Below are 142,751 nucleotides of genomic sequence, written 5' to 3'. Positions count from 1 at the left end.
TTTTTCTTTGTTTTACTTCTGGATTTGGTGACCATGTTATAATACACTATAAAATCTTTTTTTTGATATTAATATTTATGGCATGTTTTAAATTATGAAATTTGATTTTGTTATTTTTCCGTCGCATTAATGTATTATTTTTTGTATAACTTTAATTCGAACAGCCAAAAAATATTATTTTTAAACAAATTGGGTTCAATTTATTTATTTATCAGATTAAGTGGCATTCAAAGGTGTTTTCGAACTGGAATTTTATATGAAAGTTTTTTTAAGCAAATTCACAACACTATTCTTTGTTAAGAAAGGTTCTTATAATTGTTAAACAAATGTATCGGTGCAAATCGTAAATATTTTTATTTTTCGCCTATGTTCAATTGATGAAGACCGTAAGTTATTTACTGCGTTTCGACTACTTTAAAATAGATTTGCATATTTATTTTTTGGCATTGATTTTTGGCATTGTTACTGAGGGTTAGTTAAAATATTGCGTTTCGACAGCTTGTAAATTATTTAAACCAGCGTGAATTAATTCCCTTACAAAAAAATGCGAAAAAACAAACTAATTTTAAACCACATTTACGTCTCTCTTTCGTCATGGCTATAGCAATTTGATTTGTTTTTCTTAGGGTATTGTTTTTGTTGATTTATTCTTGTTGTTTTAATTTTAATCGAAATTTAATTTTTACACATCAATGGCCGTGCTGCGTTTTCTAAATAGCAATTAGCACAATTACACGCCGAAACGGAAAAGTTAATTATTTCTCTTCGTTTTGATATTAAATTACTAATTTTCCTGCATATGTTCAAAGCCAGAGCGGGGATTATTTTACATATCCACGTTAGGACTAATTGCTGGGTAGTAAGCTATTTTCGTATCGAGTTTTGACACATTTTGTAGGTGATCAGTTATTACTGTACCAAGAAAATTTTGAATGTTACTTTAACGTTTTTATCACCTTTCAAAAAATGTGCAAAAATTTAATTTTTTGAAAATTTTAATTAATTTTAAAGCAGTATGTTTTATGTTGTAACCTGTATTTACAGTACGCAGGTATTACTTGCCATTTAAACCAACAATAATAAAAGTTGTACGAAAAACATTAATTTATGTTTTGAAATGCGTCAATGGGTCATTTTTAGCACATTTAATATGTTAGTTATGTAACCGGAGGCAGTCTTGATAAGACTTACTTTAATTGTAATCACATTTCTTTTTAAAGTGATTTTTTTCAAAAGTTCATGAACTTTTGGGTCGTGCTTTTACAGAAACACAATTTCTGTAAGGGTTTCCGCGGGCCGAAATGTTGAAAAAAATCCTTTTATAACGCTCACCTTCCGGGCTTAGAGCATAAAATATAGTACCATTATTCTCCAAAGCACAGAAAAAATTTGATAAAATTGTCTCAAGGCTATATATGGCTAACCAAAAAAATGTAAGCAAGTTTAAGTCAAAGTTAAGGGATTACATGTGGTGTTAAATCTGATAAAACTGCTGTTGACATGTCAGCAGATTACACTTAATATTTCCTGTCCCAACGTCATAGGCCAACTTTAAGCTACCAAATACTGTGTGTATTGATCATATGCTAAAAACACGACGCTTTGGTAAGGCATTTATATAGCATAAAGATCCCCTTACGTTATTACGGGCTTGCGGTTGGACATTACTTGCTCACTGTGACGTTTTGACCATAATCTTTCGTGATACAACGAATAAATTAAATTGCCTTCTGATTTTTTATTTGGTAAACAGATTTTAAAATTGCTTTAAATTGCCGTTTTTGAGAGAAATACATTTACACGGATTCTAAAAAAAGTTTCAAGAGAAAACATAGCTGTGGGTAATTTTAAGAGCTCAAATTTTATTAATTTTTTAAATTTCTATTTGCTTTATGGCCAAAAATCAACAAACAACGTAATACAGTAAATTTTACCCCCGCGGCTTCACAAAATATTTTTAACCGTGTTGAAAGCGGTTGTGTATATCAGCACGCGCTTTTGCATACCACATAAACAGCTTATTTTAAAATATAAAAAAAATTGTGTAAACCACCTGCCCTTTAACAAACAAACAAAATGTTACACGTTTTATATTTAACTTTGTTACATAAGCAACTAAAGGTACAAGATAGCAGGTGTATTTGGACCTCTTTAAGCAAAATACAACATGTATTTTGAGGCACGCTACAAGAAGTAGTTACGAAACTGGTTACACGAGGCTAGTACAAAACTAGTATAAACAAAACATGTTACTGGTCGCAGTACACCTGTACTTACTTGGAGCGATGTACCGTGCTGGTGTTAGACCTTGGTTGCTATTAATTTAACTAGGTCGCTCAAACTGACGACAAGCAACGTAGCTTTCGATGGAGTTGTTTATATAACATGTCTTACAAAGCACTTGATGCGAAGAGAGAGCCAGCATTTGTTGTTCAACTTTTGGGACCGGCTCTTAACAATTTTGTGGCATGGCTGCTATGTGTTTACTTGCAAAAATATTTTTCGGTTCATAACGTATAAATTTATTTATATTTATCAATAGACAATTATTTATTTAATTAACTTTTGTTTTTAAAACGCAGATGCGTTGTTTCGAAAATAAAGCCACGGCTGCGGCGTTCTTGTATTACATAACTGACTTTAAACATGACATGCTTTGGGATAATTTTCTAAACACATCGCGCACGAATAGTAATTGATGACGATTTCCTGATAATCTTATCTTAATATCAAAAACCTTTGCAACAAAGAACGTTTTGATTTTACTTGGCATAGTTAAATGACTTATGCGACTTGAGATAGCAAATGGTTGTTTACGTTTTTCCGATTTAAGGGCTGAGGTCTCGCTTTGCTTGACGCAAAGCTGGCTGTATGACGTCACAAGGCCCCTCTGTTTGAATTGGATGTGCGTCACTACGCGTTACCAGGTAAGCGCTTACTACAGTTCTAAAGGCGCTGATGACGTGACGTTGTTTATCACGATTTCGTAAGGAGCCAAATATAAAACCGCTACAAGGTATTTAAAGGGTAAAGATTGTGGAACAAATCAAGCATATATGCGGCTTACTGGAATTTACATTGAAATGTAACAACGCTAGGCTTCAGCGAGCTATAAACATGTTACATTTTCGGTACTAAAAATTGTGCAATAAACATCAGAATGTTGCAATTAAATACATTGGAAAAAAAAAGATTTATTGTTAAACCTTTGCAAACTGTTTTGTAAGTTGTTTTTATATTATAATAAAATATGTTGTTATTATACTAATACCCCTTGAAATGAATTTGAAAATTGTTATTGCCAGCATGATTCATGCTTTATAGACTTAATTCCACTTTTATTGCCACGATATTTATCCAGGCAAATCAATAGCAATTGACATAAAAAAGAGGGCACGATAATACAATAGTTTGTGTGCTGTTGCCATTAGCCTAGCAGTTAAGTTTATTGCTTCTGTTTATTGAACAAATTTTAACTGTGTGATGGCAAACAGTCATGACATTTCTGTAGAACGTCATTGGCATTGTGTTTAAATATATTGCAACACATGCAATTTTAATAGACTAAATGAGTAATTTAATATAACAATTACTATGATTCAACACTTTTAAAATGGCTAACCGACAAAGTTACATTAGGTATACATTAATTACGATTAATAAAGTCCAGTATTTTGGACACAGGACACGTGGCACTTGTTGACCGAATTATCCTCGCATTTTCCAGCTCTAATCGACAACTAATCCGCGATAGCCCTTTACGAATGGTCAGTCGCTTGCTAAGTTAAATAGTTAATTTGCGGTGGCCGTCGATGATAAAGTGGTGCCAACAATGGAACGACGCTGCTGAGTGCGCAGTCGAGGGTGCTGCATCTGACGTAGAAATCGATCAGCAGCCTGACATCCCTCGTCCGCGAGCCGATTCGTCAGCCTGTTGAGGCTACACATCGCCGAAAGTTAACAAAAAACCACAGTTAAAAGTTGAACGCCGATGCTCCACTGCACGACAAGTGCCGAATCGGTACTCGACTCAAGAATTGTCAATTAACTGAGAGAGGTGCCTCAAATCGATAACGACACTACTTGAGGCCTCAAATCGTTCAGCATTTCTCCCCAGAGCGGTGGTTGGAAGAAAATTTAACCTAATCAGCCGAAATGAAACTAATTTTTTCCGATTCTTTTTAAAAATAATCAATTAAGTAAACGAGATTCGAAATGCTGGGAAAAATGTGTGTATTGCTAGATACCTAGTTCGTGTCGAAATCAATAATAATCGATTTGTAGATTTGCTGAAATTTTTACCGGTTACCTACACAATGCACACACTGCACAATTTTCGATCGATCTGGATTAGCTACGTGGCACGTAAATTGATTTTATGACCCTGTTAAAATAACTGTTTGTGTTATAGCTTTCTTATAAAATCCAATGGTGATTTGTAAACGAAAACATAAACCTGTGGTGTGTTTTTAACAACAGGCAATTACCATGCTTGCTGTGTTGACTTTATGCTTTGCACGGTAACAAAAAGGCAACGGAGCGCACCAGAATCGCACCAGGATCCCATTGTTCGATTCCAAATAAAGTCGTGCGAAATTTCATGCTGTGCTTCTTAGAATTTGTTGGCTAAATTCAACTTTCATACAAATTAAACCCTTTTTCTGCCGGTCCAGAGTTGCTAAAATCACTCAATAGAAATTGGTCATGTTTCGATTACCGGTCGCCGAACTGTCCATTACAATTCTAATAGATGACCGAGCAAAACCGACAAACCAAATCTTCCCACAAATTCTAATTGATTTTCAATCAGGGTAGGAAATGATGGTCGGTCCCCAAAGTACAATTTCTCTTAATTCGATTGGCGATAAAATCACAACATCAATTTCGATCAATATCACAGTACATCGCTTTTAGAGTGATGGGATTTTGATTGGAAATCCCGTTGTATGCTAGGAATATTGTATTTATTATGTAGCTACTCAAATATTACGTACAAGTATCTTATACACTTGCATTTGTAAAACAACATTGTACATAGTTGTTAAAAGTTAACTTGAGTTTAAAATATTCATTCCATATTATTATTTTTTATTTTTTTTTGTATCACCTTAAGGTAATAGGTTTTATATTTTTTATGGGAAAGGGTGTGCTGTTATGACGTGTTTTGGAGCTCTCCGTAAACGCCGGGCTCAAGGGCAAATAGTGTAGCGATAGTATTCATCCCATAGTAAAATTATTATTTAATTTAATTGGCTGATGAGCGCCAACTTGTGTTAAGACTTTATTTTAATTAGTTATATAAAACTACAGCATCAAACAAATGTAAACTATAAGTTAAAGTCAAAGTCGTATTCAAAATCTAAAAGCTTATTTTTAATTTTCCCCAATATTCTATATCTATTTTTGTTATTTAAATCTTTTAAATTTCGGATGTAATTTACGATAAACCGATATTTTTAAATCTTCTTATTTCCTATTAGTTCCAAAACAGGAAATGTCTGGTTAAGACAAGTGGTACATCGGTTCTTACGTTGTATTACAACATTCTCTGGTATTTCCTGGTCTTTTGTTATTTTGAAATTCTTAACAAATTCTTTTATTGTTTGGCTGAACGTCGACGTTTTCTAATATTAGACCGTGAACCTATTTCCTATTTAAGTTATGACTTATACATACACGAACAAGAATTGCTTTATTAAAAGATTATTTATTGCAACACACTATGTAAAAACTTCTTAATTTAGAAATTTCGTAAAATATTTTTATTTATTGTTAAACCTATCCATTTAGGAAAAGGGTTTTTAAATTTTAAGATTTTTAAAGTTGTTTACGCACGAAAAATTAAACCGCAGGTTCCGTATAAGCAACACTTCCACGCTGCTCTGCGCCACGGGAATAAGGATTTAACTCTTTCCAAACGTGCTCGAAATTGTGTTACTAAGGTTCAGCTGAGTTTGCCTTTTCTCAAACCCGTGTGAACCTAGGCACGGCAGAACTCGCTGATCGGTTGACCCAAATAGGTTATCTCCATGTTTACGTGAAGCCCACTTCTAAATGGAAACAGGGAAAATACAGCTGTCGACTAACGGCTTGTTTGAACAAAATCTCAGCCGGCTTTAATGATGGAACGCATAACAAGATTAGTATTCAACGTAAATGGATTACAATTATGGATTTTTTTATGTTGAAAATAACGCAAATACAACTTTATCTTCGTGATTTATTATTCTATGTTTGTTGGTACACTAAATGCTATATTAGGGATACAAATTCATAGAGTTAATAATTAGGCAAAAATTTAAAGCTTTTTTGTTTATTTTGCATTTTAATATGGTTATTAACTTTATAAACCCAAATTTTATTTATGTTGGACATTTAAGCCTGAAAGAATATTTGAGTATGAAAAAATAAGTTGTCATTTTAATTTTAAGTATTTTAAATAAAAGACATTACGTGGAGTATTTAATTAAATTAAAAATGGCTGTGTAAATTTAAAAAAAATAATAATAAGATATAAGCATTTTCTTTTAGTGGGCCTATAAATGTTTTACTGATAATTTAATTTTAAGAAAACTCAAGCCCGGACAAATTAATTTGATCTGTGTGGCCCACTCGCGGATTGCTTATATTTTAATAAACTTTGTTAGCTCAATTGAATAAAGTTTTTTTTATATACGTCTACGTTTACAGCTTGTGGCAAAACAAAGGCAAAAATGTGTAAATAATTCCTGTTTTTTCTTTGTGTAAAAAACGACTCGAGTAGCTTGGCGCATTGGTATTGGAAATGGTATATGGTTAGCCTGCACACAAAGGGTATCGAGTTTAACCTCAAACAATGCTATACTATTTTAGCAGGCTCAGGCAATCACTACATACAAAAATTATTACCCGTGTATTAAAAAAATTATATAAAAAAATTTAAAAAAAAACGAAATTTTTATCAAATGATAAGGTAAAAAAATATATATAAGGACACAATGTATATGCTTTTGGTAAGTTTTCTAATGAAAAACATAAAAAAAAAAATATTAAATTAAATAAATGATTTTCGAGTTTTACACTTTTTTTGCTAGCCTGACAGGACTTTAAATTAACCAAAATTAAAGTGATTTATATTTTCTTTGTTTAAACTTAGGGAAACTTGGAATTAGGGATTCCCCTTCGGTCCCGCCTGTTCTCGCCTGGAATTTTCTGGTTTCAATAACTTTGTTCCTATTTCGTAAGACTTTAGTAACAGTTATTTTTGTAGTAATATATAGGTTTGTTGTATTAAATAGATTTTCTATTAACTTATGTTTTGAGTAGAATCGATGTTTAGGCACCAGATAGGCAAAAATGCTCTAAAGAGAAGTCAGTCAGACTAAACTTTTAAAAGATATTTTAGTTCCGGTTCTTCTGAAATGTCAAATTATACTAACTTTTTGGTTATTATTCTATATAGTTTTACATGGATTATATTTAATCATCTTTTATTCAAATCCTCTTTATTTTGGGACTGTCTGTCTGTGTTCATTCTTGGTATTACAGTTCTTGGTATTAGTGGCAGCATGGTGTAGTGGTAAGAACACTTGCTCCACCACACATCGGGTCGTAAGTTCAATCCTCACTGATCTTATGCTGTAGCGCCCTTGAGTAAGGCGCTATAAATGGTATGAACTCCTGCTAAGCCAGCACTTAATCAGCAGCTTAATTATCGGGCAATTATAATCTATAATATCCCAAACTGCCACAGGCAACTCGAGACTGGGTCGGAGTAACTGATGTTACTCTATGTTTAAGTTGCGCATTCGACTTTCCCACATCGAGGATAAAGATATGTACAAAAAAAAAGAAGTTATTATAGTATACATTTTAGTAGTACCTGGCTATAAACTAATAAAATATACAGCATTAATCAATTTTAAATGGGTTAGGGTTTAATCATTTTTTTTGATTTTGTCTATTTGGATCATTCAATACTGTATACTTTATAGGTTCCGAATTCTTAGTACCGCTTTTCATATATGAAAGAGAGTATTAAACTGTATCGTGGGTTCAATCCCCACTGATCTCATGCTGTAGCGCCCTCGAGTAAGGCACTATAAACGGTATGAACTCCTGCTAAGCCAGCACGTAATCAGCAGCATAATTATGGGGCAATTATAATCTATAATATCCGTAACTGCCACAGGCAACTAGAGACTGGGTCCGTGTAACTGATGTTACTCCTTGTTTAAGTCGCGCATTCGACTTTCCCACATCGACGATAAAGATAAAAAAAATCATATTTTACCATCGGCTTAACTTGTTAGATATTACTTCATTTTTAAAGCAAAATTTTTATACATAAATATTAAAATATATTTATCTATTTCAGACTTTTAATACTATAAGTACCTATTTAACATGCAAAGTTAACTAATATATATATTATTATCGAAAAAAATTTACTCAAAAAAAATTAGAGTGTCGTTTTACAAAAATGGCAAACAAATCAAAAGTTCCGATAACTGCTACCCAGCGATTGAAACAAGATTACCTCCGATTAAAAAAAGATCCAGTACCTTACTTAACAGCCGAACCAACTCCATCAAATATTCTGGAATGGCATTATGTGGTAAATATTATTTACTTTTTTAATATTTGTACGAAAATAGCATTTATATTTAGATAATGTTTAAGGTTTTGTTTACAATTTTAAGAGATATTTATTCTTTACTTGGCCAGTTTTATACATGTTATTCTAAAGATATTGTCTGTTTTGTGAAGCCATAGCATTTTGTCAGTTTAATATAAAAACCATTCTTATACTGCAGAACACAAATTTTTAAGATAAATTGAGGTCAGTTATAATTTCAGCAAAATTTTTGCCTATTCAAACATGTTTATTGTTTTTAACTTTTAAAATTTACACCACGATAGTGAGTAAAATATGCTGGATGTCTCGGACAAATCCCATAAGTACTGTCATGTCAGGGCCATCCTATTATTTTTGGCAATAAAATCTGTTACTGCACAGAATTCTATAGATATATACTAGTTTGAACACCATACAGAAAAGTTATTTTAGTTGACTGTTAAAAAGTGTAATGGAAAGAAATAGTTTATTAGTTATTCAGAAGGAGTTTCGTGTTATTCTTACTGTTATGAAGGGTCTAAGTGACATACACAACCCTATGGAAAAGTCATAATAACAATATACAATAAAGATTTTTACTGAAATGTGTTTGCTAATTTTTAAAGGTTCAAGGCCCTGATGATACCCCATACAAAAATGGTCACTACCACGGAAAACTAGTCTTCCCAAGAGAATTCCCCTTCCGCCCTCCAGCAATATACATGATCACCCCTTCGGGTAGATTCAAATGCAACACCAGACTGTGTTTGTCCATCAGCGATTTTCACCCCGACACCTGGAACCCAGCCTGGTCGGTTACCACGATTTTAACCGGACTTTTGAGTTTCATGGTGGAAGATACCCCTACTCTTGGTTCGATTGAATCTTCCATATACCAGAAACAGCAGTTTGCAGCCAAGAGTCTTTGTTTCAATGTCCAAAACCAGACATTCTGTGATATGTTTCCAGATATTGCGGACAAAATAAAAGCCCAGTTAAGAAAAGCAAATGAAACTAAAAAAGCTGCAGAGAAGGCATTGGAAGAACAATCCAAATCCAGTAATTCAGGTCCCCTACCCACTCCTCGACAGAATGAAGATGACGAGAACCGTGGTTTGGCGAATCTTGTTATTTTAGCCGGAGTTGCAGTTTTTGGAATTGTTGTTAATAATATTCTCAAAACACTTTAAGGCTTTCTTCTTAATTAGTTTAAGCTTTTTAAGCAATAAAACACATGCGTTGCCAATCGTTTAAAAAACAAATACCATTTTATTACCCCATATTTTAATTTTAGTTTGTAGTTCTTGGTATATTTATGATATGTTATACACACATATGAGATGTAGTAGTATTTAATCCTTTAAATATTTTACCAACTTTGTACATAACTTTAAATGTTAGATATATTTCATCGAATCGTCAAAGATTCGACCAAATATATTTTGAAAAAATTTATCATAAAAATTATCGAATTTTTTAATTTATTGCAAAATTTTTTTGTAAATAATGCCACTTATTTATAAAAAGATTTATATTAGGGTTATTCTTTTTAGGTAGATTATGTATTTGCTTACTTTTACTAATCTAATTAGATGTTTTTATATTTCTTGTTAAGTTATTTTTATTAATAAAAATATGATAATCTCTGTTTTCCATTTTTTTGGTGTACAACTATAGATTTTTTTTTTTTAATTTTTCAAAAAAAGCAACCATCAAATATATTTACGATAAAAAAATTCATACAAAATTATTGTATTCAACTTATTTTTTAAAACTTCAGCTTGTAAATATATTTCAAATATTGCTTTATAAAGTACGTAAAATAAAATAAATAAAGGAGAACACTATTAAAAAAGTCGTGTTTATTTATAGTTATTAATATCGCTTAACGCATAAATTATTTTGTTAAATTGATTTTGTTGTTTAGGTAAACTACATTTGTCTGAAATTTTGATTCCGTAAGATGGCGTACGTGAGCAATAAAAACTCCCAGGTTCGTTTTGAATAGTTAAAGCCATATATTAGCGATATTTTTATACTCAAAAATTAATAAAGTTGGTGTCACTGAACACAAAAATGATTTTAACTTTAAATAATTTCACTTACTTTTTAAGTTATTCAAAAAAATTTAAATTAATTAAAAAAAAAGAAAAGGGAAGCCATGTTTGTGATGACGTAGAAAGTACTAGCGTGTATACATTCACTACGCTACTTAGTACTTTCTACGTCACACAAAAAATATGATAACCTGATTTTTTATGTTAATCATTTTCTAGTATTTTTCAAAATTAAATTGTACGTACCACAGACATTTTTAAAGGTTCTAAAGCCATTTTGTGATTCATTGTCAACCATACTAACATGCTATATACATCATTTACAAAATTGAAAAACTCTGTAACATAACACTTTAAGATTTATTCCAATTTAACTAGATAGGTTAACAAGAAAAACAGTGTTAATGTAATTTTTTTATAATCGACTTGTTGACGAATAGCCTATTATAAGTACGCTAAATACATGCCCGGTTATGAGTATTGCTGAAATAAAATTATTTACAGAGTTTAACAAAAACCCCTTGTTTGATGAAAGCCAAAAACTTTAACAAAAGTTTGTGAAACTTCGCTGACTACCGCCTTTCCTTGCATAGTGGCCACGATATCGTGCGGTCTCCATAGACCGTGGTCCTGCTTATTTAAAACCGTTGAACGATAAACGCCCTCCGATGTGAACTGCAAAACTCGGTGATTCCCGACGTCGCATACTAAAATGTTGTCGTCCGCGTCGCATGCAACACCTGCCGGATACTTAAAACAGTGCCCGGACCCTGGTCGTGGTCGAATTCGTTGCACAGCTCGACCGCTAGGCTCAAATATAACGACCGTATCGTTAAGGTGGTCCGGGACGATAATACGACCACGGGTGTCGCTGGCGAGCCTGAGAACATCAGTTTTGATTTCTGGGTTAAACGTTTCAAGAACTTTTCCTTCTTTACTGAAAGTCGTAATGACCATTTTTCGTCTAAAAACCAAAATAAAAACAAAATAATTTTTATAACTTAAACCTTATTAAAAACATTTTATTTTAAAGTCATACCTACAAATAATTACCTAGCTCTTTTTCTAAAATTACAAAGCCAAAGCTATCTCTAGCATTAAAGTTGTATAAATTGCCCAAAAATAAATTTACCACCTGTCCATTATTGTAATTCTATCAGTATTATCCACTGTCATGGCACAAGCAGATCCAATTACCCCTGGTCCAAACTGTCTTATAATTCGTCCTTCGGGACTGAAAATTCCGATTCGAGTTATGCCTTCAAATCCAACGCAATTTAGGCAAATGTTACCGTTTCTTAGAATCCCAATACCTCTTGATTGAAATTCAAATCCAGCCATGTTAGAAGGGAAAGCATGTCTGTTTAAAAAAACATTGCCATTAAATGGTAGCTTGAAATTACTAGGTTGTCTTAAGTTTAAACTTTAACGGCAGCGTGGTGTAGTGGATCAGGACACTTGGATTCACTATGAGATTCTGTGTTTGATCTCCACTGCTTGCTGTACCGCATTTAAGTAAGGCGCTTTGAACGGTACAAACTTATGCTAAGTCAACACTTAATCAGCACCTTAATTAATGAACAAATATAAACTATAACATCCTAATCTGCCAAAGGCTTGAGACTGGATAGTGGTAACTGATGTTACTCTACTTTTAAGCCGTAAAGTCGATCTCCTTACATCGAAGATAAATAAAAACGAACCTCAGTTTTAATTTACTTTATTGTCTAAACAAACTAGAAAGTAGATGTACAGTCAATTGATGCTAAGCTAAAAACGAAACTCATTATCAAAAAATGCTTGAAAATGAATATTACTCTGCTTTTCTGTTTTGAAGTGATATAAGCTGAATTCTTTTATTCCATAAATCACACGCATATAAAGTTGTGCCATCGACACTAACAGCAAAGTGCTGAATCCAGCCTCCAAACTGACCGGGACCACGACCTTTGCGGCCTAACTAGAATATCAGACATACTTATTTTACTAGGCGCAATACATATACATTCATTTTAACCTTTGTTATTTTGATACAATTGGCATAATAAAAATAACAGCCCCTAGTTAAAATTTACTTCGTATTGGTAGTCTACGTATCCACCTATTGTCCCAGTAGCAATATCCCCTATTTCATTAACGGGGTTAAGTGATGCATACGGACTTTCTTCGGCTTGTGAATAAATGTGTTCACCACTTTGGCTTGTTGGCACTGACGAATAATAAGGAGAAACATTCATGATAATTAAGTCATTTATACTAACACACTAATTTTCAAGTTAATAAACCCCTTTGAAATAGCTGTACAGTGCTTTTATTTCTAAAAACAACGACTTTTTATATTTGAAATGTAAGCTTTATAAATATGTGCTCTGCCTAATATTAGCAAGAAACTATAATACATTTATATGAGTTATATTTACAGTCATCATCTATGTATTCTAGTGTTTCAATACACTTATTGTTTATTGGCGAGAGCATAAACATGTAAACAATTCAGTCACAAATGAATGCTCTATCTATTTCTAACTCCTAATTGTCACTTTTTGATTTGCAAACAAGTTGTAAAAATGCTAAAATGCGACTGCATAATAAAGATATACTACGGTCTACATATATAGACAATACGCGAGATGTGTTGTACCTTAGTGTTGCGTCACAATAAAAATGAAAACGCTGGCGGAAATGAATCTAACCCACGTGATTGCGCATATCTCTTAATATTAGATCACGTGGTTTATTGTTGTTGTATTTAATATAGTTCTAATACCGAATATTTTATTATAGTTGAACTGTAAAATATACAAACCAACTTAAATACCAAACGGCTAAACTTAGTCAAAATAAGGAAGTTTTGCAAAATTGGGCAATCACAAAATGTATGAAATACCGCTATATTCAACATAGGTAATTAGGTATTAAATTAATTATTTCTTGTTATAAGATTTCGTTCCGGTCACACAAATTACTTACACAAAAAATACGAAGAAACCCAAGATATGATATTGAAAGGTTAATTCAAATTTTCACGGTCAATTATAGATCAGGTTGTGATATGATAAAATTTTAAAGTTGTTTTAAACAAAACGTTTATTTATTATTTCTATTCTTACTCACCTTAAGCAAATTTTAAATGATAAGTTATGATTTTTATTGTTTTACAATTTTCGTTTACAATTCTATATAAATAATGTAAGGTTTTTTAAATGTTTTTAAAAGTAATACAATAGCCAATTGTAACTAAATTGTAAGTGATAAAATACAAATCTCTATTTAATACACCAACAACACATTAGATATAATGCTCAAAGATTATATCTAGGAAAATTTATTGAATGCTTTAAGCCGTATTCGAGAAATTCTTGCCGTTTTGAAATTCTTAAAAACACCCTCTGGCGTTCTGATGCCATGCGCTTTTTCCACTTGAACGAGATTGTGATTGATATCAGGAAAATATCTGTATGTAACTGTATACTGCATAGGCCTACCAGTCTCTGCCACTGTTTAGGCTTAAGGTTATGTGGCTATATACATTAGTCTGTCGGCAATAAACAGTACCTTGTATGGTATGATAATGAGAATTTAATTAGGCGTAGGTTGCAACAACTAAATTTAAATGTTTAAAATTTTGGCAATATATGTTTGCATGTTGAATATTTGCTGTTTATACTTATATCCAAGTGTATGTGAAAGCAGTTTAAAAAATACTTAGTCACAGTTGAGTTACAGCTGAATGCAAAAATAAACAGTTATTTTGGAATCGAAACCAACTATTTCGAGCAGACAGGTAAGTTAGTGTTTACCTTAACAACAGGGTATTCGATGACAAAAAATGCAAGTCTTAACTAAACATGGCAATTATTGTTGGCGCCACCAACCGCTGAGAAATAAGAATTCTTAATCGCATGCGCTTAGGTTGATATTTAGTTACAGACTTACAATGAGAATATCTAAAAATGGGAATATTTTTACTGCTTTTTTGTTGTTATAAATTTGTGGCTAAAGTTAATATTTTTTTGGTCTTAAATCAGAAAATACAGTTTAAAAAGTATGGAGCTCTTGTAGTTCACGGTCCTTTAACAAACTTTATTTTTTTATTAAGTAAAATATAAATGCAATTTTGGTAAGTTAAAATTATGGTTAGAATTTAAAGATATTTGCTATGCTTCTAAAAAAATTACCTTTGTAAAATTTTTACTTCTATAAAAAGTTTTTTTTTTCAAATACCAAACGACTCACGCGTATTAACCAGGCTTACTGAGTTCTTTTTTTGATATACCAATTTCTTTAATGTGTGCGCCAACCATATATAAGTATCGTCTACAGTATAAAGTAACCTTATAATTATATATCACATACCTAGTTATTTGTCAAAGGTTGATTCGAGTTTAATTACTTAGGAATTTATACATAAAAAGCTTAACTCGGTGATGTGATTGTATTGCCTTGTTAAGTTGTAATTAATTTATTAATAACATAGAAAATTTAATTTTTAATTTTAAATAATTTTATTTTAGATTATGTTGGTAATGTTTGTAAATTTGTATTAACATTTAATTTAATTTTTAATTGTTAATCTAGTATTTTGTGAAACTTTAATATTTTAAAAATATAAATATACATAAAAATAACTTTTGGCTTGTTAAAAAAATTACCAATTTTACAAAAAATTACTTTGGTATTTTTTTCTGGCATTGACGTATAGTTAACAAAAAGTACACAATTTTTTACATTATTTAGTGAATCGTCTTAAGCAATCAAAGAGGGGCAAATAAAAAATAAAGTATTATATTTAATTCTCTATCTCATATGTTTACTTAAATGCGCTGGGTTGATTATTATGCCATAAACACTATTATACCAAACGACAGGAAAGATGGAATAGATAAAGGGGTATGCGTTACTTGGTGTCTATATCTCTTATAGATGCCTGAGGCCTGCATTTTATCACGTCTAAAGATAATATTAAATAGGACAATATAGACATTGGGTTAAAATAAAAAAAAATCGAAAAATTAAAAAAAAAACGTAGAGTTAAAAAAATCAAAAAATTTATTAGATATTTTTACTATTCACCTATTAAAAAAGTCGCCATTTTTTACCCTTTTCTTTGCAACCATATTTTCGAATATGTTTTATTTTTCGCCGTCGATCTTTACGCTTCAGCAACTTCCAAAACCGTGTCACGCTCCCCCCATATTAGCTCTTTGTGACATCATAATAGAACCTTTCAGGCGAGACAGGCACTGTGTTTTTCTCGTTGTCATTTTTTCACGCATACAGGAAAAAAATAATTTCCACAAAATTTTGCGTTTTGCATTTTCGGGTATACTACAGACTTACAATGTGGTTAACTTACTTTTTAAAACCAACTTAAAATGACAGTACCTTCCTAAAATCGTATTTATATGACGTCATCGATAAAAAACGAGGTTATACTTGTTAGATTTTTATCGTATTAAAGTTAGTGATTACGCCATGACAAGGCAAGGCTATAGTTTGTTTATATCAGTATGTGCAAAGAGATTTTATAGAATTTGTTTTGTTTACGTATAAGTTAGAGCTACGTAAATTTTCTTTTTTTAGTTATTGTGTTGTGTTTTGTGAATGATGATAATACAAAAGATAAAGATTGTATCATTTAAACTGCAAGTAATCGGTAAGGATAATATATGAACTTTATTGTGTATTTAGAATATAAACAGAGGGATTTATTAGGATATAACAAACTAGTATTTCAGTATTTTCGTAAAATGTAAAATCAAGTTTACGAAAAAATGACTTTATATTTATTAATAGATAGTGTGTTTACATACCAATATGGTACTACAAGGCTGATAAGCCCAACTTTTTAATATTTACTTTAATACTGTTAAATGTACATAAGTAATGTTTAATTTATCGTTCAAGTAACTGATTTTAAAGACTATGGCATGCATGTTAATTTGATATTTTGGGTTTTGTGCGTAGTTTAATCTAATTTGATTGTTTGAATAAAATGTTAATATTTATAAACAATATTAAAGTCTTTGTTTAACTTGCTAAATGATCTCATTCTGTAGGACTATTTAAAATAACGGATTAAGAAATGAAATCGTATCTTTTTGTAATGCACGAAAAATATTTCACGCGAAGCCAGAAATAGTTTCACATAGACACAAACCCTTTGCCTTTCATGCTCTACTTAAATTGGAGCATTCTCTGTCGACAGAAAATGGGTTCCTTTATTCAAAACTTCGTCAAATTTTGGATTTTGCGCAGCCCATCCATCATCGTGCAGTATGCGACCCATATCGTTCCCAAACATTCGAAATAAATCGATTTTAGGCTTGGCAATTACTGCGGATAATAAAATGCTAAAGTCAGTAGGATTTGGCCGTTAAATTGCGTTAAAACGCTAAAACAAATAGAGGGTAAAAAATGAACTAGTAATTTTTTAAAGGCCTCAGCATAAACAAAACAGTTTTTTATTTAGCAACTACTGCTAAAAAAATAGTAGTTAATTTCTAGTGATAAATAGGTGCTAATAAGCCACATACAGCCTTATTTTGGTAGCAGAAATTAACGGAAATCTTTACAAATTAGCTTCTTTGAAATGTTAGACGACGTTACTTGACCTATGACAGTGAAATGCTTCAACTTAATTGCAAATCTCGGCAGTCAGGCAGTGTCTTAAAATAAGGGTGCATACAACATAGTTTAAAGTAGCACAGATTTGGTAGTCTAATCTACAGGAGAAAGTATTAACTGTGTCTATTTGCTTATAAACATTGCCGATTTTTGAAATATTTGCGCCCATATTTGCAAAATTGTGGTAACATTATCTTAATCTGACTGCCTAAATTCCAAAGTTGATATTTTAATCTGTGCATCGTGCATTCATAAGGAAAGGTCACTGATACAATTTAATACTTTAATTAAGAGAAAGGGTTTAAAAAATCTGATAATCTATTTAAATTTGGGCGTATATTGTATTATCCAGGTTTATGTATTATGAACTTAAATTATTATACCAAAAACGCAAACCAAAATGCTCTAAAATAGCTTTAAAATAATAATATCTTTAAATTTGTATTTTTAGCCAACGTTAGGCATAGGTTTTAGCTTGACATGGAAAATCAAATACACCATAGCTTAGTTCATAAAAATCCTGAACCAAACCATCTTCTCAACAGCGCCGCTCTAATCGAAGATGAATTCATTAACGATTGCGCCAAGAGAGAAGAGTACGCGGAGGAGGAGGATCTAGAAGACTGTGTATCCTCCACTACTGCTCCAGGAAGAGTTAATCAAATAAGGTAGAATTAAAAATAAATATTTAGAGTGAAAAAAAAGAGTTTTTTTAAAATGCTTTTAAGCTGTAAGTACTTTTAAAATGATTTAAATTATAAAATTAACATTTCGAAAATGTTGTTAAACTTTATTGTTTATATTAAAACTTATACGCTACATTTTACCATAATTAAACCAGCTAAAACCACCACCTTTACAAAACAAAAATATTAAAAAACAATATTTTTTAGACAAACTGGGGCGTCCTCTCTGCCAAAATTAAACAACCCAGAACTAAAAAGAAGACAACATCGACCTTCAGCTCATGTTGAAACGGCTGCAGCAACCAGCACCACGTCATTCCGTAAGTCATACATTGTCATTGTTAATTCGTTTATCAGTATTGAAAAAATAGTTTCTGTTGCCCTGTAGTCTATTTTTGACATCACTTTGGCTCAATCTTTTTTACACCTGGCGTGTTTGTTTGTTGTCAAATTGCCAATTACTATTTGGGTTAGGCTATAGCCTTTATATAGAAAATGTCATGACCTGCCTTTGTCCTGGGCCTAAAAGATATAACAAGGTTGAGTTGCATTAAGGGATACTATGGCATATCTATGCTACATAACTGATATAATAAAAAGTGTATGCATTAATTGCTGTACTATAAACAAAGCAATACGAGTTAAGATGGCTCTTATAAATTATCTTAAAATCAAACTGTTCAATTTTTAAGAATGTAACTTTTGAGTTTAATACAATGATTTACTTTGATATTACATAACCATTATATTAAAAAAAATACAACAAAAAATGTGGCTTTTAAAAAGATCATAACTGTTATCACCTATACAAAAAATACTGGTTATTAAAAAAACTAATGCACGCGATTTGGTTTACAAAACTCTTGTGCCAAACAACACCGTATACTGGTATTTAATAACGGGCATATATTTACCTACACATGACTGCACTTCTATATAGTATGAAGTCAAGCCGGAAATTTATAGTTTAGTTCAACTGTAGCGTATCGCACGATATGTTGGATTATTACAGGTAAAAAATAACCTTGTATTTTTGTTTTGTTGTGGTTATTAATAAACAGGCAAAACTTAGTAACCTTAAAGCTTTATACCTAGCTTTTTAGCTTTATTTTGCTCAGAAAATATGTTTTTTCAACTTAAATGCACTATGGCCTTTATATAATTTGATAATGATGATTATAGCTTTGGACTTTAAAAATAACGTCTGATAATAGACTACGAAGCTTTAATGGTTTTTATATATTTTTATACCGTACCCTATTCGGTTTCCGGGTTTTGAATTTTCATTTTTTTTTTACGACCATTTTGATAACAAATCGCCATCATTTTTTTGTTGGTAATTAATTCTTCATAAAATTAAGTTTTTTATCAACTTTAGGTTGAAAAATTTTTGTAAACCGCTTAGGGTTTTTTGTAATTTAAGTCGACTGAGAAGTTAGTTATGTCATACATTTTATGTTTAAAAATAAATGTTGGTAATGAAGACGCAATTGGTCAGTATGACTAATTGAAATTAAATTTTGCCCGCTATGAAGCATAGAACAAAAGCTAAAAACATTTAAAACCCACAAATTTACTGACTTTAAAGTTATTTTTACCAATAAAAATAAATTCCAAAATTATTTATTAAAAGGTATAATAATATTTAAGAGCCTTTTTTACCAAAAAATATATATACTTTATTTAAAAATTACTTAAATTATTTTTATATAAAAATTATAATAACCACTACACTACGTAACGTTGTTGTATTCCAAGTTTAAATTTAATCCCTTCAACATCCGCTATAAATCCCATATTCGTGCGAACATCATAACTGTTTATTTTATACCGGCTTAGCCTACAAGCTTAAACAATTTTGACCCAAACATTGCCATCAAGCTTGTGAAAAATTTCATTTTTAAATTACTTCAATTTTTATATATTTTAGTTTTTATCTCTTGGGAATTGTAACACTACTATGGGAATATAGCGTTCATTTTTTTACAATTACTAGTCTATTACTGAGTTTATGTTATTTTTTTAAGTAGGTTATTTTACAGCCTCCTACTAAGGCCTTTAATTATATATGTAAACTGACTTTCCTCTTACCCTGTAATAGACTGAGTTAAAGTAACTTGATACGGTAGTTAGTGTGACTAAACTATTTTCCACAAAATTATACCAGAAATAAGGTGAAACCATGAGATAGCTAGTGAGTTATGCGCTAACTTCTATCAAAAAGTAAGCAGTTTAGATCAAAAGAGATTTAAAAACGTTTAGTCTGTTAGTAAAATAATTTTCGGAATTTGAAAATTTTGGGGGTTAATTTTTGTAAATAAATATTTGTTTGTCGAGTAAGTTCGAAGGTACAACAGAGTATTATCAGATTATCCGGAGTTAGAACTATAGAAAGTCACTCGTTTGAGGTTGGAAAGTGTTGACAAGTTTGAAGTCCTACGGTAACTGAGAGTCTAGATCTTAGCCGTCCAAACCAACCGCAAAAGAAAAAACTGGGATTCTCCACGCACGGCCCCAGCATTTGACCCTGGAATTTTGATTTATTTTACTCCGAATTAAGATTGATCTAATGTCATTCCATAATCGCCGCGCTCCCAGTTGCCGTCGTTCGCTCGTGACGTCACAGATCGTGATTGAAACGTCACGGGGGCCACCCAAGTCGAAAAATAATCCGAAATAAAGCGCACAAGCGGAACTGTTACGAGTCTTAGGTTACTACCTTCTTTTGCCTGGTATAATCATGTGTTTCTTTTCGCCCGTGGAAATGTAGTTAACATACCAGCGGATTAGCTTACTTGCCTATGCTCTAATGGCGTTGCTAGTAGGCATAGCGAAAAGTGCAGGCTTGTTTTTTCGATTTCAGCAATTACAGCGAGCGATTAAGAATAATTTTAGACCATTATATTCAGTGCTCATGATCTCAGCCTTAATCCCAATACGGCGACTATAAATATATCCTTTAAAAGACACAGAAATGTCAAAGTCTTACTAGCGTATTCAGAACGTGTACGTTATGTAAACACCTAATGCTGAAAGTTGTATGATAATTTAGCTCGATTTTTAGCGGCCTGAATTTCTTGCTTTATAGGAGAATAGTGTGACGAAATTTCACGCGGAAATGCACGTCTGTTGTCTAACTGTTATCCGAGTTGTTCATTTTTTGGGCGGCAGTATAAGCCTACAGTAACACGACGCAGCCTTATTTTAATCCTATTACCGTTCGACCTGGTACGTTAGCCTAAGCGAGTAATTATAATTCAGCAACTGTTGCAGTCAAGTAGCATGCACGTTAGTCCGAGTAATTTTGAGCCTTATTTCGTAGAACGACTTGGATTAAATGTGAAAGGTTGATGAGCAATTATTGCTGAACATATTTTGTTAATTATTCAGTCAAGATTAAGTTTAAAATGTAACAAATTGGCACGAAATTAGACAATTGATTAAGTAGCAAGTTTCGAGCAATAAAGCGCCTCAAAAACAAAAATAAGATTTGTTAATATTAGGTCAGGTTTTTTTTACGACAAGATTTTAAAATGATGATTAATATCAGGCCGTTTTTAATGGAGATGGTCATCATTAGACAAATAGCTGCGCAACGGGATTGTTTCAGTAAATTGTCACCCCCTGAATTTTCGCCGCAGCGCGACTGTTTTAGATCAAAATACATTTGACTCATTTTTGATACTGGAACAGGAGTAGCCTTAAACGGGTTAATAGTTCAAAGAAATTCGAAGTTACGTGATTTAATGAGGCGTGAACTGACATCGGTGGCTTATTTATAAAATTACTTGGTAACAAAGCGGAAAAGAAACTTTTACAGACCTACGCTACGTGAACAAACCTAAATGTAAATGGCGAGTAGATATAAAAAGCGTTTTGTAGTTTTACAAATATGTAAATTACTTACTTTTATTATGCGTTGCCAATTGAAATTCACATTTTTCTGTACCGTAAATTGAGTTTAACAGAAGGCTAACTGTAAACTGTTAGTAGTAAAAATGTACCGCTTGTCTAATATATATGTATAAGGTATTGTTTTCAAAAACTGTCTGGTGCCAAGTTACCTTAATTGTGGTTATGCATTGCTTTGCTGTGTTACGGAGCACAGTAATCCATACATTTACTGTATTTGTGAGCTCAGTTCAGGGCAAAGGTTGTAACTAAAACAACATCAATCAGTTTCAACCGGCAAGACCACCCCTGCACGCCAGCCATAATTCAACACAATAAACACTGCACATGCAAATAGATTTTTGTCAAGTCGTTAAAAGAACTTACGTTACTTTTTAAGGAATAATCCGAAGCTAGTAAAATTGCTGAGAGTGTGCGTTTTGACCTGTACTGTTTTGTAATCAGTAGTTTTTTACTTAGTTTGTTGGGACTGCAAACCAATTTTATCGCATATTCGTTTATCATAAAGAACACTGGCCCTGCTCGGATAAGAACTTATCGTTAAGACGACTGGCAGACTGGACAATACAAAACAATTTTTTATCTCACATAAAACAGAACCACAACGGATATGTAAAATGGCGTAACAAATTTTCCGTCGAAAATTACCTTGGATAGGGCAGGTGCAGCTTTTTTATGTACATTATAAATGAGATCATTACATTATTCGGTTTTAACACCTGGATTATATTTAATGATACTCGTTTAGTCGGATTTTTTAAGGTAAAGTTTATTTATGTTTTCACGGCCTTAATCCTAGAAAGTAATGTGGCGCCTTGAGACTTAGTTTTAGCGAAAATGATTAATTAGGTTTGACAAAACAAAACATTGTCTTAACGTGATTAAGTTATGGGCCTAAACCGATACTTTAGGCATATCGCTTTCCATTAATCCTCATTAGGAGAAAACGTTTATCATTAATTCGAGCGGTTTTATTATAAGATTTCTTTAATTTTATTTTTAGTGCAAAAATGGGTTAATTTTTTATATAAAAAAAACATGATCTTTGTAAATATGATGACGTAATAGTTAGGAAATGAGATGAATAAATGGACCGCTGTGCCACAGATGAATTAACTGATTTAATTCTGGAGTTAAATTGTGATCCAGCCTTAGCAGGTATAATACTGTGACTTAAGAAAAGGGTAACCTTTGTAAAGCCTACTTAAAATGTAAAAACGTATATAAAGGCTTATCCATAACTATACATTTATGTTATATATATTCGTGTTATTCTGTTTTTTAAAATATTTTATATCAAAAAAAACAAGTAAAATTTATTATTAAATTCTATTTAAGCGAATTTAAGTCAAGTTTGTTTTTTACAAATGATCTTTTTAAATAATTTATGACTTCACTACTATAACATTCCCACGTTCGAATTTTTACTCAGTAATTATCTTTTAAAAAATTCAATCAAGCGTATATAAATGGGGTAACATTTTCTAGCTTAAACTAGATCAAAATTAATGTTTTGAAACTGGTGATTACTTTTGTGTTTTTTTTTTCAAGTTGAAGTCAGTACGAATTTAAAGCAAAATATAGCTTAACAATGGGTTTATACATCTTATAGCTTCTATTGTGTGAATTCAAAATGTTTATGATATATTTATTATATACACTGTATGTGATATGATAAAAAAAAACTAATAGAATTTTATGTGAAACAAAGATTGTTTGTTATCTTTTGAATACTTTTATTTTATTTTATTTTCTCAATGTTTACAAATTTAAGATAACATTTAAAAACAATGCAGCAGTTTTAATGATGTTGCAAAGATAAAGAAGTCCAAATAACAATTTCATTATCTGCAAAAACTGTTTACATTTTCTAGCAAATGTTCTAAAATTTTTTATTTTACGTTAAAGTATTGTGTAGTAACATAGTTAGATTTAATTTAACTGGACAATATCATATATGTAAAACCCCTATTCCAAATGCATTCTTGCAAACAGTCCTAAGTGCACCATATTCAGTTTCGCTGTTTTATATAAACAACGGCTGCTGAAATCCGATATTTATCAACAAAAATGGACCGTGTGTCTTAAGCCCTATAATTACCCCACTTGCACATCGTTACGGCTAATTTGCAGCGAATAAGAGAGTAAAACTTCTCCCATATCTTGTGGGATAAGAGATGTCTAATGTTTGCGCTGAAACTCCTTTTTCTGATTGATTGCCAAGACTTCAGTTTTCGTTTATTTACCTGAGTTTGATTTCAGGGTTTTTAGAGAATAATATTGAAAGATATTTCGATTTTTTGTTTTTGTGTTTCAGTTATAGCAAGTGTTTGTTATTTGCTATTTATTTATGTTTAAATCGATTTTAAGGTTTTAAAAACAATGATTTAATGTCTTTATTTAATTTTTTGTATTATTTTTGAAGAAATTTAAATTCCTAAATGCTTGTTTTAGATAAATGCTGGTTAAGAGCATTTTTTTAATTTTAAAACCTTTTAGTCTTGTGACGTCATAATAAAATATTGTTTTTATTTTTTACAGAGGATGACGAAGAACGCCTACAGATGCAAAAACTCGGTAGGGGGCGGAAGGTATCAGCGAGCAATGACGTCAGACCTCCAAGCTGCGGGACGCCATTAGGTAAAACGACGTCACAAAAACTGAAAAAAAAAGTTTTTTTGAATAAATTTATTTAAGTGTATAGATTTTAACCAGCATGAACAAAACTCCATTTTACCGACAATAAAATATTTTCTTCTACTAACCCTAATTTAACCCAACCCTTCTCCAAGAAATGCTTTTTAAAAAAAAATTTTGATAAAATGCTATTTTGGTTTTCGGGATCATGTACACACGGTCAGGGTTTCAGTTATAGGTTTAGTGATGCCTTTTTACGTTGCCAAATTTTTTAACTCTTGTGATTTTAGGTAAGATAAAAGAGGAAGGCCAGTCAAATTTATCTTTGAAAAATACGGGAAACACTAAGGGTAAGTTGTTTTATAAAAAAATATTTATAAAAATCTAAAATCAGTTTGCAAAAGCAAAACATTTTTTCAATTTTTAGCGAAAATAAAATTGTGTAATTTTTTAGTTTAAATTTGCTAATTATTTTTTTGTATTAATTACAATAATAATATATTTGTTCATTATAAAATTATATGTGGATATGATTTAAACTTTGCCTAATGCTTACTACTTTATTAAAATTATTAAGTCAGATTAATTTTGACTTTATTTTTAATATTTAATTTAGAAAATCTGAACGACTTCGATTTTGCCAAACCATCTGCCCAGATGCCTGGAAACTCTAATATGCCGAATACTAACTTACCTAATAATAATGAAGGTACAAAATCACATGTTTCTTTTCATTCAATACAAAAAAGAAAAAAAAATTAAAGTTGATTATGTTTTATTGATGAATTTAAAATTTGAAATTAAATTTTAGGAATGTACAACAACGACCGCAACAAACTGGTCAACCCGTTTTCACCTCATGCAAATCGAAGTAATTCGTCTATGTTTGAATCCCACCAAAACCAATCTTTGCACGGGTAAGAACGATAACTATATTTATAGTTAAAAGTGAAGGAATAAGTGAAGGAAACTGTAGTATTAAAATGCAAGGCTTGCACTATTTAATAGCTTATATTAAACACTTTAGTAAGTCCTAAGAATAATAAATTCAAAAATGATAAAACTGTATTTTGTAATTATCGTTATTATTACAGGATGGCTGGTTTAACCGGTAGCCCTATTTTCTCCGACGTTTCGCTTATTCCCCTTTCGCCCCAACCCATGGTGCCAGGGGGATTACCCTTTAACAGGGGTTCGCCGTTGGAGTTGTATCTGAGGGGGTTAAATTCACCCACCATGTCGATGATATCACAGGGTCGAAATATAAGTCCAAGACATTCAATACAGGGTAAATTTTTGTTTATTTTTGTGAATTAGCTTTTATCCTCAATGTGGGAAGGTCGACCTCACGACCTAAACATAGAGTAACATCAGTTACCCCGACCCAATCTCAAATTGCCTTAGGCGAATTGGGATATTATAGATTACGATTGCCTTATAATTAAGCTGCTAAGACATTTAATGCCAATGGGCAGAGCCGCGGGATTTATTTTTTAAATAAATTGGGATTTTTAAACTTGCACAAAGATATCATATTTTTAAAATTGCACAAAGATATCATATTTTTAAAATTACACTCTTTATTCTAAAAATTTTTTCTACATTATCATTTTCTTTTACCAGAGTTAGAAAAACTTGCTTACCCTTTCTATGGTGCTCGCCAAGACAACCTAGTAACAGGTAACGCGCTTTCTAACCAAGGAATGTCTCCCCTAACGTATTACCAACTTGTACAACAACGAAGGTTTCTGGCAGCCGCGGCCGAGAACCGAACTCTAGCTATGTCGATCGAAAAGCAAGAAGAAATGGCGCGGTTCGCTAGTCCGTTTGGCAGGTGAATTTCTAAGTTGATTATTTTGTGTTTAAACATTTTTCGCCTGCGGTGTGATGGTTGTTGTGAGTACGTAGTAGGCATTTTTAAGGGTTAGTTGGGGTGCATAAATTTTTACAACTACAGTTCAGTTATATTTTAAATTTTTCTGTATTTCTTTAAAAGGTATTTTACTAACTTAAACAGTAGACATTTGATCAAATTTGAATATTTATTTTTATTTAATCAAGTGCAAGTTAGTTTGTGCTATAAATTTAAATAAATTAATTTTTAATTTTAATTCTAATATTTTAGGTCTCGTAAACGGCCGTTATCAAAATCCCCTTCAATAACTGACAGCATGGACTTAACTGCAATGATTCGAACCTCGCCAAATTCTTTAATTCCACTTGTGAATGGGTGTTTGAGTAATTCCAGAAGTTCTTCAGTAGCAAGTGGTGGAAGTTACGGTCACTTGGCAGCCGGGGGAATCAGGTTTATTGCAAAATGAATTAAAATAAAAAAGCCTGGTATTGTGGTATAGCGGTCGTGACATCAGACTACAAGCCGAAAGGTTTCTGGTTTGATTCGCGCTAATGCTACATCATTCGCTCTTGAGCCTCATATTTTTGAAAAAAATAATTAAATAATTTTTTTATTTCTGTTTTAATATTTTATAACTTTTGTTACAGTCCCACTTTGGGTTACCCCATGATGACATCACCATCACCCTACTTGTTTCAACGTCATCCGATGACGCAATCGTTTGTCGGTCCGATGATTTCCAACTACAACAGTCTGAGGAACACATTGGACGAAAAACCAATTATAAATCCATTAAACAATAATTCGCAGAGAATTTTGAATCAAAATCCCAATTCGAACCTTAATTATCATCCGCAAGCTGGCGCCCCTGTTCAAATGAAGAACCAGCATCAAGGCCACAACCCACAAACCTCGCAGAAAAAGGTTTTTAAAAAATCCACATTTAAAGCAATTTATTTTAAACATTTTATGTAAAAACTGTAAAAAAATAAGTTATTGGTTGTTATCAAATTGTCATTTATTTCTAACTGTAAGTTTTGTTTTTTAGATTTTTAACAAAATCGAGAACCCTGGTCAACATTCCCACTATAGCAACAACAACAACAGTAACAACCGTAACAATAACAATCATACAAACAACATGAATTTAGGTTGGTTGATTTTTGCAAATAAATATAGATATTTTAAATTAAGTAAATTTTAGATTTTATTTTTCTTTTTATTTGTACGAGACTACACTAAGCTTTTGCAAATTTTGAGTTATTTCCTTTTTTTAAATGTTTTGATGATTTTCTTTTCTTATTAGGGATATCCCCAGGTTCCCATGTCAACAACGACGAGAATGACGTCATCTACGAAACAAACTGTAATTGGGAAAATTGTGCGAATGATTTTGACACCCAGGAACAACTGGTCCAAGTAAGCAAAAATCCCCAAAAATATATTTTTTTAATTTTTAAATTTAAAAAAATTCGCAATCAATAATTTTTGTTTATTTTTTCAGCATATTAATAATGATCACATACACGGTGATAAGAAAGAGTTCGTCTGTAGGTGGCGCAATTGTGCTAGAGAGCAGCGACCGTTCAAAGCGCAATATATGTTGGTTGTTCACATGAGACGACATACCGGTGAAAAGCCACATAGATGCACGGTAATAAATAATTAAACTGATCAAAATATTAATTCACAAGATACTAAATAAGCATAAAACGTTACAATTGTTAAAATGTTAAGAAACTAGGCCCTGAATAATGTTATGTTGCTTATAAAATAAAATGTAGTAAATTTACCCGCATAATATTAACTGTTTAGTTTTAATATAGCAATCTCTACCTGCATCATTACCATTATTAGGTTTTAAACTTTGTTACTGGTAAATAATGTCCATTCAAAAAGTACAATTATTTTATTGTACTTATGCTAGAAAAGTCTAGTCTAGTAGAAACACGGTAGAAAAACAAATATGTTATAGGCATTTCATTCATTTTACGACGCTGATTTGTTATTATTGTAGATTTCTACTAGAGATCTTTAAACTATTTATGTAGTTATAGATTACTTATATATTAAACGTATTTTATTGTTTTGAAATGTCTAGTTTGCCGGTTGCAACAAGGCATACTCACGACTTGAGAATTTAAAAACCCACTTGCGATCTCACACCGGAGAGAAGCCATACGTATGTGAATATACTGGTTGTACCAAAGCATTTAGCAACGCATCTGACCGTGCTAAACATCAAAACAGAACCCACTCTAACGCAGTAAGTGTATTTACAAGGAATGCATTTTAGCTGAAAATTTTACCAACTAGCTAGTGGATTTTACTTGAAATTTTAGCTACCTCCTTTTTATTGAAATTTTGGTTTCTACATTTTACTTGAAATTTTAGCTACTACATTTTACTTGAAATTTTAGCTACTACATTTTACATGAAATTTTAGCTACTACATTTTACTTGAAATTTTAGCTACTACATTTTACATGAAATTTTAGCTACTACATTTTACATGAAATTTTAGCTACTACATTTTACTTGAAATTTTAGCTACTACATTTTACTTGAAATTTTGGCTACTACATTTTACTTGAAAGTTGTCACATTTTATTTTTTTTAACTTAGTACGCTTATATATATTTATATATATATATATTTTTTTTTTAATTTTATTACTTTTAAACAGAAACCATATGCATGTAAAATTAGTGGATGTACAAAATGTTATACTGACCCTAGTTCTCTACGTAAACATGTTAAAACTGTTCACGGTCCTGAAGCCCACGTGACCAAGCGAATGCGAGCGGAACGAGAACGAGAAGAAAAAGGCAACGGGAATAACAACAAAATAAAACAAGTGAAAATAAAACCTATTTTTTATGGAAATTTATCCCATTTTCCATAGTCTCTAATTTAAGCAGTTTTTAGTCAATTTAAGTTTAATAATTGTAAACAAAATTGGTTTATTTTAATATTTATTTTTTTGTTTTGTTGTTTTAGGAACCTGGTACAAAAAATCATAAGAAATCGGACAAAAATAATAACACAAACTGCCTCACTTTATCCCCGCGTTCAAATCAACCTCATGATAACGTAAGTTACACAAAATCCTTGATCGTACTTGATAATATAAACTAATCAAGTGTTAAAAAAATATTTAAAATAAATTTTCCATTTTTTGTTTTTGAATTTCTGAAAAAAAATTTGAATTTTTTTTTTTAGAATCCATCAAGTAACATGAACCCGCGGAGCAACCAATCGACTTGCACCTCCGGCTCTGACGTCAGCATGACTCCGCAAAATTCACCAAACATGACGTCACAGAACAACAATGACTCTGGGGTTGATGTTAATGTTGGAGGGAATGAGGGAGATAGCGATGGAGATATTGTAGTTGACGAAAATCCTTTACCAGGTGAAAAAAATTTTTTTTATTTTTTAAGTAAACTTTTTGGTAAGACAATTAGTGTACTGTAAAAATAATATTTACCCATATTACCGAAATTTATTTGACGAAATGAACCTGAAATTTCGAAAACGACATTAACCATTGTTTAGGTCGATTTTTTGAGACACAATAAAGAGGTTATTTTCCAAAGGGGTAAGGGTAAGAGGGTAAAAAGGGGCATAAGAAATTGTCTCATCGTCAGTAAAATGGCTTGTTAAAAAACATTATTTTTTTTCTGTTGTTTTCCTTAAAATAATTAAATTGTATAATTTTGTATTTTTGAAATCACAACCTTACGGGCGTCTTAAAACTTTAAAAGTAAACTTATTCGTTTTCTATCTAGATTCTACTTCTGGTGGAGTAGGTGTCCAATCACGACGTAGAAGCACCGTCAAGTGCGGATTCATTCCCAAGATTTTCAATCGAAAAATGCAAAACTTGAACATTAGTGGAATCAACCGACCACAGATGGGGGATTACCCTAACGTGGACGAATATAATAATTTGCTAAAATCAAGACAGAAAACAAGTAAGTTTTTTTATTTCCTTTTTAACAAAACAATTAAACCTATCGCTTATTACAAGCATATGTTCCGTTTCGTATTTTTTTACTTATATAGCACAATCTAACATTTTTGTTTGATCTGTTTATTTTTTAAATAGTTTATGGTAAAATTTTAAGATTACAAATAAAAAATGTAAATAAGTTAATACTCTACAAACGTGTCAAAGTGATTTTAATACCATATTATATTATAAAGTATAACATGTTTACCAATCCCAGTCGTGACTTTGTGGCGCTTTTTTTGACTTGTTTAACTGTAAAAAATAACCAACCTTACCACATCATATATATTCAAAGTTAATCCTAATCCAAAACCTTAAACAAAAAAATCGAATTCAAATAACAGGAATGTTATTTTTACTAGTGACGTGATATAGTGGTTCAACCGTTAACTTTGTCGCGTGTAGTTATAGGGTTTGATTTCCATTGCTGCATTGTCGTGTAGTGTTTTAGGAAGGTGCTTTAAGCTGTGATAACTAAGGCAAAGTCAGAAAGCAATCGACTGGTTACTTTTAGGATAATGTGGTTAATAATATTCAAAACAGGCTAAAGCAACTCTAGGATTTCCACTGTTACTTATGCTAAAATTGTGAAGTTGGGTATTTTACACTGATAAATGAATAGATCATTCGTACTTTACAGTCCTTGTTAAATCTTGTACTTTACGATTTTAATGTTTTTGAGGGCCTTAAAATACGAGTAATCTAAATAAATAAATTTACTAATAATCCACAGACAGAAATACGATCGGCGGTGGGGTAACCGAGGTCTCTTCGACAACCAACAACAAGAACAAGATTCCACCCCATCACCCCTTTACGTCTCTTCCACAGGATAGAAGGGACAGCGGAGCGATCAGCGACGCGAGTCGAAAATCGTCTATGACGTCACAGACAAGCAGGAGGTCTAGCCAAGTGAGTTCAAATAATTTTTATTTTACAAAGGTTAAAAAAAATGTAAAAAAAATGTTAAGATTAGGTGCTTAGAATAGCATTTTAGTAATTTACTTTATTTTTTGTTTATTTAATTAAATATTTATGTTTTTTTTTCAGGTCTCAAACGCACGTGTAAACGTAATTGGGTCATATGACCCGATATCTCTGGATGGGTCACGTCGGACAAGTTCAGTTTCACAAGGTTAATAATAAAATTTTAATTCCAAACAAGACAAAAATGTCTTAAGTTCAAGACCTGCGAAGAGTTAATGATTTGTGCTTAAATGATATGATTATATAAAATAATTTACAGAAGATTGAGACTGGGTATTATTTTTAAATATTTTATTTATTTACAATTGTTTTATTATTTTCCAGGTGTCGCTCACCCGGGTTCGAACCCACCGGCCATCGATTCGAACGATCTTCACTTTTTACGGTCTCAGTTTAACGAGCGAATGGGGATGCCCCCTCCTACACCTATCGACCGAGATTCATACTCCAAAACACAACTTGCTAAATGGTATTAAAATTAAATTAAAGTTTAAAATTTAGAGTTAACTTTTTAATTAAAATTTTTTTAAAGTTTTATTCTTGTTTTTGTTGGGCAACCGCTGCCTGATATTGGATGATTTAATAATAACAAATTTACTTTATAAGCTATTTTTTTATTTTGTTACGGAAATAAAATGGTTTTACGGCCTTTTAAGGCCTCTTACAACTGAAACTAAGCGTTTTTTTAAATTTAGTGACTATGTGACAATTAAATGACCTATGTTATTTATCTTGTTTATTATAACAATCTTTTGGTGGGAAAATAAAAGCAACAAGCCGAAAAACTTTTCTTCATTTCTTTAGGTTAAATGAAGATCAACAATCTTCCGGTGGTTACCCCACCAATAACCCTTCACGTGCCATGCTTCCACCCCAGCCCCCATTTGACCCAAATAACCGACGACGAAGCGATGGAAACAGGCAACAGCAACGAAATTCTATGTCAAACGGTAATCTAAGAAATGGATATCGTAGAGCAAGTGATCCAGTCTCAAAAGTCACTCAGGTAAAAAAAAAATTAGTTTTTTAGTTACTCTGGTGCCAGCTTTTAAAATTAAATTTTACCATCTGAAGATATCAACGTAAAATTGCTTGTTTAATAAATTTTTACTTATTTAATACAGTTTTTCCTGTTTATTACAGTGCCAAAAAATTGCTTGTATATTATTTTATTCTCTATATGGAAGGTTTGACTTTGTAGTCTTATTACAGTAACTTTTGTTTCTGCGACCGAGCTTCGATTTGTGTTTGTCGGCCTTTTAGAGTGTTGACTTTTACTACTTGACGATATCAACCAGTTCTTGTACTTTTTACAGAATGAACCTGGTACGTCATCAAACTTTCAACGATACAATAGTTGGAACAACGTCGCTCCCTTGCCAGGAATTCGAAACCAAAATCATAATGGAGCCAACCAATTTGGACCACAATACAATCCTGGTTATCAAAATAGTATGCAGGTGGGTTAACAAATTAATGATTTAAGACAAATTTGGTCATACTTGTAAATATATTTGCATGGATAATTTTAACTGTGGTTGCTTCGTTGTCTAGTTAGGTTAAATTATATGTAATTAAGAATGCCATTTTTTTGTCTGGTGTAGAATGGTATTTGCTAATTTTTTAAAGTTTTTGTGAAAATTGTTTTTTGTTAGATCGGTCGGAATCGCTCCGACAGCAATGGAAGTTTTTACAGCAGCGAGAGCGGATACCATAGCAACGGAAGTAATCTGGCACTCAACGTAAACCAGCAGCAGGCAAATTACGCCATGGGACACCCACAAGGTGGCGTAAACGAGCAACTAGTAATGGAAAATGTAAACGCAGACATCGCTGCTTCGAACGCCAGGATGGCCGAAAGAGCAGCTATGCGAAATTTCAACAATAATTATGGTAATTATCCTGTTTTTACCTTAAAATTATTTTTTTTATTTACCTACAAGCAAAATGAATACCTGCATTTATTTTAGCCTACCCTGTTATGTCGCCAAACAACTGTATGTACCAGGACAATGCAATGCTATCGCATCCACATTTTAACGGACCCAACCACCAGAACCCAGCCATGCGTGGTCACGTGATACCGCAGGGCGCTCAAAATCCTGCTTACTACAACACCAAACAATATAGAGAAGGTAATCCGCAAATGTACAGACACCAGCAACAAATGTCAACCCCCAGCCAGCAACAGCAAATGATGTTAAATTACCAGCAGCAACAATCGTCAAACATGCACCCTGGGAATGTTATTTACCATCAACCAAACCCACAGTTACCAAATAATTTATACAATAACCAAGCCATGCAAAGTGCTAGTTTAACACCCCGGCCTCCGCCATCTTGTAATCATTCGACTCCGAATCAAAATCAGATGCGGTTGGCAAGAATACGAAGCGCAAACGAACGCGAACGAAACGCAGCGCAAGGCAATCGTACCCCTGACGTACAGGTAAAATACAAAGTGTATAAATTATGCAGATAATACAATTTTACTATGTCATTTTTTTAAACTTTTATCTTTCTTTTTCATTCTAACTTTTTCTAGATACCTGAGGAATTCCTGCAGCAAGATTTTATTGACAACATGCCGACTCTTCAATCCAATCTTCTTACAGATTATAATACAAACGAGGTAAAAATCAATCTAAAAATATTTGTAAAATTATATTTTTAAGTATTCATAAATTTTATTATATTTGTGTAATTTTTTTCAGACTGCTTCGTACGTTAAAATGCCTGCTGACAGCACCACAGGACCCGAAGGGAACAGAGGTAAAATATTTTAAATTAGTAAATATGTAACCTTAACCTTAAATTTAAATTAAACTTGTTAAATAATAAATTAAATATTTTTTTTTAAATATAATTTTATGGTTTCAGTCGACAATGACGGTGCTGAGAGTACAGTAACAAATACTGACGTCACTCTTCCGCCAATGTCAGCTTTCTCATCTCGTTTAGGTAAGTTCAACAAAAGATTTATATACAATAAAAAAATAAAAAACTTCCAAATTATAAATTTTCCAAATTATAAATTTTGAACTTTACTAGCCACTCCGATTATGAACAAACCTTACGCCCCTCATCATTCCATGGTTAATGGTCAACACCCTTCTTCTAATATGGCAATTAACAGTATGAGCTCAATGCTCTCCGCTTTGGAGGAAGAAAATAAATATCTGTTTCCCCAATAATTGAACAAAATTGTATTTCTTTGTGACGTTGTTTATGTTGACATACAACTGAAAAAATGTATTTTGTTAAGGGTCTTAATTTATAGTTATCAAAAAAATAAATCTATACGCCCATGTATGACATTTTATGATTTTAACTCATTAAACTACAAGTAGTCATTAGTTGATACTTTCCAACGCCTTGCCCTATCTTTTTATGTTCCAATCATTTTTATTTTTAAACGTGGCTTTATTATGCAAATTAAACAAATCATAAGGCTTTTACAGTGTGCTTTATTAAATTAAGCTGCCAATTTACAATTTTTTTTGATCATACATTTCTGTACAATGCCATTTATTTTTTACTTTTTCGTCTTTTTTATTTTCAGTTCCATTTTTTTTTATTTTTTTTTAACAACTTATTGTGCCACAGCTGTCTTATTTTGTATCATAGTTTCAACGTATTTCTTATACATTGCCTTATCAATATCGTACGTTAATTGTTGTATTTGTCACAAAAAATTTCCAATCCGTTTCCTATATTTGCAGTAAGAAGTTATGTCTATTACGAACTTGGACATTCTTCGATCGTTGTAGTTTAAATGTGAACGTTGTTTTATTGCGCTGAATACAAAATATTGTATTTAAGTCTAAAGTACGCTGTGTTTGAGGTATGGCGGTTGATTTTAAATGACCCGAAGTAACTTAAAGTCGCGCGAGGTATTTTGTCAAATTCTTGATTATCTTAATTATTTGCCTGGTTTTGTTTGCAAAAGTTAAGTTTCGGACTTACATAGCTATAAAATTTAAAACAGTTTCTAATTTAGAATTTATGTTTTTTGTTGTAGCTATAAGGTTTCTAGCTGTAAAATTAAAATATTGAATCTTAAATAGTTAAACTGTTACTTCCATTGTTTGGACCAATATATTATTAATTTTAACTTTAAAATTTGTTACATATTAATGTTTTTGATTATAAGAAATTCTTTTTCTCAAAATCAATCAAATCAAAAAAAAAATAAAAATTTAGCTTTACCTTCTGGACAGTTTAAGTTAAATAATATTTTTTTTCAATTTAAAATAAAGAAACAAAAGCTCCCAAAGGCGTGTTAAGAGAAAATTTAAAATGTTTTTAAATTTAAATTACGAAACAAGAATTTCCTCTTAAGCGTTTTAAGAAGTCTTTGGTAGATCTATTTTTTGATAATGATTTTGAATCTTTATAGAATAAAAAAAGTAACAGAAAATAGATTTTATAAATTCTCAATAACAAATTTAAAACAAAAACAACACCATCACTTTAATTAACACCAAACAACCACTTTTATAAATAAATATGAACAACATTTCACTTTTTATATTCTCGTACAACACGTTTAAAAAAAATTTAAATGTAAACTTTTCTTTTTGATAATTTCAACAATCGTAATGCACACAAACTTTTATCCTTTTAATCTTAAGATTTTTGATAACAAGCGTGTGGTGTTATACAAGAAAATGAATTGATCCATTTAATCAGAAACGAGTTATTCTTGCGGCGCCAAAACAAACTGAGAAAAAAGTTGTTTTTTCTTTAGGCTTAAACTGGATTTACTTTAAAACAGGAATGTAATCTTATAAAGGTTACAATTTTTTTTCGTTTAACAACAAATAATAACTAGATTTATTTGATAAATAAAAAATGTTTCGAAATCGTTTGATTCTTTTTTATAAATATATTTTATTTAGTAGGTTTATTAATTAAATTATAGGTTAAAAGGTCACGCGAACGATTCTATGTACGTGAAATAAAAAAATGCTCTTATTTTTGTTTTTTTAATTGTTTTCGAAAATTTCTTGGGTTTAATTAGGTCACGTGATATTTTTGGCCAATGATATTGCATACAAATTTTTTTTTTAAAAATAAAAAATTTTTAATCAAAAAATAATTGTTGTGTTAGAACCGCACAGGTCCAATTACCGTGTTTACATAATATTTTTCAAAAATATTAATATTCATAAAAGTTATGACACTTTTATTAAAAATTTATGAAATCTCAAAACCTAAAATTTTGTATTTTATTAGACGCGCATTGGCCTAACTAACATTCAAGATAAAACATTTCGCGAAAATTTTTAGTAAAATAAAAGTTTGAGGTAATTTTTATTTTGGGTTTAATTAGGTCACGTGATATTTTTGGCCAATGATATTGCATACAAGTTTAAAAAAAATATAAAAAATTTTAAATCAAAAAATAATTGTTGTGTTAGAACCGCACAGGTCCAATTACCGTGTTTACATAATATTTTTCAAAAATATTAATATTCATAAAAGTTATGACACTTTTATTAAAAATTTATGAAATTTCAAAACCTAAAATTTTGTATTTAATTAGGCGCGCATTGGCCTAACTAACATTCAAGATAAAACATTTTGCAAAAATTTTGAGTAGAACAAAAGTTTGAGGTAATTTTTATTTAGGGTTTGATTAGGACACGTGAAATTTTTGGCCAATGATATTGCAGACAAATTTTTTAAAAAAAAATAAAAAATTTTAAATCAAAAAATAATTGTTGTGTTAGAACCGCACAGGTCCAATTACCGTGTTTACAAAATATTTTTCGAAAATATTAATATTCATAAAAGTTATGAAACTTTTATTAAAAATTTATGAAATTTCGAAACCTAAAATTTTGTATTTTATTAGACGCGCCTTGGCCTAACTAACATTCAAGATAAAACATTTCGCGAAAATTTTCAGTAAAACAAAAGTTTGAGGTAATTTTTATTTTGGGTTTAATTAGGTCACGTGATATTTTTGGCCAATAATATTGCATACAAATTATTTTTTTTTAAATAACAAATTTTAAATCGAAAAATATTTGTTGTGTTAGAACCCCACAGGTCCAATTACCGTGTTTACAAAATATTTTTCGAAAATATTAATATTCATAAAAGTTATGAAATTTTTATTAAAAATTTATGAAATCTCAAAATCTGAAAATTTAAATTTAATTAGGCGCGCATTGGCCTAACTAACATTCAAGATAAAACATTTTGCAAAAATTTTGAGTAGAACAAAAGTTTGAGGTAATTTTTATTTAGGGTTTGATTAGGACACGTGAAATTTTTGGCCAATAAGATTGCAGACAAATTTTTTAAAAAAAAATAAAAAATTTTAAATCGAAAAATAATTGTTGTGTTAGAACCGCACAGGTCCAATTACCGTGTTTACAAAATATTTTTCGAAAATATTAATATTCATAAAAGTTATGAAACTTTTATTAAAAATTTATGAAATCTCGAAACCTAAAATTTTGTATTTTATTAGACGCGCATTGGCCTAACTAACATTCAAGATAAAACATTTCGCAAAAATTTTTAGTAAAACAAAAGTTTGAGGTAATTTTTATTTTAGGTTTAATTAGGTCACGTAATATTTTTGGTCAATTATATTGCATACAAATTTAAAAAAAAAAAATAAAAAATTTTAAATCGAAAAATAATTGTTGTGTTAGAACTGCACAGGTCCAATTACCGTGCTTACATAATATTTTTCAAAAATATTAATATTCATAAAAGTTATGACACTTTTATTAAAAATTTATGAAATCTCAAAACCTAAAATTTTGTATTTTATTAGACGCGCATTGGCCTAACTAACATTCAAGATAAAACATTTCGCGAAAATTTTCAGTAAAACAAAAGTTTGAGGTAATTTTTATTTTGGGTTTAATTAGGTCACGTGATATTTTTGGCCAATAATATTGCATACAAATTTTTTTTTTAAAAATAATAAATTTTAAATCAAAAAATAATTGTTGTGTTAGTACTGCACAGGTCCAATTACCGTGTTTACAAAATATTTTTCAAAAATATTAATATTCATAAAAGTTATGAAACTTTTATTAAAAATTTATGAAATCTCAAAATCTGAAATTTTATATTTAACTAGTCGCGCATTGGCCTAACTAACATTCAAGATAAAACATTTTGCAAAAACTTTGAGTAGAACAAAAGTTCGAGGTAATTTTTATTTTGGGTTTAATTAGGTCACGTGATATTTTTGGCTAATGATATTGCATACAAATTTAAAAAAATAAAAAAAAATTTAAATCGAAAAATAATTGTTGTGTTAGAACCGCACCGGTCCAATTACCGTGTTTACATAATATTTTTCAAAAATATTAATATTAATAAAAGTTATGACAATTTTATTAAAAATTTATGAAATCTCAAAACCTAAAATTTTGTATTTTATTAGACGCGCATTGGCCTAACTAACATTCAAGATAAAACATTTCGCGAAAATTTTTAGTAAAACAAAAGTTTGAAGTAATTTTTATTTTGGGTTTAATTAGGTCACGTGATATTTTTGGCCAATGATATTTTGCATACAAATTTAAAAAAAAAAAATAAGAAATTTTAAATCAAAAAATAATTGTTGTGTTAGAACCGCACAGGTCCAATTACCGTGTTTACATAATATTTTCAAAAATATTAATATTAATAAAAGTTATGACAATTTTATTAAAAATTTATGAAATCTCAAAACCTAAAATTTTGTATTTTATTAGACGCACATTGGCCTAACTAACATTCAAGATAAAACATTTCGCGAAAATTTTTAGTAAAACAAAAGTTTGAGGTAATTTTTATTTTGGGTTTAATTAGGTCACGTGATATTTTTGGCCAATGATATTGCATACAAATTTAAAAAAAAAAAATAAAAAATTTTAAATCAAAAAGTAATTGTTGTGTTAGAACCGCACAGGTCCAATTACCGTGTTTACATAATATTTTTCAAAAATATTAATATTCATAAAAGTTATGACGCTTTTATTAAAAATTTATGAAATCTCAAAACCTAAAATTTTGTATTTTATTAGACGCGCATTGGCCTAACTAACATTCAAGATAAAACATTTCGCGAAAATTTTTAGTAAAACAAAAGTTTGAGGTAATTTTTATTTTGGGTTTAATTTTAGGTCACGTGATATTTTTGGCCAATAATATTGCATACAATTTTTTTTTTAAAAAATAAAAAATTTTAAATCGAAAAATAATTGTTGTGTTAGAACTGCACATGTTCAATTACCGTGTTTACTAAATATTTTTCGAAAATATTAATATTCATAAAAGTTATGAAACTTTTATTAAAAATTTATGAAATCTCAAAACCTAAAATTTTGTATTTTATTAGACGAGCATTGGCCTAACTAACATTCAAGATAAAACATTTCGCGAAAATTTTCAGTATAACAAAAGTTTAAGGTAATTTTTATTTTGGTTTTCATTAGGTCACGTGATATTTTTGGCCAATGATATTGCATACAAATTTTTTGAAAAAAAATAAAAAATTTTAAATCAAAAAATAATTGTTGTGTTAGAACCGCACAGGTCCAATTACCGTGTTTACATAATATTTTTCAAAAATATTAATATTCATAAAAGTTATGACGCTTTTATTAAAAATTTATGAAATCTCAAAACCTAAAATTTTGTATTTTATTAGACGCGCATTGGCCTAACTAACATTCAAGATAAAACATTTTGCGAAAATTTTTAGTAAAACAAAAGTTTGAGGTAATTTTTATTTTGGGTTTAATTTTAGGTCACGTGATATTTTTGGCCAATAATATTGCATACAATTTTTTTTTTAAAAAATAAAAAATTTTAAATCGAAAAATAATTGTTGTGTTAGAACTGCACATGTTCAATTACCGTGTTTACAAAATATTTTTCGAAAATATTAATATTCATAAAAGTTATGAAACTTTTATTAAAAATTTATGAAATCTCAAAACCTAAAATTTTGTATTTTATTAGACGAGCATTGGCCTAACTAACATTCAAGATAAAACATTTTGCGAAAATTTTCAGTAAAACAAAAGTTTAAGGTAATTTTTATTTTGGTTTTCATTAGGTCACGTGATATTTTTGGCCAATGATATTGCATACAAATTTTTTGAAAAAAAATAAAAAATTTTAAATCAAAAAATAATTGTTGTGTTAGAACCGCACAGGTCCAATTATCGTGTTTACAAAATATTTTTCAAAAATATTAATATTCATAAAAGTTATGAAACTTTTATTAAAAATTTATGAAATTTCAAAACCTAAAATTTTGTATTTTATTAAACGCGCATTGGCCTAACTAACATTCAAGATAAAACATTTCGCGAAAATTTTCAGTAAAACAAAAGTTTGAGGTAATTTTTATTTTGGGTTTAATTAGGTCACGTGATATTTTTGGCCAATGATATTGCATACAAATTTTTTTTAAAAAAATAAAAAATTTTAAATCAAAAAATAAGTGTTGTGTTAGAACCGCACAGGTCCAATTATCGTGTTTACAAAATATTTTTCGAAAATATTAATATTCATAAAAGTTATGAAACTTTTATTAAAAATTTATGAAATCTCAAAACCTAAAATTTTGTATTTTATTAGACGCGCATTGGCCTAACTAACATTCAAGATAAAACATTTTGCAAAAATTTTTAGTAAAACAAAAGTTTGAGGTAATTTTTATTTTGGTTTTCATTAGGTCACGTGATATTTTTGGCCAATGATATTGCATACAAATTTTTTGAAAAAAAATAAAAAATTTTAAATCAAAAAATAATTGTTGTGTTAGAACCGCACAGGTCCAATTATCGTGTTTACAAAATATTTTTCAAAAATATTAATATTCATAAAAGTTATGAAACTTTTATTAAAAATTTATGAAATTTCAAAACCTAAAATTTTGTATTTTATTAGACGCGCATTGGCCTAACTAACATTTAAAATAAAACATTTCGCGAACATTTTTAGTAAAACAAAAGTTTGAGGTAATTTTTATTTTGGTTTTCATTAGGTCACGTGATATTTTTGGCCAATGATATTGCATACAAATTTTTTAAAAAATAATAAAAAATTTTAAATCGAAAAATAATTGTTGTGTTAGAACCGCACAGGTTCAATTATCGGGTTTACAAAATATTTTTCGAAAATATTAATATTCATAAAAGTTATGAAACTTTTATTAAAAATTTATGAAATCTCAAAACCTAAAATTTTGTATTTTATTAGACGCGCATTGGCCTAATTAACATTTAAAATAAAACATTTCGCGAACATTTTTAGTAAAACAAAAGTTTGAAGTAATTTTTATTTTGGTTTTCATTAGGTCACGTAATATTTTTGGCCAATGATATTGCATACAAATTTTTTGAAAAAAAATAAAAAATTTTAAATCGAAAAATAATTGTTGTGTTAGAACTGCACAGGTCCAATTATCGTGTTTACAAAATATTTTTCGAAAATATTAATATTCATTAAAGTTATGAAACTTTTATTAAAAATTTATGAAATCTCAAAATCTGAAATTTTATATGTAATTAGGCGCGCATTGGCCTAACTAAAATTCAAGATACAACATTTTGCAAACATTTTGAGTAGAACAAAAGTTTGAGATAATTTTTATTTTGGGTTTAATTAGGTCACGTGATATTTTTGGCCAATGATATTGCATACAAATTTTTTGAAAAAATAAAAAAATTTAAATCGAAAAATAATTGTTGTGTTAGAACCGCACAGGTCCAATTACCGTGTTTACATAATATTTTTCAAAAATATTAATATTCATAAAAGTTATGACACTTTTATTAAAAATTTATGAAATTTCGAAACCTAAAATTTTGTATTTTATTAGACGCGCCTTGGCCTAACTAACATTCAAGATAAAACATTTCGCGAAAATTTTCAGTAAAACAAAAGTTTGAGGTAATTTTTATTTTGGGTTTAATTAGGTCACGTGATATTTTTGGCCAATAATATTGCATACAAATTATTTTTTTTTAAATAACAAATTTTAAATCGAAAAATATTTGTTGTGTTAGAACCCCACAGGTCCAATTACCGTGTTTACAAAATATTTTTCGAAAATATTAATATTCATAAAAGTTATGAAACTTTTATTAAAAATTTATGAAATCTCAAAATCTGAAATTTTAAATTTAATTAGGCGCGCATTGGCCTAACTAACATTCAAGATAAAACATTTTGCAAAAATTTTGAGTAAAACAAAAGTTTGAGGTAATTTTAATTTAGGGTTTAATTAGGACACGTGAAATTTTTGGCCAATGAGATTGCAGACAAATTTTTTAAAAAAAAATAAAAAATTTTAAATCGAAAAATAATTGTTGTGTTAGAACCGCACAGGTCCAATTACCGTGTTTACAAAATATTTTTCGAAAATATTAATATTCATAAAAGTTATGAAACTTTTATTAAAAATTTATGAAATCTCGAAACCTAAAATTTTGTATTTTATTAGACGCGCATTGGCCTAACTAACATTCAAGATAAAACATTTCGCAAAAATTTTTAGTAAAACAAAAGTTTGAGGTAATTTTTATTTTGGTTTTCATTAGGTCACGTGATATTTTTGGCCAATGATATTGCATACAAATTTTTTGAAAAAATAAAAAAATTTAAATCGAAAAATAATTGTTGGTTTAGAACCGCACAGGTCCAATTACCGTGTTTACATAATATTTTTCAAAAATATTAATATTCATAAAAGTTATGACGCTTTTATTAAAAATTTATGAAATCTCAAAACCTAAAATTTTGTATTTTATTAGACGCGCATTGGCCTAACTAACATTCAAGATAAAACATTTCGCGAAAATTTTTAGTAAAACAAAAGTTTGAGGTAATTTTTATTTTGGGTTTAATTAGGTCACGTAATATTTTTGGCCAATGATATTGCATACAAATTTTAAAAAAAAAATAAAAAATTTTAAATCGAAAAATAATTGTTGTGTTAGAACCTCACAAGTCCAATTACCGTGTTTACATAATATTTTTCAAAAATATTAATATTAATAAAAGTTATGACAATTTTATTAAAAATTTATGAAATCTCAAAACCTAAAATTTTGTATTTTTTTAGACGCGCATTGGCCTAACTAACATTCAAGATAAAACATTTTGCGAAAATTTTTAGTAAAACAAAAGTTTGAGGTAATTTTTATTTTAGGTTTAATGAGGTCACGTGATATTTTTGGCCAATGATATTGCATACAAATTTTTTGAAAAAAGATAAAAAATTTTAAATCGAAAAATAATTGTTGTGTTAGAACCGCACAGGTCCAACTATCGTGTTTACAAAATATTTTTCGAAAATATTAATATTCATAAAAGTTATGACACTTTTATTAAAAATTTATGAAATCTCAAAATCTAAAATTTTATATGTAATTAGGCGCGCATTGGCCTAATTAACATTCAAGATACAACATTTTGCAAACATTTTGAGTAGAACAAAAGTTTGAGATAATTTTTATTTTGGGTTTAATTAGGTCACGTGATATTTTTGGCTAATGATATTGCATACAAATTTAAAAAAAAAAAATAAAAAATTTTAAATCAAAAAATAATTGTTGTGTTAGAACCGCACAGGTCCAATTACCGTGTTTACATAATATTTTTCAAAAATATTAATATTCATAAAAGTTATGACGCTTTTATTAAAAATTTATGAAATCTCAAAACCTAAAATTTTGTATTTTATTAGACGCGCATTGGCCTAACTAACATTCAAGATAAAACATTTCGCGAAAATTTTTAGTAAAACAAAAGTTTGAGGTAATTTTTATTTTGGGTTTAATTTTAGGTCACGTGATATTTTTGGCCAATAATATTGCATACAATTTTTTTTTTAAAAAATAAAAAATTTTAAATCGAAAAATAATTGTTGTGTTAGAACTGCACATGTTCAATTACCGTGTTTACAAAATATTTTTCGAAAATATTAATATTCATAAAAGTTATGAAACTTTTATTAAAAATTTATGAAATCTCAAAACCTAAAATTTTGTATTTTATTAGACGAGCATTGGCCTAACTAACATTCAAGATAAAACATTTCGCGAAAATTTTCAGTAAAACAAAAGTTTAAGGTAATTTTTATTTTGGTTTTCATTAGGTCACGTGATATTTTTGGCCAATGATATTGCATACAAATTTTTTGAAAAAAAATAAAAAATTTTAAATCGAAAAATAATTGTTGTGTTAGAACCGCACAGGTCCAATTACCGTGTTTACAAAATATTTTTCGAAAATATTAATATTCATAAAAGTTATGAAACTTTTATTAAAAATTTATGAAATCTCAAAACCTAAAATTTTGTATTTTATTAGACGCGCATTGGCCTAACTAACATTCAAGATAAAACATTTCGCGAAAATTTTGAGTAAAACAAAAGTTTGAGGTAATTTTTATTTTGGGTTTAATTAGGTCAAAGTGTCGCGCGAACAATTCAATGTACGCGAAATAAAAAAATGTTTATTTGTTCTTTTAATTATTTTCAAAAATTTATTTATCTTGAGCATTAGTTATACCAAAACAGTTCTAAAAAAATTTAAAAACCAATGTCATAAATTTGTCATAACTCTCGGAAATATTAATGTTTGCTAAAAAATTTTTGCAAGCACGGCTGTTAGAACATTGCGGTTTTATTGGTATAGTTATCTTTTAATTAAAAAAAAATCTAAGATTTCGAACCATAATAAATATGGTAACGGACGTTTTTGATTTTATTTATTTATGCAACAAATAAAAATTTAGGGTCAACCATATTACACATTGACAACTAATGATTTGGCCAAATTTTCATGATAAAATGTTCTATATCAATACAAAAAATTGTTTAGCGAAATTCAAAAAATTGTTCTATGATCTTAAACTAACGTACTTTATTATTTAAAACAAATTAGGCATATGATTAAAGTATCTTACGCAACAGTGTTTGGATTTATTCGCAAAAAGTACCAAATTTTAACAATGACAAGGTTGCAAGTTTTTAGTATAGACACTTAAAATACTCAACGTTAAAAAACTCTTAATGGAATGCATACACACTTACTTTTTTACAGGAAACCTTAATATACATGTGATGCCGGGTATCAAAGGTCTGATTTGCTTTGATTTAGTTTTCCCGAAATTTGAAGAACGTTCTCCCCACCAGTGGCTTTATACACTCGTGAACACTTAAAGACACCGGTCAACTCCCATTTGTTTTTAAATAAGTTCATTTTTTCTAACTCATTTCAAATAAACTCAGTTTTGTTTTATATCGGAAGAAAACTGATGAATAAAATTTTAGTTAAAAATATTGCGTACACTACCTTAGATGCATATAACGTAAAAACAAAGAATGAGCACCATACTTAAAGAAGATTTGGCAGTTTGTTTGTCTTTGGAAAAGAATTGTAAATAGCACCAATTATTTTTTTACCCAAACTCATGTTTACGAAAAGGCAATTTTACCGATAATAAGACACACATTTACGTTTTTCTTTTTATAGAAATGCATTTAAATTTTAAAAAAAATGTTGACTTTAAAATTTTGTGTACTAACTTTTTGTTTCGAAAAAAAAGGTTTTTAGTTATATTAGCAAAAATAGGACAAAAAAAAGTTCACTATTTTTAATTTTGTTTGTAGAAATAAGAAAAGTCAAAAATTCGATTTATCACAGTTGTGGTCAAACCCAAACCACCTTGTGGGTTCTTTGTCGTCCATTAGCGGTCGAATGGTGTGTTGGAAATATTCTTAATAGTTGCGCTAATTCAAGGTATTTATTCTTTATTATTGTTCAGAATCTTCGATTTCAAAACAGATTGTTATCGTCATAATTATTATAAATATTAATATATTGATAAAACATTTTGCAAAAATTTTCAGTAGAACAAAAGTTAAGGCTAATTTTTTGGGGAGTTTAATAAGGTCACGTGATATTTTTGGCCAATGATATTGCATATAATTTTTTTGAAAAAATTTAAAAATTTTAAATTTAAAAATAATTGTTCTGTTAGAACTACGCAAGTCCAATCAACGTATTTACAATTTTTTTTTTCGAAAATATTGATATTTAATAAAAGTTATGACACTTTTATTAAAAATTGATCAAGTCTCAAAATCTGAAATATTATACTGTCTATCTTTTTTTTTATTTTTTTTGTAGTATCCAATTTAAAAAAAAACATTAATTTTTTTGGCATTTTTTTATTAAAAAAACATTATGACAACTGTTAAAAATTAACTTTAGTACCGACGCAGTAAGATTTGCAGAGGAGTTTCTACCACAAGAAATACCTCCAAAATCATTCAACATATTTTCATCTGCTGATACATTTGAACTTAATGTAAAATCAGTAAAACGAGGTGTAAACCAGGTATGTTTTTTGATAAAATTACTTTGTTGTATTACAATATTTACGGTATATAATAGAAAAATAAAATAATCGCATAAAGTAATATAACACAAATTAGTAGATGGGTACATCTATTTTCTTAAACCTTTTTTGCATACTGCATATTATGAATACATAAGTTACTGTTATTAGTATGCCAAAACTACTAGGATTGTTCATGTGAAAAACAATAATAGAAAAAATACTAAAAAAACGTTTACTCTAATCTAAAATACTATTTAATGTATTATTTAACAGACTACAGCAAGAGCAAACACATTATTTCAAAAAGTAAAAAATTGAATTTTAATTAAATATTTTTTGTATTAATCAAATCTATGTTAAATATTTTTGTATCAATCAAATTTAAATACTAAATAATCTAAAATGCATTTAGATAGAAGATAGAATACGGAAACTTTCTAATTTTGAAGATGAAAATGTTGATGCAACTGGAAGATTTTTTGAAAGAATGTTAGTCGTAAATGGAAAGCATTTGGTTTTCATTATTCTGTCAAATTAAATTAATGTTTATAAACAAAATATATTAAACCTTATTCGTTATTTATCCAGAACAAATAATTAAAAACAATAAGTGTGTCTATAAGGCTGTTAATTTAAACATGTTGTAATAAAAATATTTCAATATAAAATAAAAGGTTTATATTATTTTAAAATAGATCTGCTTGTTATATTTGTACTTTCATATCATGGGGTATTTTTGCATTATAGTTTCTTTCTTGTTTTACAGACGAATAAATCAACAAAATGTTGAAAAACTAGGTTATGAAATCAACTCGAGAATGTGAGTAATATAAAGTTAATTAACGTAAATTTTAAAAGTTAAAAATACACCATTGTTTCATTATCGACGCCCATATATTTTAATCTTTTTTATTGTGTTTTGTTTCAGATTCCAAAATATGCAAAATCCGACACCAAATCGAAGAAAACGACAAACGAGGTAAAAACTTTTCATTTCGAGGTAAAAACTCTTCAGATTTATATTAAATACAAAACCCCCAAATAAGTTTTTTCGCATATCTTTTGCTAGCCTTGACAGAATTGTAATAATATATATATTTTATATGTTTAGTGTCGGACGAAGATGTACCCCATCTGTATTAATTAACTCTTGTGTAAGAAGTTTCAGCAGGCGAGGAACTTGCCTGAACCATATATGTAAGTAAACAAATGTTTTAGTTTTTTTTAAACTTCCTGAAACAGAAATATATTCTTTATATTGCTAAACTATTTAACAACTTTTGGAGCGCAAGTTTACAACTTTTGAAGGTTATGTTAAAGTCAAATAGTATGATTGTTATATTAATTAAAAAATCAAAAAAATATCTTAATCAAAGGTCTATATATAAAGGTCTATATAAAGGCGTGAATAGCACAACAAAAGTTTAACCATCATTCTTGATTAATAAAAAATTGTGGTAAAAAATTTAAATTGTAATTTACTTACATAAAAAAAGTAAATCTTTACTTTCTGGCAATACCTAAAACATTAATTCAACTCTTTTTTACAGCTTGTCGTAATGAAAAAATCAACTTTACTGAGTATACACTTCTGTTGTGGAAGTTTAACATGATATTTCGAAGAATGTGGGTTCGACTTAGCAAAATTGAAAAAAGGTTGAATACAATACCAAACAGCATAAGAGTAAATAGAGTTGAAAAGGTAACTTTTCAAATTTTTTCAAAATTCTTGGATAAGTTAATTAACATATATTTTATGTCAAAATTGCGCGATCTTATAGCAACTAATATATTTATTAATTGATTGGACGCCTAAGGATCTTTTAAAATATATCTTTATTTTAAAATATTAGTATTATAATATTTTATTTCCAATACAGACGCAGGACCAGATGTTTGTTATTACATTATCAACCGAAAACTTCACAGATACATTTCTTTCCATTAACGAAACCGGGTTGGTTGAAGCAATATTAACTGAAACTGCATTTTTATCGTACAGATTATAATGTTATCAAAATATTTATTTAAAAAATACAATTCTATTACAATCTTTTTAAACAATGCTTAATGGTTATTGCTTTTTTAGTTTATTGATTATTGCTTTTTTAGTATAACTATTTCGAACCATTTTACCAAAACTAATTTTACTGAATGGACATATTTTCGAAAACCAAAATTTTAAAAAACTACTTTTTTAGAAAGTTAGTCCAAAATTTTTTGGAAATTTATGCCATTCGCCAAAGAAGGGTTAACTAGGTAAAAGGGGGGTAAATAAATTGTCCCGTGTTGGCAAAAATATCATTTTCTGGCATATGGTTTCAATAAACTGTTCATTTGTGAAATTGTTTTTAAAGACATTTTTAAATGCATTCATTTGCAGTCTGTAACGCTTTTTTATATTACTTAGTATCCGCAAAATTATGTAACTTATTGTATGTTATGTTTTATATAATTGCTATGAAATATCTAGGTTGTTGTTCTTTACGAGTAAAACTTCCTATCTCGTATTGTATAGAACGCTTTGATTCAGTATTTCAAGGTTGTAAAAACGTCTCTGTGCGTTGTATTCAGGCAAAAGTGACGCTGATTGATAAGCGGTGCCTCAAACTGTTCACATTTATGCATCCAGGCCGTCAAAATAGTTATTAAAGTGATGCTGAATGAACTTTATTTACGGCCAAAAAAACAACCTGTTAAGCTGTTAGACGACTAGACACTTGATTATAACTTAACTCTTTAGAACTATGCAATAAAATGACATCATATTAATTTAATGAATGAAAACATATATCAAGAATGTAATAAAACAATATAAGGAATGATTCACCAAATTTTTTTGATCTATTTTTAATACAAAAACTAACCTGTATAAATAAAGTATAACAGTTTTTTAGTGTGAAAATGTCACAAAAATGTATCAATAAATTTAATTATACCAACTATGTAATATTTGAAATTATAATGTTCTACATGCAAGCATTAAAAGTACACAAATTAAAACAACATATCCCTTTATTTGTTACAGCGTAATGGCCAAAGCTTATCAGACGGTCGTAAAAGTTTAGAATTGGCTTGCGACACAATGTGAGACATAGCTCGTAAATTTACATCAAAATGATACAAGCTCTAACGTCATGGTCATGTTGCTATTCTTAATCACCTATCAATTAACCTGCTTAAATTTAGACGCTCATTAGATTTTTATAAAAAGATTTAGCAGATTAGAATTGCATGTCGTCTATAAAAGCCAGGCCTGATGATACAACGGCTGGGTATAAAAGCCAGGCCTGATGATACAACGGCATCAGTTCAGTTTTATTTGGTTTAGTAACAGCAACAATCAGCTTTACTAAACTTTAAACCACTGGTCAAGTGCGATTCAGAGTCTAATTTTTACTTAGACTTTTTTAAAGAAACTTTAGTTTTAATTTACTGTAAAGTTAGTCGCTTCAAAAATATAGGAACAGCGGTAATCTCTTTCGCATAAGTATAATACTGTTCACGATCGATTTATCATTTAACTGTTTCATTTAGCAAACTTAATAGTAAAAGGTAGGCAATCTATTGCACTGACTTTTTCATCGATTGTAAGAACAAAAATTATCATGCAATCTTCAACTTCATCTCAAAGAGTTATATTTCTCATCAGCGTCGCTGTGTTGGCTGTATTCGTACAGACTTGCGCAGGTAATAAACAATTTAATGACTTTATAGTTACCAAACTGTATCACAAAAAGGCAATTTAAAAATTTTTATTATAATTTTGAAATTAGATTAGTGTTTTTAAATTATTTGTGTTCTTATTAAACTTTTAATTTGAATATTTTTTGATAGGTAATTCCCTTTGCTACGAATGTAGAAACCAACCTTCAGAAAAAGCCTGCCTCCAAAATGGAGAAGTGGCAGTTTGCGACATAAACGAAGTAAGACTTTAATTTGGACCGGAAATAGTAAAACTTTAATTTATAAATAGATAATTTATTTTAAGGCAGAATCTTACTTCCAGCCTATTATGTGCAGCATATTTTTTTAAAATTATTCATTTTTTTATTTTTAAGAGCTACTGTCAGACTGTAGTAAGGTTCCACGACCAAGTACCTCACGGGCTCTGGATCACAAAAAGATGCAAACAGAAGAAAGCTTGTGAAAATAACTACGGACAGGTAATGAGTACACATAAAATAACATTTATCGTCTTTTTATAATTTTTGGAATAACTTAGGCTTCTAAAAACTGCTTTAAAGCATAGTTAGTATGTTAAATTATAACCTTTTCAAGTCAGTTTAACACAAACATGCAATATTAACTTAGAATCCCGGAGTCTGCCGTCACTGGGAGCCAGACACTACCTGCTACTGCTGTTGTTTCGGTGACAAGTGCAACAACGACGCTGAAAACTGCTGGAAAAATAACGTAACTACCACTACTGCGGCACCAACCCAGCCTTCCACTACAAAAGGTATATAACGTAACCATAACACATATATTTTATTTAAAAGCAAATATTGAAATTAAAACCAAGAAGTTGCAAAAGTACTAAAATTTGACAGACACATACTCAAGTAATTCAAGTGTTCAAAAAGTTATAACTTCTCTGTAAAAATTTATTTTATCTATGTTAAAAGTTAAGACCGATAAGCAATTAAAAATCCCCAAATTTAAGCTACGGCCATACAAAATAAACTGCCTATTTTTTTAAATTTAACCCAATAAAATATATATTTTTTTTTTAGCTGAAGCAAAATGCGAAGATTTGTTAGGACCCAATAGTGAAATTACATGTACCGACGAAAACAACTTGGACTCCGTTTGTTTTATTACATCCTTAGTTGATAAAACTATCAGAAAACGATGTGTGATGGACAACAGTGGTGTTTTTGAATGGCAAAACGAAATTTTCGAAACAATTAAAGACGAAGGTAAAAAAATTTATGACTTTTAAATATTTATAAAGGGAAAAAATATAAAAATATAATTTTTGGGCAAAAGTTAACAATGTTTAAAGTACAGTTCTTCTTTCGATTAAGAGGTTTTATTACTTATTTAATGTTAGTTCTAATAGCGAAAACCCTTTTTTTTATAAAATACCGCATATTTTTTGCCATATAGTTATCAAATCGTATATTTTAAGGCCTTCGATGCCCGCTTGCGCTTGAGCCCAAAGAAAACAGTTTTTCCCAAGGCTGCACTGACGAACTAAACCTTGGCTCGATCTGCACCTTTCAATGCGATTCCGGCTACTTTATGACGTCATCGCCCACCGTCGAGTGCGTCATCAACGAAGAAATCGGCATCGCGCTGTGGGATCGGGAAACCTCCTCCTGCGAAAGTAAGTACGCGTTAAACTACGCGCAATGTTTGTCCAATTACTACGTTGGTTCCGGTCAAAGTGATTATGACGTCACAGAGCACGCTAGAGTTAAATTTAGGATATTGTTTTTCATTATGAAAGCATTAAAGATCAATTAAACTAATTTGCGATGTCTAAAAATAAAACGCAAACAAGTATAAATCTACAATAAAACCTCTAATTAATGCTCGGATTATTCATTAATTACCACTATTACATAGTAAATACTAAAAAATATCACTAAATAGTATTAAACTAGTGCCTATTTTTAAAAGCCTAACAAATGCATCTTTTGCAAGGTTTTAATTTACATATTTTCACAGAAATCACATGCGAACCTAGGTTCGAATCCAGCATCGGTTTAATCGGGGAATGTACGGACGAGAATAATTACGGGAGTATCTGTAACTTTATGTGTGAGGAAGGTTATTTTCTTGTACCTGCCGAAAATGACGTAGTCGAATGCGGTGACGTCAACAAAGACGGGACCGGTGATTGGACAAAAGAATTCCCAACTTGCCAACGTAAGAAATCACCTTAAAATAGTTAAATTCAACTAGCAATGCTAATTTAAAAAAATTGTGATATTTTAATGGCAATTTTATAAAAGGCTTTTATTAGACCTAATTAAATTAGCGTTTTAGCAACTTTAACATGACTTTAGAAATCGTATAAAACCTTGTTTTTAAGCTTTGATTAAGTTTTGCCCGTTTCCAAACCACCCTATTAGGTAACTTAACAATAATAAACAAGTTTTAAATTTACTTAGATTGAAAACCAGCAAAATAATTTAAACACCAATCTCTTACATTTGTTTTTTAGCTATTACATGCGAGCCAAGAATTAACCCATTCGCGAACGAAGGAATGTCGGGCTCTTGTACAAACGAAAACTTTTACGGAAGTGTTTGTGTAATGTCTTGTAGCATCGGGTATGCTTTAACTCCTGAAACAAGTGCTGAGGTTACTTGTTTAGACGACAACGGTGTCGGTGTATGGAGCGCACCACTGCCCACTTGCGAGCGTAAGTTTTTATTAAATATTTTAATTTTTTGTTATTGTGAAAATGACAACTTAACAACCTTAAAAAAGTGTCAAGAACAATTAAAATATATTTAATACATTTAACTTAAACAAACTATGCCTTTAAAAATTTTTAAAACAAGCTTTAAAAATCAACTTTTAGCTTTATCCTGTGATCCTTTCGAAGTGGACAACGCTCAACTTATTTGTGACAACGAATTCGTTGTCAACTCAAGCTGTACTGTGCAATGTAACGATCCAGCCCACGTGGTTTACCCTAAGTCTTTCCAATCTGCAACCTGCCTTACTGACTTGGCATAGTCTGATGAAGCGCCATGTTGTACCAGTAAGTTTAGACTAATGTAAAGTAATTGTTAGATGTAGTTTTACTGTGTGAATGTATTTTTAGTGTTAAGAATAACTTCCATTCCTCTATTTAAGTTTAAAATGCTTTTAAGTGTAAAACTATGTGTTTTAATTAATAGGACCCTGCCCAGAAAACGCTTTAATGGACATGGTTATTGTAATGGATTCTTTAAGCACCATTGACGAAAAAACGTGGCAAAGAATGAAGGAATTTGTTATTCTTTTGGTCAAGTAAGTATAGACGAAAAATCACACAGAATATAAATCACACCAAAAATAATTAAATGTATAACTATTTGATCTTGATTTGATTTTTTTAGTCGATTTAATGTTGGGCCAAAGAGCAGCAACTTTGCAGTGTTTAGATATACAAACGAAGTTGATACCGATACCCAAATTATGTTAGACGACCATGACGACAACGAATCATTGAACGCTGCCATTGACAGCATTCCACACAATGGAATGGGTAAATTACTAAGCAAAATGCAACCTCTTACAAAAAAAATAAAATTTTACCAAATTTAAAACAATTTTCGGGTATTATTTTGACACTAGAAACTTAAGAGCAAAATGTGGTAAGGAAAAGAACTTTACCCAAAAAAAACTATAATTACTGACTGTTCACACCAATTTTACCTTAAAATATAAAGCTGATTGCCTTACAAGCAGTAAATGTTAAAAAATGCGATAATTATTTATCAATTGATCTTATGTTTCAGGAACTTACACTGGTATTGCATTGGGCCACGCTGCAGAGGTTATGTTATCAGAAGAAAATGGAAATAGGGAATATACTCACGATCTTGTCCTGGTTATAACCGACGGGCAAACTAACAAAAGAGACGACGTTATTGTGCCAGCCGAAACACTTTCAAACATGGGCGCAACTGTAAGTCTTTGTGTTTATTTAAAATCCTGTTTAGCTGAACTTAGTTTAACTAACGGCAATCATTATTTTATTTTTATATTTATTTATACTTAATGTGAGAAGGTCGACTTTACGACCTAAACATAAAAGAAAAATTCATTACCCAGGCCCATTCTTGCCTTTTTATCTGTTACTGGTTTGAATTAAATACAGTCCTAATTGATTGTTTAATTTTAGGTTATGGCTATTGGTGTTGACTCTACCAAATTTGCTGGTCTTTATTTTACCTTAGACGAACTTCACAGCATTACTGGAAATGAAGAGCAGGTATTTTAACTTTTTAAATTAACATAAATATTCACAATTGGCCTATTTAGATTAAAAATTTGGCAGGCCTTTAACATAATAGTCCAATTATGAGATCCTTTTAAATGTAGATAAGTTAAAAACAGTGAATATAATTGTATTTAACAGGAGTCTAATAATTATTTTGCTTTCAGGTATTTGTTGCAAAACGCGGGAACTTGAACGCGGTAATCGATAACCTCCATACCGCGATTGCTGACAAAGTTTGTCAGGGAATTTGCAAACGAGTTAAATACTTCATGAAATAAATCAAAAATGAACAAATTTTTGGACAAAAATACGACAGCATGCAAAAAATTAATACCTACCTCACTTTATTGAATATTTTCCTTTCACGCTATTATTTTACTCTTTAAAAGCCTTATTTTTACTCTTTAAATTTTTTTTTTCAGAACAAAGACGTGTAAAGTTGTTCTTTTGTGATTTTTATAACTTAAATAAAATTTTGATACTCAAATTCAATTTTGTGTTAAAATATATTTAGTTTAAAATTAAATAAACCTCTAAAAAAATGTAAAAATTGTTTGTAAAATTTATTTTTTAAACAAAAAAACATTTCAAATAATACCCTTTCACAATTTGTATTTCGATTTTACCATATTGCACTAAAAACTAACACAGCCCTAAAAAAATACTCTAAACCTTCCATCCAAAAAAAAATATTAAAAAAAAACATAAGAAAAAAATTCCCCCAAAAATCACTTTGTTTTTGTACAAAATTAGCACACCCATTTACCATAAAATTACAGAAATGAAAAAAGAACTACCAAAAAAGGCAACCAAAAGTGCCTCTTTTGTAAAAACAAAACACAGGTAAATCAAACGAAACAGCTTTAAATAATATGCTGTTCTATATCTTAACTCATAGTGCTAAAGGCATTTTTAGCTTCAAAAACAATTAAAAATAGATAAAGACATAAAATACCTAGTATTAAATTAACTCTTTCTTTAATACAAATATTACAGTATTGTTGTATAGTGAGTATTGCACAGTAAAAACATAATACAAAATACAAGTTAAGGTGCTTCAAGTATTTTGAAAAAATAAAAATTAGTGCTTTAGAATTCAGAGATATGATTAAAAATTTGGTCAACTTACAAAAAAAGGGTTCAAAATTAGGCTTAAAATAGAATAAAAAAATTCAATTTTTTCAATTAAAAAAAAACTTTACATATTTTTTTGCTAACCTTAACCCTTAATTAAATTTCCTCTAAACTAAGTGATATACTAAAATAACCATGAAGTTCTTACTTTAGGCAACAAAGACACAAAATAACTAATAGGTAAATCCCCCACTAAAAATAAATAAAAAATAAATAAAAGAATTTAATAAATTTTTGGTTCAAATTTTAGTATGCTTGTTAATATCAACATAAAAAACAAATTATATTGCAACCTTATAAAAACATCCAAGGCACGTAAAAACTACTTCTTAAATCAAGAAAAAATCCTAAAAGGTTACTCCTTATTTACTAAAAAACTCTACATCATTCTCCTGTAATCCTTTTTCTTGGAGTACATTCGTCGCATCCGAAAGACAGAATACAAAAACACAGAACCCACGATTGTCGTAAGCCACAGCATAACGCATAAACTCATATCCAAGGGACTAAAATCGAGGCCCCAACTTCTGTTATACCCATCTTTGTTAGCCCCGATTATTTTATTTCCACCAAGAGCCCGAGGGTGAAACCGTTGCTGCTCAAAATGAAAAGAATTTTCAAGTTTTTCTTTAATTGATTTTGAATCACTGCCCCCATGATTAATTCCAATTTCAATTTCCTTGTCCATCTAAGCAGCAAAAAAATACAAATTATTTTAAATACAAAAAAAAAAATTAATTTCACACATACCTATTAAGAAAGCTACAAGATGGGTATGATTGAAAAGCATGCTTTAATTATAATAACATGCAGTAAAGAATGACAAAATCTCCCCTTAATAGCATAACACTAACTAGAATAGTTTCACTTTAGTTCTACTTGCATAAAAAAGTCTTTCTACCTAGCAAGGTTAATTGTAATTTTTATTAAACTATAAATCTAGAATTATGCACGACACTAACTAGTTCAACTAAACTACTAAAGTTTTCAAATGTTAATATGTTATACCTAATATGATATTAAACTACTACTATGAATCACTACAGTTAAAATCTAAATTTCAACTCAAGACCATCATCAATTTGAAATTACCTTAACAATCACTTCTTCAGGAATTATCACAACATCGTTTAGAATATCGTTAACTTGATTCCTTATTTCTTCACTAAACTGCTCTGCCATAAACAAATTAATCGCATCGTTGTTTTTATTCCCGAAAAAAGCATTTGGGTTGATTTCAGAAAGATCTTGATCAATATTAGGTTGTGGTACTTGTAGTTGTATACCATAGTCACTATCTTCTAAAATTTCTACTGTTATGGGCTTTTCTAGGCTAGAAATTTCAGATTGTTTTGGTATGATGGGTTTACGGTTTTCGAATGCGAAATGGATAGAGGGCTCGTCAAATTCAATTTTTATAGATTCAGCTAGAGGTGGTCTTTCCATTTGGGTAGGCAACACTTTGTCAAAATTCATTTCATTAACATAATTTTTAAATGGTAATTTTTTTATTTTATCAGAGTCATTGATAATGCTTGTGGAAACTTTGTCAGAGTCATTTTCTGATTCATAAACAGATTTAACTTTAGGATTTAAATCCATTGGTATTTCTTTGAATTCAGAAACAATTTTTGATTCATTGTTGCTATTCAAATTTTTTTCAATAGCAAAAAACGTTGTATTTCCATTTTCTATTTCAGATTTCAATTCATAATCGATTGGCTGTGGTTTTATTTCTTTTAAATCAAAAATCTGAATTTTTGAATCATTCTTTTCGCCTGTTCTCTAATTAAAGTATTAACAAGATTAATTAGGCATGCCATGCAAGATTATGTAAGAAATTGAATTTATCAGCTACTTTTTCTAATTTGATTTGTAAAATATAACATGCTACTTAACTGCATGCATAAATATCATTTATTTATTTGAATAATTTACAACTAAATTATAATTAGATTTTTAAAAATAACGAATCAATAATTACACAACAAATTATAGAAAAATAAATCATTTGATATATATACATGACAATTCTATAAACAACAAAATAAATTCTTTATATGCAATTGTTAATTTGTAGATTGAATAAAAATTTTTTTTAGTTTTTTCTATCAAAAATATTTAATTTACCTCCACATTAACTGCAGCATCGTTATAAAAATCTGAAAAATTTAAATCCAAATAATCCAGATTTATATTTTGTTTTGAATAACGATGCATCAAGAATGAGATCAACTCATCTTCGTTAATTTCACCAGTAATGGGATCTGTACAACTGGGACACATTTCCTTTGGCGGGAACTGGACTTTGGGAAATTCTGGGTCTTCGGTTGTGGAATTTAAATGAAGTCTTCAAAAATAGAAAATTATGAATTTAGTCCCTTTTAGTTAACAAATAAATATTTTTTCACATTAAATATAGATAATTTTTTTTTAAGTATTCTTAATTGTTTAAGTTAATAAAAAAGTCCATTTCCTAATACTAAAAAAAGTTTTTTTTTAAATTTATCCTTAATGTGTTTACAACCCAGATACAGGGTTACACTCAGGCCTAGTCCATTACCCAAATATGCAAAAGCATGGAAGCAATGAGAATCAAACCAAGGGACCCAAGTACACCATTACCGTCATTGTTAAAAAAAATAGTTTTTAAATTTAATAGTTGATATCATAAATAGAAAATTTAATAATCACCTTTTATTAACACTGTTGTGAACCTTCCATAACCACAACACAGCATCATTCACTTCACTTGTATCTTCAAAACTAAACTCACTAACTTCTTTCTTGAAATTCTTTCTGCAATCCCTACATCCAAAAAAGTTGGTGATGTAAGCGTACATAGCATCAGGTACAAGACTTTCGTCTAAAAAAAATAATTGTTATTGTTAAAATTTTGTATAATCAATTTTGGATCACTTATAGTTTACAGTCTTTTAAAAAAATTTAGGACTATAAAAGTAAGTAGTAAGCTGTGGGAACTGTAAAAGTAACAAGAACAATGAGTGTTAATTATAATAAATATAAAAAGAAATAACCTAAACCTATGGAGTTAGATAAAGGGTATATATTTTTAGGGTTTATCAAGTTAAGGGTACACATATTTAGAGTTAGAGTATACAAACATATGATCTTTCTAATTTGACATATAAGCATGTAGCCCACTTAGCTTATAATACATAAATAGAAATTATAAATTTAGCATGATTTTTTGATTACCTGAAATACCGGCATTACTTGCAGCCACAGTTAAAGTATGAAACAAAGTCCACAGTGAACATGGATAACCTCGTAAACTTGGTTTACTTGATTGACATCCAACCCATAACTTATTGGTGGGCGGTAAAAATGAATCAATCTTAAAAAAATAATTTTTAAATTTTCTTTATTAATAATATTAGGTATATTTTAATGTTAATCAAGCTGCTGATTGGTTTTTGGCTTGGCAAGAGTTTGTACCGTTTATATAGTGCCTTACTCAAAACAGCTTTAACATGTAAGCGGTGGTAACTGAACCCAGTCCATATTAAGTGAAGCCAAGTGTTTTTAACACTACACCAGGCCAGCAAATAAAAAGTTTTACTTGAATTTTAAAGTAAAATTTAAAAAAAAATTTTAAATATAATATTACTCTATCGATGTAATATATTCAATAATTTTGCTTGGAAAAAAAATTATTATTAGTTAAAAAAAAAGATTCAATTATTACCGATTTCTCATTAACTCTTTTACTCCAAACATCAAATCGAATTGACTTCTGATCTTTAACCCAATAGTAAAGCGAAATTAAAAAATTGATTGTTGACTTTCGACCAGGAAAATAATCCCCAATCTAAATGTTAAAAAAACTTAATATTAATTAAAAACAAAAAACAACTAATGTCTAACACTAAAACAAAGTGTTGTAGTCCATTTTAAAAAACAATACGACTAATGCATTTTATTATTTCCTAAATTGACTAGAAAAAGGCTCATAACAGATATATAAACGACTTAGTGAACATAATTTATAAGAATGTCTAATTTATAGAAAAAACTTTTTAAAATTAAAATTGATTTTTTAGTTTTTGTCTTGTGGACTTTAAAGAACTATAACATTGTAGCAATAAAAAAATAAACTTTAAAAACAAACTTACTTCTGGAAAAACTTTCAGAAAAGTTTTAAGAGCTTCTAATTTCTTTCCTTCAAGTATTCTTACTGATGAAACCTCAATAGATAAGGAATAATGTAGAGCTGACTCAATATCAGCAAGATAAACAACATTTCTGCACATAAAACAAGTTTTAGGAGTTTTAAAACATTATTAAATAAAGTATATCTAATAGCCCTTAAAATAAATTTTTTTTAAGTTGCAATTTTTTTACTTTTTATAAAAGTTTTTAAATAGCAAAACCAACCGCATATTAGTTAAATGAAAAATAAATGATATTTGACAAAAAAACAAACTAATTTGCATTTTTTGCTAAAAAATCAAACTTCCTATAGGCTATAAATAGATGAAGAATTTTGGTCATTATAATATTTACTCGATTGAAAAGCCTACAAAATTACAAAAAAAAAAAAAATTTGATTTGAAAACGACCAATTACCTGTCTGCCTCCTTATAGTTGACCAATGAGGTTTGATTATCCCCTGATCTTGTTAAAGTGTCAGAGATTTGGATTTTAGCTGAAGGTTGTCCAACTCCAGGTAGTTGAGTTAGTTGATAAGTGTAAAATGATCTGGTTTTCATAACTCTGTTTGGGTTTAAAAAATACTTTGTTATTGTTTACGTTATGTATAAAAACTTAGTGTTCGTTAATTTAAAAACAAAAATAATAAAGTATTCTTATAGAAATGATATAAAAAATGAGTTTTTTTCATGAAGTTATAAATATTTAAAAATAATTTAAAAGATTTAATAATCAATGTACTAAGAAAACTCTATATTATAAAATGTTATAAAAATTAGGAAATTTTTAATAACTTTTTCTAACATATAAAAAATAAATATAAAAAATTTGTATATATATACAAAATTTTAAATATGCATTTTATTTAAATAAAAGTTTAATACCTAATTCTAAAAATATAATTTAAATAATAATAGTGATTCATTCGACAAAAATAATTATAAATCGCCGGAAAACATAACCGTAAAACTATTAAAAACTAAATTGCACTAAAAAAATAAAAAAAACTATCAAAAACTTACACTTTTATAGGAAAATTTGTGCCGTTGTTGTTCATTACAATCACCATGGGTAATTCATTTTCCTTAATGTTTAACACAGCCATTATTAATTTACCATTTTCGTTTTCAGTATTAACTCTTCGAACAAACATATTTGTACAAGATGATGTGTCCAGTATTATCTGTTTAAAACAAAAAAAATTTATAAAATATAGGAATTATAAAAATAAAATAAAAAATTTAAAAAAAAACAAAAAAGTATATAACAAATATGTTATGGTATATTATAAATGTGTAAAATTTTTCAAAATAAATTTAAAATATTTAAACTTTATTTAGGTCGAGTTTGTGTTGATATATGTGTATATAAATTACCTAACGCAAAAATAAAATTATTTACCAAAAATTATAAATTTTTCAACCATGATTTTCGTTATTTGTATATTATTGTAAAAAGTTGACATAAAATATCATAATTAAAAAAAAAATATTAACTTAAGTTAAGTTTAATTCGGTATTACAAAAAGACAATAAACAAATAAAATCTAAATAAATACAATTAGTTTTGATAAATTTATAAAAAATAAAGTATGTATCTATAATAAGTTATAATAAGTTACACTTTAAATCTAATTAATATGCTTACAATAAATTTTATTTAAAAAACTTCAACAACAAAAAAATTTAAAAACTTAACAAAAAAAAATTTTTTTTTTTAAAAAAATTTTTAAAAGCCATCATAGCCCATAAAACTTCAAGCTATTATAACCTGAAAACTTAAAATACCCAGATAATTAAAGACCAAATAAAATTAGCAAATATAAAATTTAACAAATGGTGATCTAAATTTTTTACCTCCCTTCCCATGTAGGAATTTTCATCTTCAAACACAAGTGCAGCATACAATATTTTATAAGGCAAAGTTTTCCAAAACGCAGGTGTAGAGTAACTTAAAAATTCATCGTATCTAACCCAAAAAAAGCATATTAAGCAATTTAAAATTAAATAAGCAAAAACTAAAGCTACCATGTCTTAAAAGATTTTTTTAATTGGTAATTTAATACATTTATCAAAATTATTTTTAAAATAGTTTTTTTTACTAACTTTTTAAAGATTTGTTAAACCATGTTATTTTAGACTGTAACCTTTAAATTGTAACTTTTTTAGTGAAGATGACATCATTAAAAACAGTATTCAGGTATTTAAAAAAAACGTAAATATCAAGACAGTAAAAAAAATAAACCAAATTTAAATAACTAATTGAAGTGTTGTTTAAATTTATAAATTGCCATATAATTACGTTGTAGGTAGCATAATTGGTTTAATATTGTCATAATCCCACTTTACTCCATCAATATTAGTGTAAACATAATCAACTATTGATTTTCTTAATGTCTTCAATTCCTGCGAACCTAAAGTTAAATTTTTATTTTATTAAATTGATTTTTTTTTATTTAGGTTTTTTTACCTATAAGTGAGAGTAACAATTTTAAACAAAAATTTAAAATAGATAAAGAAAAAACATTGTTAAATTTTTTTTAAAATCAATGTTTTTTTTTAATTTAAAAAATAAGTTTATAACATATAATATTAAAATAACTAAACATAATGTACTTAAAATAGCAATGATTTAGTTTAAAATCTATGACCTATAAAAATAAAAACTATTGGCTTATAGCTGTTTATAAATAAATTTTATATCATAACAAAAACCAATCTTCTAAAATAATTTAAATTACCTTCATAAGTCTCACCCATAGTTGTTCCATTAAAAGATGTTGAATAAAACTAAAATTATTATAAAATTAATAAAGTCTATCCTAAAACACTTTTTTTTTTAAATCACGTCTTAGGAACGGTGTCTTTATAGGTATTTTAATTAAATAAATAAGAGTAATGGTATCAAAAATTTAAACTAACAAATTATTTAAAAATTTTTTTTTTACTAATATAATAAATGGTGTTCATGCAACGTTAAAAGTATAAAATTAATATTCAATTAGGTTTTTAAACAATTGTGCATTGTAAACTAATTGCAGATAAATATTAAAAGCAATTTTTTGAAATTTATTGAAAATAGTTATAAAAAAAAATTTGGGTTTAAAATTTAATTACACAATGAATGGCAATAAAAAAAGTTTTAATGAATAGATTAAAAAATGTGTTAATATTTAGTAAGTAAACATATGAGACATGATCTAACACATGTATAAAGATAAAAAGCAAACATGAATATCAGTAACATCTACTACTTTAAAAAAAAACAAAGCCACCTCTATTCAACTAATATAAACCAAATTATAAAATTTATTATTTAATCGGTATAAACAAATACCTTTTTCGGTATAAACAAATACCTTTTTCGGTATAAACAAATACCTTTTTCGGTATAAACAAATACCTTTTTCGGTATAAACAAATACCTTTTTCGATATAAACAAATACCTTTTTCGGTATAAACAAATACCTTTTTCGGTATAAACAAATACCTTTTTCGGTATAAACAAATACCTTTTTCGGTTTTAAGTTAAAACAATAAAATTTGCCCACTACCAAATAATTAACTTAAAACATTTGTTCAAAAATGACATTTGAAAACACTACTTTTTAAAGTATTTTACAACATTTCGCAAAATGTTTTAAACCCTTAACCATCAACTAAACCCAATAATTTTACCCGAAATTCAGGATAATCAAGAACCCACAACGGGTCTCGATGGCAAGTAAGAAAATTTTCTTCACCACTAGGTGCAGTGTTACCACAGTTTATAGCGGCAATGTTAAACAGCCAACGCCAACCTTCAGTTCAAGAAATTAAAAACGATTTATTAATTACAAAAAAATCATGTGCATATTTTTTTTCATAATCATTCACAAGCATGCAGAATAATTTTTTAAAAAACTGAAACACAATTGAGAAAAAAAAAACAATCTGAAAATTTGTGTTATTTGACATGCAAAATCACAGCATGCTGTTTTACCCTCATTGTTGGGAAGCCCATTATATTCATAACTCTGCATGTTGCCTGACTTTTCTGGTCAGGGCAATTTATTACCCCGATGTTAATTAATCTGTGCCATTCTAGAGTTTTAAATAATATTTCCTTATAAGTAAAACCACGAAGACAAAAACTTTGCGATTTAAATAAATTATAAGAAAAACCTAATCATAATTTTATCAATGTAATATACACTATCATATATATATTACAAATTTGATTTAATACAAAAACATTTTTAAAATGTTTTTTTGAATAGAAGAAAAAACACTCTTAAAAAAATTTAAATCATGTTTTATGGTACCTGATATATCCTTAGCTAAAGCTTTAATAGTTGGTGCAAACTCCTGGCAATGACCACACCAAGAAGAATAATATTCGACCATCCATAAAGTTGAACTAAAAAAATAAATGGTTTGAAAATTAATATTTTTATTGATTTTATTTCCCAATAATTGACCTGCTAATTACGTTTAGGTCCAGCAAAAGTTAGTACTGTTTAAAGCTCATTACTCATGGGCAAAAAAAGGAGTGGGGGTTAAACCCAAAATCTCATACAGTGAAACTAAGTGTTACACCACAAAATTATATATAATTTTGTAATTTATCAAAACAAAAGAAAAAAATTGCATAAAATACCATTTAAAAATTAACATATAATATTTTTATATTGTATGTCTTCTAAATGGTGATCAGGAAATATATGCTAATTTAAATTATCTTTATTTAAGTTAATATAGAGTTAGCACACATATGATTTAAATAGGCTAATACAAATAGGTTATAAACCATAAAAGTTGAAAGTATACTTAAAAACCATAAATTTTACATGTTTCAAAACACAAACCTATTAGATAACGTTGATATTAAATTATCTCCATCCAGTAGTGTTACGTTGTCACCAGGTTTATATAACCCCTCCTCATTCGATTCAACAAACTGAACATGATTTAAATTGAAAAATCCTACTAATACTAATAAACCATGCAAACCAATATTCATTCTTTAATAAAATTATCATGTCTAGGAAAAAAATGAATTCATTAACTTTTAGTAACTTGTCATAATATTAAAAATTTTAAGATTCTGTTGACACTATTTAACATTATATTAACATTATTTAAGAAAATAAAGATTAATATAACAGTTGCATCATTTAAAATTCCCATTAAAAATCATATTTACAGAAATTAAAAAAAAGATTACAATATTAATTAATTTTTAGAAATTAAATATTTAAATGATAGTATTTCACTATCCTTAGTTCAAACAAAACACTTATTTTACACAGAACAACACACACAATAAAAATAAAAAAAAGAGAAAATTATTTTTGAATGTTTATTTTTGGACCTCAGTATTACCCAAAATTTCTTGTTCAATTTCGTCGACTAAATTGTCTGATGACATGCGATACATTGTATAACCGTAAACTGACGCCACTATACCTCCGAAAAACAACGCAAGATAGGTTGGCCTGTTCGGATGGAGCTTACGAAATTTCGCAAATTGTTCTTTGTTGTTTTGATCAATTATTCCTAGTTGGCCTGGAGTCAAAAAATCTCGTGTCACATCCACTCTTCGCATTCTCGGATGATTGGCGTCGGGGCTAGGGATTTGAGGCGCTGACATAATTATCAAAATTATAGCCTATTTTCTATTAAATTGATTAGCAAAAACTAAAAAAATATTATCATCAAATACAAGGTAACACATAGGCCCAAGCTCCAGATAATTTCCAATTTTAAAACGACTTTGTTTTAATCTATATATATTGGCAAAGTAAAAAAAAAAACTTGAGTAACTGACTTTGACAGTTGACACCAAGTCAATAAATTGCTGATAAATTTCAACATAGTATCTAGTCAGTTAGCTATGGTTATATGCATTACAACCGGCTTGTCTAATTTCATGCAACGCCATGCTTAGCCTAGACCCCAACAAAACCCCAATCACACGTCCTCTCACTCACTGGTCACTGGTCTACTGTGTATGCACGTCAGATAATACGCACGTACAAGCTGTATAGAAACAATGGTTGTAACCTAATTAAATGCAATAAATAAGCAAAACCTTCGCTGCCACGAGTCGCAGCTACAACTTCTGTACACACATAAAAGCATAAACATCATCGTTTTTAACCAACTAAAAAGCAAATATTGTTACACATTTTTTATACAATGCACAGGTAAAAATACAAGCAATAGTTATAAACGTAATGTAACAACTATATCACCAAATATTAGACGTAGAAAGTCAATTTTTGAAGTCACAACAAATTAAAATTAACAGTTAAATATCCAAAAAAGAAACCAAAGCCCACCAACTTAGTACTTCCAGCTTTAATTTAGTATATACCTAAATTAAATCCATAGGCTTAAATTTCTTTAATTTGTGTTTATTATTTGCTATAAGCTATTTACTTAACAAATATCATGTGATGTTTAACTTTTAATGCAGTATATGTTTATTTAAATTTTCTGCAGCATACATAGGCTACAAATTGTTTAATGCAACTTTATTAATTTAATCTAAACAAAATTTCTTATTAAATATGTATTTTAATGTTATGTAGATTATTTTATTCATAGAAAATGATAGCTTTAAAATTACTAGGCATAACTGTAGCGCTTTTAGCGTTTGCAGGTCTTAATGAAGCAAAAATTGTTAGGTATCAGAAACCTGTTTTATCTATGTCCAAACATCATTCAACTGCAGAGCAGTGGACTACAAATGAAGACGTGCTAAAAAAGTAAATTCTTTTAAAAAACATAAACTATTTTAATTATAATGACTGTAATCCATAAAGTGAAGTTAATCCTAATAATAGTTTCTTTAACAATTTTATTATTTCAAATTTACGTTTTCAGGCATGTTGGACTTTTGTTTATTCGAAAAATATTAAGTCAAGGTGACATTTTAACTGACAAAAAGAAACTTGAAATAGACGACATGGTTCTCAATAGTGGAATCACATGCCCGCTATGTGCAGACGGTGTTAAACTAGTACAATTTTTGTTGGGTAACAATTTTGGGCACGGAGTTATATCGGATATCGCCATACCAGTGTGCAAACTAGTAAGTTTTTAAACAATAAATTACTTATCTCCATCCATACATAATAAAGTTGCAGACGACATACAAATATATCTAATTTATAGGCCTGCGTATGCCCAATATAAAGTAATACAGAGCGCGGGTAAATTATCGCGGGTAAAATTTGGTAAATAGTTGTGACCGCATTACGATGATTAAAATGCCGACTGTAGGGTAAACTATCGACTGGTTGAACAAAATTCTGCTACATTCATTTGTGTTCAATATCCTACAATGTTTTTAATACTGTTTGCTTATAAAAATATTGTTTTTATGCTTTCATTATTACACTTGCAGCTAAAGATAGAAGACAGCCGCGTTTGCCATTTAGCAGTTGACGAATTTCGGGACATGATGTTTTATGTACTTTTCAATTTAAAACCAGATGAGGTATGATTTTTATTTCTATGCAGATGACGTTTTTTTAACCCATGGCACTGACTTAAACAAAAACTAACGATAAACGTAGTTATTTTTACTATGACATTAAATTAGGCCTTCTTTTTAGATGTGCTACTGGCTTTTAAAAGGCAAGTGTGAGAAACCAGCCGGGTTCTTACCAGATTGGTCAATAGATTTACCCGACAAGGAGCCACCTAAATACTCTCAACAACCAATCAACGTAACACCTCAGACCCCGGTATCAAAGTTTTTATTTTTTACTGACATGCACATGGATATAAGATATAAAGCAGGAGCAAGTGCAAACTGTGGCGAACCGCTTTGTTGCAGAGACAACAATCCGATACCAACAAACCGTAATTAGTTTAGAGTTTTAAATATAAATATAAGAATATAAACAAAAACAATCTTAATTTATAAAACTCAGTAAGCTCAAAAACCAACTTATCGGACGTTTATGTTAATTATTCAAGCCATTGCGATTCATTGTTACGTCATACACGCGTGCGATGCGCGCGTTTAGAATATCATTTTTTTGCTCCACAAACTAACTAAAAAGCACAAATTTTGTAGCATCTGATGCTGCTTGGAAATATGGAGATTACAGAAACTGTGACATGCCACCTTGGACAGTTGAGGGAATGATGAGCCAGCTCGGCAAACAAAACGAAGAGCTAGACTTTATCATATTCACAGGTTTGACAATTCGACCATTTTTAAAACACCAAGTGTGCCCTAAATTATATGGCCTACTTTTTAAATGTTAATGAAATTTTTCGTGCAGGTGATATTCCAGCTCATAACGTATGGAACCAGTCACAAGCTGATCAAATCGATAAACTACAAAGATGGTCGAATATGTTAACCAAATACTTTCCAGGTACAATTAAAAACATATATATTTTATACAACGTGATCATTTATTACTAATAATAATGTCAACCTATTTTGTAGATACCCCTGTTTATGCCGCCCTTGGAAATCACGAAAGTGACCCGGTCAATTCGTACCCGCCTCATTCAATTTACAACGAAAAAGGAGCTAATATCAGCTGGTTGTACGACACAGCTTATAAAAGTTGGAAAAATTGGATACCTGAAAGTGATCTGTATACCGTAATGCAAGGTATGCTAGTGATATTTGCATTGCAAAATAAACAATGTTTTAAAAATGGTAAATCATTAATAAACTTATTGTTTTAAGGCAATCATTTTTTAGCAAATAATCTTTGTTTAATTGCAGGGCCTTTTATTTACAAACAAACTATTCAAGGACAATTGTTACTGCTAAAAGCGCTTTAAATTGAAACAGCTAGTTTATTTTGACTATTCGTATTACTTTATTTGTTTTAATTTTTTTAAGTTAGCTTAATGAATATATATTTGTGTTTTGTTACAGGTGGATTTTACACAACTTTAATACAACCAGGATTAAGGGTGGTTTCACTTAACACCAATTATTGTAGCGAGGATTCTTGGTGGTTATTGGTTGGTGCCAATTCAGTCGATCCTGAAAACCAACTGAGATGGTTTTCGAACGTCATGCACACGGTAAAATTAATAATCAATGTATAAATATAAATTTATAACCGGCGGTTTGGAACACTTGAATTTACTACATGGGGTATAAGCTTTGATCACCACTGCTTATATGTTTTAACATTCTAAAGTAATAGGCACTAGAAACGGTACTAACTACAGCTGAATCTAAAACCATAAATAAATGTAAAGTATTCGTATCTAGGCCGAAGCTAAAGGTGAAAGAGTGATGATAATCACGCATCGACCGACAGGTGGCTGCATAGAGGCGTGGAGTCGCAACTATTACAATATCATCAACCGTTACCAATCGACTATTGTAGCTCAATTTTTTGGACATGCACACACGGTAAAATAATTTTATTTTTTTTTGGTTTAAATATTTATCTTTAAGGTTAAAAGACCAACTTTTCGGCCTCTACATAGAGTAACCTTTGTTACTCGGACACAGTCTTAAATTTACCAATAGGTTTTGAGCTTAAAAGGAGTTTGTACCGTTTAAGACGTCTTACTAAAAAGCGCCACGGCATGGAAATTGTGGGAATCGAACCCAAGATCTTAAAATGACTATTTATGTACATCTTGCTCTTTTTATGGAAATTATTTAATACCAATGTTTTTAGGATGAGTTAAGGTTGTATTACGACATTGATAATCCAACCAGAGTGTCAGTCGTGGGGTTAATCGGGCCAGGGTTTACAACTTACTCGAACTTGAATGCTGGCTACAGAATATACACGATGGACGGCAACTATAATGGCTCAACACATGCATTGCTTGATGCACACAGCTACTTCCTTAACATAACAGGTATAGTAAGGATCAAGTTTGGCAAGATTTTCTAAATAGGGTAACTTTTGTAAGTGTTTTTAGTAAAGTGCATATTTTTTTATTTTTTATCTTTTCTTATTAAGCGAATTTATGTAAGTAAAATATATTTTATGTTTTCTATTCAGTTTGCATTGTTTTTGATAGATGCAAATTTAAAGAACAACCCAGAATGGCGACTTGAATATTCCATGATGAAAGATTATGGAATGAAAAATCTTTCTCCGGCGGAATGGCAGAAATTTGTAGACGGGTAAACAGTCAAAATGTTTTTTTTTTGTGAAGATCTTTACCCTCGATGTGGGAAAGTCGAATGCGCGACTTAAACATAGAAGAACATCAATTACTCCGACCCAGTCTTAAGTTGCCCTTCCAGTTTAAAATATTATAGATTTTAATTGCTTAATAATTAGGCTGCTAATTTAATATTGGCTCAGCAGGAATTCATACCGTTAATAGCACTTTACTTTAAGGCGCTACAGCTTGAAAATAGTGGGGATCGAACCCAGGACCTCGTGTAATGAAGCCAAGGGTTCTGACCATCACACCACGCCGCCGGTTTATGCATATAATCAATTCGAATGTCTCAAAATTAAAATGGTCCTTGCCTAATTTTTTAGTTTTGAAACCGACGACGCCAATTTGCAGCTTTACCACAAATTTAAAACCAAAAGTGAAGACCTGTCATTCTGTGATGCAAACTGCAAGAAATCCACAGTTTGTGGCATTAAACAATATCGACCAGGAGACGACAATCACTGCTGATTTAAAAATTGAAACAATCTTATCTAGATAATCATTATATTTTTAATTATTTTAGTTTGTGCTAATTAATGTGCAATAAAGTAATACATACTAATAAATATTTAGCTAATAATAGACTGCAAACATTACTATAAATAGATTGTTAGTAACAACCACAAAAAACTACACTAAACAAAATCTGTAAGTTAATCATCACTCAAAGTAACTAAACAATAATAAGTGCTAACTTAAGGTCGGTTAAATTTTAAAGCTACAATCTGAGTAAAATTCTTATGGTTTCCACTGCGGCCTGGACAACAGCGTTTTGCGCTGTTTTAACAACTTTCTCATTTCACACTGAGATACAGTTTTGCGAGCCCAGTCGACCGAAGGTTCTAGGTAGTTTGGGGTTTGGGTAGCAGCCGATGAGCGAAATTTCAAGATAGGTTTGTTTTTTTGCCTGCCACTTTGCAAGTCGGGCATGGCCGAATGTGGCCGCGAATATTGGGGCACAGGAGACCGTGCTGATTGCTGAGAATGAACTGAACATCTTGATATGCTTGAAACAGGCGACGATATAGCTGGAGATGGTATCACTGGTGATTCCGCTGGAATTCCCCTACGCTGAAACCTACCACCGCCTTCTCTCGGTCGAGAAGTTTCTACATTAATTAAAAAATTGTTTAAATGGGAAAAGGCTTTTTTAACTTAATAGGCCAACTTATACACGCTTACATCATTAATTAACGCTTTGTGTAATCTTAAAGACAACAATATAACCTAAGTAGATATCAACTAAGAAAATGTAATCTTTTGGCTTAATGTTAACCAATAGCTTTAAACCACGTGATAAGGTTATATATGTTTTAACTATAGGAACGATATTAGGGCTTAATATAAATTATGATAGTGTGCCTGTAAGTGGTAAACCTAAATACATAATTACCCGAAGGAGTGTGGTTTACTATGTTTCGGTAGGCTCGAATGACTTCAATACGGTTAACTGCATTGCGAGCACATTCCATCACGAATGGAATCAAACTAACTATTCCACCAAAGTGATTTCTAGCTTCGTCGCAACTCAAATGATTAACATGACTGGATGGGTATTTTGCCCGAATGTTGGAAATATCCTAAAAGTAAGATACAAAGGTGATAAACAAGTAATCACATATAAGTTTATTTTTACCCAGTCATATAATATAAACCGTACGAATATCTGGCCAGACGATATCCAAAACCTAGATTAATTTTTAGTCAAATGAGCAACAGTATCCCAAACTGCCTCACGCAACTTGAGACTAAATTGGGAATAATTGTTTTTTGTTACCCTACTTTCAGGCTGTCAAATTGAGCTCCCCACTCCAAAAATAAATGAATTAAAAAGTTGATGTTGCTTGTAATGCTTAAATTAGTTAAAGTAATGTAACTATGTTGCTATGGCCACTTCACACAAACCTGTTGTCCTTCCAAAATACGTTTCCATGTAGCAAAGTAAGCGTTCAGTTTTGCATCCGAGCAGTTTCTAACCAACTTAGTCAGCATTCTACGAAATTCGCTTAAGTCTCGAATAAGAGAAAGAAAAATGGTGCAGATGCGTTTGTCGGTAGCGTTGTTAGCCACATGCTCGACATATGCATAAACCTAGAATTTTATACATTTGTAGTAATTTTCACTTCAGTAGCCTAAGCTATGTATAATAATGAAGTCTCTATTAACGATATATGTTCTTACCTGAGAAATAGTTGACACTTTTGTTTGTGATTCAAAGGCTGTACTTCTGCAACGCTCCAGCGCAGTAACAAATATAAACTGCTGCTGAGAAAACGTTCTGAACTTTCTTTCCAATTCATTCAACGCGTCTCGAACTTCGTTCATGATACACTTTAATTTAATAAGATTATATACTAATGCAGTTTATCAAAACTTTGAATATGATTTAGGCTGTTAAATTATGTATCAACGTCTATCGCTTGACTGTTTAGTTAACTGTAAAGTGAGGTATTCGCGAAATAAGCAGCCCGGTACGCTAAGCGTTTTTGTTTTCTTCGAGTATATCTTTTCAAGTAGGCGTTATTGTTATCAAAAAATAGAAACTAGATACTCGACTTGGTCGACAAAGAGCCCTAAAGCCACATATAACTCACATTTTAATTCAGCGCCAGCAAAAACCAAAATTATTTATTACCAACAGTAGGCTATAAAGTTATAATAAAATCTAAAAACCCCTTTTTTCGATTTTACTTTTATAGCAAAAAAGCATGATACTAATCAAAAAAAAACAACGCCACAACTTTACTATAAAATTATAAAGGAGGGCGTGTAGTTATCCACGCGCAAAAGGCTTACTAGGAAACAATTGTACATTGTCTGTTTTTGTTGTTCAACAATGAATAAAAACAATGAGAAGATAAGACAACGTGAATTTTAACAAAAAATGCCTTAACCAATTAGCGTCAATCAAAATAGATGTGTTACTATAACATTGGGTTCTTTGTTTAATAATTCTATAAATGGACAGCTTGCCAAATATAACTAATTTACTTGAAAAGTTGGAATCTAAATAACTGAATTACCTTGTTTAAGTACCTTGTTTAAAATTCGATATATAGGCCTATCTAGCCTATTTAATTATTGATCGGTCGCGCAAATATATCCCTACAGCGTAATTCGTTGATAAAATGCACAAAAAACATTCGTTTTAATCAAAATAGGCCTCAGTTACCTTAAGTAAATTAGTAACAGGTAAATTATGCTACTTTATACTAATTACCTCGTATATAATGCGCATATCTGGAATATAGCCTCTTGCCATCGGGCCAGAATTGCGCACAGAAAACATTGTTGCTTCGCATGTTATTAAACAACAGCAGCAACAAATTTTTTAATTAAAACACAATTCCCCTACTACAACATTCATCTTTTATTACGTCATAACGATGATTGAACAATCTCTATGTAAAATAATGGCAGTTTTTTAACAAAGGATAGGGTAAGCAACATCACAGTAAAATAACGAAAATAAAAAATGATTGATAAAATTTAAAACAGTTAACACTATGTTGGAATTAAATGCAAAAATAAATAAAAATAGCAATATTTTAAATAAAGATAGGTAAAAGGACATAAAATGTGCTGAAAATAGGAAAAAAATTTATATGTTTATTGCATAACATAATTACCTGTACAGTTTAAGTTTTAAAATCAATAAAAAATTCCATGACAATTCAATTTGAAGCAGTAGTTTAACAATTTTAAAAGGAAAATTTCCAACACTGGTTTATATTCTATTAAATGAATGTCTTAAATTTTTACTGATATTAGCTACCAAAGATTGCTTCTTTAAAAACAAATTGCAAAACCTGTAAAAATAAATAACTGCAAAAGTAAAAAATAAAAACCATTTTTTAACAAATATAAAAAATAAAATCTAAAAGAATCCAATTTCCAAAATTAATTAAAATTATGGCTTAAAATAACACTAATATTAGCACCCCAATTCTACACAAAATTGCTTTTTTTAAAACATATTGCAAAAACTGTCAAATATAATTAAATGCAAAAATAAAAAAAATAAAAATCTCAATTTTAACACACATAAATAAATAAAATCTAAAAGAATCAAAAAAACGGTGACCAAAATTTACACAATTCGAGATTTACGTACAATATACAACATGCACTAGTAAATATAGTTGAAGATTAGGCAGGACAAGGTTTTGGTTCTCTGTAGAGGTCATTTCTACAAATATATTCCAAAACACTTGGACTGGTATTTTCACGTAGAATTTTGCCCCCATTATCTGTGCATCTAATTAAAATAAAAAAAATTATTTTGTTAAAATTTAAATAAATTTTAATAAAAAAATATGTTAATTATTTTTTAATAGAGTAAATAAAAACTGTAACTTAAGTATTCTAAACTATAAATTTACATAAAACTAAACTAAAGTATTCTAACGTATAAAACTATAACTAAAGTAGTCTAAAAATAATTTAAAGTATTTTAATATCAGACAAAAAACTAAAAATATAAATAAATCTTAATTTTATACTTTTTCAAATCATAAATTAATAATAACACACAACTTTAGAAACTTTTTTTTATGTAAAAAGGTTCATAAAATATTTTACAAAATTTTGATAACAAAAAAATTAAACAAAATAATAATTCTTACCCCTCAGTAGAAGGCAGATTAAACATATCGGGATCCAATGAACTGTTAACCAATATAACAGTGCCTTCAACTCTTGATAAAACATGTTGAAGTTTGCTTAAAGAGGCTCGAATTTGAGCACTTTGCTCCTTTTTACGTGGTATGCATACAATTCCATAAGTCGATACAATCTCGATTATCTAAAAAAAATATTTATTTATGTTTAATAAATTTAAAATTTTTTTTATATTCATACTTTAAATTTTTTTTTTTCATTTCCATAATAAAATATATACAGATAATGATTTTTTAAGAAATATTTTAACTAAAAAAATTTTATTTTTCTTTAGTAAAATTTAACAAAATTATGTTGGCAATAACTAAAAAAACAAAAAAATTGACATTTTATTTAAAAGTTTTTTAACTACAAAGTCATTGCAGAATAATTAATCAATGTTTAAATATTTAATAGGACTGAATCTCTTTATTTCACTGCAGGGATACCTGTGTGTTTTAAGTCTAGACCTTTGTGCTAAATATAATCACATTAAAAATTTCACCTTGGCGTAAAATATAGCACTTAGCTACTTTAAGGGTGGAAATTGTTATTTAAATAAAATAATATTGGGTATATACTTTTTATTTAAAAAAGAATCATAAAATAAAAAAAAAATGCTTAGGCTAATGGTAGGTTTTCTAATAAAGCAATGAAATGGACAAATTTTGACAACTATTCTATATTAAAGTTTTATAGACATTACGCTGTATTTTCAATTCATAAGCCTTCAAAAATACTGTATGCAGAAAAAATGTAATGCTGTTAATTAAAAGGGACATTGTTTTCGATTTTCACCCTTGCCAGAAAAAGACACTGGTGACACTTTTATCAATATATTACTAATACTATAATTAAAGACACTTTTAAATTTAAGCAGAGGAAAATTAAACACAGGACTACATACCATTTTAAAAGTTTCAACTTAAGTAATCATTATGCTCAATAATGGGGATCTTCAAATCGACCTTGGGGTCAAAAATAGCTAAAATTTTATAGTCTAACAGGCCAATATATTTATTATTTCTAGGTCTAATTAAGTAAGAGATATTTATTAAAAAACTGAATACCTACATCCTCATCTAACCAGAGCCCAGGCACAGAAAAAGATTCGAGCAAATCCTCATTACACAATAACATAATTTTTGTGTGACGCAAGTCATAAGATGCTCCATATACCATGTTGTCCTACAAAAATTTAAAATGCAGACCATAGGCCCGCAATTGATTAGTATAGTTTTACAAGTATATATAATATTGGTTGTATTTTGCTGTTATTGGTTATAATAATTAACAATTAAATAATATCTAAATTTTAAATGAACTAAAAAATAAAAAGAAGTGGTTTTACCGGTATAGCAAATGGTACAGGTTGTACGCAACATACTTTCTGTAAATTATTGCTCAATCTGTTCAGAACAACTCCTATAAAATAAAATTTAATTTTTAAATATAAAATTTAAATCAGATGTTAAGTTTGGCGCTATAACGGTTAGGAATTCCTGCCGAACCAAAAATTCAATCGGCAGATTAATTATCAGTTAACATTTTTGATAATATCCCAAACTACCAAATAAAAAACCAAAACTGCCTCCAAGTAAATGTTAGCCAATGTTTAGGCTGTGAAGTCAGCCCTTTTAGAATAAAAAAATATATACAAAAAAGAATAAATAAATTTTACAACAAAACAGAAAATAAAAACCTGCAAGTTCTGGTTCAGAAGCTTCATTGATCTCAGAATTATCATCACTATCGTTGTTATTTTGGTTGTGAGTGAGCTGTGATATTGACTTGGATCCAGTCAGTATCTGATGCCTGATCATTCCACCTGGTTGTAAGGTGACAGTACTTGCCGGATATCGAGTTGTAGGGATATACTGAATACGGCTTGAATAAGGGCCTGGTACTCCATATTCGTTCTTGCAAGATAAGTTTAAATTTAAAATTATTTTTAAAAACAGTATCTTATATGCTCATATTGTCGAGAACCATTTGACCAAATGAACATTTCCCGAAAAATTATTCTAAAAAACTACATTGTACTGATATTTAGGCCAGAATTTTTTTCTAAAATAAAAAGACATTCATTTCCCATAGAAAAGGGGTCGGGGTAAGACGGGGGAACTAGAAAATGACTCATTCTTTAGAAATTGAGTTTTCGGTCAAATGTCTATTTGGTAAAATGGTTTTCAGTGAGGGCCCATTTCAAAAAATAATCAAAATTACACCAGCAAAAAACTATAAAATAAATACCTTAGCTGTACAAAGCCCATTTTCGTTTTAAATAAAATTATTAGCAATATAAGAAAAAAATATTTATATTTTAATGCTTGCTGCTACCATTATTGTAATATTATGAATTCTGGCTAGTTAAAATGTTAGGAAAATATTTGGGTATGCAACTTTATAAATGAAATTATAAACCTTGATTTTGTTGGCCTGATGTTGAAGAACTTTAACAGTTTTAACCCATTCCTTTTGCGATGATTCCCATCCATCAGCGCTACATAAAAAAATTTTTTTTATTAACACTTATAACAACTTTATTAGAAATTTATATGATAGTATTAAAATTAATAAACACTGTGTTGTGTTACAAAACATGTCTTGGGTTTGATTCCTACTGCATGCATATTAAAAATTTTTAAAGTAATTTGTTAGTAGTATAGGTTAATAAATTTGTAGCCAAAAAAAAATATATATATCAGGCCCATAATATAACAAATATAAATATATTACTAGAATGTAGCATATAAGGCAACTATTTTAGCCTGTACACACTATTTAAAATAATTCAACAACATATTGTTTTAAAAATGTGTTTACTAAAATTGGCAAATTTTTATCCCAAGTGTAACAACTTTTAGAGAATAATAGATTTCAGTAAAAGCAAGAATTATTTCATTAATAATTAAAGACTTTTCCAGTAAGATAATATTGATTTGCAACCAATTTTAAAAATGACATCATGACAAAACTTGAATTACGTCATTCAATTTTAAAACAATATATATTAGTTCAAAGGGCCAATTATTTTTATTCCAAAAAATTAAATATTTGTAACAAACATAATATCATTAAAAAAACTTAAAAAAAAAACTCTAAATTTACCCATAAAAAAAATTCTTAAAAAATTTCAAACAAAAATTTAAAATTTTTTATAGGCCTAATATATTTAACTTTAAATACCAACACCAAAATTTCTAAAAAAAATATATAATACATTTATTAAATCAATGTTAAAACCATTTTATTATAAAAAGGGCAATTATAAATTATAATATCCGAAACTGCCATGGACAACCCAAGACTGTGTTGGGTAAACCAATGTTACTTCATATTTGGGTCATAAAGTCCACTTTCCCACATCGAGGATAAATAAATACAAAAAAATAGGATATAAAAAATTAACAAAGTATTATTTACCTTAACCATGAAAAGTTTTGTACAGCAAGCCTGCACATCTCAACTCTGTGATGAGCTTGAGAGAAATTACTTTTAACAACTGAATTATGAAGTGGAGATAATATTCCACCTACCACAATATGTTGTCCTGTTCTTTCCAAAAAACTTCGCGCTAATTCTGTGAACAACAAATTTTTTATAAAAATTACTGTAGCTTAATTAATAAGTTTTTATATATATACTTCTAGGCAATAACAACAAACAAAAAAATTTTTTTTTTTTAATAAGTTAAGAAGGGTACCATTTTATGATGAAAAAATGTTTGAAAACAACAATTTGAAACACTTTAGAGTAAATAAATTTAATAACATAACCATAATTAATATATTGTAGTCTAAATTTTTTTTTTAATAAAAAAGGATATTTTTCATTTTAAAATAACCCTGTTTTCAAAATTTATTAGAATAATATATAATTATTTTTAAAAACAAAATTGTGTAGGCTACGTTACTAACCAAACATCTTCAAGTGTCCCAAGGTGACAGGATCGAAAGCTTGCGAGCAAACTAAAACTACTGGACATCTTTTCTGAAAAGTCATAACTCCTGTTCATCCAAATAAAACATAAATATCTACTACAAAGTCAAAAGCCCTATAATAGTTGAAAAGGCTAAATAGAAATAATAAAAAATATTTTCAAGCTAATACAATATATAAGGCATTGGGTAGGATTTTATAAGGCAGTTAACATAAGCTATTTTGTAAGCTTAATGATTATAAGAAAAACTCACAAGATATTAAAATATGACAATTTACAGAAACAATGAAAATTTCTAAAAGTAATAAAAGCACAATAAATAAAACATTGCAAAAGCCACCAAATATACTTAACAAAATTAAAAGGAAAAATAGAATTTTTGCTACAAACTGTGTAATCATTACACTATTTTTTAAACAGTGTTATCCAATTTAGAAAGTTGAAAAGGCTCTAGACCCTGATCTAGTTGAAAAAGAATGGAAAATAAGCAGGTAGCAGCTTTTCCGTTTGGACATAACTGCCTCCACATGTCTGGAAAGTCACGTTGCATATAAACAACCTCGTTAATATTGACAAAAAGAAGATCGGTCGATTCATCTGTCTCATTTCCACCTAGTTGATACAACTTTAATATTTCTTTTGAATCTAAATCGCAATCTATATGAAAATAACACACAGGGCGGTAGGAGCTCAATCTGTTTCTTACCAATCCCATTAGTTGAGGCTCACTTAGATTCTTGAAAGGAATATTTACTTCTTCGCTAACCTCTTTTAGCTGCGAAAAAAATATTTCTTTTAAAACTTCAGGTGGTTTTAACTGCTCAATTTTCAGTTCTTCATATTTGCTGCTGGATACAGCTGAGGGTTCAGGGTGGCCGCCGGGTACATCTAGCTGATTTTTAGCCTCTGCCACCCAATTGCTTCTTCTCTGATAAATTACAAAGTTGTCTGATGTAACAACTATACCAGCAACACCCAGAGGGTCGGAAAAATAAGCCTGTCTGTTATTATGATCAGTTGTTCCTTGATTGGCTAACATTTCTGTATTTTCTGACCAGTTTGTTTCCATGTAATCTCTATAACATGTCAGCCCAAGATTAAAGTTTAGTTCAGTTTGGTTTTCAGGAAATTTTGACACCGAATCGATTCGAAATTTACTGGCGTTAAACAATCTGGGATTTTGTATTTTTCTTTCTTCCCAACTCAGATTAATCTTTTCTTCAAATTCTTTAATGATTTGTCGATTATAATCTTCAGACAGTGTAACTGAACATTGATTTTGACTTAGTCCCTTAGGATTAGGTGATAAAAACATTATTGATAAATCACTATCAACATCATAGTGTTTAGAATCTATATCGTCAAAATTTCCATCTATTTGTTTATCATTTAAATCTGTATTTGAATTATCTATGGTTTGTGGCGAAGATATTGGTGTGACTGAGTTTGAATCTCTATTTAACATTTTTATCCAAGCACCACCAACGCTTACTGACCTTCCTACAACCGCAGATTCAGGCATAACTGATAACACAACCTCAGGTTTAACATCGTTAGTCGACATATAAGATATTAACATACTGTATGTTGTATGTCCCCATACAACTTCAAGTGTGTAATTATCAGGGTCGTTTGACTTGCATAAAGTAAGCAAACCAGCTTGTTTATCACAGTCTTTGTTAAGCAAATCAGACTCCATGACACCTTTAAGTAATGTCTGTTGCACTGCCTTATAAGGTTCGTTGGTTTTTAGATTTTCTGAGCAAGTTTTTGCAATGATCGTGTACATGAGTTGTTCACCACAACCGCTGGTTGAAAGAGCAACCGATGGTCCACTTTCGTTACCATTTTCTGCCCAACAACCACAACCATACATGGCAGCCTGCCCAACTCTACCCGGTAGTTTCATTAAAAGGCCACCACTGGACACACCAGCTGCCACCCTGCCATCAATGTCGATTGCAACTGCACCAACTGTATCAAAACGCTGCATGTCACTATCGTCATCAGTTAATTCAGGCAATTTTCTTTTTCGAAGATGTGTCATCAGTTTGCGATTATATTTTTCCCAGGTTTTCTTAGCAGATTTGCTAACCAGGTCTTTTTTATCGCACATGCGAACCCCATGAGCCATGGCCCAATTTTCTGCACCGACGCTTGACATAACACATGGCGGAATTCTTCCTAACGACAGTCTATGGTTTAGTGATTGCTCATGTGCTAATTGGTATGCTGCACATACTGGGTTTGCAATTTTGCTTACATTTGAGACGGCACCGAATGTAGAATTTCCTGCAGCACTGAATTCAACAGATGCATCCATTACACTTGCATCACATTCAACTGTGCCAGATTCTGTTAAATTTGAACCAAAACCGGCATTGGTCATTGAACTATCTTCTAGTAATTTGACAGCCATAGTCACAGCTTCCCCGGCAGTACATCCTTGTTTTAACAAATCTGTTACCTTTAAACCAATACTTTCGCATAGTTCTTTATATTGTTTCATTTTATCGGGAGAATGATATCCAGCACCAACATGAATCGCAATTAAACCCAGTTGATTCTCACTTATAGATTTGTTATTATCTATATCCAAGCTTTTATCAAGCAAATTATTAATACCATTGTGATATTCATTACAGTGTAATTGCTTCAATGGAAATCGACAGTAATTGACGATTGTAAAAGGAATATTTTTGTTTGAATTTATATCGTCTAATAATTTTTGTTTAAGTTCAGCATGGCCCTTTTTATCGGTTTCTACGTTGCTTGGTTGTTTTACTGAATATTCATGATATATTTTTACTGTTCGAATGTTAATGCTTGCTTTACAATTATTAATATGGACATGTTTGTCATAGTTTAATAAACCTTTTCTTGTTATTGTGTCTATTTCCTTTGCACCATTTGTCTTTATTAAACAAGTTCTGCAATTCCAGGTTTCGGTTCTTACTATTTCGAATAAAGTGCCACTGTAAGGAATAGGTAGCAAACCATTTACGTGACTAAATCGTAAAGTCCGGGAATTGGATGACACGGTTTTTAATCTTTTTGATGTTCCTCTTTTGTGGCCTGAAACCTTTTTAAATTTAAAACACGAAATGTCCATAAATTTAAGAAGAAGGTCGTTGACATCGTGTTTATACGTACCGGTACAATATTTATCTTGGTTTTCTACAAAAGACCCTAACGCATCCTTTAAAAATTTTAAATCTGCCATTTTCAGATTTTACAATAGCTAACACATTCTTTAGTCTGCAAACTAAAAAACATAGCTAAAGACTGCAATACTGCAATCGGGCTCGATTAGGATCGACCGGAGCGACCGCCGGCGACCAAGACACGTAAATTAACCTTTAAATCAGTGTTTGGTATATTTATTGGTGTTTAAAAGTATTACCTGTCCTACAATGTCAAGGTACAAATTTTTGGCTAAGTTGACTAGCATTAGTGTTTTTTATTAATTTAATTTAAAAAATTGCGTCCAAATCAAAACGAAAATGTACAACGCTAAAACTAGTTTACAATCAAACATAACTACGATGGGCATTTTTATGGTTCGAAATCTTAGATTTCGGAACATATTGTTATTGTCAGTGTATTAATATTGTTTTTCTTCTTTCTAGTTTGTTCTTTAAAATTAAAAGTTCTAAATTTTCGTTATGTATATTTTTATCCTAAAGTGTCGCAAACCTCCTATTAACGACATTTAATCAGTTAGTGTATAAAATGTTTCAGAAGAGACGAGGCTCCCGTACAAAATTGTTCCGTTATAAAAACCTATTAAAAAAATTTTTTTTACCGGGAAAAATATAATGTTACTTAAGCAGAGATCAACAATTTTTGAGCATGAATTTGCTTAAGAATATGTGTCAAATTCGTGCGTTACAACAAAATTTATATATTAAAAAAAATCCTTTATAATAAAAAAGATTTCTAATATAGGTTATAGAGGCAAAACGTACATAGAACGCGATAGAAAACGCGTGAATTTACAAATCTATATTACCCGCCACTGCCATCTAGCGGGATGAAAAACTGATAAATTTTAGTGACTAAAATCCATCAAATCGTTTTATTTGAACACATTAGCAGAACTTAGACTAAAAATAGTTGTATTAAATATATTTCAAAGCAGCAAATAGATGTATTAAATATATTTAAAGAGCAAATTTCAAATACAAAATGACAAAACCAATTTAAAACATATAGTTCCAGTTTTTGGCACCATTAGATTTCGCTTTTCAATCTACTATTTGTTTGTTGAAAAAACTCCTGAACCCCAACCATTTTTACAATTAAAAATAAAAATAAATAAATAAAAACTAAATAATAATATAAACAAATAAATAAAAAAGGTGTAAATTTAAGTGGCTATGTTATGATACTTAGTAAATGTAAGTGTAAAAAATGTTTACACTTAATATTTTTCAATTTTAAAATAGATATCTACAGATTAAACAACTACCTTTAACAAATACACAAAAACAAAATTTGTTTATATAGCTTTATAATTGCATTTTTTATGTAAAACTTAGCTTGGCATGTTAAATAAATTTTAAACCCAATGATATCATCATACTAAAGGCCTGTTCACACGACAAGGTAACGTTGCGTTGCGTTACATAACTTTACGAGTTCTAGGGATTTTTCTTTAAATTTCAATAAAAAGTATCTATTATAAGTATACCGCTTACGAAATCTTGCGTAAATTTCGCTTCAGCTACAAAGCTTTAAAACATAATAACACTACTTGTTCATAATAAAAAACAATCTTATTTTTAGTAAATGATGTACAACCACCAAGTTAATTTTTAAAAAGATCGCTTAAGTTGACTATTAGAAATTTTTAAAATATTAAATTTATACACTTACTTATAAGTGAAATGAAAAATCACCTTGTCAACCTTCGTCCCTCAGCACAGAAAAAAGATTCACATTTTTCTTTGAATGATTTTAGGTTTTAATTTGTGAACTCTTAAAAAAACAATAAAAAAGATTTATAAAAACAAAGTTGCCTACACACAGTAATATAAAACCTGTGGTCGATATATTATAAAACATACCTTGCTTTCATTAGCAGACTAGCTGACTAGAGGGTTGAAGTTAAGTTTATCAACAAAATGTATCAAAACCTAAAACGTGGTCACCACCACAATTTAACTACCTGTATGTTTAACAAAAAAAAGTTTAATTAATTATTTGGCTTATTTTATCAATCAAAATTTGTTTCATTACCATGGATTTTACATAAAACTCATCGTTCCACTACTAAAAAATATTTTTTAGAACTCTGCAATTTATTAAGTTTAATAAGTCATAAAAATATATTTAAGGGGTTTATTAAGATATAATTTAAACAACAATGTGTGTTTGCATTGTATTTTTGTTCATGGTTATTCAAAAACCTCATTGAGCTGTGCACTTTTTCGTTTATCCTCAATACTTAATTTTTTTAGGAATTTATAAAAACTTGCATACATTAAAAAATTAATAAAAAAGATATTTAAATTTATTAACGAAAAGGTAAATAATAAAATATTTTTATTAAACTGTTTTTTAATGACTTTAAAAGTCTTTTTAATTTACGCAAATATCGTGACGTCACGAATCTCGCTTTTCATTATGAAATCGCATGAGCTAGGGCTTGAGCTCGATTAGGGTTAGAAAAAACAGAGTTAGGCTTTCCAATAAAATTAAATCGAAAATACAAAAAATTTAACTTGGTATAAAAAGTTATGGAAATGCTTCGTTAAATAAAATTAAGGTTTTAGTTCTTTAAAATCTATAAAACCATTAAACAGTCTCGCTAAATATAATTATAAACACAGAAACCTGAACACACTTGGGACTGTGTCAACTATATCACTTTTAAAAAAAAGCAGACACGTGATTACTACAAACTTTTAACCCGTAAAAACTTTTAAAGCGATGATTATGAATTACATATAAAAAATAGGCACGTGAAAACCTTCAGCCCTACAGGCCTAAAGCCCTACAGCCCACCTTTTGTTAAGTGAGGTCCTGAGACTTTTTTTTGAAATTTGCCAGGTTGAAGTGAGGTCCCGAGACTTTTTTGGTTCTTCTTTTGCATAAAAAACACATAACCCACACATATGCCTAGTTTTATAAATCTGTTCTATATACTCTATTTATTACTTGCGCAAAACATCTAAAAACCCATTAAACAGTCCTGTTTAATATAATTATGAACACACAGAAACCTAAACACATTGGGACTGTGTCAACTATACTACTTTTAATGCGCAAAATTATGAGTTTTTAACTAGCCACAAATAAAAGAAAATGCAGACACGTGAAACTTTTAACCCGTGAAAATTTAAAGCGCTCAATTATACGGTACATATAAAAAATCAGCACGTGAAAACCTACGGCCCTACAGACCTCAACTAAATAAGGTCCTAAGTTTTTTTAGGTTTGAAATATGATCCAATCCATTCAAAATTTGTCTTTCGAGTCCCTGAGTTCTTTGACTTAACTGCGCCTCGCTTAGTGGAAAATGTTTTCTATACTTTATAACAGACCTATGTTAAAGCAATAGTAAATTATATTATTCCCTTTTCTTAATTTTAATAAATCGAAATCCAGTGTTTGTTAGTGTCCAAACACATTTTTATTATTATTTTATGAATATAAAACTCAAAATAAGTTTTTTTATATTTTTAATAAATATTCAACAACAAAAAATAGCAAAAATAAATTAACTAAAGGTCATGCCTGTTCCATAAAGTCCTAAACGTTTGCAGAGAAGGCACGACCGCTTTTTAATGGTGTTAAAACTGCAATCCCAAAAAGGTAGTTATGATTCTTAAACAAGTTGTAAAGTACATAAAATGTACGTAGTTTATTGAAATAATAATTATTAAAACTTGGTTAAAATATCAGTTTAATAAAAAACAACATAAAAATCACAAGTTGTGGTGTGCAATATTTCGTATGTTATGACCATATTAAAAATAGCAATTTTTTTAAATGCCATCGTTGTTGGGCCATTAAAATTACCAAGCCAAAATATTTTAACCAAACAAAGACGTATAATCATTTAACCCTTTTGTTTTTTATGCTTTCCAATTAGCTAGATTTATCACCCTACCGACCGGGTTTAGGTATCTGATAGTATTGCTTTATTGTCACATGAATATTATTAATTGATCTTTGAGTGAATAGAATTATTGTATACGTTTGTAATTACCATAGCTTTGTTTTCGTTACTTTCGATTAAGTTATAACTTGTGCAACTAAATATTTTGGCACTATAGTTAGTTAGTAAATGTAGTGGATATACTTTACAGTTGGTAAATATTTAAATGTAAAATTGCTTTTTTAAATGATTGGTATAAAGATAAGAAAACACGTGGTTAGTTATTTAAATGAGCAATTTGTACGTAGATAACAATATGACGTAACAATAAATCATGCTTTCGTACAAAAAGAAAATAAACACTGGGCCTCCTACTTCGAGCATTAAGATGGCTTACTTTGACTTGTACGCAGACTTACCCGTTCTACAGCCTGTAGAACAGCACGACACTATACCCGACATGACGTCACAGGATATCATGACGTTGCGAAAAAAAATTTTTCTGGCCCCGCCGCATCTCCGGATGGGAGTTCTGGGTCCTCTTTCAGGAGCTTCCCAGGTCCAGGTTTGAGTGTTTCGACTGGGGGCGGGGGGGGGGAGACCGAAAGGAATGGAGGAGGTCCCGGTACCCACCCCGTGCTGGCGGGTTCCGATTTGTTACAGGTTTGATGTTTTACTGTTACTTTAAAATTAAAAGCATAATCAAAAAATCGTTAAAGTTTGTAAGTTAGGAGTGAATATGTTCGACAACATTTTAAATGTCGATATTGTTCATGTTCTATAGCAACTAAAGCATGCTGACCATTATTTTGGTATTGGCTGATGTTAGCTTATCGTATTATTTTGTTAATGTATTTGCAACCTAAATAATTCATTCACCAGTTAAATAGACAAAACATTTCGTAACTTATTTATGGCGCTATTTTGTTCAACCAACTATTGTATTGTAATAATTTGGTCGCCATGCAAACAAAACTTTTAAAATTTCCGTAACCTAGCCCTGTTCATATCTACAATCTGTAATTATGGTTCGAAAAGTCAGTATTTTTATTATTATGGTTCCAAATATTAGATTTAAAAACATATTGTTATTTTGTTATTGTCAGTATTTTTATTTTTACTATGGTTCGAATCTTAGATTTCGAAACAAATTGTTATTGTCAATATTTTTATTCTTACTCATCCGAATTTTAAAAAAGAATTACTTTTGACCTTGTGTATATATAAAGTTCTGAAATTTTAGTATGTTGTTTATAATTTAATTGTGTTCCAATCTTTCTATTCTTAAAGTTTAATTATTACTAATTACTAATTGCTTGTTTATTTATTAAAATTTAAAGATCGTTAGTAGGTTTTCAAACTTTGGTCAGTTTTATATTATAATATTAATAACTCAAAAATAGCTTAAAAATTTAATTTTTGTTTGTTTATTTTATTTAAATTCTTGTTGTTTGTTCTATAAAAATTAAAGTTCAATATTAAGCATTCTATAATACAAGTGGTTAAAAAACATATTTAAAAAATAATTTTTATTTGTTTATTATATTTAAATGCTTGTTTATATATTAAAAATCAAATTTAGGAATTCAAAATTTAGTTTAATGAATATCCTGATATTAACAACTTAAAACTCGGTTAAAATATCAATTTTTGTTTGTTTAAAACATTTAAATGCTTGTTTGTTAATTGAAAAATTAAATATTGATATTTTAAAACATTTAAAATACTTTTGTTCTAAAATTTTTTTAGTCCAATAATTCAATACGTTTTTAGTCTACTAATTAAATACGTTATCTTTAATTTATTAATTCAGTTAATATTCATAATTAGTAATATTTATGCATAACTTTATTTATTAATAGAGATTAAATTTAAAAATGATCAAATAATTTCGAACCATATTTTATTTATCAAATAAATCTAGTTTAAAAATTTTTATTGTTATAATTTTTTAAACACTTCTATATTTACAATAAAAAAAATTTAATTTTAAAGTTAAAAAAACTAGACTGTGTGGTTAGAATATAGTTGCAAGTAGCTAGACAAAATACCTTAATGAGTCTAAAATTTTAATTTTTAGTTAATAAAAATCAACAATAATTTTATCATTTCACAAAAATTTACAAAAAAAATAAAAGTAACAACTAAATTATATTTTTAACATTGGTCGTTCATGTAAGTCTCCTTAAAGTGGCCTAAAAATAAAAAAATAAATTTAGTTAAACATGGCAAAGTAGCAAATGTATGTCATAATGTAGTACCACACTTTTTAATAACTGTTATTTAATCAGCTAAAAGGAAAAAGCAAAAAATATGAATTGAAGCAATCGTAAATTTTTACATTCAGGAATTTCTACATAGACATGTTCTTCTGATTTGGCCAAATCTGAAAAAGAAAAAATTATTTTAACGTATGATACAATGATTAAAACAAGAAATTCATGCAAATATACCTTTAAATGACATATATAATAGTTATAACTTGCTTAACCCAATGCTTCTATCGCTTTTCAGTTTATAAACTACATAAAAAACTACAGGAATCACAAAGAAGAGGAAAAGTCCACCAAATACCAATCCTACTGGATTCAGTGTGTTCTAAAAATAAACATTAAAACATAAAACTAAGACTTGATGAAAATTATAATTATTAAAAAGAAATAGCATTACATTGTTAAAAAAAACGTATCCTTATACTTCACCCGATGTAAATTTGTAATTAATTTTTCTTTTTTGTTTCTAATTTTTAAATTATTAACAAAAAGTAGCAGTTACCATTTCTTCTATTTCTTTTATAATATTTGGTACACTAATTTAAAATAAACATAATAGTATATACAAACCTTAGATTTCGGGTTTTTTAAGTCTGCTTTTTTTTTTTTTTTTTTTAAGTCTGCTTTTGTCATTGTGTTTGTAGGTTTTATTGTTGGAGAATTCAAAGTTGCCTTTGATTTTATTGTATTTGTAATTATTATTGTTGCATGATTCAAGTTTGACTTTGTTGTTACTGCTTTTGTAGTTATTACTGTTAATTAATAAAAATCTTTAAAAAGTTATACTACCTATAAGTATTTAAAATTTTACAAATTTATATATCATATTGAAATATTAAAAAAAATAAACCTGGAAAATTTCTTTGGCAAATATATTTAGCATAAACATGACAGTAGTAATCCACCCACTTCGCATTACGACCATGTGATAAAACGCATTTCTGATTACCACCTTTATTGTCTGGTTGGTTATTAACCTTATCCCAATATGCCTGACTACTCAACAAAATTGTATCATCGTTCCACTTGAAAGAGGAATCGAAATTTGTTGGGTTAGTTCTTGTTAGGCCAATCCAATAATCGTATTTTTCTCCTAACATGTAAAAATAAATATTTTAAACCCTGGGTATATATTAATATATTTATTACAAAAACTATATGTAATAAGAGTGCAATACCAATAACAAATACTTTAACATATAAAACATTATACCTCCATTTGAATGAATGATAATTTTAATAAAATCACGAATCTCAGAAGTTTTTGGAGCAGCTAATGCAGCACCCATATCTGCACATTTTGCTACTGATGTTGTATAGGTGTCACCCTTTTGGCTTAAATAATATTCTACGCCATTATTTACATACCACTGATCTCCATTTACAATATTTATACTTAAAATTACAAAACTTAAGATTAACTTGCTCATTTTAAAGTAAATCAGCTTGCTCAGATATAATGTTGGTACAACTGAATAGTTAGAGCACTTTATAGGGAAGTTTGCATACGTTAAGTTTACAATATTTTATAGTTTATTGTAAACGTTATTTGATCATGGTCGTATAAAGTTACAAAATAACACCACGCATTTAATTTTATAGATTTACTTATAAAAACAACAGCTAAATAAATAAACTCTAATGATTAAACAGTCTGTTGTATTTTTTTGTAATAAAATTGTGTAAATTGCAAAAGAGCGTTTTAATATTGCTTGCATATGCCCGATTTGAGTTTATACGATAATGACACCTAATAAATTAATATAACATATACTTAATCGTGTGATGATATTATTAAATAAGCTATTTAAATACGATAAAACTTGATTTTATATAATTTGAACCAGAAGATAACTAAGCTTGAAGACATTTTAACTGCATGACAACGCAGCCTTTAAACGAGTCAATCCAATAATAATTCGTTTTGTTTGTTTATTTTAAAAGCTACAATTAGCGTTTTAAAATTGAATTGTAATTAGGTTAAGCAGACTCAAGGTTAAGGCGTTTAAAGTAAGTTGTCCCCGAGTTAAATTAGAAAATCAAGTCTTTTAAAAATTAACTTAAAAAGGTTAAAATCGCTCTAAGAATAATTTAAAAAAAGCATTATTTGTTTACCAATTATTTAATCAATGTAAAATGCTATAAAACTAAAGTAATGCTGTACAATGCGATATTCTAAAAATTTGGTATACATAAGATTAAATCAAACATCTACACTAATTCACATGTCTAAAAGGTTAACTTACAAATATTTACTACATATTTGATCACTGTAAAATTCTATAAAACATTTACAATATTTTATATTACATTATTATATTAATTTGGTATACATAAGCTTAATAAAAGTCAAACATCTACACTAATTTAGATATCTTAAAGGTTTAACCTTACAAAATTATATTTTTAAATATAATTACATAGCTTTAAAAAATTTTAATCAGGCTTAAAATTTACAATTTTACATTTGCGTTACATCCTGGCTCAGCACAGCTTTCTAGTTTTTTGGCACAATCATCACAAGTTACACGATGGTTGCAAACAAAAGCTACTGCCGTGGACTGGTTTTTCTTACAAACCTTGCAAATAAAATATTTTTTTTTAACATACCAGAAACAATGTTCAGAAAACTTGGATACAAGATGTGTCACAAGAGCAAGTCCAACTTCACTAACTTGTCTAAAAAAAATTTAAATCTTTTAAAAATTACAGTTTTTTTTATATAAAATAAATTTAAAATTAATTATTAACTGCTTCTAATATATGCCACACTTTATACTGATAATGAAAAATTTTTAAAACCTAACTATAAATCACTAATAAAAACATGTCTACTCAACTCGAAAGTCCATCTAGTCACGTGACTCTGCACGTGTGACTCTGCACCAAGTCACGTGACTCTGCACGTGTTCAGTGACATGTGTGTCCGTGCACGACGCTTCTTGCAGTAGAAAGCGCCTTTCAAGATGTCACTCAAAATATATTTTCTTAAATCTTCTAAACAATTCATTAAAACGTTAATATAACAACACAAACTAATACCCTGTTATAGTATGTAAATGTTTATTTACTTTTTAAGAATTATTTGTAACAGTTAACGTCTTAAATTACGACTAAACAACTTATACGTGCGTTTACATAGCGCATTACGTAACACCAGGAATTTAAGATTATGATGCAACTTCGTGTTTAAAGAAATTTCTCGGGGAGACGCACCAATTAAGACGTCGCATTCCCCTCGCATAATTGATAAATTACAGCTGGATTTATCTACATTCTATAACTTTATTTGGTATTTAAATCTCTGTTTAGTCTGCACGTGTTAACTAAATAAAATTTGCACACGAAACCTCGTGGTAGAGGAATTTTTCGAGGAGGCGCACTAATAATGACGTCACGTTTCTTGTGCCTCGCTTAGTGAAAAATTTTAAGTTTTCTATGCTTTATAACAGACCTATGTTAAAGCAATAGTAAATTAAATTATTCCCTTTTCTTAATTTTAATAAATCGAAATTCAGTGTTTGTTAGTGTCCAAACACATTTTTATTATCATTTTATAAATATAAAACTCAAAATAATTTTTTTTTTATTTTTAATAAATATTTAACCACAAAAAATAGCAAAAATAAATTAACTAAAGGTCATGCCTGTTCCATGAAGTCCTAAACGTTTGCAGAGAAGGCACGACCGCTTTTTAATGGTAACCTGGCAATTATGTTAAAACTGCAATCCTAAAAAGGTAGTTATGATTCTTAAACAAGTTGTGAAGTACATAACATGTGCGTAGTTTATTAAAATAATAATTGTTAAAACTTGGTTAAAATATCAGTTTAATAAAAAACAACATAAAAATCACAAGTTGTGGTGTGCAATATTTCGTATGTTATGACCATATTAAAAATAGCAATTTTTTTAAATGCCATCGTTGTTGGGCCATTAAAATTACCAAGCCAAAATATTTTAACCAAACAAAGACGTATAATCATTTAACCCTTTTGTTTTTTATGCTTTCCAATTAGCTAGATTTATCACCCTACCGACTGGGTTTAGATAACTATAACTTTATTTATTAATAGAAATTAATTTTAAAAATGATCAAATGATTTCGAACGATATTTTATTTATCAAAAAAATCTAGGTTAAAAATTTTTATTGTTATAATTTTTTAAACACTTCTATATTTACAATAAAAAAAATTTTAAATAAAAAAAAATTAGACTGTGTGGTTAGAATATAGTTGCAAGTAGCTAGACAAAATACCTTAATAAGTCTAAATTTTTAATTTTTAGTTAATAAAAATCAACAATAATTTTTTCATTTCACAAAAATTTACAAAAAATTATCTAATTAAATAAAAGTAACAACTAAATTTTCTTTTTTAACATTGATCGTTCATGTAAGTCTCCTTAAAGTTACCTATAAAAAAAATTATTTTTGCAATTTTAATGTACAATTTTACTCTCTGAAAGCTAGTCGCGAGTAGAACTTTTTCACAAAATATAAAAACATACTTACAAGCTATTTTTACATCATAAAAATTTTCTGGTTTGTCTGTAAAAATAAGAAAATAAATTTAGTTAAACATGGCAAAGTAGCTATGTCATAATGTAGTATCACACTATTTTGTTAACTGCTATTTAATCAGCTAAAAGTAAAAAGCAAAAAATATAAATTGAAGCAATCGTAAATTTTTACATTCAGGAATTTCTACGTAGACATGCTCTTCTGATTTGGCCAAATCTGAAAAAAACGTATTCAGCAATGATAAAAACAAGAAATCCATGCAAATGTGCCTTTAAATGACATATAGACATAATAGTTATAACTTACTTAACTCAATGCTTTTATCGCTTTTCAGTTGATAAACTACATAAAAAACTACAGGAATCACAATGAAGAGGAAAAGTCCAACAAATACAAATCCTACTAGATTCAGTAAGTTCTAAAAATAAACATTAAAACATAAAGCTAAGACTTGGGGAAAATTTTAATTATTAAAAAGAAATAGCCTAGCATTACATTGCTAAAAAAACGTGTCTCTATACTTCATATTTGTTTTTCATTTTTAAATTATTAATAAAATGTAGCAGTTACTATTTCTTCCATTTATTCTAAAATATTTGGTACACTGATTAAAAATAAACATAATAGTATATACAAACCTTAGATTTCGGTTGTTGTTTTGGCGCAAAAGTTAATTTTGTTTTTGTTGTGTGTGTAGTTGTTTTTGTTATTGTATTTGATATTGCCTTATTTGCTGTTTCTGTTGAAGTTATTTGTGCTGTTGTTAATAAAGAGCGCAATTCTGTTTTTGTTTTCATTGTATTTGTAGAGGTTTTAAAGTTTGTTTTTGTTATCAATATGTTTGTAGGTATTATTGTTGCAGAACTCAAAACTGCCTTTGTTTTTTTTGTATTTATAGTTATTATTGTTGCAGGATTCAAGTTTGACATTGTTGTCACTGGGTTTGTAGTTATAGCTGTGAATTAATAAACACTTTTAAATAGTTATACTACCTTCAAGTATTTTAAATTTTACAAATTTATATATCATATCGAAATATTAAAAAAATAAACCTGGGAAATTTCTTTGGCAAATATATTTAGCATAAACATGACAGTAGTAATCCACCCACTTCGTATTACGACCATGTGATAAAACACAGTTTTGATTACCACCTTTATTGTCTGGTTGGTTATTAAGCGTATCCCAATATGCCTGACTACTTAACAATATTGTATCATCGTTCCACTTGAAAGAGGAATCAAAATTTGCTGCGTTGATTCTTGTTAAACCAATCCAATGATCGTACTTTTGGCCTAACATGTATAAAGTAATATTTTTAATCTTACCTGGATCTTTTTATTACACAAAAATTTAATACAATTAATAACAAATATGTTTACATTTAAAACAATTTACCTCCGACTAAATAAATGATGTGTTTAATAAAATCACGAATTTCAGAAGTTTTTGGTGTAGCTAACTTGGCGTTCATTTCGGCACACTTTTCCATGGATGTTGTGTAGGTATTTCCCTTTTGACTAATATAATATTCTACACCGTTGTATAAATACCATTGTTCCCCATGTACAACATTAAAATTTAGAAATATTAGACTTAAAAGTAACTTATACATTTTGAAAGACATTAATTTGTTTTTCAAGTTTTACCAAACTAAATAATAAGCTGCATTTGTAGATGTAAGTAAAAACAATCTCCCCATCAAGTCTATATACATAGGTTTAAAGGCCACTGTGAAGTAAACAAAGCTATAATAAATTGCAACGGGTCTTACCGATCTCAAGTGTTGTTTGTAACACCATATACTAACAATGATGTTGGTTTTACTATTTTAAACTTTACGTTACTCCCGCCAAGTCAAAGTTCATTAGAACTTTGTTAAATTAACAAAGGGAAAATGTTTAGTCAATATGTTGATTTATTCAATATGCATTTATAAAAATAATAAACAAACTTAATTCAATATAATAAACTATCGCTGATAAACAACAAATTTTGCGTAAAATTTGAATCTCGCTAAACAATAAAAGTGTTATATATTCATATTTGTTCGTATTTTGTATATCTTTGGCCTTGGTCTGGAAAAGTATAATAATAACTACTGCCAAAAAGAGAAAACGATGAAAAACTCGAAAAAGATGAAATCTTGAATTTCGGAAGTTTTTGGTGTAGCTAACTTGGCATTTATTTCATTTATTTATTTATTATTATATAATTATTATTTTTTTTTGTAGTGTAGGTATTTCCCTTTGACTAATATAAAATTCTACGCCGTTATATAAATACCATTGTTCTTATTTATAACATTAAGACGAAATTATTATATTTAAAAGTAACTTATACATTTTGAAAGGCATCGATTTGCTTTCGAAGTTTTACCAAACTAATTGATTAGCTGCGTAAATAGAAAAGTCTGGATCGTTCAGAATTTTTACTTAAAAGAGAGAAGAAATCGCTTAGTTAATTGTTATAGTTTAACAATTTATAAGTAAATGCAATGGGTTTGTAACAATGGCGCTTCACGTTACTGAAAAACTTAACACACGTCTATAAAATTAAAACTGTAAACAATACAAACTTAAAAATGTATCTTATAGTAAATAATAACTTTTTTTAACGAACAGTAAAGGGTTTTTCCAACCTCGTGCTAACAAAATACAAACAATGGTGTTGGTTTTACTATTTTTAACTACTTGTTTTGCAAAGTAGACTTTATTCTTAGAATAAAGTTAAGGTTATGTTAATATTTATTCAATTAACAAAAAACACAAACCCGGGCAACTGTTGAGCAAATACGTTAATTGAATTTATTTGCGTTTGCAGGTTTATATTAGTATTACAATCTCTATTAATTTTTAAAAATGACAAAAAAAAAAAAAAATAAAAAAATAAATAAAAAAGAAATCAATCAAAAAAAAATAATTTTTTTTTTTAAAAAAGAAAATCAAAAAAAGAAAAAAAAGAAAAAATCAAAAACCACTTGCAATTAAGTTAAGATACCTTAATTAGAGTCATTAACCAAAATATATTTAAGAGTCCAAACCTCAAAATTATAACTACAATTAACAAGACTTAACAAGTTTTACCGCTTAATAAACCCTAAATATGAATATTACGAAATAACACAACATTTCGGTTTACAGCATTTTCTTTTGTCTATTTTTTCTTTTAGTTGTTCAAAGCAAAATATAGTTTCGGTTTTAATTAGTCTAAAACCTATAATTGTAAAATATCCCCACTTATAAATTTGTTGATCTTAACTTTTAAATCATCCCGCTCGTTTTCTGTAAGTGTGGCTGTAGATACAAAGTCACCTATTGCCAAGTCATTAAAGTTTGCCAACTTATGCCTATTTAAAGATATGCTGAGGTTGTTAACCAATTTAAATGCCAATTACAGGTTATAAATTTACCTATATCCTGAATTAATGAAAACTTAAAATACAAAACATTATTTGTACATATTATTAAAGTTTTTTGTTTGTATCTTTATCATTGATGTAGGAAGGTCGCCTTTACGACCTAAACATAGAGAAACAACCGTTACTTCGACCTAGTCTCGAGTTGCCTGTGGCAGTTTGGGATATCATAGATTATATAATTGGCCGGTAATTATGCTGCTGGCTAAGTTCTAGCTCAGCAGAAGTTCAAACCGTTTATAGCGCCTTACTCAAGAGCGCTACAGCATGAGAGCAGTAGGGGTTGAACCCACGACCCCATGTGTGCTTACCACTACACCACGCTGCCGGAGGTTTTTGATACACTAGTTTTTTTTACAACCGGTCACTACACTTATAAGGACCAATTATGTTAATCAAATTAAAATGTTCCCAAAAAACTTATTTATTATAAAATTTATGTGTTTAGTAAAATATTTTTTTAAAGTACAAAAGTGCAGTGACGCATATTTATTACTATGATCAATGGTTTCTAAAGGCAATTTAAAAAAAAGTCTATTAAGATATGGCACTTATAAACAAATGCAAAAAAATGTATAAAATATAAAAACACATTTAATTTAACTTATTTTAGCATTTTTTAAAAAAAGATGATAAAAGTTTTAAATATTGAGGATAAACAAAAGTTTTGCGGCTCACTAAACACGAAAATCTTTTATTCTTGCTGTAAACAACAATAAAGTTTTTTGTGTTGCAATTTAAACATGAATTCACACGTGTCAACGTGTAGTTCATTAGATCAGTAAATAATAAACTTGTAGTTTACTTAATTAATTTAAGTTTAAAAGATAGATTTTTTGTTTTGAATTGGTAAAAAAAAATTAATTCGTATAAACCTAATTTATACAGATAATGATCTGATGATTGAATTGTGGTTTGTAAATTACACATTCTCAAACTCTTAAGTGTAACTAAGTTCAAAAATATTTATAAAAAGTCTCTTTTAGGGTTTACAGTTGACTTGTACAAGGAATCTATAACTTGTTGTTTATATCTTCTTGCAGAATTAAAGCCAAAACTATTTGGTAATTGTATCTTTTTGCAGACAACCTTTGTATAAAAATGTTTTTTTTTACGCATAATTTACAATAAATAATCATGTCTTTAAATTCACGATTGCTAAAATTGTCTCTCGGCAAAAGCAAAAACAGAAAAGTTGCAAGGAATTCTATTGAATTACTACCTAATGAACTTGTTGTAAAAATATTTAGTTATTTGGATGTTGAAAGTTTACTGCTTTCAAGTTGTGTCTGTGTGCGATGGCTATCCATTGCAGAAAACAACAAGCTTTGGCAAGATACATACAGGTCTATTTTAGGAGAAAGAAAATATTTGACCACTAAAAAAGACGGAGAATGCAAATGGAAAGAATTGTTTTTACGTCACAGTCGCAGGATGCGAAATAAACGCTTAACTTCACAACTTAAAGTCAATCCCTACACAGGCATAGAGAATAAAGTTGGTGATATACTTTTGTCTCTTGGTGTTACCTTTCAGCTTTGTTTAGTTGATAAGAAGGGGGTGGAACACAACTATACCCAATCCAAATTTTCAATATTTCATGTTTCTCTTTCGCTAACTTGGAACAGTCTTGTTGACTTTATCGAATTTAACAAAATATCTTCCATTAGAATTTACGCGTTAGTGCCATTAGTTTACTTAAAAAATAAAACTCTGTTTAACAATGGACCTAAGCAATGGAGCTTAATCTATAAAGTTGATATGGTGCCGGAGAATATAACTCTTTTAACAACTGAGACTCACATTACAGTTAAAAGGATAGAAAGTAATTTATTAATTGCCTTATGGAAGGATTCAAACAAAATTGCTTTTGTCTCTGGTTTTATACATCACCACAAACTTATCGAAAAGTGCATGTACTCAAATGTAGATCAAATATATTTAAGTTCCCATGAAGTTATTGAGGATGACATAGACCCTCAATACGGGCTTAGCAATTACAAATGCTTCTTGCAACTACACACAATGTCAAGAGCAATCTGGGACAACCAGTTTTCCTATCTAGATACAGAAAGAATTAAAGATCATCTCGTCATTACCCAAGACAAAAAACAGGGTACCTTCAGTGGTTTTCTACCCTTTCAATGGAAAACAGACTTATTTAAGGGACAAATTCCTAATTTACTTGTCGTTGATTTGGTTTTAGTTGATTCCAATCAAATTCCAATTGTCTGTGATACAATTATTATTTTGGGTAAACCAAATAAGGATAATACAATTGATTTTGAAAATAGTGGCAATAAACTAGTTTTTAGTTACGAAAAAGCGGGTCATTACTCTGTGAATTTGTGCTTACTCAAGGATGGAAAATGTGGAAATTTAGAAAATGCAGAGTTTCAAATTCCATTGGATTTTATTAATTCTTGGTTTGGAACTACCTATTCTTAACTTTTTTTATTTAGATAATTTTATACGATATTACCTTTTTAAGTTTGTTTTTTTATGTGTTTGGTTTTTGTACTTCATCGTAAAATTTGGTGTACTAAACTGTTTTTCTTCATAATTTAACATTTTTTTATATAGTGTTACTAGCACATCAGTTTAAGTTATACTTTATCAATAGATATTTATATTTTGACAGGAGTTAAGTTGTATCACGTAATTGCCATTTTTCAATAATGCATTTAGTATACAGTTAAAAGGTTTTTTGTTCAGTTAATCTGCTATGAGTAAAAAAAGTCATTTAAATCCCAAGGAGCATAATACAATACCAAGTACACTTGCCAATGAACCAAACGTTTCTTTATGGAGTATAGTGCCAGAAGAATTACTTTTAAACATTTTTGGACTTCTTAAATGTGTTGATCTTATACATGCAGGTAGTTTATTTTAATAGCACTATTTTGGGTAAAGATATTCTAAGTTTATTTTTTCGTAAAATATTTTTTTAAATATTTTGAAGAATTTTAATTAATAATCCTATACCTTAGTGATCCTTAAAATGGATTCGTTCATATTATATTGCCTTATATTAAGTGCTATGTTATATAAAATATTAACTTTAATAAAGTCATTTTTTTACTAACCAACAATATATAAAACAGAAAAAGGGTTTTTCCCAATATAGGACTTAGATGTTGTAAATTTAAAATTTTATATATACCCTTCATAGGAAAATAATTTTTAATTTAACTTTCAAGGAGAAGTATGTTGGAGTTGGAGAGAGGCAGCAATCAATGAGTTATTATGGAAGAAACAATTTCTAATCGACTACCGAATTCAAAGCAATACAACTATACACCCAGGTACTAACAACACATTGTTCAATCACTTAATATTTAAATTACTGCAGTCAATAACAGTTAAACTAAATTATATATATTTGGTAAATTTCAAGTTTTCTATGCCTGTTTATTGTATTGATGATCTTATAAAATTGTAAGTTTGTTAAAAATCACTTTAATTATTGGGTAAAAGGGGGAAGGCCTATTTAAAAGTATTATTCCCCCTTTAAATGAAGATACCACTCTAAAAATATTGTAAATCAAGGCTAGAACCTTAATTTAAAAACGCATTGTTGTTTTTGACCCTTCAATTGCCCATGACAATACCTTTATTATATTTCTATTACAGGTTCCACATCATGGCAAAGTGAATACAAAAGATTAAAGGACCAAGTTCCTTGCGTTGAACTAGAGAATATTTATGAGCATCAAGATGAAGTGTTGCATGTTGCTTTCTCCAACAATGGAATGCTGTTTTCGACATGTTCAAAAGATGCTTTTATTAAGGTAAAGCTTTTGTTTAAAAGCTAATTTTTTTTATTTTTTAACACATTGAAGTGATTTATTTGTTTACAAATTATGTAGCATTGGTTTTGTTATTAAAAAAATGTGATAATAACTGGTTTGCATTTTAATTGTCGTATTATCGCAACTTTTACCCAATTGACAACGATAATTGAACCGTGCATCACGAACGGCAGTTTTACCTTTTTTGTAGGCCTATAAATTGGACATACACATATATATATTTTGTCCACTAAGCTCCATTATTTATATATTTTAAGTTTCGTGTTTGATTAAACATATTATGATCACAACTTGCAACTAATTTATGTGCAGGATAATTTACCCCTGCACCACAGACTGCATTTTTATTTATTTTGTAGGAATACAATGGCAGAATAAATACTTTTTTATATTAATATTTTTTAGGTTAGCATTAAATTTATCTCAAAATTGCTTGTATACATCATTGACAGGTTTTTGATGCAGACTGGCCATTTGAAACAGTTTTCAGTGACTATCTCGGCGACTACAACTCAGTAATTTGTTGGGAATATACCCAGTTCTCCCAATTCAGCCCCTGTGACACCCAACTTTTGGTGTCGGGTCGTCGTAGGGGTTCAGAAATGGGCGGCGAAATTGTAATTTATAATATTTTTCGGAAGAAATTTACCATACAAGTAAGTTGACAATTTGAATGCATGACGTTTTTTTTGCAATATTGATTATGAATACACTCTTAACCTATCATTAATTAAGTAAGAAATCAAATGTGGCGTAATGACCTATCACTTTCGACTCTTGGCAATTTACTTTAAAATTGCTGTATACATTTAATAAGAAATATGTATAAACTCTTTTCGTTTATTATAAAAAAGATATAGTGTCGAAAACTTGTGTAACAAATAATTTTGTTTAATTTATTTATTTTGTGTGACTCAGTTTGTTGTGATGATGGACAAAAATTTACACTAAATTTATTATTTTTTTATGTTTTCAGGCAAGGGTTGATATTCGACCATATGATGTTATGGGAACTTGGATTAACGACAGCCACATTTTATCTGGTCGTGCACATAATACAAGATATAATGTCCATTTGTGTGAAGTTGTTCTTAACAAGTCTAGTCAGGTAATTTAAAACAATTAATATTTTTATGTTTTTAGTTTTTTTTTATTTACCTTTTTAGAAATATTGATTTTAAAGTATTGAGTAAGTTTACCAAAATGTAGTGGTTCAATGATGTATTGATTTTCTTTTACATAACCTCTTGTATGTAGCTAGTAAAGCCTGGTTTAGCACAACTAAATATTATTTAAAAAATTTATTTTTATAGACCTATTTATTATTCGTGATTTGCTAACTCCATAGTCTTGAGTTGCTTTTTACAGTTTAAAATATTGTAAATGTAATGTCTGATTCATAACTTACGAAGTGGTTTTGGGTTGGTAGAAGTTTGTACTGTGAATAGCGCCTTATTTAAAGAGGCTGTAACATAGAATTAATTAGGATTGAACTAAGAGCCATTTTTAGTATAGCTATAAGTTCTCATTATCACATCTCATCTAGTCCAATCAAATTTTAAAGTAAATGTTGTAGGCCTTACTGTAATATGTTAATTTACATGGTAATATATTATATTAAAATAATGTTATTTATGGTATAGGTTGTTGAAGATTTTCATCAATCCACAATGACAAGATTGTTCTTGTTTCGATGTAATAATTACGCAACTGTTAGTTACCTGCAAGTTGCTGATCTATGCAAACCAATGCAACAGGTAAACTACATTAAATTATTGTGTTTAATTAGTGTTTTAATTTTTAATAATACAATTTTTTTTTAATAATAACTTTTTAGTTTAGTTGTCCCAAGATGTTTTTTTGGGTTGAAATAATTTTATGTTTATCCTCAATGTGGGAAGGCTGACCTTGCAGCCTAATCATAGGATAACATTTGTTACCCAAACCCAGCCTTAGTTTGCCTTTAGAAGTTTTAAAAATTATTCCTGGTAAAATTGCCCCAATATTAACTTGTCTATTAAGTTTCTAAAAGTAATTACTGCTATCACTAGCAACATACAATAGTGAATTTAAGTAGTCACAATACTTTATATTGTAAATTGAAGTTATTGTTATTGCACAGGTTATAAGAAATTGCAATGGTGACCTGTCAAATAACATTCATTCCATGCATTACAACCACTTAAAAAAAATTAATCATCAAGAAGTATTAAACTCCAAAAATATAAGTAAGTTATGATAAATACATTAATATTTAAACTTTATAAGTTTTATTTAACGTTAATAGAATAGAATCGATTTTACAATTAATTTTTATCCTGCATAAATTTAATTTATTTTTGACATAAAATTTTGCTGTTTCTAGTATATATGTTATTTAAAACTATAATTAAGGGTTTTTTAGGGGTTGATGTCGTTGATATATATTTATACATATATATGTAACATGTCCAACTTATAGGCTTATATTTTTTTTATATTTATACATATGTATGTCCAACAATTAATAAAGCTGCAATTTGTGGTGTGCTAGTAAATTAAAATCTCGATCGTACGGCAGGCTAACAACTAGTTGTTCTAAAATCAATTTAATTTAGGCTGTGATAACTGTAAATGTAGCAACAACGGCCCCCTTATATCGAACGAAAGTTCAAAGAGAATAAAACTTTTAAAAGAGCATGACAACACCGTTGAAACACCAAGTTGCTTCAGCTTTTGTTCAAAAAAACTAAAAGCAGATGACCATTTGGAAACCGATCCTAATGTCTTATTAAAGTCATGTGGCGTTCAAAGCACTGATTCAGACAGCATTAACGACGTTGCAGTTCAAACACTGTCAAATAACACACAAGCACAACAAATGTCAACTACCTCAGAAAATAATGTTTGCCCGAACTGTGGAAAACCTCAACTAGTTTCAAAGCAGACTTCAGCTTATTCTACCGAAGTAGATTCAAGGTAAATTAGGAAAATTTAAATGCCCTTAAGTAAAGGCTTGTCCCTTAGATTTTTATCTTGCTGGAAAATCCACCCAACCTAATGTTATGGTTTTAGAATGTTTTTTAGAGTGTTATTATGGTATATAGAAGACAACACAATTTTGTTTGTAAAAAAATTTTTTTTTGATTTTTTTTAAAGCTTTTACAATCATTTTATTGATATTTTTTGATGAAAGTTAGCCAACACTTGACAGTTCTTTGTCATTAACAACACAAAATACTAACATTTTTAATGTTTTAAGTCTTTTGATTAACATTGCTTGAAATTTTTTAGTTCGACCACCAGTCCAGATGAGGATTTTTGTGGGTTACCAAACCATTACAAGATTATGTTATGTTTTACTGGTTATCTGGTTGGCATGCCTCATCAAATTGGTAAACCAAATATAAATTATAGAATAAAACAAATCGCTTTATTGAATACATGTGATTGAAATGAAAGTCAATAAACTTATGTAGTATGAACATGAAAGGGGGATGTACACTGGCGTCGATCCTGGGGGTGCATGCACCCCCATTTATAATTTTAATAAGTGCTAAATATATGTCGCACCTAGAATGTTTGCAAAATGATGAATTTTTGGCATAAAATTGATAGTAATATACGTGATCTAAAAAATCTTACGATAATAAAAACTTAAAATGTTTCTTTGAAATGTCGCCAGAAAACGACATCTTCTGCGTGCCACTTTGTAGATTGTCTAAAACCGGCATTATTGCGTTTAAACCTAGTATGAGCACTTTAAAACGGTATTTTTTGGTGAAGATTCTACCATTTTTTGGCACCCCTAAATTTAAATAAATTTTTTGGGGATCGACGCCCATGGCGATGTATGTATATCCAATTGATTTATTCTTAAAAATTTAACAAGGAAGGACTGATCCGCGACTAACCATTTTACAACAAGTAGAAAAATAGTAACTGGCCCAAAAAGCGGATGCATATTTAGTATATCTTATCAAAAAATACTTTAATATTAAGTGTTTATTTAAATTCAAATTTGTGAAAAAATTACATTATTTTATTATTTTATTTTTAGGTGTTAAGTTATTAAAGGAGGAGGTATGTAGTAAAGTGGAAAATCGTGATATAAAAACAACAGTCGAACATCTTGGTGACAGGTAAAATTTTAGTCATGGAAAATTTTTACAAAATGCGAAAAAATTATATATACAGTGTAGGCTTATTAATTTTTGGATAATTTTTTTTTAAGTATTACTTCAAAAGAATATGTAATTAAATAGGCTAAGCAATCTCCAATTTTTATAATGCCCACAAATACTTGCTTACCAAATTGCGTATAGTTAGCATTTTTTTGTTTTAAATTTGTAAGTTTTTCTTAAATATATAACATTCTAATTTAAAGGGAATTATAGTATAGTTGAATAAAATTGTCATTTTGTACTTGCTATTTAACAGACATGAGGTAAAGGCGGATACTTGGGATCATATATTAGAACTGAAAGGTCAATGTGTTGGAATGAATATTTCACCTTGCAATAGGTTAGTAGAGTTTATAATTTCAACACCTTTTTAAGGTTATTATAACTTATACTGTGCTAACCGTTAGTTATCAATTGATACATAATTCAGCATAACAGCGTGTTATAACGTGTTATAACTGATTAAATATAATTATTTTTTGTTATCTATATATGTCTTTTAATTGAGTATTAGCATATATCTTTTTGCAAAGTTTATAAAATAAATTTTTATCAATCAATAAATTATTAGTAAATAACAAAACACCATTAAAACCCATAGTTTTGGCAATGTATTATCAGCATAAACAACTCCTAAATTCTTATGTAACTTACAGTTAGGGTAAAGGGAAAGTGGGGTAGTAGATAAGGTTCATTTATATTGTAGAGGCACACAAAATTATATTTTAAGTTAATCATGGAAATGGAAATATTACAATAATCAGTATGTGTGCATTCGCCACTATATGTAATATAAGTGTATTAAGATACCCTTTAATAACAAAAAATTCTATATATTAATTTAATAATAACAAAACAGTAAAATTTATTTACAATTTTTCAGATATCTTTATGTTAATGTAAGAGCTTGGCAGCGAGATTTTCAAGAAAATGATGAAGATTTTCCGATACACCTCGATATATCAACAAAAATTGAACTTATTGTTTATGACCTTATTAAAATGGAAAGGGTAAGAATGTGTTATTTTGTCAATGGACGCTTTTTGTATTATAACAGATCGATTTTGAAATCTTTTTAATATGCTAAAAAAATTAATTAAAAATACAGATTTCTTTTAGATAGGTTGTGAATTTGGCCTTTTTATAAGATTCTTTTAAATTTGTAAAAATTGTCGCAAACTACATAAATACTTTCTTGTGCACTTGTCATGAAAACCAATATTTTTGTTCAAAAAAGGTATCTGTGCTCACTGGTCATTCTGCAGTTAGTGATGTATTTTTTCTTCATCTAAGCAGCAATGACTATTACATATCCAGGTAGTAACATTAAATCATAGAGATTTGTATGTAAATAAATCAAATAAATTTGTTGAAATAAAATAGCGGGTCAGAAGATTCCAGAGGTTATATTTGGGACAGACATTATAACTGTTGTGTGGCATCTCTGCCCCATGACAATGTCGTGAACTGTGTGGCACTTAACCCAAAAGATCCTTCGATGGCAGTTAGTGTTAGCGATGATCATTCAGTAAAAATTTGGAGATCGAGGTCATTTCACAGGTAAATAAATCATAAGAATATTTTATATCATTTTTGTTTGTTATTTGTCATAGCAGGAGTTTGTAACGATTGTAACACGTGTTTTTCTTAATTATCTTTTATACATAAAGGGCAATTTAAAGGCTTAACTTATTAAGGTAGCTTTTCTACTTTAATAAAAATAAGGTAACTGTTAGCCTGACTTACTGTTACCAATATTTGATTTTTTGCCCCACTTATATTGCCTGATCAATAATTTACCTGCTAATTGGTTTTTAAGTAATTTTGAATTTGGTAGCATTAGCTCTTTTCTATATGAGTTCTTCCTAACAATTTTTTGGATTTTATGTATTTGTTACACTTTGATAACTACATTTAAACTCTTGTTACCTTTTTTTTGTAGATTATACCAGGGGGCTAGAGCAAAAGCTAGATGGAAAAATAAAATCTAACTTTCACACTTCACTTTAGTAATCTTTATTTGTTAATTGCCACAACCTGAAATTTCTTTTTTTTTTATTTATTGCTACTTTTTCCTCTTACCTTTTCTAGATCATTATATTCTAAACATTTATTTGTGTCTTTTATTGCAATAAACACTGAAAAAATTAACTAAAATGAACGAAATAGCACAACAAAAACTCTTAAGTAGCTAGAGGTTTTCGTAGAAGAATTTCAATACCGTTGTGCCTCTAAAGAAGTAATAATAGTAAACTGAAATCTTTATGGTTTTTTACCCTAACTAACTGATTTTTTGAGAAAAAAATGGTTTGGAATGTGAATTTATTATTATGTAAGCGAAAAATTTGTGAGCAGTTAACCTAGATAGAAATCAAAACTATTTTTCCATTAAATGTGAACATTTTTGCTCTGAGACTAGGCAGTACGCAGTTGAATCTTCTTTTTTATCCTTCACTAAGTAATATAGTTCCCCTTCTACATTCACTGATACAAAATTGTTGTCTTCCCCTTTAACCAAGTCCCCAATCAAGGGTGCTGCTTTTTCGTCAATGTTTATCTCATTATTGAATGATACTGGTTCAATGTCTGAGGTTGTGGGTGAATTTAAAGGATTATTTGTTATTGGTGGGGGTTGGGGGATTTTGGGTAAACTTGAAATATTTGCTTCGTCTTGGGTTGTTTGAATTTCGACTTCATGTCCAAAAGATTCAGGTTCTAGATGTAAAAATAGAAAAAACATAGAAAAGGTAGCTCAAAATTAAAACAAATTTCCAATGTAAATAGCAAACTACCAGCAAGGAAAAGCTTTAATTAATTTTTTAGTGAATTATGATATTATATTACAGAAGACAATTTGTTATTTACCTGCATAAGTAAAGTTTGAATACGATGACGATTGGGCTTCGGTTGAACTAATTACACTAAAAAAAATACATTTTAATAAAAGGTAAAACATATTTAAATAGTACACAATCTAACCATGACATTGTTAGTTAAATTTTATTTTACCTTTGACTGTCTATAATACCCAAAGTTGTTGTTAAGGCTGGGTTGGTATTTTTTGCAGCAAACTTTTTATTTGTTTGGTTAATTTCTAAAAAAATATTAAATGTAAGTTCAACATAAAATTAAATTTGAAAAATATTAAAAAAAAACAATAACTAAAGTTTACTTTTATTTTTTTGAATTGTTATAAGTGACACTTTCTTGTTATTCTTCACATTTCTTTTGGTCTGAATTTTTTTTTGTTTATTTTTATTATTTTTCCCATTGCCTTCTGACCTGCAAAAATCAAAAATTTTAAAAATAACATAAAACCATAACAGAATCTTAGAAATGGATAAATTATTTACAAAACTGATGTGGCTTGATCGTAAATCATAAGTTGTTCCGTTAGTTCAACACTTTCAAATCGAAATGTCTGTAAGCGATATAGTCCATCGTCAGATTCTTTGTATCTAAATTGTAAAAATATAAAAAAAGTTATTCATTTAATGTCTAATTCTCTTTTGTATTTTATGGTCTTAGCTAGTACTCTCTTATTGTTTTTGGTTCTAGCTAGTTCCTTTTTAGACTGAATGGTCCTAACTCTTTTTCTCTTGTTCTTTGCGGCCCTAATTTTTCTTTCAAAGTAAACGATATTTCAATAATATTCTTACTTGAATCTAGAATGGCCTGGTGGTAATTGAAAGCTATGTGTTGACCTAAGATGTGAAGTTAGTTGAAATCCAATAGCAAATGTCTTCATACATAGATGACAAGCATAACATTTAGTTTTTCCGGTCTGTAAAATAAAAAAAATTATGATAGGTTGTGTTTAGAGGTTCCTAAAAATTTAGTTGCATTTTTATTAACCCCCTTTTTATAAGAACCTTCCTTGGGAAATACCCCTTATTACCCTGAAAATGGATACAATGTTTCTTATGTATTGTACAATTACCTACAGCAACTATATATAGACAAAGCTTACTAAGTGTTTTGATCTGAAGTGGTATCTGAGGTTCTGTAAGGACCTGACAGCGTAATCACATCCCTCTACATGACACTGATATGAAAGATCGCTTTGGTGGAAGGTCATATGCACTTGGAGATCATAAGCTGCCTTTGACCTAAAGTTTATATTGGAAATTTAAACAGTAAAGTTAGAACATTTGGTTTCTTTACACGTGGTCTTGGATAAGATCCTTAATGCCCTCAATAATATTGGGCAATTTAGATTGTTTAATATCTCAAACTGCTAATTTTTATTCAAGCCTGTGTGGAGGTAATTAATGTTACCCTAGATTCAGGTCCTGAAATTGGCATTCCCAAATTGAGACTAAATAAATCCGAAAACATTAAAGTTTTAAACACTTTTTATACAGAACATGTAAAAAAATGCATTAAAAAATACCTGTAGCTACAATACTGACAAGCAAATGGTCTGTCGTCTGAGTGTTTATATTTAATGTGATTGCGAAGTCCCGAAGGAGTCGGACACGTCATCGGACATTGAGGACATTTATAATGACTCACTAAACAATATTTTAAAAATATAACTAAGAAGAAAATGGTCTAAGTTTATGTAACAAAAAAAGTTTATGTAGCTAAGAAAAAAATGGTCTAAGTTTATGTAACAAATACTATTTATTTACCATGATGTCTCATATGATCTTTTAGTATTCTTTCTGTTGAGTAGGTCTTTGAGCAATGTGTACATTGAAAACAATGTTCTGAACACATAACAAAACATTTTTACAACTATTTGGGGTAACTAATGTTACTCCATGTTTAGGTCATGAAGTCAAGTTATTTCACATCGAGGATAAAAATATACAGGCAGCGTGGTGTAGTGGTAAGAACACTTGCTACACCACACATGAGGTCGTGGGTTTAATCCCCACTGATCTCATGCTGTAGCGCCCTTGAGTAAGGCGCTATAAACGGTATAAACTCCTGCTGAGCCAGCACTTAATCAGCAACATAATTACCGGGCAATTATAGTCTCTATAATATCCCAAACTGCCACAGGCAAATCGAGACTGGGTCGGAGTAACTTATGTTACTCTATGTTTAAGTCGCTCATTCAACTTTCCCACATCGAGGATAAAGATATATACAAAAAAAAAATATATATACACAAAAAACATGTTTTTTTTAACAAAATGTACTTACCTTCAGCACTGATTTGTCTGTTAAAATGGTCAGTAAATTTGGCTTTGTTAACATACAGACTTCCACACCAAGGGCAAGCAAATCGTCTTTCTTTAGTATGAGTACGAAGATGCTCTCTTAGTTTGCTTCTACCTGCACCAGGCTTTTCTGGGTTTGTTTTGTAAAAATAATCACATTCTGAAAAAAAATGTTTAAAAATATTAACAAAAAATCTTAGAAAAAAATTAGTTTTTTGAATATAAAAATTACTCACTTTCCCAGCTACACACAAAAACATTATCTCCTGATTTAATGGATAAATTCGTAAATACGCAGTGATCGTAAACGTGCATGTAAAATTGATCTGGCACATCAAATACCTGAAAATAAATGTTTTTAAAATTGTTATATAAATATCACTCTAACTAAAAACTCTTGTTCTTTTAAAGACACAGTACAGTTTATACCATAACTTGTTTATTTATTTATTTATTTATTTGATTCCTATACAAGAAGACTTTTAATATATTTCATAAATTATATATTGCATATTGTAAGAGTTGCATGTATCAATTTATTAAGGTAAAAATATCTTGGTTTAGTTATTAATCAGTCCAAAAAAATTTTTGAGAGCAAAAGTTAGTGTTATTATCTCTTTTTAGTCTGCAGAAATAAAGATATTGTAAAGTTATAAACAAACACAAACAAACAAAATAAAAAGAATAATACAATTTCTATTATTACCATCATACAATTTTCCCATTCACACTTGAACCCATCAGGAAGTTCTGGAATAATATTTCTGTTGTGCATCGCTCGACATTCACCCAGTGATAACTCGTGGCAGCATAACCAACCCCACCATTTCACCTTCACACATATTCAATTTATTTAAAAAGCAATTTATTTTTTATAAAGGGCTTTGTCTTAAATAGATGAAAAATAAAACCAACCGATATTTTGTACATTGGATTCTTAAGAAATTATTACAAAAAGTGCATTAAAATAAACTATTTTATCCAACGTAACACATTTTTAAAAGGAAACACATTAAACCTGCCTAAGGTAATGTTTTGGCATTTTTTGCACTTGAAAACCTCAACTTCCTTTAAAAAAAGACCGGCAACGTAATGTAGTAAACCGGCAGCGTGGTAAGAACACTTGCTACACCACAATGAGGTCGTGGGTTCAATTCCCACTGCTCTCATGTTGTGGCGCCCTTGGTAAGGCGCTATAAACGGTATGAACTCCTGGTAAGCCAGCATTTATTCAGTAGCATACCAGGCAATTATAATCTCTATAATATCCCAAACTGGCAACTCTAGACTGGGTCAGAGTAACTGATGTTACTCTATGTTTTGTTCACGCATTCGACCTGTCCACATCGAGGATAAAGACATATACAAAAAAATTGTTTATAAATATTTAAAAACTTTCAACTTTATAATTAGGTTACAAAAAATAACCAACCTTCGTATGATATCCATGAAAGTACATGTGTCTTAAAATATCGTCCAAATTATTTGCGGTGAAAGAACAATCATTCCATTTGCAAGTTAAGTCACCTTCTAAAAAACAAAGTTAACTTTTTTTGGGAATAAGTTAACAATTGCAAACTAAAAACCTCTTAAAATAGTTTGTTAATTAACCTGTGTATTTAACCATATTACAGAAAACTAATTGTTTTATCCCAATAAAGGTTGATGTAAAATGGTTAATAAAGTTGTTGCATTGCCTTGTCATTAAAATGCTGTTTTGTTCATAAGGTTTTAATTAAATTCATTGAGAAAAATTGTTTTTCGGTAATTACGTCAGAAATCCGTTTATTGGTTTTAAATTAAGTAAACATTCCTTCTTTAGGTAGGGGACGTTCTTTCTTTAGGTAGGTTTATTTCGGTTAGTCCCTTTTTCACATGCAATTTATCGTGACCAGTTCGTGCTTTCCTACTAGAGCCATACTGGGTTATATTAAATGTAATTATTATTTTCTTTAAGTTATTTTTTACACTGTAACTACCATCGACAGTAATTGCTCTACTTTTATAAATCAAATGTGTCGTAACTCTCTTTTTTTTGTACAATTTTATTTTGTTATTTCGTCACTCCTTTGTTACAGTTTTATTTTTTTGGTGTATATTCTGTAAAATGTATTTTATTTATCGCATTTATTAATAATATAATCTATACTGGGTTTGGTGACCATGCCATAAAATAATTAAAATCTTCATGTAAACATTAATACTTTTGGCATGTTTTAAATCATTAAATTGATTTTGTCATTTTTTCCCGTCGCATTGTTGTAATATTAATTGTATATCGTATTTATTATTTACTTTTATCAATGCGCGAAAAACCAAAATAAAAAAAAAAAAAAGCAAGTGGCAGATTGTCAGTATTCCTATTTTTTAGATCGCTACAAACTTAACCAAAATAAACATGAATGATTAAAAATTTACCTTTAGGTATCTCAGGGTTAAGATCCTGAGCGAAATGATCATGAATATGTAAATAAAAGTCTCCCAAATCATTAAAGATAACTGTACATTCGCTCCATTCACACTGGAGCTTCAAGGGCTGATTTTTAACTATTTTCTTACTTGCCATTGCTTGAAAAATATTCTATAACTACTTAGATAAAAAGCGTAATGGAATCTGTGTTACATTTCAGAAGTATTCAAATTTAATTTTCGCGGACTGCTACGGTAATTCCCGCGACCTTTTCTTATATACATGACGTCACGGTTTACCTTTTTTTTGTTTCTCAAAAATCAAGGAGCGTGACTGGCCAAAACAAAAAAGGGAAATTTTTTGTAATGTTATTACGTCGAAGTCATGTGGTTCTGTGTGGCCGCCCCAACGAAGTAGTATTTTTACAAGATCATTTTTGTATAAACGTCTCTTGGCAACTAACAAAAGACAGTTGACACGGTGTTCGATTTAACATTTTATACTTTATACAAATAGTATAGATGAACCTTTTTTTAATTTTTTTAAATGGCGGAATAGTGAGTTTAAACGATTGTGATTTGCTATTTGTTTGCTCTAAAAACACAGGGCAATGTGCGCACATTAAGGCAAGGGTGTAGTTAAAGTTAGCTTAGAAGGCAAGTTTGCAAATTGCCCATTATGTGCATTATGGGTGTTTACAGATAATCATGCTATTCAAAAATTACCAAAAATAAAAAAATCTTAAAAATTTGCAGGTATTCACATTAAACTGTTTGTAAACTGCATACAATATGCCTCTATTCAAATCTAAAAAGCAAAGTAAAGAGGCAAAAAGGCGATTCGAACATCAAATGATGTTGTCAAACCAAAATCCTGACCGAATATTTGATCTAAGTAATTGTGAATTAAGTACTGTTCCACAGTCTTTATTTGTCCAATGCAGGGTCCTGTTAACTGAGAGTTTAATTTTGCATACAAATTTGCTAAAGTCGCTAAAGGGAGGTGGAAAGTTTTCAGAGCTTGTTGGCTTAAGGGTAAATATTTTAATTATTTTGATAATATATATTTATATTTATTGTCAATGATGAAAAGCTGACTTTTTGGCTTAAACATAGAGTAACATAGGTTTCCTTAACCCAGTCTCGGGCTGTCTTTGGCAATTTTCTAATTCAGGAATTTTTAGATTATTTTAGCTGAAAATTATTTTGTCAATTGGTTTTTGTCTTAGCAGGAGTTTGTTTTGGTATGGCCTACTCTTAAGGTGTACTGGTATAAATTTCTCTAACTCCAAGGTGCATTACTACGTAAGCAGTGGGTAACGAACCCAGAAGATTAATTAAAGAACCTAATATTGACGTAGCATTTCTGTTAAAATCAAAAATAAATTTTTGTTATGATATATAAAACTTTTAATTTATCATGTTCTAGATTTTAGATTTACATAACAACCAACTAAAGACCCTACCAGACGACATAGGAAGTTTGAAAAACCTGCAAGTATATAAATATTTTTTAAAACTTTCAGTTTTTATAGTTCTATAAATATTTTAATTAAAACCTTACTTAACTTTTATATTGTCATTAGAGTATTTTGTAAGCTGTGCTAATGCCCAGTTTCAAATATTTAATTTAGATTTTGAATATCGAAAATAACAACTTAGAAGTTTTGCCTTCCTCTGTTGGTGAACTAACTAAACTGCAATCTTTACAAGCCAAAGGTATTTAGTGACTTAACAGACACCTTTTAAAGACTTAGGGTGTTTGGTTTAATACCTTCTGACCCCTTATTCTAAATACTAGTTGATAGTCTGACCTATAATCAAGATTTTAATTGTTATAATATTGCTTGCAATTCACAATTAGAACTTATCGCTGCGATAATTTACCCTCGCATCACAAACTGCAATTTTATTTATTTTGTAGGCCCTTGTATTGAATATATATATATCGTTTACTAAGCTCCATTAGATAAAAAATTTGTATTTTTTTGCTAAGTTATTCTGTATTTTATTTTTGGCAGACAATTTTTTGAACAGCTTACCTACTAACATAAAGAATATGAGGAGTCTTCGAACCATAGACATTAGTGGTACAAATAAAATCCAATATCTTCCTAAATCAATATGTGAAGTAAGAACTTTGGAAACTCTTATTTTAGGAAATCCAGCAACTATGGAATATCCTGATCCAGGTAGAGCTAAAATTTATTTACTTAACTTTAATTTTAATAGAACTATAAGGTTTTAACATATAGTAATCTTTTTTGTATTGATTTATTTTTTGGGTGGGTTCTACCGTTTTGAAAATTTATTAAGAGTTTTTTGTTTAAAAAATCTAAAACTATTTTTAAAATTTTGTCGTAACAAATATCAATATTTATTCACTTATATTTAGTGGCTTATACTAATTTTTTTACAGACACTGCCTCTTTGGGACTGGAAGCAATTCAAAAGTTTATTTGCAAAGGCAAGTATTTTGGGAACAAGTTCATGACAATGTGTAAAAAAATATATAAATATAATAATTAAAAAAAATGATTTTTGTGTAAAAATATTATAATACATCAAATTAAAAATATATATTTGTATTTTTTATGTGTGAGAATTTTAAGATGGTGTGGTACTTTGTTTATAGATTGTGGATTGGAATACATACCGCCCTCCCAAGCCTTATTGGATGTTTTAGATGAAGTCGATGGACCATTAAAATCTTCATCAAACAGCTCCCGCCCTCCACCTTTGTTAACTCAGGTAAAATTTAAAAAAATTTAACTTCTTAAATTTGTTTTTTTTTGGAGGGTAGGGCCTGTTAAAAATTTGCGGCCTATTTTTAATGGATTTTATTATTAGTCAAAAGTATATTTATTTAAATTATTTTTGATATTGGTAATATTATTTAAGCATGATTTGTAATATTAACATTATTTCAGTATCTTGTAGTATATCGTAATGTTAATCATTTTTCATTTCATGCATGTCGATTGCTGTTGTTTATTATTTTCACTGCTGGCTTTAACGTTAACAGACATCATTTGAGCAATATCAACGCAGTAAGGTAATATCACATTTTAAATATATATATTTAAATATAAATACTGGTAATCTATATACTGTAATGCATAATTTATTATTTCTTAAGTTTTGTATAGCTTATTATTTTTTATGGATGTAATATTAGTATTAATGAATGTGTTTATTGTTTTGATAAATTTCACATAAGCTATGTATGTATGTGTTTTAAAAAGCCATGGCACAACGCATGATGAATATTTTTTATACATATATATATATACTAAAATGTTATTAAGTGCTTTTTTTGTTATCATATATGTGGGCTGTGTAAGAATTTGAATCTATATCCTAACTTAAATATAACAACGCTTTATATGAAAGTCTAATTTAAAAGCTTTTAAAACAAAAAAATGCGGTGCACGGCCTAAATATATAAACGAAATATTGCATAAGTTGCAACCATATTACTATAATTAAAATGCAGCTCTTAATCCAGAAAAAAGTATTTAAAAAGTATGCAAACCTAGTTTTAAAGAACTTATTTTAATAAGACTTTAACAATATTATTTCCTTGTAATTTAGGATGATAAGAAAAAACTGAACTTAGAGATGGCACGTGAAATGGAAGAACTGAAACAACAACAAGTGGCATTGGCTGCAAAGGCAAAGGAAAGAAAATTGATTGATCGTAACGTAATAAAAGAGGTAAGTATTTAATGTGTTGCAAAACTGAATTATAAAGGTTTAAAAGATTAAAAATATTTACATATACTTTCTAAAATATTTTTGGTAGGTCTATCTTTTATTTTTTTTATATTTTTAATAACTAAGTTGGTTGTATGGCTTAAAGGTTGTGTGCTAAATTTACAGTCAAAAGAGTTTAAAACTTAAGTCATACTGCTTCGCAGGCATAAAAATTTATATTCATTTTTAATCATACTTTTTATGTATAATATAAATCATTGTTTTTTTTTTGTTATCTTTTTTTTCAGGAGATTTTGAGCACTGGAAAAGCTATTCAAAAACAACAAGAGATTAAGGACAAAGAGAAAATGGAAATGCTAAAAAATCTAAAACTTGGTAAATTTAAATATATTCATCTTTTTTTTTTTTTTAATTTATTTTAAAACTTACTTTTCTTAATAATTTTAATAAATTTGTTTGTGTTTAGTTGAAAAAATTGCTTCATCTTTAGTTCACCAATTACTTAGTGCAAATGAAAGGTAATATTAAAATACAATAATAAATATAAACTAATAATTTCTATGTGAAGATAATGTTAAAAAATTCCTTAGTTAAGAATAATTCTTATTTTACAAAAATGTTACAACAATTATTTTTGGAATTAAAGAAAAGGTTTATTTTTATTTAAACATTGTAATTTTAATTTTTTTTTTTTTGGAAAAGATCAAAAAAACAGGAAGAGATGATATTGGAGATGGAAAAACAACGAATAAAAGAAGAAGAGCACTTTAAAGTTACCCAAGAAGATATTGACAACCTTCGTAAAAAGGAAACTTTAGGTTTGTTCAAAAATTAACTTAATTTGCAAATTTAATTTCAAATTTTAATTTTAAATAACAAGAATGTAATATAGTTGGTATTCTGTAGCAGTTACTGAATTTACCAGAGGCATAATACAGTGGTAGGTTCAAGTGACTGAATTTACATGTTTTGACCTGAGGCCTTTAGTTTAGTATTTAGTGCTGTTATGATGTAATTCTGTGAGTCATGACTCTGTCTGCAAGATTTTAAAATATTAAGCAAAACAGGACCAAAAGCTTTATAACCAATTTATAAACCAAGGGTAACAATTTTTATCCCAAAGCAGTATTTTATTAACTTTTGCAGTTTTTAAATATTATTTATCATATTGCTTGGTTATAAACATGTCATTTGTTTTTTTGGCATTAAAAAAGTTTGTACCTTAAAGCATTGCAACATTAAAGCAGTGGTAATCAAACTCAAGACCTCATGTAGAGAAGCCAAGTGTTAAAGCCAACCACTTGACTATACCATTAAACTAGCAATACGTCATACAAGCAGATAACAATATCAACATAATAAATAACTTTATTTAAAACTTGTACTTGTGTAGCTGCTATGGAAAGTGTGTTATCTGACAAAGCCCAGTACAGTATTATGATCGAAAAATATCTTGGGGAGCAAAATCTTGTTATGAGAAGGGCGCAAGAAACTATGGGACAAGACACTGAAAAGATTAACCAGCAACTTAATAGACAAATGACAGAACAAGAAGCTTTAGTTAAACAAATACAACATGAGGTTGGTTACATTTTTAATGAATATTGTTATTTTAAAATTCAGTGGTAGTAGTATGAATTATTAATAAATTTTTTTTATATTTGGGTTTATTTGAAACGTTGTTGTAATGAAGGGCAACCTAAAATTAAAGCTCTTTAGTTTGTTAGCGATAAAGCTTATAATTTTTTAAACGAAATTAAAAAATTCACTTTAAAATATAGTAAAGTGAGTTTTTTAAAAATCTTTTGAAAAATTTGTAACTGATGAATTTTAATACAAATTAATTAGGACAACTTGCGAAAGCAAAATACATTGATAATACTAGTTCTACCCCAATTTGAGCATAATAAAACTATAAGCCTTTGTAATTATTAAAATAACCAAAAATGTTTTGTGCAAAGCAAAATAAAATCTTTTATTTTTCAAGGAAAATTTGCAAAAAGAAGCTTTTGCCGTACTCCAATTCCAACAAGATGCAATTCAAAACCGATTGATCGGTCAAATTAAACAACTTGAAGATGAATTGATTAAATTAACTGTAGTTGAGGCACAAAGAAATCTTATGAAAATGCAATCTGAACAAGTAAGTATTTTTAACTACTCAATAGCCCATCGTATGGTCAGGATTTTAATTGTTGTAATATGTTCTCAACTTTCAACAAATATTTGCCTGCAATAATTTACCCGACCAATAGCATTAGTGATTTTTCAACCTTTTTTTAATACATTTACTTAAAATTTTATAATTTTGAAATTTGAACTATATTGTTTTTTTTTTGCAGAAAACATTGAAAGATATTCGAACTGAATTAACAGATTTGTTGATTGTTCTTTTAAAAGAAAAAGACAACCGCGAAGAAGTACTTAGACAAAGGCTTGTAAGTTTACAGTTGTTATTATTTAATGTATATTCTACATTTATTTTTTAATAAATTTTTAAACTAAATAGTTTTGAAAAATTTGTATTTAATGACAATGATATTTTTCTTTGTCAGAAGAGGAATTAAAAGTGTCTTACTTAGAAAGTGAAAACATGGTTATCTAAATAAAGCTTGGAGGCGTTCTATAATTGAGTCATAAAAAATATGTGTGCTTTTTGGGAATCAATCTAGCCAAAATCCAAAAGCAGATATGCCTATCTTAAGCAATTACAAAAATTGGCTAATTTTAATGTATAAAATATGTTTTAAGATTGACATGGAGCAACAGAAAGAGGATGATCAGGTTGATTTCTGGATTGTTCAATACCAAAGACTTATGGACAGCAAACCAATGGTGCTCATACAAAAGGTAAATTATAAAATCATGTTTTAAATATTTGGATTTGTTTTTACACTGTTAGAAAATAAAACATGCTGGTGGTGCAAATTAGTTTATGGTATACAGAACAGGTAACAATAAATTAAGAGTAAATTTCTTTTTTTACAAATATTAGAAGCAAACTTCGAAATGACATTGTTTTAAAAATTGTTTTATCCTAGGAAAATGCATTAGACATGGAAGTAGTTAAAGTTCTGCAGCGTGCAGATGCTGATGCACACACCCCAGATTTTATTCGTCATAAAATTACGGCAGAAAACTTGTACAGTTTGGATGACGAAAGACTTTCAAAGATGGGAGTTTACGAAGTTGGACTTCGACAAAATATTTTACGGTAAGTGAAACATTGGCTTTTAAAATTTCTAAAACCATCGCTGTAAGGGCTAATTTTTAAAAATAATTTGAATAAGATCTGTTGTATCAATTTTACTTGTTCTAACTATTTAATTTTTATTATTTTATTTTATGTATTTGTTAAAAAAAGGAAATTATTTATTGTGCTTTAAAAATTTTTTTTTTGTATTTAAAACAAGTGTAAACTGTTGTAACAAAATTTTTTTAAATATAAAATTTAATTGCAGTGAAATTGAAAACTTAATTGCCCAACACAAGAAAGTTGATTTGCCATTTGAAACACCAAGCACCAGCGAACCAGTGCCTGTTACTGTACCAACCATCCCCATAACACCATCTGCACCAACTTTACCATCAGAAGATGGTGCTGAAGATATTGATAATGAATGTGTGGTCTGTTTAGACAAAACGGTGAGTTTAAAATCAAATTTAAAATTTTTCTGATATGTATGGTAAATAGGTTTTTGATACATCCAAAAGTAATGGTCACTTATAAAAAACATAAAAAAAACATCCTAATGTTTGTATATATTAATAAAAGTTGTGCTTTATGAAATAATTGAAACAATATGAAATTATAAACTTGCAACCTAAAAATTATTTATATTTTTGTAAACTTATCTTCAATGTGGAATGGCTGACTTGCAGCATAAATATAGTTTGGGATATTATTGAGACTGTTGACTGATAATTAACAATTGCTAAATTTTTTTTGCGCACACAGGAGTTTTTATTGTTTATAGTGCCTTACTTAAGGGCGCTATGACATAAAAACAGTTGTGATTGAACACAAGATGTCATATTTAGTAGCCAAGTGCTCTAACCACTAAATCGTGCTGCTGGCATAATATGATTGTCAAAATGTCCAATGACAATTTAAGCTTGAACATGTTAAACTATTCAAAAGGCAACTCTACCTTGGACGAACCAACCTAATAACACCCTTGATAGCTAAATTGTCATTAGGTTAAGTATCCAGACTTAATATATTTTGTTTGAATTGACCAATCGTTGGTAATTTATATATGTATACTGGATAAATTCGGCATAAGTTTTGATCTGTAAACTTTGTTATTTTATTGTTTTTAGAGTGATTGTGTTTTTCTACCTTGCGGACATGTGTGTTCCTGTTTTGGGTGTTCTCAACCACTTAAACAATGTCCAATGTGCCGTGCCGACATCACACAAAAGATTAGAATTTTTAGAAGCTGATAAAATACTTTGTTTTAACAAACCAACATTGGTGCTTCAACAAAAAACTAACATATATTTACTGCAATAATATTGTATGAAAGTACCATACATGTATGTCCCCGTTGTAGTATAACTTATCGTTGTAGCTTCCTTATCCTGACATCCAAAACTGTATTAACTGATTTTAATGTTTTCAATATTAGTTAATATTTAAAATTTCTTATCATGCTATTTGATGGCCTAATAAAATAGGTATTCTGCCATCATAGATTATTAACATATATGATTTAACCTATAATAAGTGTTTAAAAATGTTCAAATTATTATTTTTAAGAAACATTACTATGAAAATGTAATAAAAATGGTTTTAAAATTTGTTGAAATTATTATTTTTGCTTTTTACTTTACTACCACCAAGTTCCAATTTTAAAAGCATGAACTTTTTATTGGCACTTATTATTGTTGTTTTATGTATATAAAATTGTTTTTTAATGTTTTAACACCCGAAATATAAATGTAACAGCATCGTATTTGTAAATAATAATTCTAGAATTTAGCAAGGAATTTATTAGTAAGTTTAAAATCAGATTGTATCATGAGGTTGATAATATTAAATACTTAACTAGAAGGTGGCCAAGATGCACTCTGTGTTATTATTTGAATTTTTTTACACTGAGAATAAAAATGGGAATTTTGAATTTTTTTTCTTTTCGGCTAAGTTTACATATAAGGTCGACTGTTTATAAAAATTTATAAAATACAACAAGGGTTTAAGGTATAATAATTATTTTATTAAAACTGTTACTTGCATACAACATTTAATCATTATGGCAAAACATATTTTTATACATAATTCTAAAAAATAAAACAAACTTGCCAGATAAAACTACAGAAAACAAGAACAATAAATTATAATCTCTATTAAAATATTGACTAGTGCAAATATATTAAATACAAAAAAATACAACAGGAATGAAGATTAATATGAAAGATAGTTCTAATACAATATGCTGACCATATTATGCTAGGTTTTTAGTTTAAGTACATATTCAGTTAACAAAGTTACATATAGTTTGACTGAATGACGATATCGGCATAGGTTTTGTCAACACAGTCACATATAACAATATTACTATTGTTGCAATAAATATGGTTTTTTAGCCAATGAGGTAACTTTCTAAACAAGCTACGTTGCCAAGAAATTAAAGTTTCGTTGGCCGAAAAAATGATGGTATTTGCAATAGGAGTCATAACAGCTTGTGAAACAAATAACTTATTTTCAGGTCGTTTTGGTAGATCCCTCGCAAGGCAATGCAAGACTTTTTCGCAATCCTGAAGGTTATGCCAAGGAGAGGCAATTATATTTCCAGGCCACATAAAATTCGAATCATTTTTGTGGTGGTAAATTGCAATTACTTGCTTCTGGTTAGAATTTAATTCGTTGATCGTCAAACTTTTAATTTCCCTGTTTACGCAACTTACCAATCGATCCTTGAACATTTTCGTAATTAAATTAATAATCTGATTATGCTGTTGCTCACTACATCCAAGGCAATGTTGAAAATCAATTAACACAATTTCTTTAGGATTTTGCACTAAGAAATCTTTGATCTCCGACAATTGGCTTTCTAAGGTATGACCGTATAAACCATGAATAATACGAAATTCGCCACTTTCTGGTAACGGTGCCACTCGGATATCAAAATAACGAATGCCAATTGATAGTTGTTCTTGCAAATTCAACTTCTGGGCTAAACTCCAGTTATAAACGATTCGTTTAAAGTATTGGAACATAGCTGGTTGTCCAGGTGCCAGAGGTAGATTCTGGTTTAAATACCATGCACAGGAATCATGGCTCCCAGGGATGGCCAAATTCACCAAAGGTTTGTTTTTGGCACTTTCTGGGAGATTTGTCATCCAATTCATGCTGTCCGTTCTATTAGGACTTCCTTTCTATTACGCTCGCTGCCTTGGTGTTTGCGTAATGGTGTTGTTAGTGAAAAATGAAGAACGGAAATTCAGAGAATTAGAAAATGGTCGAATTAAAATATAGGGACTGTAAAATGATAGAACGGAAATAAAAAGAATTTTAGTGAATAAATGTTATTATTTGCGTGGGAATGACGTATTGTTTATTTTTTATTCGTATGTGATTCCAAGTTAGTTTAGGTAGTAGCCAAAGTATATTTATAAACACTTGCTTGGTTTATATATATACTTTGGTTGTGGCTAAAGCGTAATACATTTACAAAGGAACCAAAGTCTTTCTGTTAAGTGATGTTTTAGCTATGTAGTCTTTTAACAATTTAATAAATGTATCAATAAGTTGTAAAAACCTTCTGAAATAATTAACGTAAGCAAAATAACAGATTAATACAAAAATAGAAAAGCTAAAATGAATCGGACTTAAAAATTGAGGTTTATGTATGTCTTGGATGTATTTTTTGTTATTTTAAGATTATTTTTAGATAAATAGGTATAAAAGTACACTTTTAGGACTTTTTTTATCGAATCTAATTTTGTTGAGGATAAACTTGAAAATGGATTGTTTTGATTAAAATTCACTCACGCATGACTCAGAGCGTGGTAAAAGAAAAACAACGAGGCGAGAATAAACTTTCACAAAAAAGGGAAAGTTGGAAAGCATCTGCTACTCCACTCGTATTTCCTCGTTCCATTAGTCACAAGGATTTGTTTTGAAAGTAAGCTGTTCTACATTTGAGCGAAAAATTTCCCTATGTAAGCAGAGAGGTTTACAAAGGCTTTAATATGAGAAAAGAACATAAAATTCATTTCAATGAATATTCGCGGAAATCGCCGTATTCGATTGTACTTCTACTTTTTTTCAGCATTTTTGTTTTGAGTATTATTATTTGGAGGGTAAGCTGACATTTATTTTATTTGTTATAAAATTTAGTTATTCTACCATCTTTAAGTTTGTAATTATAGCGTAAAAATAACATGATGTAATTATTAATTAAAGAAATAAGTTAAAATTTTAATTCTTTGTAATTAAAATATTTTAATTTTTTTTTTGTCAAAAAATTGTAGTTTATTTTAATATGAATTTAGTATTTACTCGATTATTAATGTGATGATACACTTATTAAAAAATTGGTCAAATTTTTTTTTAACAGGGCATGCTTAAAACCATTACCCTTTAAATCAGTTTTGTCAATTTTTTTATAGTCAAAAAAATAAAAAAAATTTAAAATAAAAATATATTAAAAATTAAACATTTTTTTTAGTCAATTTCAAGTGGTTGTTCATTACAAAATAGTTGTGGGAACAAGAAGTTTGTATTGGAATATGATTACAGTTTTTATAAAGCAAGAGATGTAGTTGGAGGAGTGAGTTAAAACTTCTTATAATTTTTCAAAAAAAAAATGATTAGCAAAAAAACTTATTAAAAAAATTAAAATTTAATAAAAATAAAAAAAGTAAAGTAAGAAAAAATAACTATAGGTTATTACTTACTAAATGAAATTTTTATTCACAAGAGAATTAATTTAGTAAATATTTTGTTTAATTAGGATTTAATGCATATACAAGCTCAAGATATTTCTGCTGTAAAGAAAGTCTGTGATTTGTTTAAAGAATGTGTTGGTAAGATATGGCGTTACATTTTTTTTCTTTATTTACCTAAAAAATGTGAAAAATTATTGCCTTAGTTACTATAGTTATTCATATTTAATTTAGATTTGTAGTATTGTATATATAAAAATATGGATCAAATTTTTTTATGTTTGTGTAATTTTAAAACACTAATTTATTGTTTTTGTAAAGCAAACGAAACGGTATATGACAACAATTATTTTAAAAAAATTGTAAATCAAAACACAGCTTTAGGATTTAACTTTATTTAAAAAACGGGTTTTTTTTATAAACATTTTAAAACTTTTAACTTTAAATATTTGTAGGTTTTAACAGCAATGGTTGGTTGAAAACTTCCACTTCTTCTTCTCCTTCTGATCAATCTGATTTATACATCAAATATAAACCTTCAAACCAAGACTCTGAAGAGGTAAATAATAAATTTTAGTTTTAGACAATGTATATACTTTTCATTCACTGAGTCAATATAATAAAAAAGAATATTGTTTATGTATGTTGTGTATGCAAAATTTTAGTTCTATTGGTAAACGCATTTTTTAAACAAAGTTATAAGTAAATTGAATTTAAATTTTTTTATTTATATATACACACTTGTTATAGGTTGGAAAAAAATAAATAAAAAAAATGTTTTTTTTCTAGATTTATTCATCTACAGTTGATTCAAATGATTATAACACAATGAGATCAAATATGAAGGTATAATAGTTATCAAAACCTAAAAACTATTTTTTTCGTATATACTTGCAATGCATTTAAATACTAACCGTTTGAATTATTGATCATACAGTATGCTACGCATAATTTATTAGAAACAGCTTTGCAGTGGTGGTTAAATTATTAAAACTAATTTGAAATTCAGGTATATATATATGAGACTACAATAGGAATGGAACACAGACCTCATAGATATGGTGGTTACACTGTTGAAAGAACGTTTGTGGACAATCTAAGAAAATCACAATTTCTAACCCATGTAAGTTTTAAAAATTTTATTTTTGTAAATATAAATTTTTTTATACACTTATACAGCCTTTGATGTCAGTAATTGATGTATGTTGTTACATTACGTTTAAGTAATTTATCTAATGTTAGATGATCATTTAATCTATCTTAATTTGACACATCCTATCCTACATCAGTCATTTGTTGATGTAACTTGAAGAGATAATTTCCTTCAAAATTAAATTGCTTTATAAGATGTTTTACAATATCACAACAGAAAATTTAAAAAATAAGAAAAATGGAAATTATATTTTTTATTTTATATACTATTTTACAATTATTTTTTAGGAGTTTTTGTTGATGTAAGTTTTGTAATATAATTTTTAAAGTAACATAATGATTTTATTTAAAATCTTAAACATTATAGTGCTTTATTTATTGAATGAGTAGTTTGAAATTTGTTCTACGGTTAAGTGACTTTAAATGTAAAAGTAAATAAAAGTTTCTTTGAATAACAAAATAAAAATTAAAGTTTATTTGATTTAAACTTATTAAAACTTTCCCATTCTTGCTATATAAACTTACCAATAAGCATTGCATACACTATTATGTAAATCTTTTATTTATTTTAGGGTAATTTATAATTAATTATGTGTTGTTATACAATTCTGGTTTTAATTAAATATTAATCAGGATATGTTGTAATTGATAAACAATATTGATGCCTATTTGGTAGGAAGGCAATAATTGTTGCAACTACTTTATTTGCCCTTGGGTATTATACAACATCACTGTCAAACTAAATACCCAATTACTGTAAATGTAATGATACAATCTATAGATAAAGAGCTTTTAACATAAACATTCTAATTAACTATAATCTGATGGTATTTATGTTAATGTCAATTTATTAGGTTTAATTGTCAAGGCTATTTCTAAATGTCTGCTAATTGGCAAATTACCTCATATCTGATGTAATACTTATTACAACATGATTTAATATGTTATATATATTATATTTTATTTGAGTAATAAATTTTAATATCACGGTTTTAATTTGAAAATTTCAATATCCTATTGATTATTTTTTGACATTTTATTACATGCCACATGTTGGTTGACTTACACTTTCGTTTTGCAAACTAAAAATACCAACAATATGTGGTCTGTTTTTTAACCTTTAAAAATGTTAATACGATCCAAACCATTGTGTTTTTTACTAGAATCCAAACGAGGCGACTTTCTTTTTTATTCCAATCCGATGTTCGTCCTATATTTTTGGCAACGAGGGTATTGAACAAGACAGTGTCGCCGAAGCAAAAAAGATAACCGCAAAATTGTTACATGACATTCAGAACAAGTAAATGTTTGTTATTTGGCGACAGATTAAACAAAAATGTATGTATGGTGGTTTGATGTTTAAGTTTCAGTTTGTAGGCTATGCATTTTCAAATAAAATATTGGCTTTAAAAATTAATGATAATGGTACAAATTTGTCATAAAACTTTTGTGAAAATATATCATCTAAAAAAAAATTATTGCGTTTAAAATTAAATTTAACAGAAATTTATATTTTGGTCTCTGACTATATCCAAATTTATTTTTCAAAATTTAAAATTTATATTTTGATATAGTAATTTATATTTAAATTAAAAAAAATTTCATACCAAACAGGTTCTATACTAAATTTTATGATTTAAAAGAGTACATACCTAATATCTTCTCGAAACTATAAATTTAAATAGTGTTGACATAATGTTAAAATATTTGGGCAAGCTTGATTTATTAGCTTTTTAACACAAATACTTGATTAGAAGTTTGTATGGTCATATAAAGTTTTTTTTAATTTTATAGTTACTGATTAACAAATTGAAAAATGTTTTATTAATAGGCTTGTGGTAATTAATATATGTTGTTAAAAAACTCTGTCATTTTTTTCAGTCATTTAACTCAGAACTTTTGGTAAATAATTTAATGTCTTTGCTCAATGTTTTGTGTTAAGTTATTTGTATTAATAACGTGGTGCTTCACTACTTGAGGTTTAGGGTTAAAACCCAACTGCTACCATGCTGTAGTACTCTTAAGTAAAGTGCTATAAACAGTGCTCTTGCTGAGACAAAACCAATTGAAATGTTAACAGGCAACTATTATCCATAGTATCTCAAACTGCCAAACCCAGCTTTATATTGAGTCAGGGTAACAAATGTTATGCTATGTTATGGCTATAGGCATTAAGTCATTCTTCCCACAATAAGGATAAAAAATGTAAAAAATGTAATACTAAAAATGGATTGAATTTTAGTTATCCATATTGGAATTGGTCAGGGGGTGCTGATCACTTTTACATATGTGCACATGATATTGGAGCTGAGATTGGTGAGAATTTGTTAAAGAACTCCATTGCTCTTGTTAACACAGCAGACTATGATGATCATTACTTTATTCCCCATAAGGTTGGTTAGTGTGTTGTTAGCTTAAAACTTGAACTTTTATATTTATAAAGATTAGCTTTAAAAAACTAAAGGTAAATTTTTTTATATTATTTGATATATTCTTGTAACTAAATTATACTTTCTGAATTTTATTAATTTTTTTACTCAATTGTGGGCCTTTTTTAAATTTTAATTTTTTTTTAACAACTTTAATTTTATTGCCTTATCTATATATAAAGGAGCTTAGTGGACAATATATATCTGTATGTTTAATTTCAAGCCTTTGGGTAAATTACCAAGGAAAAATATATGTTACAACCATTTTATGACAATCAAATGCAGCCCATAAGGGGAGCAATCGACTAGAATTTTATTGACTTTATTATTTTTATTAGGATATAAGTATACCTCCTACATTGTCCCCTGGTCTCAACAACTTAATGCAAATAGGTAAAGGTGGTTCTGATATTAGGCCAAATTCAAGAAATATACTTGCATTCTTTGCTGGGGATGTTACAGTGTGAGTAAAAAAAAATTGTAATTTTTGTACAGTCTCAATATTAAATAATTTATAAAAAAAGTTGTTGAATTTACCAATATTTTTAGATTTTTTTTAAATTTAAAAACGTTATTGTTTTAGTGGAAGAATTCGACCGACTGCTTGGAGACTATGGTCACATGACTCTGACATAAAAATGCTTGACCATCAAGTTACACCGAATGCTTATATTGAATATATGAAGAAATCAAAATATTGCCTAATTTTAAGAGGGGCCAAGGTAATTTATAAAGTTTTGGTCATGAAACATTATGAGTTTGAAAATAGATTAAAATTATCTTCTTATGAAAAGGGTTTATAGTTTTTTATATAGTTTTTTATATTAAAATTCTATACCAGAAAGACATTTATCCGATAACTCTTTGCCCGAAAACCCCATTTTACCAACAATAAGACATTTTCTATTAACCCCGTCTACCCTAACCCAATTCTTAAAAAACCCTTTAATTTTAAAGCGCAAAAAATTTAACTTAAATGTCTGTAAAACAACTTTTTAAAATTATCGGAAAAATATTTTTTTGGTTAAGTAGTTTTCGGTAGTATTGACGTACACTATTAAAGACATACCTTTGTATGAAACTACAAGAATTAATCATCAAATTGTAACTAGTTTGAACTTTATTTTTCTAGAATTGGAGTCCTCGATTAATTGAGTCAATATTCATGGGTTGTGTTCCAGTAATATTAAGTGATCACTTTCACCTTCCCTTCCAAGGTGCTGTTAAATGGGAGAACTTCTCTGTTATTATACCAGAAAAACAGGTAAAAAATAAGTTTCTGATTAAGAGTATACCTTTTATTTATGTAAAAACTTTTACCAAAAAGGATTCCTAAAAAGAAATAACAACTAGTATTTAATATAAAATCGCAAATGAAAGCCTACTAGTATTTTCAAGTACTTTGAATGGATAAATTGTTTCTTAAAAATAAAACTGTTATTAAATTTGATATAGCATTAAAAAAGTTAAAAGGGCAGGAATATTAATACCTAAAATCCTTAAATGGTAATTTTAAATTTATAAACCTATTTGCAAAAAACAGAACAACCCAATTCAAATTACTTGAACAAATAAAAAAAGTGTTCCAGATTTCATGTGAAGAGTGTAAGCCTACTCAAAACATTATGTAGTTAGTTAGGGAGAGCTCTTAGCACCTACTTGAATAACCTTCCTACTGTGCGGCTTCTTTTTACACATAGCCTAGCATTGTTATTCATGTAGAGTTAATCAAGAAAAACGTACAAAGCACTGTTATGGGCAATTTTTGTTTGTGTGCAAATTTTTTTAAGACTATACAATTTTTTTAGTTTTTTATTAAAACATATTGTTAGTGAACCTACCAAAAGTTCAATATTTAGGTTTCTCAAGAAATGTAAATACTATATTTATAAAAACAATATTCTTTGACAATTCAGCTAATAAAAAGCACATTCACTAAAAAAGTGAAGTAATTTTGCATAACATCTTAAAAAATTAATTTAAAAAATTTTCAAACTAAAAATTAAAAAAAAAATGTTTGATGGTAATTTAGATTTCTGATGTAAAAAAGATTTTGTTGGGAATTGATGCGCACAAATTGCTAGAAATGCAGCTTGAACTGCATAAGGTTTACCAACGTTTTTCGTGGTCCCAACCCTCTGACCCTTACGGTGCGTTTCAAACTACCTTGCTTCAATTATGGCAGCGTCGAAACATAATAAAATACAAAAATTACCCGGTTTTATAATTGAAAACGTAAAAAAAATGTTCCGAAAAGTTAGTTTTATTTTTTGAACAATAAGTTTTTTAAAGATTTCAGTTTTTATTTTGCAATATCAAGTTAATACCTGACTTCCTGTTTTATTATCATACTTTTAATTTTTTTCTTCATTTTACTGTTTTTATTTATTTTATCTTGTCTTTGTTGCAATAGCTAGGTTTATCTTTTATTTTTTTAAATAAAGTTTTAAATTTTTTTTTTTTTTTTAATCAACTAAAATTATAAAATTAAATTAGTTTCGGTACTGATACCTGCAGTAATAATTTTAAATGATTTATTTTAGCTAAGTCTATTAACAAATTAAACTGTTAACTTAAGTATAAACCCTAATTTAGTTATAAATTTAATTGTAAACTAACTAGTAACATTCTATATATTTTTTGCACATTTTATTGCTTATAAGATTGTCTTTGTGATCTGAGATACTGGTTTTCCTTTCATCATTAATAATAATTTTTGTTTTAATTTAAATTTAAGAAAGCTTTTTCATTAACAAATTTAAAAAGAAGTTTATGAATTCTTGGGTCTAATTTCTTAGTTGGACGGGTAAAAACGAAATTTGTATTTCAATGTGTTTAAAAATGAAGTAAGTGGTACCTTATATTTGACACTGTGATCATATTTACAAAAAAAGACTTTGTATATGTATGTAATATGAGATTTTGTGCGTTTTTTATTAAAAAAAAATAATTGTAATCTAAAAAAATGCATCTGAAATGTTAAAATCGTTTGCTCTTTGTTTTGTTTTTTTTTCTTGTTTTTAAATTTAAAAAAAATATTGCGTTTTTTATTTAAAAATTGCTTTTTATTTTAAATAAAAGAATTGCATTAAAAACGAAAAAATGTCATAAAGCATCAATGACGTCACGAGTAACTGTAGCCGTCTATGACCTCATCAATCCAGTCTCTATAAAACGAGGTTCGCGCGTATACTGAGGGGATGTTCTTGTGTATGCCGCACGTCCCTGCGTTGTAGACTCCGTGCACGATCATGACGTCATCGCCAGTGACGTCATCGACGCTGTGACAAAAAAGCGGACTGCCGCTGTCCGAACTGCACCCGTCCCGCATAAAGGAACCCGCGCATAAGTGACATGGTCGGATTCGGCCAACACATCTTCGGTTGGAAACCACCGGAACTGCGACTTCTTGCAGCTCGCTAGGTGTTACACTTCTGTATTCCTAAAAATAATAAATTAAACGTGTTTGTCGTTGGGATATACCACCCATGACATTGAAACGAAAGCCAATAAGTTTCCGGTTCGAGCAGCAACTATACAGCATTTAAGTATTATTACTCTGAAGCCTAGCGTTTATAAATTGCTTATACAGATCCCACTACCACAACTTTCACAGAAAAGCGATATGATTTGTGAAATAATAATGTTCGCCTTATTCTTGCGTAGCATATGCACCTAGAGTAAACTGTGACCATACATTTTACACAGTGCAAGTGTTAAACCTAATATATAAAACTTAGCCTACTATATAAAAGCAGCTGTTTAGAATAGGATTGGATTTGTTTTTCCCGAATAGTTTTAACATTTAATTTAAAATTTAATATAGGTTTATAACATATTCATTATTCCCCGAGTCAGTGCAGGCCAGAAGTACATAACAAGTAGTAACTTAACTGGTACATTGTTTTTAATTTTGGAACATAAGTTTTTTTTTAAATGGAATCGTTTAATTTTAAATTACCTCAATAAATCTTTTATAATTTGGCAACGGAAAAACGCCAACTTCGCGGGAAATCCCCCAACCCGTTAGCACGCAATTTCTCCACGTGTCTGGCGCGCTACCTTGGGATGGCAGCGATGCAACTGTGACGTCACGAAGATCTGCGTCACGTGACAAGCGTAATAAAGCTATGTCGTTTAAGTCAGGTTTTCTCCTAAATGCATTAAAATGGCTTACAAATTAAAAATCTTTTACTAAGCTTTGATTGGAAGTTTAATTTAAAGAAAGAAACAACTTTATTATAATAGGGCAGCTTTTTATAATGTTTTTAAAAGTAATAACGCATTTAAATTTATTTTTTTGAACATATGATACCAACAGCTAGTTAAACATCAAGACAGCTTTACAAGCAGAAAGAAATGTGTTGTTAATTTGGGACCACAGTAATATGTCGCCAAATTTAAGTACTAACAGTTATATTTACTATATTTAAATTAGTATATCATTCGTTTAACTTGATGACCAAACAACAGCACCTGTTATTACAATAATGTGGATGACAGACGGCCAGGTCGACTTGTCTGGCTTGACCGTCATTCCGTACAGTATAATCCGTATATCGTTTCCCGAGTATTGCAACCAACATATCCGGTTTAACTCTCTTCTCTTTACATAATCTCTAAAGTAAAGCGTGTTTAAATTGTGCTTACTTTTTGCTGTTTAAAATGTTAAGCCAATACGAGAAAGTAAGTTAAAAATATATATATATATATATATATATTTTTAGGTTATTTGATATTGTCATTTGGCTTAGCGATAGCTAGAAACAATCAGTTTTGCACTTTTGCAGCCAGTTATTTATTATTTTATTTCTACATGAAACTTACGCTACTTAGCCTAAGTAAAATGTGCCAAAATTTTACTAGCCCATAATATGGTGCTATGATTAATCATAATTTTAATATTTTTACCTTCTTACCTCTATAACACAATGTCTTGCGGTTAGCACCCATTTTCTGTGAACAAGTACCCCGCCACAAACCGGTGGTAGACCTGGTATAGGCTCTCTAGCCCAAACTTTTCTCGCATACATTAAATAAACGTTGGATTTACGCAGATTCTCTCTAGCTGGAAAACCGCCTACCACCTAAAATGCAAACATTTTTTGAAAAAATACTTTACATTTGTGTATAGATATTTCAGGAAGTGTTAAAAAATAGCTTAATTTGTAAAACTGTGATATATTTTACCTTAACATTAATACCGAATCCATCATTTTCGGATACAGGATCTGATTCGTAATCAATAAAAATAGAAGCAACTATACCTAAAAAATAAATAAATGTGTTCTTAGCTTGTTCAGGCAATACAAAAAACAAATTTTAGAAAAAATATGACTTCAAACTATTGCTATTTTTAAGTGCTTGGAGGAATTTGTAAGTTAAATAAAGGCTAATTTCAGTTTACTTAAAATATTAGGCTTACCAAACGTCGAGTTTGCGCTCATTCTATTTTCGAACTTAACAAAAGACTTAAAATCACTTTCAGCAACTTGATTTGACATTGGCTCGTCACAACAAGTCCAACATTTGTTTCTGTTTTCCGAACAACAATCACATGCCGAGTAACTGTCGGCGATCGGCGGGGTTTGCCAGTGTAATCTTCCCGCGTGGCAGCATCGAAATTTCTCGGGGTTGTAGCGTTTCTAAACCATTATTCATTACTTTAGAAATTTAAATGGCAGGGAACAATATATTTAACTGGATATAATAATTAGCGTATATGCGCTGGGCTGGTGTGGTGGTAAGACCCTTTGACTACAATATGAGGTCTTTTGTTCGATTACCACTGCTCTGCCTTTATGTCGTACTTCTCCGAAGTAGGCCTATAAACGATATAAGCTCTTGTTGAGACCGAACCCAATTGTTGGAGTAATTATCGGGTAATAATAACCATTGCTTTAATCTTTGTGTGGGCCCATACAAAAAAGCACCCCTTATATATAATATTCAAACTTTATTAAATTCATTCACCCCGTCTGACCCAGGAGGGCAGCATTCTCTTTTAACTGAACTGGAAAGAGGTTTCCAGTTTGTTCGCATTTTATGTTGTAATTTTGCACAAGAGTCTGCCTTCATACATAATGTTTGATATCCTGACCATTTTCTATTTGATTGACACGTTCTATATAAAAAAGTGGTATATTATGGACACGTAAATGTATTTGTTTATATAATAAAAAAGTATTATATACGACTTTATTGACGAAATCCCATAGATATTTAGAATACTGTATAAAAAGTTTAAAGAAAAAATTATTAGGAAGCGTTTAATTAATTTTTAAATAAAATTGAAAATACCTGCATTTTGAACCACGTATCTCATATCCATTTTGACAATTGAACGAACAAATCGAACCAAAAAAATTTTGAAACGTACATGATTCGACAAAACCGTACTTTGGTGCCACTAGCGGTAGACATTCGACAAAAAATTTTTCACGTTTTTCGTAATCTTTTATTGAATCTCGTTCCCTTATAATATGGTTTCGGTTTTTAGTTAAATTAATCCATTTAAATACGATAAAGTTCAATAAAATTAACACTGTGAAAGATGCGGAAACTAGGGCAAGTATATTTGTTTTCCTAGTCGTTCGAAGCATTATAAATTGTTCGCTTTTAGAATAAGATTGTTTTAATATAAAGGGGTATATAAAAAAAACAACTAGAGCAGATCTAAACTAAAATAACTCCTAAGTTGAAAAAAAAGGTAAAGTCATTAAATTTTTGAAAGGGTTGTGAACCTCAAAAATATAAGTTTTGTAAACCTTTTTCTAGGCTATCAACAATTTACATAACTAAAAACTTTTTAATAAAACATAAATAATAATATATTTTCTTGGTTTTAGTAAAACTATTTTATAAATCGTTTTTTATAAGCTTTTAGTTGTTTTTATAATTTTTATATTTCGCCACTAGTTTAAATTCTTTAAACCTTCTGCAAAAAAGTAGACCTACCAGTCGTTTTTTTTTGAATATTTTGCGATTTTGAAACCCTATTCCCCACCCTATTTGCCTTTAAATTGTAACTGACCTCGGTAATTGTAAACATAACATCGACTATTTTTCTTTGACAAGATTTTATCTTGAAACCAGTTATGCACATGGTTTCAGAATTAGATCATATCATTTGTTTTGATATCAGAGCAAATAATATCATTTCTAGCCATTTAAAATCGCCCTTTATTCTACCCATAAATAATTTGTTATAATTTACTATTTGCTAATAGGTAAATGCTTTTACAATACAGTGGCAATTATAAAAGTTGGGCGCAAGACAGGAAGCATCTAAATTGTTTTATGATATTGAAATTTGTCGGTTATTTGTTATCAAAGGAAATGCAAAAACAATGATAGGACCCTAATTATAGAGTTCTAATTATTAAAATATATTTTTGTCATGAAATACAAAAATTGCAACTTTTAAAGACTTGCAAGATGGTATTTTAGGCAGTGGCGTAGCCAAGTATAAAGTACGTTCTTGTGCAACCAACTAACAACCAAGGACAATTGTAATTTGCTGTGCTAATCAAATTTTTTTATGTTATTGAAATGAGTTTATTATTGCATTGCTGTATATTGTTAAATATAAAAACGCAAGTCAAAAATTCCTCGAATTATAGTTTGTTAAATAAATAAACATCTTTGTAATAACTTACCTTGAGTGCAAAAATTCTATTTAGTTATTGGGTAATTTAAATAACTAAGCATTAACTTCGAAATGGGATAAACTAAATATTGATAATAAGTTTTGGCTTACTAAGTTTATTCTTAAAAATATACAATGTTTTTATTTAAATATTGTTTAATTTTTAAATATTTTTTAATTCGTGAGGTAAAAAATGTGTAGTCTTTAATGTTAACATATGTTTGTGCTTAGTCGGACGTCATCAAATCCCTTTAATTGCTCTCAAGTCAGGTAATTCCCCGATCCGCAGTTATATTTCTATGTTTGGCAGATAGCCAGAAGACGTTAAGAAAAATGTTTAATATCTTGATGACGTCAATTTCCATTTCCAACTTCCGTGTTGGAAAGCGCTTAAAAATGTTTTAAAGCGAATGGAAAAAAACAAGGATAGCTAATATATATGCAAGTTGTTAGCTTAGCATTAGTAGTCACATGCTGTTTTATTTACTTTACGTGCAAGAGTGGGATCTCGTGATTTATTATAAAACAATTAAATATTTGTTGGTAAACATTTACGGTAAACGTTCAAACACAATAAATCGATAAATAAATAAATGCATGTTATCTGGTTATGGTTTTACAGTATGTTAACACTTAAAAGCATTTTAGATTTGTCATTTTACCGTCAGACCGTGTAGAAGTTTACAGTATTAACGATAGGATTTGCTGCAGTTTACAGTTTTAGCATATTAACATTAACAGATGAAGCAGTATATATTTCTAAATATTAAAAGTAAATTTATTTGTATCAAACTAAAACTAGATAACCCATGTTTAAAATTAAAAACATAATTTTAGACTTTTTCCTATTAGAAAATGGCACTTTTAGGTTTTTTGAGTTTGTTTTTTCTTGTTTCGGTTGCAACTTGTGAGCAAATCACCGACCTTCCTGGCTTGGATGTTCCAATCAACTTTAAGCAATACTCAGGGTACATAACAATCGATGAATCAAAGGGCAACAAGTTGTTTTATTGGTACGTCGAGTCCCAATCCAACCCAGCAACCGACCCCCTTGTCATGTGGTTAAATGGGGGCCCGGGTTGTTCTTCGTTAGGGGGCTTTTTGGGTGAAAATGGTCCTTTTTATGTTCTACCTAATAAAACCTTAGCACTTAACCCATCTAGTTGGAATAAGATTACTAATACCGTGTTTCTTGAGGCTCCAGTAGGAGTTGGTTTCTCTAAGACCAATGTTTCAATTCTGTATGGGGATGATCAGACTGCTACTGATTCAATGGCATTTCTGGTCAAATTTTTTCAAATGTAAGTGGAAGTTATACATATTTGCTCTTTAGAAACAAAGCTTATGTTTTTTTTTGTATATATCTTTATCCTCGATGTGGGAAAGTTAAATGCGCGACTTAAACATAGAGTAACAACTGTTACTCCGACCCAGTCTTGAGTTGTTTGGGATATTATAGATTATAATTGCCTGGTAATTATTCTGCTGATTAAGTGCTGGCTTAGCAGAAGTTTATACCGTTTATATCGCCTTGCTCAATGGCGCTACAGCATGAGAGCAGTGGGGATTAAACCCACGACCTCATGATGGTGTGGCAGGTATTCTTACCACTACACCACGCTGTCGGTTTTCAATAAATAGTTGTATGATGTAATTTTATTTACATATTAGTCTTGGTAAAAATTAGTTTGAATTTTTTTTTATCATTATTTTATTTTAAAGTAAATGAAATCTAAATTTTGTTACTGTTTTTTACATTAGTTTAATATTGAGTTTGTCAAAGTAAATATATTTTATCAAGAATTTAATACTTTTTAAGGTTTCCGCAGTTGCAGCAGCTTCCATTCTGGATAACAGGGGAATCTTATGCTGGTCATTATATTCCAACCCTGGTTGCTAAAGTTATTGAATTTAACAAGAAATTAAGATTTAACAGCACGCCAATTAACTTAAAGGGAGTAATGATAGGTAAAAGGAAAAACTATTGTGCTATTATAGTGTTTTTTTTTAGGTGAAGTTTTTTTTAATTTTTTTGTAGTTTACTTCTATTTTTGTTTAATACTTTTATAGTTTTTGGTACCATTAGCATGAATTTTTTATGATATTTTTAGGAAATCCTCTTACTAGCTTGCCCATTAATAACGGTGGAGTTTTAGACTACCAATACACCCACCAACTTATCTCAAACCACACTTACCTTGGAATGCAAAAGTTCTGCAGTAATTACTATTTTCCTTACCCTGTCGAGACTTCTTATGATGAAACAAAATGCACTGAGTTTCTAGTGGCAAATTCCGAAGAAGTAGGCAATATAAATCCCTATGATATATATGCTGATGTTTGCTTGTCTGCTTCTCCTACAGACGGCCAATTTTTGCGCCAAATTTTGGCTCGTGTTGACAAAAATGGGATTTTTTCGAAACAGTTTGTCAATATGAACAATGTTGGCAAATATTATCCTTGCAGTGATAATTATGACATGGAATATTTAAATGATGCAGCTGTTCAGGTAAACTAAATAACTGTGTTTATATGAATAAAAACTACATAGCCTGCTTTTAATATTGTTTGTTAAATATAAATCTTTAAAAATTTCGATTTAATTTTTAGACAAGTATTTTTTCTTGTTTTTTCCCGGTGTGGGAAGGTTGTCCTCACAACCTAAAAATAGACTAACATCAGTTACCCCGACCCATTCTTGAGTTTCTTTGGGCAGATCCATTTATTATAGATTATAATTTTTAGCTTGGGATATTCTAAATTATAAGTGTTGGCTCAGCAGGAGTTCATGTCATTTATTGAGCCTTACTTAAGGGTGCTACAGCATAAAAGCAGTGGGGATCAAACCCACAACCTTATATAGTAAAGCCAAGTGTTTTGACCACTACACCATGATGACCGATGAAGTTTTAATCTAAAATTTTTGTGATAGAAAGCAATTCATGCTGACCCAACAAAATGGACGGATTGTAACAACGATATCAATCTAGAGTTTCCTAGAGCTGATGTCAATGCCTCAATGCTCCCATTCTACACAAATTATTTGCTAAACAACAACTTAGAAGTTCTTATCTATTCTGGAGATGTTGACTCTGTGGTCCCTGCAACAAGTAACTTATACTAAAAAATTTTTTTAGTATATATGTTTATCCTCGATGTGGGAACATCGAATGCGCGACTTAAACATAGAGTAACATCAGTTACTCCTACCCAGTCTCGAGTTGCCTGTGGCAGTTTGGGATATTATAGATTATAATTGCTCGATAATTATGCTGCTGATTAAGCGCTGGCTCAGCAGGAGTTCGTACCATTTATAGCGACTTACTCGAAGGCACTACAACATGAGCTCAGTGGGGATTGAACCCACAACCTCATGTGTGGTATAGTAAGTGTTCTTACCGCTACACCAAGCTGCCGGTTCAAGATTAAAATGTTGTTGATTTTTAACCATTTTTCATATACCACATAATTTATGATCACTTGCCAACATTAAGAATTGAACCTTAATGCCTTTAGTTTTAAAAAATGTATTGTTTAACGCATTAACCAAACTTTATTGTTCTACTGTCTGTAATCTATTATTTGTCCCAGTGCAAAATTTATCTATAAAATTAAGTAAAACAAACTTACGCAAATGATAACTTAAAAATTTAATCTAGGCACTCGAAGATGGCTTCCATTGTTGAATTTACAGTTGGTAGACAAGTGGCAGTTTTGGACTGACTCTCGTGGCCAGGTATTGTAAAAATCTAAACAATCAGCATTGTTGTATTCATGCTTTATTTATAAAAACACAATTTCATAACAGTAATACAAACAACTGTAATGTAGGAAAGCATAACTAGTTAAGATATGGGGCTCATACAGTGGCTAAACTTCACACTTTGAGATCTTTGGTTTGATCCCTACATAAGATACTACAAATAGTTAAACCCTTAGAGTGTTATGTTACAGAGTTTTTCAATTTTGTAAGTGATGTATATAGCAGGTTAGTATGGTTGACAATGTTAGTATGGTACTTTCTACGTCATCACAAACAGGGCTTCCCCTTTTATATAATTAATTTTAATTTTTTTTAAGGTTGTATAACTTAAAAAAGAGGTGAAATTATTTAAAGTTAAAATCATTTTTTTTAATTTTATTAATTTTTAAGTATAAAAATATTGCTAATATATGACTTTAACTGGTAGAAACCAAATAGCATATTAATTATTAGTCAATATGATTATTTATATTTAAAACTTGCAAGGGAAACTAATAACTGTTTCAGTGTTTTAGTCTCCGTTGGTCTGTGAATTTAGCCTAGCCTTTAGCCTCTTCACATCATTGGAAGTTAGCCTTTTCACTTTATTGATAAAAATATTTTGTCCACTTTTAAACAGGCCACAATTTTTATTTTTATTAATATTTAAGGTCGGTGGGTATACTGAAAAATATCAAGGGCTTACTTACGCGACTGTTAGAAATGCCGGCCACGAAGTCCCAACCTTTCAACCTGGTAGAGCATATGACATGTTTTCCCGCTTTCTCCTAACAGGAAAAATTACCAATTAATTAATATTTTAAATATAAACAAATTCCAAGTGTTGTTTATTTTGATTTTAAAGTTTTTTGAAATGTTATTGCAAATTTAATGATCGATTAGATTTCTGTATTTATATTGCCTTAAAATATTTTAATTAAGTCATTAATTATAGATTTTTGTTATTTTACTTATTCCATAGCTTATATTTTTATTATTTAGACCAAATCTGTGATTAAATTATTGTAATTAATAAAGAATTCGATTTAAATGCACGTCAAAAATTAACCCTATTATCTTTCATATTTTCAAGTGATTTATGAAAAATAAACTTTTTGGTGATTTGTTTTGCGTTAAAATGTAAACAACTTTTGTACTTTTGTTGTTGTATTTAGGTTAAGTTTGCAAAGTAGTGTAAAACACTTGGATTTACTAATTAAGGTCTTAGATTCGTTTTATCTGCTTCCGTGTTGTAGCGCTCTTGAGTAAGACGCTATAAACTTTACAAACTCTTGTCAAGGCAAGTCAAGACTGTGTCTGGGTAACAAATGTTACTTTATGTTTAGTCCGTAAATCCGGCCTTTTTTATTAATTGAGATGCACAAAACATACCTACTTGAACTAACGTTTAAAACACTAAATTAAATGGGACAAACCAATATGATTACGTAAAAATATAAACATTTAAACTGTAATGGTTTTTCTTACTTAAAGTAAAATATTTTAAGGGTCCTAGTTAACTTTTTTTTGAATTTGTTCCTAATTTATCGGTGATGTCATTGCTGTAAAAATATTGTGCAGACTTTGAGTTATCGTATGTAAGTTTGGTTGATAAAAAATACGTTTCCTTCTATCCTAAGATTGTAAAAGGGTTCTTCAATTTTTTTCTTCAAAACAAATGTATGTAAAGTACAATACGCCGAACAAACTACTGCTAAGCCAAAACTAACTAACAGAATAATAACTAGCCAATTGTAATCAATAATATTTTAAACCGCCCCAGTTAACTCAAGTCTTGGACGGGTGTAGAAACCTATGTCACTTTATATTTAGGCTGTAGAGTCAACCTTCTCACTGCCAATTATAAACTAATAAACGTTAAAAATATGGCAAATTTAGTGCTATTTTTTGTATAAGTACCTAGTGCTATTTTTAGTATAAGTACCTTTATCTATACTTACGTAATTTTAAAACGTTAAAGTAAAATCGATCTGTCACGATAGACAATAAACAAACATTTTAAACGATTAAGCCTAATAAATGATTAACTAAACCTTTTTATTATACAAAAGATTTCCAGAAGGTCGGGCGTGTAAACTAGCGGATATACAAGCAAAGTGTAAGTTGAAGGACATCAGTCAAATATACTTTTAAAGTTTCTTTAAAAGGAAACAGATACAAGTTAAGTCAAAATACAAATATTGATATTACCTTGAGAAAGTTTAGATCAAAACCATTACAAGATTGTTAGCAAAAGTTGTTTTTTAATAGACATTGTAAAAGTTTGTGTTTTGTCGGTTTGTTTTGTCGGAAGTATAAGATAATAAGCAATCACAAAGTTGGGGTTAATATATGTAGGGGAAATATAGAGTTACTGTTTATAAAAATATGTTTTAAAGAACTGTTAAACTAATGAAAAATTTGGCAAGAACCGTAAAGTTAATAAGTTCGTTTAAGAAGCATAAACCACACATAATCCCAACCCTTTTAATGTACTTAATGTCTGATGTAAAATATTTATATATTGTTTCTTGTAAAACCCATAGGCAAAACAACTTTTAAAAATTAAGATAGAAAATGTCAAGAAAATGACATCAAGCTATAAGAGTAGTGTACGCCTACTTTTGTATTACTCAGATTCTTTTTATGATTATATGCCTTGTGTGTTGATTACACATTGCGTTAGCGTCGTCTGTATTTAGGCTAGACTTGAACCGACGACTTGTTTTCGTCGTCAGTCAATGAAAACAGGTCATGCGCGAAGTCACGTGAGTCTGCTCGGTCGAGAAATTCTACACAGAGTAGAATATAACAAGTGTGGGCTTTAAACCTGCGGTAAGTCGCACAGCGCGTCTGAATTATACAAGAAAGTACATAGAGTCGACCAAAAGTGTGTTAAGCAGTTCTCAGTTACACAAAGTACAAGCTTTGTAGAGGAAAAATTGTAAACACTAGGCAAAGCAAAGTACCACTTCTTTAAATAAAAAAAGGTTAAGAAGCAAAGAGTTTAATTAAATTACAACATAACAGCATAAAATAACTTTAACATTAAAATAATAGGGTTCTAAATTATACAGGCTTTAGTAATACGAAAACATTACCTTAATTAAATATTTAGTTAAATATACAAAAGAGAATATTAAAACAGGATTTAAAAGGGAAACCAATACGTTTATTAAATTTTCGCTTTTTGCTCGTCAATCGTCGTGTTTATTTTGCTATGTAAACAAATAATAACATACTACAGGGTTATATTGAATAAGAAACTCTTGATATTACATAGAGTTATTGATGTTGCTAAACTAGAAAGTAATCCTATAACGTTATTAACTTTTTTAAGGGGAAATTCCCTATTTTATAATATCTTAAGAATGCACTAAAACCTAGAAAAAAGTTAAGATTCAGTTTACGTCCAAAGTTTTAGAACTGTAAAAATATTGAGCTGTAAAAACTATAAAAGTAACAAAAGCGAAATACCGGTATATTAATTATCGGAATTGTAAAATAACATTAATATATTATTTAGATATATAATGAATATCGAGTTTTAGGGTAAAAGTGTATAAGTATAAGGTCACAATTGTAAAATCGACATGCAGAATTTGATAAAAATTATTTTACCCACAATTGTTAGGCACCTTGTCGATAAGTAAGCTAAGCAATTCAATAGTGTAAGGGTAGGGTAAGCAATTGTGGTATATTATACTCTAAACCTTACCAGACTTACGTCATAATAATAAGCCTAAAAGTGAGGTTAGGTTTGCTTAGTTAATGCTTGCACATAAGTACATCATTGTAGGTATGTACTTAAAACCTTTAGTAGTGTATTGCAGTGATATAGAGAAGTATAGTATGGACTGCAACAGTTATGCTAGAAAAATAACACAATAAACGTAGTATTTGTGTTTTAATCTCTCTAATTTTAGGGTTTTGTTTATTTTTGATACATTTTGTAATCTTTTGTACGTGCGCACCGTTACTACTACACATCAATAGATTTTTGCCGGGGTAATTATCTAGCAGCCGATTTTGATTGAGATTTTACAGCAATGGAAAGTGGCGTCTCTCGATTAAATGTCCTGCGGCACTACAACGGTTTATCTTTTTATTTTCCGAGTGCTTAATGCGCTCAAAATCGTTTCTCTTATCAAAAATAAGCGTATTTTAATACCTAGTGGTTTTGACAAAAATTTAAGAGGTTTAAACGCGTTTTTTTTAAATGACCAAAAATAGTTTTGAAATTTATCTTTAAATATCAGTAAGGATTACAGCCATATTTAGACGTTTTTCACAAGCCTAATTTATTTTTAGCAATTTGTGACATTTTTGTCGTATTTTGACGTTTATGATTTAAAAATTTAATATGTAGTTCATATTTATATATTTATGTTGAAATTAAGATTATTTACTCAAAGCAATAAGTAGCACGTGTAGTAGGGTATAACTCCCTTAGCAACATGAGTCATTTTTATGTAACCTACTGAGAACTTTTAAAATACATGATAAATATTTAACAAGTT

General features: G+C 29.2%; 16 protein-coding genes across 19 annotated transcripts; 8 read left to right on the top strand and 8 right to left on the bottom strand.

The window, feature by feature from the left end:
• Positions 1–7,206: 7,206 nt before the first annotated feature.
• Positions 7,207–10,370, top strand: LOC145744170 (ubiquitin-conjugating enzyme E2 J2-like). Its single transcript, XM_082562290.1, has 2 exons — positions 7,207–8,596; positions 9,223–10,370. Exons 1-2 carry the CDS (start codon positions 8,462–8,464, stop codon positions 9,784–9,786), a joined length of 699 nt encoding a protein of 232 aa, XP_082418416.1. The 5' UTR covers positions 7,207–8,461; the 3' UTR covers positions 9,787–10,370.
• Positions 10,276–12,979, bottom strand: LOC145744169 (uncharacterized). Its single transcript, XM_082562289.1, has 4 exons — positions 12,729–12,979; positions 12,471–12,613; positions 11,789–12,013; positions 10,276–11,617 (listed from the first exon to the last, which is right to left on the bottom strand). The coding sequence occupies exons 1-4, from the start codon at positions 12,888–12,890 to the stop codon at positions 11,161–11,163; spliced, it is 987 nt and encodes a 328-aa protein (XP_082418415.1). The 5' UTR covers positions 12,891–12,979; the 3' UTR covers positions 10,276–11,160.
• A 4,759-nt stretch (positions 12,980–17,738) lies between these two features.
• On the top strand, positions 17,739–35,194 carry LOC145741281 (transcriptional activator GLI3-like). Of its 2 annotated transcripts, XM_082558843.1 has the most exons (29): positions 17,739–17,948; positions 18,174–18,286; positions 24,420–24,518; positions 24,806–24,865; positions 25,132–25,224; positions 25,327–25,432; positions 25,610–25,803; positions 26,139–26,349; positions 26,641–26,820; positions 27,018–27,294; positions 27,419–27,521; positions 27,677–27,789; positions 27,875–28,024; positions 28,472–28,636; positions 29,057–29,227; positions 29,371–29,463; positions 29,593–29,785; positions 30,162–30,347; positions 31,119–31,297; positions 31,436–31,520; positions 31,697–31,841; positions 32,177–32,378; positions 32,689–32,832; positions 33,028–33,265; positions 33,343–33,821; positions 33,918–34,004; positions 34,087–34,144; positions 34,253–34,333; positions 34,424–35,194. In XM_082558843.1, the coding sequence occupies exons 1-29, from the start codon at positions 17,761–17,763 to the stop codon at positions 34,564–34,566; spliced, it is 4,536 nt and encodes a 1,511-aa protein (XP_082414969.1). In that variant the 5' UTR covers positions 17,739–17,760; the 3' UTR covers positions 34,567–35,194. The 2 variants fall into 2 exon arrangements, with proteins under 2 accessions (XP_082414969.1, XP_082414970.1); XM_082558844.1 differs by lacking the exons at positions 17,739–17,948; positions 18,174–18,286 and adding an exon at positions 22,889–23,036.
• A 20,143-nt stretch (positions 35,195–55,337) lies between these two features.
• Positions 55,338–65,031, bottom strand: LOC145741601 (sulfhydryl oxidase 1-like). Of its 3 annotated transcripts, none has more exons than XM_082559207.1 (15): positions 64,860–65,031; positions 64,317–64,411; positions 63,691–63,812; positions 62,753–62,801; positions 62,314–62,425; positions 61,869–61,980; positions 61,035–61,195; positions 60,430–60,576; positions 59,976–60,105; positions 59,549–59,671; positions 59,059–59,197; positions 58,534–58,705; positions 57,970–58,189; positions 56,932–57,624; positions 55,338–56,527 (listed from the first exon to the last, which is right to left on the bottom strand). In XM_082559207.1, the coding sequence occupies exons 1-15, from the start codon at positions 65,012–65,014 to the stop codon at positions 56,219–56,221; spliced, it is 2,739 nt and encodes a 912-aa protein (XP_082415333.1). In that variant the 5' UTR covers positions 65,015–65,031; the 3' UTR covers positions 55,338–56,218. The 3 variants fall into 3 exon arrangements, with proteins under 3 accessions (XP_082415333.1, XP_082415334.1, XP_082415335.1); XM_082559208.1 differs by lacking the exon at positions 63,691–63,812 and adding an exon at positions 63,995–64,095 and having other exon boundaries at positions 55,339–56,527; XM_082559209.1 differs by lacking the exon at positions 56,932–57,624 and having other exon boundaries at positions 55,340–56,527.
• A 3-nt stretch (positions 65,032–65,034) lies between these two features.
• Positions 65,035–65,970, bottom strand: LOC145741602 (cytochrome c oxidase assembly factor 3 homolog, mitochondrial-like). The gene has a single exon (XM_082559210.1). The coding sequence runs from the start codon at positions 65,642–65,644 to the stop codon at positions 65,354–65,356; it is 291 nt and encodes a 96-aa protein (XP_082415336.1). The 5' UTR covers positions 65,645–65,970; the 3' UTR covers positions 65,035–65,353.
• Positions 65,971–66,606: 636 nt separating this feature from the next.
• On the top strand, positions 66,607–70,641 carry LOC145742512 (sphingomyelin phosphodiesterase-like). Its single transcript, XM_082560285.1, has 12 exons — positions 66,607–66,764; positions 66,883–67,090; positions 67,406–67,498; positions 67,617–67,866; positions 68,084–68,206; positions 68,295–68,390; positions 68,465–68,635; positions 68,909–69,060; positions 69,254–69,397; positions 69,672–69,858; positions 70,024–70,129; positions 70,497–70,641. Exons 1-12 carry the CDS (start codon positions 66,607–66,609, stop codon positions 70,639–70,641), a joined length of 1,833 nt encoding a protein of 610 aa, XP_082416411.1.
• A 64-nt stretch (positions 70,642–70,705) lies between these two features.
• LOC145743077 (sperm acrosome-associated protein 9-like) lies at positions 70,706–72,841 on the bottom strand. The gene is made up of 4 exons (XM_082560959.1): positions 72,355–72,841; positions 72,079–72,264; positions 71,567–71,753; positions 70,706–71,282 (listed from the first exon to the last, which is right to left on the bottom strand). The coding sequence occupies exons 1-4, from the start codon at positions 72,496–72,498 to the stop codon at positions 70,912–70,914; spliced, it is 888 nt and encodes a 295-aa protein (XP_082417085.1). The 5' UTR covers positions 72,499–72,841; the 3' UTR covers positions 70,706–70,911.
• An 848-nt stretch (positions 72,842–73,689) lies between these two features.
• Positions 73,690–78,892, bottom strand: LOC145741528 (nicotinamide/nicotinic acid mononucleotide adenylyltransferase 2-like). The gene is made up of 8 exons (XM_082559124.1): positions 78,753–78,892; positions 78,259–78,415; positions 77,257–77,335; positions 76,535–76,751; positions 76,184–76,257; positions 75,907–76,020; positions 74,799–74,977; positions 73,690–74,431 (listed from the first exon to the last, which is right to left on the bottom strand). The coding sequence occupies exons 1-8, from the start codon at positions 78,835–78,837 to the stop codon at positions 74,323–74,325; spliced, it is 1,014 nt and encodes a 337-aa protein (XP_082415250.1). The 5' UTR covers positions 78,838–78,892; the 3' UTR covers positions 73,690–74,322.
• Positions 78,893–78,954: 62 nt separating this feature from the next.
• LOC145741527 (uncharacterized) lies at positions 78,955–81,912 on the bottom strand. The gene has a single exon (XM_082559123.1). The coding sequence runs from the start codon at positions 81,885–81,887 to the stop codon at positions 79,188–79,190; it is 2,700 nt and encodes an 899-aa protein (XP_082415249.1). The 5' UTR covers positions 81,888–81,912; the 3' UTR covers positions 78,955–79,187.
• Positions 81,913–97,147: 15,235 nt separating this feature from the next.
• On the top strand, positions 97,148–98,682 carry LOC145743126 (F-box only protein 15-like). The gene has a single exon (XM_082561029.1). It carries the CDS (start codon positions 97,233–97,235, stop codon positions 98,541–98,543), a length of 1,311 nt encoding a protein of 436 aa, XP_082417155.1. The 5' UTR covers positions 97,148–97,232; the 3' UTR covers positions 98,544–98,682.
• A 62-nt stretch (positions 98,683–98,744) lies between these two features.
• On the top strand, positions 98,745–106,211 carry LOC145741472 (F-box/WD repeat-containing protein 5-like). The gene is made up of 15 exons (XM_082559068.1): positions 98,745–98,974; positions 99,296–99,400; positions 99,729–99,886; positions 100,360–100,563; positions 100,884–101,015; positions 101,551–101,664; positions 102,030–102,135; positions 102,505–102,865; positions 103,181–103,281; positions 103,947–104,028; positions 104,327–104,410; positions 104,954–105,080; positions 105,308–105,387; positions 105,454–105,630; positions 106,013–106,211. The coding sequence occupies exons 1-15, from the start codon at positions 98,821–98,823 to the stop codon at positions 106,059–106,061; spliced, it is 2,034 nt and encodes a 677-aa protein (XP_082415194.1). The 5' UTR covers positions 98,745–98,820; the 3' UTR covers positions 106,062–106,211.
• LOC145741474 (histone H4 transcription factor-like) lies at positions 106,189–111,887 on the bottom strand. Its single transcript, XM_082559069.1, has 14 exons — positions 111,660–111,887; positions 110,674–110,771; positions 109,948–110,073; positions 109,478–109,583; positions 109,225–109,401; positions 108,705–108,782; positions 108,464–108,584; positions 108,041–108,179; positions 107,730–107,854; positions 107,424–107,528; positions 107,243–107,352; positions 107,080–107,164; positions 106,936–106,991; positions 106,189–106,785 (listed from the first exon to the last, which is right to left on the bottom strand). The coding sequence occupies exons 1-14, from the start codon at positions 111,805–111,807 to the stop codon at positions 106,448–106,450; spliced, it is 1,812 nt and encodes a 603-aa protein (XP_082415195.1). The 5' UTR covers positions 111,808–111,887; the 3' UTR covers positions 106,189–106,447.
• A 526-nt stretch (positions 111,888–112,413) lies between these two features.
• Positions 112,414–120,314, top strand: LOC145741715 (E3 ubiquitin-protein ligase LRSAM1-like). The gene is made up of 18 exons (XM_082559354.1): positions 112,414–112,685; positions 113,080–113,148; positions 113,285–113,369; positions 113,672–113,842; positions 114,070–114,117; positions 114,286–114,401; positions 114,676–114,705; positions 115,245–115,367; positions 115,655–115,742; positions 115,834–115,885; positions 116,070–116,185; positions 116,761–116,948; positions 117,355–117,510; positions 117,710–117,805; positions 118,119–118,217; positions 118,409–118,581; positions 118,829–119,012; positions 119,691–120,314. Exons 1-18 carry the CDS (start codon positions 112,443–112,445, stop codon positions 119,811–119,813), a joined length of 2,160 nt encoding a protein of 719 aa, XP_082415480.1. The 5' UTR covers positions 112,414–112,442; the 3' UTR covers positions 119,814–120,314.
• Positions 120,315–120,587: 273 nt separating this feature from the next.
• LOC145743085 (PI-PLC X domain-containing protein 2-like) lies at positions 120,588–121,788 on the bottom strand. Its single transcript, XM_082560969.1, has one exon. The coding sequence runs from the start codon at positions 121,719–121,721 to the stop codon at positions 120,858–120,860; it is 864 nt and encodes a 287-aa protein (XP_082417095.1). The 5' UTR covers positions 121,722–121,788; the 3' UTR covers positions 120,588–120,857.
• A 706-nt stretch (positions 121,789–122,494) lies between these two features.
• Positions 122,495–129,805, top strand: LOC145742848 (uncharacterized). Its single transcript, XM_082560672.1, has 12 exons — positions 122,495–122,675; positions 123,044–123,145; positions 123,329–123,401; positions 123,716–123,819; positions 124,050–124,106; positions 124,270–124,383; positions 125,576–125,712; positions 126,655–126,805; positions 127,180–127,304; positions 127,425–127,563; positions 127,974–128,105; positions 128,874–129,805. Exons 1-12 carry the CDS (start codon positions 122,565–122,567, stop codon positions 129,066–129,068), a joined length of 1,440 nt encoding a protein of 479 aa, XP_082416798.1. The 5' UTR covers positions 122,495–122,564; the 3' UTR covers positions 129,069–129,805.
• Positions 129,806–135,332: 5,527 nt separating this feature from the next.
• LOC145742858 (uncharacterized) lies at positions 135,333–139,375 on the top strand. Its single transcript, XM_082560686.1, has 6 exons — positions 135,333–135,790; positions 136,309–136,457; positions 136,601–136,998; positions 137,422–137,599; positions 138,149–138,225; positions 138,903–139,375. Exons 1-6 carry the CDS (start codon positions 135,345–135,347, stop codon positions 139,041–139,043), a joined length of 1,389 nt encoding a protein of 462 aa, XP_082416812.1. The 5' UTR covers positions 135,333–135,344; the 3' UTR covers positions 139,044–139,375.
• The last annotated feature ends 3,376 nt before the right edge of the window (positions 139,376–142,751 follow it).

This window comes from Corella eumyota, chromosome 2 (genome assembly GCF_963082875.1).
Source record: "Corella eumyota chromosome 2, kaCorEumy4.1, whole genome shotgun sequence".
Classification (NCBI taxonomy): Eukaryota; Metazoa; Chordata; class Ascidiacea; order Phlebobranchia; family Corellidae; genus Corella; species Corella eumyota.
Note: the sequence above shows the minus strand (reverse complement) of the source record. Positions and strands in the feature narration are given on the sequence as shown.

Bases quoted from the DNA above. Each gene is read 5' to 3' on its own strand.
- LOC145744170 (XM_082562290.1), top strand. From the start codon at position 8,462: ATGGCAAACAAATCAAAAGTTCCGATAACTGCTACCCAGCGATTGAAA. The intron at 8,597-9,222 runs GTAAATATTATT...TAATTTTTAAAG, and splicing joins TTCTGGAATGGCATTATGTG to GTTCAAGGCCCTGATGATAC.
- LOC145744169 (XM_082562289.1), bottom strand. From the start codon at position 12,890: ATGAATGTTTCTCCTTATTATTCGTCAGTGCCAACAAGCCAAAGTGGT. The intron at 12,614-12,728 runs GTAAATTTTAAC...CTGATATTCTAG, and splicing joins ACGTAGACTACCAATACGAA to TTAGGCCGCAAAGGTCGTGG. The intron at 12,014-12,470 runs GTAATATTCATT...TTTTTTAAACAG, and splicing joins CTTCAAAACAGAAAAGCAGA to ACATGCTTTCCCTTCTAACA.
- LOC145741281 (XM_082558843.1), top strand. From the start codon at position 17,761: ATGGAAAATCAAATACACCATAGCTTAGTTCATAAAAATCCTGAACCA. The intron at 24,519-24,805 runs GTAAAACGACGT...TTGTGATTTTAG, and splicing joins AAGCTGCGGGACGCCATTAG to GTAAGATAAAAGAGGAAGGC. The intron at 25,225-25,326 runs GTACAAAATCAC...ATTAAATTTTAG, and splicing joins CTTACCTAATAATAATGAAG to GAATGTACAACAACGACCGC.
- LOC145741601 (XM_082559207.1), bottom strand. From the start codon at position 65,014: ATGAATATTGGTTTGCATGGTTTATTAGTATTAGTAGGATTTTTCAAT. The intron at 60,577-61,034 runs GTAAGTTTTTGA...AAACCCAAACAG, and splicing joins ACAAATTTTCCTATAAAAGT to AGTTATGAAAACCAGATCAT. The intron at 58,706-59,058 runs GTAATCAAAAAA...TATTTTTTTTAG, and splicing joins AAGTAATGCCGGTATTTCAG to ACGAAAGTCTTGTACCTGAT.
- LOC145741602 (XM_082559210.1), bottom strand. From the start codon at position 65,644: ATGTCAGCGCCTCAAATCCCTAGCCCCGACGCCAATCATCCGAGAATG.
- LOC145742512 (XM_082560285.1), top strand. From the start codon at position 66,607: ATGATAGCTTTAAAATTACTAGGCATAACTGTAGCGCTTTTAGCGTTT. The intron at 67,499-67,616 runs GTATGATTTTTA...CCTTCTTTTTAG, and splicing joins TCAATTTAAAACCAGATGAG to ATGTGCTACTGGCTTTTAAA. The intron at 69,859-70,023 runs GTATAGTAAGGA...TGTTTTTGATAG, and splicing joins CTACTTCCTTAACATAACAG to ATGCAAATTTAAAGAACAAC.
- LOC145743077 (XM_082560959.1), bottom strand. From the start codon at position 72,498: ATGAACGAAGTTCGAGACGCGTTGAATGAATTGGAAAGAAAGTTCAGA. The intron at 71,754-72,078 runs GTTTGTGTGAAG...TCTTACTTTTAG, and splicing joins GTATTTTGGAAGGACAACAG to GATATTTCCAACATTCGGGC. The intron at 71,283-71,566 runs GTAATTATGTAT...TAATTAATGTAG, and splicing joins AGTAAACCACACTCCTTCGG to AAACTTCTCGACCGAGAGAA.
- LOC145741528 (XM_082559124.1), bottom strand. From the start codon at position 78,837: ATGACTTTTCAGAAAAGATGTCCAGTAGTTTTAGTTTGCTCGCAAGCT. The intron at 76,752-77,256 runs GTTTATAATTTC...TTATCTTGCAAG, and splicing joins ATCAGGCCAACAAAATCAAG to AACGAATATGGAGTACCAGG. The intron at 74,978-75,906 runs GTAGGTATTCAG...TATTTTTTTTAG, and splicing joins GGCTCTGGTTAGATGAGGAT to ATAATCGAGATTGTATCGAC.
- LOC145741527 (XM_082559123.1), bottom strand. From the start codon at position 81,887: ATGGACATTTCGTGTTTTAAATTTAAAAAGGTTTCAGGCCACAAAAGA.
- LOC145743126 (XM_082561029.1), top strand. From the start codon at position 97,233: ATGTCTTTAAATTCACGATTGCTAAAATTGTCTCTCGGCAAAAGCAAA.
- LOC145741472 (XM_082559068.1), top strand. From the start codon at position 98,821: ATGAGTAAAAAAAGTCATTTAAATCCCAAGGAGCATAATACAATACCA. The intron at 103,282-103,946 runs GTAAACCAAATA...TTTTATTTTTAG, and splicing joins TGGCATGCCTCATCAAATTG to GTGTTAAGTTATTAAAGGAG. The intron at 104,411-104,953 runs GTTAGTAGAGTT...ACAATTTTTCAG, and splicing joins AATATTTCACCTTGCAATAG to ATATCTTTATGTTAATGTAA.
- LOC145741474 (XM_082559069.1), bottom strand. From the start codon at position 111,807: ATGGCAAGTAAGAAAATAGTTAAAAATCAGCCCTTGAAGCTCCAGTGT. The intron at 108,585-108,704 runs GTAAATAAATAG...AATATTGTTTAG, and splicing joins AGATCATATGAGACATCATG to TGAGTCATTATAAATGTCCT. The intron at 107,353-107,423 runs GTAAATAATTTA...TGATTTTTGCAG, and splicing joins GATCAAGCCACATCAGTTTT to GTCAGAAGGCAATGGGAAAA.
- LOC145741715 (XM_082559354.1), top strand. From the start codon at position 112,443: ATGCCTCTATTCAAATCTAAAAAGCAAAGTAAAGAGGCAAAAAGGCGA. The intron at 116,949-117,354 runs GTTGGTTACATT...TTATTTTTCAAG, and splicing joins TTAAACAAATACAACATGAG to GAAAATTTGCAAAAAGAAGC. The intron at 117,806-118,118 runs GTAAGTTTACAG...ATATGTTTTAAG, and splicing joins AAGTACTTAGACAAAGGCTT to ATTGACATGGAGCAACAGAA.
- LOC145743085 (XM_082560969.1), bottom strand. From the start codon at position 121,721: ATGAATTGGATGACAAATCTCCCAGAAAGTGCCAAAAACAAACCTTTG.
- LOC145742848 (XM_082560672.1), top strand. From the start codon at position 122,565: ATGAGAAAAGAACATAAAATTCATTTCAATGAATATTCGCGGAAATCG. The intron at 123,402-123,715 runs GTAAGATATGGC...AAATATTTGTAG, and splicing joins TTTGTTTAAAGAATGTGTTG to GTTTTAACAGCAATGGTTGG. The intron at 126,806-127,179 runs GTTGGTTAGTGT...TATTTTTATTAG, and splicing joins ATTACTTTATTCCCCATAAG to GATATAAGTATACCTCCTAC.
- LOC145742858 (XM_082560686.1), top strand. From the start codon at position 135,345: ATGGCACTTTTAGGTTTTTTGAGTTTGTTTTTTCTTGTTTCGGTTGCA. The intron at 135,791-136,308 runs GTAAGTGGAAGT...ATACTTTTTAAG, and splicing joins CTGGTCAAATTTTTTCAAAT to GTTTCCGCAGTTGCAGCAGC. The intron at 137,600-138,148 runs GTAACTTATACT...AATTTAATCTAG, and splicing joins CTCTGTGGTCCCTGCAACAA to GCACTCGAAGATGGCTTCCA.